The sequence below is a fragment of the Xyrauchen texanus genome, chromosome 35 (genome assembly GCF_025860055.1).
Source record: "Xyrauchen texanus isolate HMW12.3.18 chromosome 35, RBS_HiC_50CHRs, whole genome shotgun sequence".
Taxonomy (NCBI): Eukaryota; Metazoa; Chordata; class Actinopteri; order Cypriniformes; family Catostomidae; genus Xyrauchen; species Xyrauchen texanus.
The window spans coordinates 18,274,858-18,408,208 of record NC_068310.1 but is presented as its reverse complement, the minus strand read 5'-3'; the positions used below and the strand labels follow the sequence as shown (position 1 = coordinate 18,408,208).

The 133,351-nt window shown below is 38.4% G+C and overlaps 7 protein-coding genes across 13 annotated transcripts in view; 2 read left to right on the top strand and 5 right to left on the bottom strand.

Moving 5' to 3' along the window:
- The window catches only part of LOC127628779 (deoxyribonuclease gamma-like), a 6,530-nt gene extending 5,913 nt beyond the window's left edge, over positions 1 to 617 (bottom strand). Inside the window, exon 1 of the mRNA XM_052105658.1 lies at positions 495 to 617. The gene's annotated coding sequence lies outside the window, so the exon portion shown is untranslated. The remainder of the gene's footprint in view (positions 1 to 494) is intronic.
- Positions 618 to 31,995: 31,378 nt separating this feature from the next.
- LOC127629265 (mimecan-like) lies at positions 31,996 to 35,542 on the top strand. Its single transcript, XM_052106415.1, has 6 exons — positions 31,996 to 32,253; positions 32,666 to 32,750; positions 32,869 to 33,030; positions 33,347 to 33,549; positions 33,654 to 33,746; positions 33,844 to 35,542. The coding sequence occupies exons 1-6, from the start codon at positions 32,086 to 32,088 to the stop codon at positions 34,009 to 34,011; spliced, it is 879 nt and encodes a 292-aa protein (XP_051962375.1). The 5' UTR covers positions 31,996 to 32,085; the 3' UTR covers positions 34,012 to 35,542.
- Positions 35,543 to 35,734: 192 nt separating this feature from the next.
- On the bottom strand, positions 35,735 to 40,557 carry LOC127629266 (BTB/POZ domain-containing protein KCTD6). 3 transcript variants are annotated; one of them, XM_052106416.1, is made up of 3 exons: positions 40,425 to 40,557; positions 39,867 to 39,953; positions 35,735 to 37,452 (listed from the first exon to the last, which is right to left on the bottom strand). In XM_052106416.1, exons 2-3 carry the CDS (start codon positions 39,891 to 39,893, stop codon positions 36,766 to 36,768), a joined length of 714 nt encoding a protein of 237 aa, XP_051962376.1. In that variant the 5' UTR covers positions 39,894 to 39,953; positions 40,425 to 40,557; the 3' UTR covers positions 35,735 to 36,765. The 3 variants fall into 3 exon arrangements, with proteins under 3 accessions (XP_051962376.1, XP_051962378.1, XP_051962379.1); XM_052106418.1 differs by having other exon boundaries at positions 40,420 to 40,549; XM_052106419.1 differs by lacking the exons at positions 39,867 to 39,953; positions 40,425 to 40,557 and adding an exon at positions 37,919 to 39,288.
- Positions 40,558 to 41,297: 740 nt separating this feature from the next.
- Positions 41,298 to 46,553, bottom strand: LOC127629204 (monoacylglycerol lipase ABHD6-like). Of its 4 annotated transcripts, none has more exons than XM_052106326.1 (9): positions 46,434 to 46,553; positions 43,209 to 43,352; positions 42,830 to 42,986; positions 42,514 to 42,630; positions 42,235 to 42,367; positions 41,986 to 42,143; positions 41,851 to 41,905; positions 41,599 to 41,699; positions 41,298 to 41,487 (listed from the first exon to the last, which is right to left on the bottom strand). In XM_052106326.1, the coding sequence occupies exons 2-9, from the start codon at positions 43,325 to 43,327 to the stop codon at positions 41,305 to 41,307; spliced, it is 1,023 nt and encodes a 340-aa protein (XP_051962286.1). In that variant the 5' UTR covers positions 43,328 to 43,352; positions 46,434 to 46,553; the 3' UTR covers positions 41,298 to 41,304. The 4 variants fall into 4 exon arrangements, with proteins under 4 accessions (XP_051962286.1, XP_051962287.1, XP_051962284.1 ...); XM_052106327.1 differs by having other exon boundaries at positions 42,514 to 42,627; XM_052106324.1 differs by having other exon boundaries at positions 41,298 to 41,699.
- A 9,765-nt stretch (positions 46,554 to 56,318) lies between these two features.
- Positions 56,319 to 67,595, bottom strand: LOC127628781 (sarcolemmal membrane-associated protein-like). 2 transcript variants are annotated; one of them, XM_052105662.1, is made up of 10 exons: positions 67,369 to 67,593; positions 66,937 to 66,999; positions 64,676 to 64,801; positions 64,096 to 64,170; positions 63,297 to 63,602; positions 61,669 to 61,864; positions 59,365 to 59,536; positions 59,028 to 59,162; positions 58,176 to 58,263; positions 56,319 to 57,515 (listed from the first exon to the last, which is right to left on the bottom strand). In XM_052105662.1, the coding sequence occupies exons 2-9, from the start codon at positions 66,986 to 66,988 to the stop codon at positions 58,180 to 58,182; spliced, it is 1,146 nt and encodes a 381-aa protein (XP_051961622.1). In that variant the 5' UTR covers positions 66,989 to 66,999; positions 67,369 to 67,593; the 3' UTR covers positions 56,319 to 57,515; positions 58,176 to 58,179. The 2 variants fall into 2 exon arrangements, with proteins under 2 accessions (XP_051961622.1, XP_051961621.1); XM_052105661.1 differs by lacking the exon at positions 58,176 to 58,263 and having other exon boundaries at positions 67,369 to 67,595.
- Positions 67,596 to 71,829: 4,234 nt separating this feature from the next.
- On the bottom strand, positions 71,830 to 81,570 carry LOC127628782 (V-type proton ATPase subunit S1-like). Its single transcript, XM_052105663.1, has 7 exons — positions 81,428 to 81,570; positions 78,768 to 78,808; positions 77,062 to 77,147; positions 76,520 to 76,761; positions 75,765 to 75,815; positions 75,419 to 75,662; positions 71,830 to 73,901 (listed from the first exon to the last, which is right to left on the bottom strand). The coding sequence occupies exons 1-7, from the start codon at positions 81,526 to 81,528 to the stop codon at positions 73,665 to 73,667; spliced, it is 1,002 nt and encodes a 333-aa protein (XP_051961623.1). The 5' UTR covers positions 81,529 to 81,570; the 3' UTR covers positions 71,830 to 73,664.
- A 2,461-nt stretch (positions 81,571 to 84,031) lies between these two features.
- dnah12 (dynein, axonemal, heavy chain 12) lies at positions 84,032 to 127,805 on the top strand. The gene is made up of 73 exons (XM_052105340.1): positions 84,032 to 84,231; positions 86,467 to 86,554; positions 86,664 to 86,690; positions 86,794 to 86,983; positions 87,384 to 87,444; positions 87,573 to 87,731; positions 87,954 to 88,149; positions 88,403 to 88,591; positions 90,176 to 90,329; positions 90,748 to 90,839; positions 91,290 to 91,468; positions 91,565 to 91,700; positions 91,834 to 91,959; positions 92,051 to 92,185; positions 92,308 to 92,501; positions 93,628 to 93,868; positions 93,989 to 94,174; positions 94,269 to 94,469; positions 94,757 to 94,951; positions 95,109 to 95,230; positions 95,649 to 95,931; positions 97,828 to 97,947; positions 98,038 to 98,194; positions 98,368 to 98,540; positions 98,737 to 98,889; positions 99,203 to 99,442; positions 99,549 to 99,794; positions 99,882 to 100,001; positions 100,095 to 100,204; positions 100,366 to 100,549; positions 100,656 to 100,796; positions 101,117 to 101,200; positions 101,322 to 101,510; positions 102,109 to 102,228; positions 102,305 to 102,493; positions 102,578 to 102,729; positions 103,058 to 103,196; positions 103,294 to 103,460; positions 103,585 to 103,840; positions 103,937 to 104,236; positions 104,402 to 104,580; positions 105,820 to 106,012; positions 106,108 to 106,270; positions 106,365 to 106,573; positions 107,953 to 108,086; positions 108,178 to 108,340; positions 108,802 to 108,882; positions 109,055 to 109,231; positions 109,332 to 109,463; positions 109,552 to 109,641; positions 110,827 to 110,967; positions 111,196 to 111,437; positions 111,734 to 111,881; positions 111,964 to 112,109; positions 112,255 to 112,469; positions 113,751 to 113,943; positions 114,122 to 114,314; positions 114,775 to 114,947; positions 115,060 to 115,200; positions 115,330 to 115,488; positions 115,579 to 115,723; positions 117,817 to 117,967; positions 118,628 to 118,881; positions 119,356 to 119,496; positions 119,580 to 119,717; positions 120,166 to 120,399; positions 120,495 to 120,683; positions 120,823 to 120,926; positions 126,178 to 126,382; positions 126,563 to 126,700; positions 126,798 to 126,889; positions 127,260 to 127,327; positions 127,446 to 127,805. Exons 1-73 carry the CDS (start codon positions 84,032 to 84,034, stop codon positions 127,637 to 127,639), a joined length of 11,919 nt encoding a protein of 3,972 aa, XP_051961300.1. The 3' UTR covers positions 127,640 to 127,805.
- The last annotated feature ends 5,546 nt before the right edge of the window (positions 127,806 to 133,351 follow it).

The window sequence follows — 133,351 nt, the reverse complement described above, 5'->3', positions numbered from 1 at the left end:
TAATCAAGTTTCGACTGTTTTTCAAGTGTTACTATGTGATCAGTAAACAACATTTAACACCAAATGATACAAGGATCACGCATGTTTGCTTTGAGGTTGGTGACCTGTTGTGAAGTAATTAGCTTGTCTTGTTGTTGGAGGGAATCCAGACTCCAAACAACATGTTGAAACATGGTCAGTGGGGTTTAGATGTTTTTAACTGTTTTCAACATGCTTTTTCACAAATCTCTGGAAAAGACCTTGCCTATATGAAACAATTGTTTTCCCACCCTGCTTTAGATGTTAGTACCCAACAGCATTGGGTGCTGGTCCCCCTATCAAACTTAACCAACAAGACTTATTTGGTCTACAATGGATATGCTTGCTCACAAGCTAGACCAGCACTAACCAGCCGAAAACAGAATGGACATCTACATTGTGGGCAACTCAACACTGAGAAAGTAACAGTAGACTCTCACAATGTGACAGAATATACAAACAAATAATCTTCTTACCTTATTTGAAATGTGTTGGATTTTACTTCCACAAAACTGGTCACCCTTTCTTTTCCGCACTCAGGAAGTCTTAGGACACACCCTCTACACTGGTAGACTAACGCCCGTTTCACACATACTCCGTGTGCGGTGCGTATGCGGTGCGTATGCGGTGCGTATGCGGTGCGTATGCGGTACAGGAGCAGCACGCGCTACAGTGCTTTCACATAGGACTATGCTGCGTTTGCAGTAAGCTACTGTTTCTGTGTGCCACAAAATCAAAACTGTGTAAGGAATTTTGATTTTAAATCCAAACGTTAACTTTGACATGGTTTAAGACATTGAAACCGTATGAAAACCGCATTTGCGTTCACTGTCTTTTTTTAGGGTTAAAAAAAATCATATTTGATGGCATTTTGCAACTTTTGGGACTACAATCATACTTTTTTGTTTTTCTTGACCCTGTAATTTAGTAACTATAGAACACATTAACTGTAATTATGCGTATATGTTGAAATTATTACAGTTTATTGACAATCTATGTCTATTTTAATGTGAACAATGCGCTGCCACTTTAATTCAGTGCGGTGCAGCACAGCAAAAATAGACTCGGTGCGTAATCGATCGCTGCACTGCTGTATACACACCGCAACTGGAACGGATCGACGGACTGCAACCGCGTGCAGTGTAAAAGCTCTAACCTGTTAACATGGGTACGGAAAAAAATACACACCGCAAACGCACTGCAAACGGAGTATGTGTGAAACGGGCGTAAGGGAGGAGATTACCTTACAAAAGAATAGAGTGTGGGGCAATCCACTGCAATAAAAGCAAGCACTCTTATGCAAAACTAATGGAATAATGCAGTGTATTTTCACTTTACTCTATAGTGATCTGTCAGGTATTTCAAGTTTAGGCTTTTACAGAACATCTGAGAATAGTTGCATAAGCATCTCAAAGGACAAAAGTGTTTACAATCACTGAGTTGAAAAGTCAGTCAGATTCATGCAAACTGCTGATTGATTAGATTTATTAAAAAGCAAGTGAGGGAAAAAAAAGAAGAAAAAAAAAACCTACTCAAGGCAGAGACCAAACAAAGCGAAGCTTGATGACAACATTTCATAGGGGGAAATGTTTCCCTATAAAGAGCTTCCCTATACTAGTTTCCCTACAAAATATGCAATTACCTATTAAATATAGAGTGCCTCATGTGCTAATAAAATAAAATATGATACAGAATATTCATTGAAATACTCTGTAGAACTGTGAAAGTTTCTATAGCTGGAAGAAACTTTTAAATAAAAGTGTTAAAACCAGCCTAAGCGATCCAATTTAGGGTGAGATCAGACCAAAATGTAACTCCTTTTTTACTTCAGTTGTTAACATTAGCAGTCTCCATGGCGATCATGATTTCAAGCTGGATTGAACTGACGCATGCTCAGAGCACTAGATGGCGCTAGGAAGTTTAATCCATATTAAAATCGTGATTGTCTAGGAGACTGCTGATGTCAAGATTTATAGTGAAAAAGAAGTGTGGTCTGTTCTCACCCTAAATTGATTGAAGCACTTCTGAAGACATGGATTAACCCACTTTAGTTTTATGGATTATTTTTATGTTGCCTTTATGTGCTTTTATGGAGCTTGAATATCTGGTCACCGTTCACTTGCATTGTATGGACAACCAGACATCATTAACAAAAAAAACCTCTTATTTTATTATATATTAATTTGTGTTCCACAGAAGAAAGTCATATGAGTTTGAGACGACATAAGGGGAGTAAATGATAAAACAGTTATAATCCCCCCACCCGGTCCAATTATCTTTTAAAGTTGAGATCTATGCAATCTATTTTAATTGATTTAAATCTCTTTTAATACCTGTTCTGTTATGCACAGTCAGGTTAATTTCAACACACACCACTGATGTGGTATAGAAACCACAAACATGTTCGCTGAACAGCCACTGTTCTTAAAGAGACTGTACCTTTTTAATGTTTGTTATACATAATGTAATCTCAATGTAAATACTACAAAGTATGCATACAAAATGCATATATTTATACGGGCCATAATACATTATGAAATATTTTAACTTCATCAAACAATTTAAAGGGATAGTTCACCCAAAAATGAAAATTCTCTTAGTATTTACACACCATCATGCCATCTCGCCAAGGTGTGACTGTCTTTATTTCTTCTACTGAAAACAAATTAAGATTTTTAGAGGAATATCTCAGCTCTGTAGGTCCAAACAATGCAAGTGAATGGTGACCAGAACTTTAAAAGTAATCCATAAGACTCCAGTGGTTAAATCCATATCTTCAGAAGCATATAATAGGTGTGGGTGAGAAACAGCTATCTTTTCAACTCATCTGAATGATGGGATGTGTTCCATTCAGAAGTGATCATCCCTACACACTGTTTCCTTCAAAGACTTTACCCTCCATTGTGAGAGCTTTGCATGGCTGAAAGGTCTGGGGCTCAATTATAGTGGTAATTTAATCATTTTTTAGGGGATATTCTGTTTGGAATGACCCTACAGCTTGGCTACCATTATTATTCTTTCATCGAAAAGCCCTGCTAAGGGGCATTTAATCCTTTTAAAAGTGTCCAAAAACTTTAGAGGCCTTAGAGAATGAGGGAGGAATGTAGCAGGGCGGAGGGCCGAGCAGGGTCGTGATTCCGCACACCCGGCCCCTAATCAGGCTAATTAGGGATAAAGGCCTACCGAAGACGGCAGTGCGACAGAGAGAGAGAGATTTACGGACAGCTGTCCAACACCTGTGTGTGTGTGTGTGTGTGTGTGTGTGTGTGTGTCTTTTTGGTGTTGTAGAAATTTTGATCCATGACTATTACTCATTGAACAGTAATAGTCATGGCAAGGGAATGCCTCTGTGTCTGAGGGATGCAGAGGGGGAGGATCTGTTTTTGTTGAGAAACCTTGGGATAAAAGAGTATAAAATACAAGTCAGCCCTCCCCTCTGGGTCCCACTCATGGCACAGATCAACTCCTGTGTAATGACGGGTCCTTCTTGCAAGAATAAATCATTTTAAAAGACTGTTTGAGTCAGAGTGTCTTTTACGCAGTGATAATGGTTGGTTGATAATTTTTTGCCACAACAATTTGGTGTCAGATTGGTGGGATTCCTTGGAAGTGCCTTCTGGACCTGAGTGCGGACGGTGTTTGGCCACCTGGAATGAGAAGTTCCAGCTCTACCTCGTAAGTTTTAAGAGAGAGGGGCCGATCACACCAGGGCCAGGAGAAACTCCACTGGAATCAAATGAAAACGAACCCGTGGCAACCCAAATATCTCTGGTAAGGGACAACTAATTTATTTTCTTTTGGTATGAAAGTGAGTGAACCATATTGGCTGAGACTGTTTTTTGTGTGGTCAGAGTGCAAGAGGTTCTCGAACAAAGACTGAGACCTACGAACAAGTCAAGAGGTTTTCTAACGGAGACTGAGTTCTCGAAATTGTCAGAGTGCAAGAGGTTCTCGAACAAAGACTGAGACCTACGAACAGGTCAAGAGGTTTTCTAACGGAGACTGAGTCCTCGCAGAAATTGTCTAATTAGATTAGCTGAAATCGAAGATTTTGATCTAATTTTTATTAACAAAGCACTAGGGAGTGCACCCTTAGCTGATCTTGGGTTAAAAATCAGATCTGTTGGAGACGTCCGACAGATGATAAGGCGCGTGCGTCGAACAGTAACCCACAGAGAAACGGAAACAGCCAGTATGGGGAAATCTCAGAGCAAGCTTGCTAAATTTGATACTCCGGTTTTCTGTCAAATGATAAAACCTATGGGAGGAAATGTATGCAGGACATAGAGAAACTGATTAAATACCATGATTTCCCCAGGGGAGGGAACACTGAGCACGACTAGGCTGGGAGTGGTGCGAGAATCAGTGGGACAGGGCAGCGCATGAAACAGAGTTGTGGCTGCGTTCAACATGTGTGTAACAATGTGAACAGACAGTGGGCTGTTGCTTTAAGGAAGCAGATAGAAGACAACAAAAGCAAATGCAGAAAGAATTAGCATGTAGGGGTGAAAATGTGGAATGTAAAATAAAATGTGTAAAAGATCTGTTTGTGTGTCAGCACCACCAGAACATTTTATTTATTTATTCTTTTGAAAATTATGTTTGTGTTTTCCCACATGCAACGACGATTGTGCTGGCGACGCCGGCATACAAGCATCACAATCCCGTGGCAGAGCTGAAAGCCCTGAATCTGAACCCTGACCTCGACTGCTCTCCGCCCAGAAGACAAGCACCAAAAGCAGCTTCTCCCCTTTCTGACAGAGAAGGAGACCTGAATGAACTTTTTTTCCTGAGACCTGAGATCGCACAAGCAGTGAAAGCAAGTTACATTGAATGGAGCGGGCGATTGACCTCCACCCTGGCACACGCTATACACGCAGAGCAACAGCTGCTGACAAAGAAAGACAAAGTCAAGGCGAAGGGAGAGAGACATCTTCAGCTGCAGTCTAATGTCAGCACATCGAAACCACAGCAGAAGTGGCCTGACAGGAAGAACAAAGGCTACGGAAACCAGCGAAGATGGAGTTGCGGCTTGTGTAAGACTGACGACCATGTATTCAGAGAATGCAAGAGATGCAGGCTGTGTAAGCAGGAGGGACATTGGGCTACAGACTGTCCGGGGCAGAAAAAAAGCAGACTGAAGCAGAGCAGAGAGCGGAGAGTAGCGAAGGTGGGGGCTGGAAACAGGGTGATCAGCTGCTACAAGACAGGGAAGTGAACATTTCTTTACCCACACACACATACACTGATTACACACTGCTCTCTGCAATGAAGACAATGCTTGCAAATCTTTCAGTGTGACTGATGAAGTTTTATGTGATAATGTTTCGGATGAATGTTTGAGAATGTACAAAAGTTCAGGGTTTTTACAAATGCAGAGATATCAAATGTTAGTTGATGGGACATTAGTAAACTTTTTGGTAGATTCTGGGGCTGGCCATACTACGATACGATCATGTGACTTGCCATGTGTCCCAAAATGGACAGGTTCAGTGCATAAAGAGCACTTTGGCCTAGGGCCATTTGATTTCTGAAAAATTCACAGTGCCCTTAGAGTATGAAAGGAGAAGGGGAGAACATTTAAACATGTGTATTTGTGTTCACCAGCTTGTCCGGTACCTCTAATGGTCAGAGATTTAATGTGTGAATTAAATTTGACCCTTACTTCCTTTGGAATTAGCATTGAGGAAGAACCACAAATATGTTGTTCTAAATTTGAACCGCAGTGGGCTTATGAATGGTGTGTGAAAAATGATGATTGGGCAAAAATGATCTTGAAATGGGCAAAAGATCGAACAATGTCATTTAACACAGAAAACATGACGCCTGACCAATTGCATTGCACGTCACATGTTGTAATTGAACGTGAACTGTAATCTGAGGAGGGGTGGTTTAACGGGGCAGAAAATGAGAGTCTGAAATTTTACAAGATTTTCTGGGCAGAAAATGTGTGTGTGTGCTCTCAGCTTGCCTGACAGGAAAACAAATGCAGTTCTATTTTGATAGCAGGGAACACTGAGGCACCCAAATCAGTGATCAAGGCCAAAGAGCAGCTGTGAGCAGATTTGGGCCCTGTGTGAGAGAATGCATTAAAGCAACAGATTGGGCTAAATAATTGCAGAAGTGAAACACAGCAAAAGTATAGGAACATTTATGTCAAAATGTGATTTTGAGATCGAGGTACAGAGAACTGTAACTGCTATTGTGGAGAGTGCGGTGGAGAAACATGGAAGGGGGCTCTGACAGAAGTACCTCCTATGTTATGGGTTAAACACAAATATGATGTGGGTTTAATCAAAGGATGTGAACCGGTTGTAATCACCCCAAAATCTGATTACAGACCGTGTCAAGTGCAATGCCCCCTAAAAGAGGAGGCATTGCAGGGTATTATGCCAGTTTTTGACTCCTTGTTGAAGGAGGGCATAATTATAACATGTCATGATTCTCCAGTGCACACTCCAATCTTCCCTGTGAAGACAAATCTGTGCATGTGATGAAGCTACGTGTGTGACGGACTCTGTGTCTCTCTTGAAGCACTTAGAACAGGAGGGACACAAAGTCAGTCTTTCGAAATTGCAGTTTGTGAAACAGGAAATAAAGTTTCTGGGAAATGTTATCAGACCAAACAGTAAATCCATCTGTGACAAACGGGTACAGGCCATAAAAGATGTGCCAAAACCAATTACGGAAAAACAATTATTGTCATTTTTAGGAATGTGTGCTTATTGTCGTACATTTATTCCTAATTATGCCATTCTTGAACAGCCTTTGCGAGCCCTGATGACAGGGAAAGGGCTGAGGTCATGTGACAAGCTTGATTGGGCAAGCAAAGCCGAAGAGGCATTTGCTAACATGAAAGAGCAAATGGCTCTGGCTACCACTTTGGGTCTGCCGGATGTAAACAAACCGTTTGTTCAGATGGTTGATGAGAAAAATGGGTTTATGACTTCTGTTCTTTTGCAGACTCATGGAGACAGACTGCGACCTGTGGCATATTTCTCAACCAAACTTGACACAGTAGCAGCAGGGTTGCCACACTGTTTGAGGGCTGTGGCGGCTGCTGAACTGGCAGTACTGGCATCCAGGGAATTTGTGGGGTATTCTGATTTAATTTTGATGGTTCCACACGCAGTCTCCATGATTTTGCAAGAGCAAAGAACGTCACATTTATCTACAGCCCGATGGCTGAGGTACCACACAATTTTATTGGGCATGCCAAACATAACTGTTAAAAGATGCACAACTGTGAATCCCTGCCACACTTTTCCTGACAGAGGAGGATGGCGAGGGACCTCACTGTTGTCTGTCGGCGCTTGAACAAGTGTGCACACCACTTCCAGATCTATTAGACACGCCATTAGACAATTGTGACAATATCCTCTTTGTGGATGGGTCGGCTTCCAAAGATCCACAAACAGGAAAGAATAAAGGTTGGTTACGCGATAACCACTGAATTTGAGGCTCAGGCAGCTGAACTGGTTGCTTTAACAGAAGCATGTAAACTTAGGGAAGACAAATGTGTGACAATTTACACAGATTCGCGTTATGCCTTTGGGGTAACACACGATTTTGGTGCTTTATGGAAGCACAGAAAATTTTTGAAGTCAGATGGTCGTCCAATATTAAATGCATCTCTTGTGTCTGAGCTTTTGGAGGCCGTTCTTTTACCAAACAAGGTCGCGATTTGCAAGTGCGCAGCGCATACTAACGATAACAGTTCAGTCTCAACAGGAAACGCATGAGCAGACGTGGCAGCGAAGGCCGCGGCAGCGATGGAGACAAAAGAGACTACGTGTGCTTTGATATCTGACAATAACCTCAACATTTGTTCTTGTTTACAGAGCATGCAGACTTTTTCCACAGGCAAGGAGAAAACCCGATGGAAGGCAGCTGGCTGTAGCTCTAAGGAGAATGTGTGGATGAGCTGTGATGGCATGCTTTGTTTACCCAAACACTTCTTTCCTCATTATGGAAAGTTGATACATGGGTTAGATCATGTATCAAAAGAGGGGATGGTTGCACAAATGAAAGAATTGTGGTTTGCTGAAAATTTTTGCAAAAGATGTGTCATTTGTAACACACATAATGTGGCAAGAGGGATAAAAACACCTATAGTATCTCAACCACCATCAGGGGGGCCTTTAAATTATCTGATGATGGATTTCATCGAGTTAACCCCTTGTGGGAAACAGAAATACTGCCTGGTGATGGTTGACATGTGGTCCAAATGGGTTGAGGCCTTCCCAACCTCGAAACAAGACTCGGCAGCAGTAGCGAAGGCTCTTTTAACCAGTGGTGGACGAAGTACACATACCATGTACTTGAGTTAAAGTAAAGATACTCAAGGTAAAATATTACTCAAGTAAAAGTAGAAGTGCTGCCTTTAAACAGTCACTTGAGTAAAAGTACAAAAGTATTTGCCTTCAAATGTACTTAAGTATCCAAGTACTATGATTTTTTATGGCCATAATGTCCTATTATAATAATGTCACTCTTGGCACACCAATCTATTAATAAAATGACATTAATTAGTCAGATATATATATATATATATATATATATATATATATATATATATATATATATGTAAGGGATAATCCACGGCTAGCCATGCATTAAAGGATTTTAATGCAGGACGTAGAGGCGAAGAACCACCCGACGCGAAGCGGAGTGAAACATAAATCCTCGTAAATTTTCTCTATCCGATGCGGTGGGATCCTTGTGGTTTTTTGTCTCTGGGTTATGCGCCAGGGTCAGGTACTCTTTCCCATTCTCGTCTTGCCGGAGAACGAAAGACTCTTTTGATAGGTTACGGTTTCCTTCTCTTCCCCTCCGTGCAAAACACAGCTGTATATCAAACCAAACTTTTTTTACAAGTCCTGTGGGTGTGAAAGGGGAGAGTGCAGGCGCATTTCTAATTTTCTCCAAGTCAGACTCAGTAATACGCGGATGATGAACGCTGGTGTCTTTTCCATTTTTCCTGTAGCGCTTTAAAACTGATTTAAAGATGGCATTGCTTGACTTGAAGTCTTTATCACTTACGATGTTGTATTTTGTAATGTGACGGTTTATACCTGCTCTGAGACACATCAAACTTGCAACACTGTATTCGCGTCCAGCGGTAGACTGAACAGAGGCATAAAACTCCCGCAATGTCTCATTTAAAAGAGAAGCAGAGCAGGTCTCGAAATCAAAATTTTTCTGTCTTTGGCGCAAAAAGTCACTGAAAGTGTTAACTGCCCATTTAGTTGTCTTTTTCGTATTGACCTCATCTTTGTCGTCTTCGATCTTATCTAGCTCTGTCGGTGTTAATTCTTTGTGCCGCTTTTTGTCATTCAACGTCTTCTCCAAGTCTTCTATTTCGTCTTCTGCCTGGGCCCATTTCTCAAAATTGCCATATTCACAATACAAATTAAACGATATGCAAAAATCATCCATTTAGCCTACCTAAATAAACGTTTTCATATGTTTCTCTCACTCTGTTTGCAAGTGTAACTGTGTTACTATGGTTACCAATGATTATAGTAGCGGATTAATTTCGAACTGTAATCAAACTGACTGGTACTACCTGTGCATTAAACGGTTTTACTGCGCACCTTCCAGCCAATCAGAATCGAGTATATAAACAGCCCGTGGTATAAATATATATATACACACGCACACATACATATATATATATATATATATATATGTATATATATATATATATATATATATATATATATATATATATATATATATATATATATATATATATATATACACACGCATGCATAGAATATATATATATATATTCTATGTTATGGGAGCAGCCAATTTCCTCCAAAATTAAACACAAAAACGTATTAATGCAGTGTTTCTGCTACTCCCCAAAAAAATGCTATTATATGCAAGTCATTTTAGTGTCAACATAATAAGCAATGTACATTATGCGTCAATATTTACCGATAATTGCTGCAATAATAGCTGCTGCTCTCTGCCCCGCTTAAAATCATTGGCAACGCAATTTGTTTGGAACTATTGAGAGCTACACGAATCACGTGACGCGGCGGCGAGATCACTGTCGCAACCGTCTATGTTCGCAACTCTCATATTTAACGGCTCTGGGGTGCGTTTCCCGTACAACGACGTAACTTGCTGCTCCACTACCGTAGTACGATGCACTGTTGAAGAAATCAACTTGCTAGTCACGGCTGTTTCCCAAAACCGTATTGTCGCAAATTGGTTGTTCAACCACGTTGGTTAATGATGTCACACATGTGGTGGAGTAAAAACTACTTTTAATGAATCTGTTTGCGATCGAATTAATGCTAGATGTTTTGCTATAAATTACGGACATGTCATCTGAGGACTATCTCATATTTTTCTCAGTTATTTGCTTTATTTCCAGATTCAATCTTAGGCTCGTTCTTACGCACTAGAGCACGTTCACACATGCACACTCTTCAAAAACGGTGCTTTAAATCTATTGACAAACTAAAAGACATAAAGGACATTTGTATGTCTTCTAAATAAAAGATACTGATTGTACTGGATGTCATCTTGCTTATTTGGCTCAAGATAATAATTTATTAAGCCCACATGTTATAATAACAAGAAACTCTGCTTCTAACCACAGGTCGAGAGCTGTCGTTCCAACCACACAACTCTGCGATGCTGTTTGCGAATGTTCGTTGGAATGATGGTTTCGGGAAACACCGACTCATTGAACTATGATGATAACGACGGAACTTGCGACCATAGTTGGCTAACGATGCTTTAGGAAACGCACCCCTGGTTCGGCTTAGTAGATGCCGCCAAGGCAAGTTCAAAACAAAGTGCTGCGGCTGTACTGTGATTGGTGGCTCGTTTGACCAGTTACATTTTTATCCACTCATAAGTAAAAAGGAACGACTGATTTTGGAAATGTAGTAGAGTAAAAAGTAAGATATTTGACTTTGAAATGTAGTGAAGTTAAAGTAAAAGTCTCCCCAAATTTAAATACTTCAGTAAAGTACAGATACGCAAAAAAGCTACTTAAGTACAGTAACGAATTACATTTACTTCGTTACTGTCCACCACTGCTTTTAACCGAGATTGTACCGAGATGGGGAATTCCAAGGAAAATCAGCTCGGACAAAGGGACACACTTTGTCGATGAAGCAATAAAGCAGGTGGGTCAGTTTTTGGGAATTGACATGAGAACACACTGCAGTTATTGAGAGGGAGATTCAAACAATCAAGAACAAATTGGCTAAGTGCTGTGAGGAGACTGCGCTCACATGGGTTAAAGCACTCCCAATGGTATTGATGTACACCAGAATGAGAAAAAGAGTCAAAACAAATTTAAGTCCATTTGAAATAATCTTTGGTAGACCACCATTCATGGGAATAGAAAGGGGTAGACAAAGGCTGCCATCAACAGATCTGTGTGAGAATGACATGTTGAATTATTGCAAAGAAATGTCTTCTTTGTTGTCCAATGTTTGTGTTCAGGTGAAAAGCTGCATAATGTTAGGGGTATAACAGTTATGATCCGGATCAGATATGGAGAAAGAAAACCAGGAGTCAGAAGTTCAATCAAAGAATCCAAAATTTACTGAAGAATAGTTTGCAGTGAAATTGGTAGAGCCTTTGGCAAAGTCTCACGAGGAGATCGAAAGCTAACTCATACCTTACACAAAATCTTACATCAATTATACCATTTGCAAGGATGTACATTCCATTATTTTACTCCTGATTGGCTAAAAGAACATAAAGTCACAACATATAGAGAGCTATGCGGCCTATCAACATTAATCAGCGCACTTGTCGTCAGAGCCCGAGATTTACATCAGAAGCGACCTCGCAGATGATCACGGGCGTCTTCGAGTCGGCCTGGTGTGCCTCCCTAGGTTCAAAACCTGGGTAGAAGGTCAATACGCACACACAAAACACTGACGAACGACAGCTCTTTTCTGCACACAAGGGAACCAGAGCCCACATTATCAGGCCATTTTACCCAAAACAATGAGATAAAAATATTCACTCCTCAGGCAAAGGAGAGGGAAGAAATAACATCATTTCTTCCCTTAAAGAAATAATAAGAGAGAAATCACACTTCTACTATTTAAGTGGTATTACATAGGATTTTAAATCATATAATTAGTTATGGACAGGTAACGGTCAAACACAAAACATATCTATCACATATGTTTAACATTCTACCTGCCCCCCTCTCATCACAGCTAAGCTTATTCCCAAGAGACCTTCAACCTTCGTGCAGGACAGAAAATAAGGCTCTGGAATGTGCCTGGAAAAAAGTTAACTCTTAACACACATATGATTCAAAATATATTTCAGTTATGCATAAGAAAATAGAATTGATTATGTGATCATGCATATAGTTAATTCATCATTTTATTAAAGGAGTTAAGCAACAGAATATAGATAGATATTGATATAAAAGGATATATATATGTATTGATATATCTGAAGAGACAAGGGATTTCGACCCTCACCCTTCAATAAGATCAGGCCTGGCGATTTCGTTGTGATTCATGACCTGATGAGAAAGAGCTGGGAGGCGAAAAGGTGGCTGGCACCATTCCAAGTGCTACTAACGACTCACACGGCAGTGAAGGTCGCAGAGAGAGCTACGTGGGTTCATGCCAACCGTTGCAGGAAAGTTCCGCGCACATCGCAGGGGAATCAGCAACAGGAAGAGATTGTTCCGAGTGAATGTCAATAAACGCTGAGATCAAGTTTGAACACCAAGTACCACTATCAGTGGAAGAGCAAGGCCAACCACAGAGAATAACATGGCCTGTGTGCAGAGTGGATCCCATCGTGTGGTCACAAGCAGTAATCATTGTGAAGAGGTACGAACTGAAAATAATTCAAGAATATTAACAACAGACCCCTGCATTCTAGCTGTGTGTTTTTAAGAGGAGCAAGATACAAGAAGAAGAGGCAGGCAGCCCTAGTTGTGGAAACAGCATCCGGCTGGGCACCGTTAATCATCAAAACAGATAAGACTCTGAGTGCGTCAAAGACTGAACTCCTCCACTTGCATTCTGGTCACACAGCTGCAGTACTGATCTAGCAAACGGAAGAAATGGAGCGTCGAGACCGTGGCACCCATTCAGAGTGCAGGTAATGTGTAGTCTGGGTAACAGTATGGGCATAATGACTTTGCCGGCAGTGACAATTTGTATGATGATAATGCACCTTACCGAGGGCTTGAGAGTGTTATCAACAGGAAACCACACCAACTGGACTGAGACAACTGCGCCAAACGATACCATCCAATGGTTCAAGAGAAGCGCATTTATGTTCGTGGAGCCAACGCATGGCCTGGAAGGAGGAATCATCACGATTCAGGAAGGAACGAATGTGACTTTCAACTGCAACCCATTCCAAAAAAACTGTCCAAACTGTGAGGGACGCAGCGAAGAGTATGCACCTTTCTATGTCTGCAGAGATCCATGCAAGTGGGGCGACGTGAAAGCGTACTACTATGACTACAGGAAGGGGAACGACGAAAGATTCAGAGTGCAAACGAACCACAGACTCAGCAGCAACAGGGATGGAATGCGAGTAGAGCTGAGACAAGTAAGAAATTCTGATCAAGGCAGGTACTACTGCGGACTGGATAAAGAAGGAACCGACTGGTATGAGACGATTGACATAATTACAGTTGAAGCAGCTCCAACAACGACGACAAGACCTTTTGAGGCACCTGAGCTTGAACGAGAGACAGAGGAAGAGATGGCTTAGATGGGAAATGGAGACATAAGAAAAGGTCAAGCGAATCCTGAAGTGCAGAAGGCCATGATGAGTTGTCAAGAGAACAAGGCCTGTGCTCTGGCGATGTTGCAAAAGGAAGAACTGGAGATATCGACGAGCTGCTGGCTTTGTCTGCAAATGTCTCATGCTTGGACAGCGGTCCTGACTGTAGCGACAGCAGAAGAAACAAAGTGTCTGATTCCACAGCAAATGACTGATGTGCTCAAAGCTGTCAGTGATCTGGAGAAAGGAAAGACACCAACGAGGCGACCTGCGGACAACTGCGACCATGTACAGCAGTATAACCACACTGATATGGCGATTCCACCTCTGAGAGTGACGGCGACACAGGGTGATGTATGCATTTGTCTGGCCAATGGGAGACTGTTTAAAGCAGGATGGTCCGACTGCAGGGTCAGAATCAACGTGAAGTACAGAACAGCGGACAACTGTACAGCCGTCATCAACGACAAAGAAGTCAACTTCACATGCCCATTCAGCAAGCCACATGAAACTTCACCTGCAGCAGTGTGGGTGTGTGGCAACAGGACATTTCATCGGATGCCAAAGAAATAGTCTGGGTGTTATTATCCAGCTTTAATGAATGTGGGTACATCTGTGTATTTGCCAAACAGGGCACCCGGGGTGGGAAGGGGAAAAAAGAAATGTTGAAATTTTGCCTGGGGTTTTACCAAAGCACTATGCAGCAAATGTGGGGTGGTCATTGTTGGTAGGGGTGGGTACAACGGTAACAATTAATAAGATAAATGGGCTAGCATGGACAGTATTAGCAATAGCTAATAGCACAGAAAAAGCTTTGACAATGATAAATGATGAAATGAAACAGTTAAGAGATGTGGTCATTCAAAACAGGTTGGTTCTTGATATGTTAACTGCAGAGAAAGGGGGAGTTTGCAAAATGTTGGGAATGTCTTGTTTCAATATTCCAGATTACAGTGACAACATCACGACTGTAATTGAACACATGAGAAAAGACTTACAGGAGCCAGATCATATTGAAAGTACATGGGTTACTTGGTTTATGAATCTCTGGGGAGGATGGGGGTATTGGCTGGTTCAAACTGTGTTACCAATTGCGGTGATAGGACTGTTGATATTGTTATGTTTACCATGCATTATAACGTGTGTTTCCAGCTCAGTACAGAGACTGGTCATTATAGGGGTGTCTGTTCAAATGGTAAAAATGACAGTATATCCAGAGGATGATGAAAACAAATATGATGATACAAGTAGCGAGAGCTACTGTGAAATGTGTTAAAATGAAGTATGTCTTTTCTTTCTGAGAATGTTTTGATATGTAAAGAGGGTTATAAGCAGCTGTCATCCGTGTTACGAGATGACGTACAAGGAGAGGGTTTGAAATGAGGGATTTTATTATACTTTATTCTTTGTATATTTATAGCCTGCTGACATAACCAAAATGTTAAATTGACGTGTTTTTCTTACTTAATCTGTACACTATTTCTTGTTTATACTGAGGTGACTGAGGGTCTGATTTTATGTCAGATATGTAACGGCGTTTACTCATTTAGCCCGGCTTCAGATAAAGTCTTTACTTGCTTGCTAATACTTAAGGGGACTATCCCCATAAAAAAAAAGCCTAAGCTGTTTATTTTTTATTTATTTTTTTTCCTTTCCAAATGTTATTTCTCAAATGTTTAAGAGAGTGATCATTTATGCGAAAATCAGAGATGAAGAGTGTAAGTGTGATGATATGACTTAAAATTTGTCTTATTGTTTATTATTGTGATTGAGTAATCTGAATGATAAAAAGCGGGGAATTGTTGTAGAAATTTTGATCCATGACTATTACTCATTGAACAGTAATAGTCATGGCAAGGGAATGCCTCTGTGTCTGAGGGATGCAGAGGGGGAGGATCTGTTTTTGTTGAGAAACCTTGGGATAAAAGAGTATAATATACAAGTCAGCCCTCCCCTCTGGGTCCCACTCACGGCACAGATCAACTCCTGTGTAATGACCGGGTCCTTCTTGCAAGAATAAATAATTTTAAAAGACTGTTTGAGTCAGAGTGTCTCTTACGCAATGATAATGGTTGGTTGATAATTTTTTGCCACAACATTGGTTAAGTTCATAATTAAAATATTATTTATATTGTCAAGCAGGTTCTCGCCTCCTCCTTTCCATTAATCCCTTTACAATGGCTTTATAAGGTTAAAGAGCCTTTAATTATGTAGTAAAATCTCACTTTTAAATCTTAAAGCATATATTTTTATATTTAACTGTGCATGTTAAGGTAGCTACTGGTTTACCAATGAAGGTTTTTTTTTTTTTACCGTAGCATATATACATTATTATTCTGTTAAAAGTATGGATATTTTTTTTTACAGTTATAGGAATCCCCCACTGATGTTGTCCCAACATAAATATATTAAACACATCTTACAAGACAAAGTTTATTTCACTGAGTGAAATTGCGTTGCTTTCATTTTAATTAAGTAAATTAAACAAGCAGAATTTTTTTTTTTTTTTACTTTGGAGTTAACTAAACTTCAGATTAATTTTGACACTTAAAATTATTTGTTGTGTTTCTTCATTATTACGAGTACAGCATAAACTCAATAACTTGTGACGTAAATGTAGTGTCAAATTAAGTAAAGTTCCGAAAAATCTGTTTATTTCAATGAACAATAAATCTTCCCGTCCTAGTCACAGACCTGACATTCCGTGAAGCTAAACACTGCAAAGCTGTTGAACTTAAATATTGAATATATGTTGTCTCTTATGACTAAAGCTCAAGTAGATACCTTGTTGTGAAGCTGAGGAGCCAAAGACGTTTGTTAGACTGGGAAAAAACTTTACAGCTTGATTTACCTGGACTGCCTTACCGCTTCCTTATTGTTCAATCTTCTACATGTACGTCACTCTCAAGCTCCCTGCAGATGCTCTGGCTACAGATGTTAACAGATGAATCACAAAATGGGCCACTCAGCAGTGACTGTAACAAACTCTGATCCTCAAGTTCACCCCGCCCCCTCTAGCTCTCACACTCGCTCCCATCACTAGATTATTAGTTTCACCTGCCCTTTCTCTCCACAGCTCTAGTGTTCCCCTAGCTTCCCCTGTCTTTTCTACTCGCTTGTTACGTCTAACTCTATTCTGATTCCCCGGCTTCGACCTTACGCTCCCCTTGACTACTCTTCTGTGAATTTGCCCCTTTTGCCATACTCTGATTCCCCGGCTTCGACCTTATGCTCCCCTTGACTACTCTTCTCTGGATTTGCCCTTTTGTACTTTTGCCTTCTCTGCAATAAAAGCAGTTTTACTCGACATTGTGACTGTTTCTTCTTGTGCGGGTTACAGTGACATGCACAGACATTAGAAGGGACAGGGGCTGAAGGATAAAACGGGAACTGATTTGCATTTTTCTTTTATTATTTTATGAGTAGTAATTATAAATACTTATAAATACTTATTTCTTTGCTTTTTGAGTATTTAACCATTTTCTTGTGAGTGTGTGTATATATGCTGCATACACACTTGCGCCCCTGCTGCCCCCGTTCTGTGCACGTCAGTGCCACTCAGGCAAAGCAGGCTCTGCCATTGGACTTACACTGGAGCAGCTTTTCGCTTGCAACAGAGCTGACACTCTGGGCAGACCCTTACAAGGTGTCCTACCAAATTGGTGCGGATGGATTCACCTGTGTTCTCTATGAGTCCTCACCAGCAAGACCTAAATGTGCCCCCTCAGCAAATACATCATGCGGCCAACAAGGAGGAACTGAAACTCAGACGATCAAATCGAACAAAAGGGTTTAAAATAATAGATGTGTTGAGCTTGAGAGGTTTTACACCAAAACCCTCACTTTGATGTATAATACTTGTTTAGAACCTTAAATGAGTAATTGAATACAGAAAAACAAGGTTGCATGCTAAGTATTTAGTTAATTCAAATTATTCTACAGGATATAGGTCATGCTGGGAATCCCATTTTTCCCCTTTGCAGTCAAACCCAATAACTTTAAATAATTTGACTTTTCCCACTCTCTGACATAGTTAATAGTTGTATTGATGGTCACGCATGAGGATGACAATTAGAGTTGCAATACAAAAATCAAACACATAGTCATTTATCTAATATTTAATAGACTATCAGCTCAATATGAGGCTCTCATTTGAAATTCATGTCCACATAAAATATTGTCAGCTCCTCATGAAACCTTGTCAACTCCTCAAGGAACGTTTTCTTGGATGATATAGCCATAAAGCTAAATTATATCAAGAGTAACCGTGGGGTGGTAGTATTCTATAAACATCATGATTATTTTATTTTTTTAATGGATTATGAATGATTTTTCATCTGAAACTGAATTACTGTTCTGTGATGAAGAACAGCATCATTATATATGTTTTATAAAAGATATGTACTGACAGTTGCTGCCTTCACTAATAATAACATGAATTTCATATATATGCATGTCAATTAACTTTGTCAAATTAAATTTAATAAAGAAATAGTGTAACACTGTTAATTTCAGCATTTACTAATTAATGTTATATATTAAAATATGTATATGTTAACATTAGTTAATGCCTTAAGAACTAACATTAACAATTTCCCCCCTTGTTGTAGATCCTACTCCCCATCAAGTTAAAGGGATATTTCACTCATAAATAAAAATGCTCTCATTATTTACTCACCCTCATGCCATTCCAGATATGTATGACTTTCTTTCTTCTGCTGAACACAAACAGATTTTTGGAAGAATATTTCAGCTCTGTAGGTCCATACAATGCAAGTGAATGGTGGCCAGAATGTTGAAGCTCCAAAAAGCACATAAAGGCAGCATAAAAGTAATCCAAATGACTCCAGTAGTTAAATACATATCTTCTGAAGTTATATGATAGTTGTGAGTGAAAAACTGATCAATATTATAGTATTTTTTATATATATATAAATCTCCACTTTCACATTTTTAATTTGTTTTTTGCCAACTATTGTTCGTGCATATCACCACCTTCATGGGCAGGGAGGAGAATTTATAGTAAAAAAGGACTTAAATGTTGATCTGTTTCTCACTCACACCTATCATATCGCTTCAGAAGACATGGATTAAACCTCTGGAATGTTATAGATTACTTTATGCTGCCTTTATGTGCTTTTTGGAGCTTTAAAGTTTTGGTCACCATTCACTTTAAGTGTTTGGAGCTGAAATATTCTTCTAAAAATCTTTGTTTGTATTCATTAACTAATCTAGGATGGCATGAGGGTGAGTAAATGGTGAGAAATTTTCATTTTTGGTCAAACTACTTAAGTTACAGCACCCAGATGGGACTTTATTTCAAGTCCTTTATTCAAGGACTTGGAATGTATTTGTTTGAACAAATGCCATCAATTGAATTATATTTCCAGGTTATCTTGTGCCTCTAACAAGTAGTGAAAATGAGATCTCAAGATATCATAACAAGTAGTACTCCAAAAGTAGAACTCAATGTGAAGATGAAGTTTTCTGTTAAATCCATCAAATCTTTGTCTAATCCATAGAGATCAGTAAAGAGGGTGATGTAATAACAGGTAGAAGAATGTTTGGCAGTTAGGTGTTTGAAATGAAGGTGTTTTTTTTTTTTATCTATTTCACATCAGTGCTTTGTAATGCATCGCATGTGTAAAGATTATGTTATTTCCCTTGTCCAAACCAGGAATTCTTAAGGTTTTTTTTAATTCGTAGGCTTAATCTGAAACAGAAGGACAGAATTTGTCACATCCTCTCAATCTATCCCCTGATACCAACCAAACAAACCCAGTTGCATTTCTAACCAAAAAGCTTTTGGACATCATAAAGAGATAGACAAGACACTGTTTTCATAACCTGACTTTAGTAGAGGCAACTCAAAGAACTTTACTTTCATAGATTTCTGTTTTTGAGTTTGCAGGTTTTAAAAGTTCACCATATTCAAACATGCTCTCTCCAAGATTCCTGAGCTAATAATAATTTCCTGTTGAACTCCATCCATAATTTCCATGGCCAGCATTCTCCACTAAATTTCTTTCCCTTTTCCTCCAAATCAAAAGTTCCACAAATGTCCCGTTATGTATATCACATAAACTTAACATCATAAGGAGACACGAGTCTAAGCCTATTGTCAGCTAAAACTTAATCAAAAGCATTCAAAATCTGTTCCTTAAGTTGTTTTTCTAGTCTCTTCATAATCACTTGTGCTTGCATTCTGAATTCATTAAATCATACGAAATGGGAATATGAAAGGCACTCTTCAGTGCTCGAATTAAGGAGGGGCTTTTCATTTACGCAGTTAGGATACGATAAATGCGAGTGAAAATGACTGCTTGTGTAATACCCCTGAAAAGAAGTATAAAAAGATTAAAGAAGAAATAAAACGAGCGCTGCAGTGATGGCTTACTTGTCGTCGTATTTACTCAGAATGAAGCACATAAAAGGTATACATGTATAACAAATGCTCAGTACATTACATTATCAGTGCATGTATCACTTTATCACTTTACAGCAATGACTGTCTGTAAACATAAGTGACTTCAAACATTTCTTATCACACTAGAAACGTGACACTCAAATCTCATGTTCTTTACCAAAGAAAACATTTTCAGACTGAATGATTACTCTAAATGACAGTATGAAATTAATAACACAACAATGCAGCCGAAATATTCAGTTCACTCCATCGTCTCTGATATAAAGTCACACAAAGTCACGTATCAGATTGATTAAGACAAATGAAATGCATAACTCAGTTAACGGGCATGAAAGCATTAAATTATCCAAATGCAAGTTTAAGATAACTCATAAACTGAAATAACATCATGCACTCTTATACACTCAAACAATATCGACATAATGAGCATTTATAATAAATAGCGGGATATCACGCTAATTGCAAAACAGCCCTGCTAACCATGTGCTGAGACATACTACTCTCATTACACACGGTTAATATAGTAATACAACTTCTTTGAACACACACACACAACTCATCAGTATTGCATTAATAATGTTTATACTCAAAACCCAAGTGTGTTTTAGTTACCTGAAAAGAAGTATAAAAAGATTAAAGAAGAAATAAAACGAGCGCTGCAGTGATGGCTTTCTTGTTGTCGTATTTACTCAGAATGAAGCACATCACGGCCGCGCCACCTGCTAAAGCATGCGATGACGTCATCACGCAGGTATGCCAAAAGAAAATAATTAATTTAATAAATGCACATAACACTCTGTTTTAACAAAGCACAAATAACCATTTAAACAATATTAGCAACATTAGAAAAATAACATTTACCAATTCTATAATGCCCTTGAATAAAAATGAATAAACATAAAATCCACTGCATCACACTCCCCCTCAAAATAAGATGTCGTCCCGACATCATATTGCTTTAAGAATCAGTTAGAGCAATGCTCAATTTAAAATATTTAACTCCAGCCATCAGTTGTTGTATGCAACATCAGAGTTTACAACACAGTTTTTTTTTCTCTAGTATTTCTGCTACAACAATAATTTTACCATACAAGAGTCCGATTACTTAACAGGCAAGAGGCACTAGTTCGTAATAGTCCCCTGGTTCGTGTCAAACACGAAAGTACTTTAACCACAGAGTCTCTTTTAGGAAAAAAAAACAGTCCATTAATTTGCACCGACAAAAATGGCAAAAAGTCCTTCAAGCAAGAAAAACATCCAAAAAGTGTCAACAAGAAGGTCTCCAAGTGTCCACAGTTTCAGGACCGCACAACAGTCCATTTTCGTAATAGGTGTTAACAGTCCATTGTCTGCTTTCTAATTTTTTTTCACTAGTTACTCACTATGGGCAATAAACAGTTTCTGGGTAACGTGGTGTATATTGGCATTTCATACCTTCAACGCAGACCATACAGTGACTAGATATGGGGGAGGGGGGTTATGTGGTAGTGCATTTCAGAGTTAATAGCACACGTATGAGAGCTGGGGGTAACAAGGTGGCGTTGACAACCAGGGACAACCAGCGGTCATTCCCCTAGATGCAAGGTGTGGGTAGTGGTTATTTCCCACCATCTGCACATTGTAGCATGATGGGGTCCCAAAATTGTCATAGGTAAACTTTTTTGGTGGCCGTCGCTTCCTCCTGGCGAGTTGGTGCTCGTTTTCCTCCTCTGAGGTCCTGTGACTGGACCCAAGCGCTTCAGTTGTTTCGTCCACAGGTAAGTCTTGTTCCATAGGGTCAACAGTTGGTTCGGGTTCATGACACTTTTGTCTCATTACAGGTGCAGGGGCTGGATCTAGAAACTTTACCTCTGACTCAGCGGGAGGTGACTGTGGCCATGATTCCGACACTGGAGAGCTAGATAGCGGCTCACAAGGTACTGACTGTGGTGGTAACAGATCCCTGTTTCCTAGGAGATTACTGCTTTCTTGTGGTCTTATCTTATATGGCTCCACTCTGAAGGAGTACTCATCCTCTTCACTTTCATTATCGCACTCTGGCTCACATTCTCTCTCCCTGGTGGGCTGAGTTCCGCTGTTTCTTGGTTGATGTCCTTGCTTTGGTTTGATACGTTGAGTTGGTGTGATATTCAGAGGTAGATTGTCAAATGGAAGAAGAAGATTGCGATGTAGAACTCTTGATCTACCTTTGCTTTGCTCAGGTTTTACTTCATAGATTGGTGCATCATCTGCCACTTGGCGTGTGACAATGTGAACTTCATCCTCCCAGTAATTCCGCAGTTTCCCGGTCCCACCTCTTGGAGTCAGGTTTTTCACGAGGACCCTGCTTCCTGGGAACAGGTCGGTGCACCTCACTTTTTGGTCATAATTCCTTTTGTTCCTTTCAGCACACTTGTTTGCCTGTTCTCTCACTATCTCACAAGCTTCCTGCATCCCTTTTGTCCATTGTTCCATGTACTCACTGTAACTCTGAGAGTTGTTGTCGGAGTTGAGTCCGAAAAGAGCGTCGATGGGCAGCCTTGGTGAACGACCGAACAGCAGATGAAAAGGTGAAAAGCCAGTCACGTCACATCTAGTACAGTTGTAGGAAAAGATTAATTTGTTGAGTGCATCCTTCCAATTAGATTTTTGTCTTTCAGTCAGAGTTTTCAGCATCTGCAGTAATGTCCGGTTAAATCTTTCCACCTGTCCATTTCCTTGGGGGTGGTAGGGGGTGGTCCTCGAGCCGGCCACTCCACTATACTTTTTTAGTTGGGTGAGCAGCTGATTTTCAAATTCTCCTCCTTGGTCATGGTGAATTCTGGATGGGAACACAAACTTGAGGGCGAAATCATTGAATAAACGGTCAGCCACTGTTTTTGCTGATTTTGAGGTTGTGGCATAGGCCTGTGCAAACCGGGTGAAGTGATCAATGATAACCAAAATGTACTCATAGCCCCCCTTGCATTTATCCAAATGAAGAAAGTCAATAGACACCAATTCGAATGGATGGGTCGTTTTGATACTTTTAAGTGGCGCTCTTGTCTCACGGCATGGTTTTTTTTTTGTTTGATGCAGGAGCAGGTTCTTAGGACATGGTTTTCAATGTCTTTCTGCATGTAGGGCCAGAAGAACCGATCCCTGATGAGGCTCATTGTGCGGTCGAGGCCCTGATGACCCATCTCATTGTGTAGTTCCCTTAGAACAGTTGTTTTGAACTGAGTTGGTAATACCAGCTGTGTCCTGTGAGATGTTTGGCAGAACAGAATGCCATGTTCATCCAGCTTCAGCTTATCCCATTCTCTCCAAAGAACTTTTGATAGTGAGTTGACCGACCGCCAATGCTGCGGAGGCCTAGATCCTGCTTGTAAGTGTTCAATGATCACTCCAATGTCCTTGTCACACTTTTGTGCTTGTCTAATTTCTTCTTTTGACAGGGGTTGAAGTAATCCTTCATTTTCTTCCACACATACTGGTACACTCTGACAGGCCACAGCAAGGAACACATCTGGGTTACGCTGGATCTCCACTGCTTGTACTACCGCCCCCACACAGTCAGATGAGAACTCCTCAGTACATTCTCTCATTGTCGTTTCCAGGTCGACTGGCATCCTGGAGAGTGAGTCTGCATCTATGTTTTCCCTACCGGGACGGTAAAGTGAAAGTCTGCGAGCTCTGATACCCATCTAAACCCGGTGGCGTTTAACTTTGCAGAGGTCAGGACATAGGTCAATGGGTTATTGTCGCTGAACACTGTAAAGGTTGGTGCGTAATACAGATAGTCTCTGAATTTTTCTGTTACAGCCCATTTCAGAGCTAAAAATTCCAATTTCCCACTGTGCAGGTGGTAATTTTTTTCTGCTGCTGTCAAAGTTCGGGAACCATAGGCAATTACTCTCAGCTTGCTCTTCTGATTCTGGTATAAGATTGCTCCCAACCCTTGGTTGGATGCATCTGTATGGAGTATGAATGGTTGGGAGAAATCTGGAAACCCTAGAACCGGAGGCTGAACCAGGCAATCAATCAGCTTCTCAAGTATCTCCTGATGGTGTTCTGTCCACTCAATCGGTTTACTTGATGGCACCACATGATTCCGTTTGTTGTTTCTTATGTTGTGGTTTCCTTTTCTCTGTGGTTCACCGTCAGTGTTAGCTTTTAACAAGTCATAGAGGGGACTGGCGATCCGGGAGAAATCTTTGAGGTATTGGCGATAATAGCTGAGCAGGCCAAGAATCTTGCGCAACTCTCCCACTGTGCGCGGTTTCTGTTCTTTACGCGACGTTACAATGACAGTGTCCACGGGATCCATACTACTCCCTTCGGCTGAGACAATTCTTCCTAGGTAATGCACCTCCTTCTTGAAGAGCTCACATTTTCTTGGTTTTAACTTAACTCCATAGGATTGCAACCTTTTCAACACTCTCCGTACCGCTTCCACCTGTTCGTTGAAGGACTCAGTGAAGACCAGGATGTCATCTAAATAGGGTATGCAAATTTTATCTCTCAAGCCTTCCAGGCATTCCTCCATAAACCGTTGGAACGCTGTGGGTGCGTTCATAAGGCCGAAGGGGATACGAATCCACTCGTAGAGGCCCCATGGTGTTGTGAATCCAGTCAGATACCTGCTTGCCGGGGACATGAATCCTTGGTGGTACGCTTTTCCCTGGTCCAGCAGAGAGAACCACGCATTGCCACCCAAGCCATCTAGGATATCTTGCAATCTGGGTATTGGTTGGCGGTCAGGGATTGTTTTGCTGTTCAGGCCCCTATAGTCAATACACAGCCTGAGACTGCCATCTTTTTTCCGGACGCAGACAATTGGGGACGAGTAAGGGGAATGAGACTTCGTCACCCATCCTTGAGCAATCAGGTCGTGTAAGTAATCTTTCATCTCTTGGTATAATGGTTTAGGGACTGATGTGTATGTGCGGGCAACAGGGGTGCTATCGTTTAAAGAAATGCTCAGTTGTAAACCTGGAACACAGCCAATATCATCATCTGACATTGAGAAGGCATGACATTCCTCATGCAACATCTGCTTCACTTGTTGTTGTTGGAGCAGAGTTAAATGTCTCACATCAACTGGGGGGTCCCATGAGGCCTGGTTACCATCTCCACCGGTTGTTTCTGGTGGAACCTGAATGACAGAGGCTGTGGCTGAACACGGTTGGTTTGCAGTTGGGAAGACAGACTTAACCGGCTGCAATGTTCCTAGCTCGGTTCTGCCGCTGAGTGTGATGTCATGGTCTGTTCCATTCTGCACACTGATAGTAACCACGGGGCGACTCCCCCTTTTCAGAGTGAGGAGGGTATCAAAAAGTTCAAGGCCATCAGGATATGGTGGGTTGACATGTGGTTCAAACAGCAGCACACTATCTTGCTTCACATGAAGTGCTTTTACCTGGCACTGAATCTGCATAACAGTGTGCTTCCGTATGTTCACAGGCTCCTTCGTTGTTCTTGCTGTGTACTCGTTGCAGCCTTCTGCAGTCACCAAATTGATGAAGGTATGTACTCTTCTTTTCTTTATGCTAGGGAAAGCATTCCTGACAGTTTTGTACAAGTACGCATTAGTCGCATCATGAGATCCATTTGTTTCACTCAGTCTCATTATTTGTTCTATCACGTTATACCCAATGATAGGTCTAGACAATTCTTGGTCCTTCAAGACAAGCACAGGAATGATTAACTGTTTCACATTCATTACAGGGGATGGTAGCTTAAAGGTCATCTCCACCCATCCACTGTATGGCATGTTTGTTCCGTTGGCTGCCACCAGACGCAGACTGTCCGGTGCTTCTGTTGCCTCCGAAATGTTTCTCATTGTCACTTCCGGTGCGTATTTGGCTTTCCACTGAGCCTGTGTCCCATAATGCTTCTGTCTTTTGCCCCAGTAAATAACAGGTCACAAGACATTGTCTGCCCACTAAAGACGTGACTGCAGAATGCTGGTTAACTTGACAAGTGGCTGTTAAAATACTATCAAGGGACTGGAAATCAAGCTGTCTCTGATGGTTAATGCTACGTCTCTCATATTTTTGGGACTTCGCTACTGCTCGGATCACACCCTGTCCCTTGGGGGCAACCTGCTCCTGTTTAACGGAGCTCCTGACTGAGGCCTGGTGCCTTTACTCCTACAGCCAGCTGAGAAGTGCTCGCTGCTGCCACAGTGGTAACAATGGGTACAAGGTTCCTCTGTTCTACGCTGCTGGCAATGGAAACATTGTCTGGCTCGTGAGGGACGGGGCTGGCGGAACTGATAAGGGTGCTGTTGTGGTGGCGCCATAAACTGCTGGGGATAATACTGTGATGCTGCAAGATTTGAAGGATGAGTTGCATAATTGATGGACATGGGATGCTGCTGAGGAGAAGGATACACATATGGTTGTCCATGGTGAGCCTCTGGTACTGTATAATGCTGACTCGGCTGAAGATTATGTTCGCGTGGGACAGGGGAACACTGAGCTGGATTTGCAGGTGTAAGCGGTATGTTCTGTTCCCTCACTTGTTTTTGACTTTGTGAGAACTGGTGGGGAGGCATGTATGGACCTGCCTGCTGTGAGCATGTAGCTGTATCTGGTTTCCAGGTCTGATGCTCTTGGACTGGGTTCCATCCTGATGTCTTTCGGGAACCCTGAGATGAGACCTGATGCTGTGGAGACACTGCTGCTTCTGGTACTTTGTTATAGACTGCAAAACACTGCTGAGGAACAGAGAAGGGTTGTTGCATTGTCTCTTTAATCTGCATGATATCATCACTCAGACTTTTCAGTTGTGACATTAAATCGAGCTTAGACGGTTTGGGCTGGAATTTTTGTTCAGGGACAGGCTCGCTTAGCTGCACAGCGTGAACAGTACCACTCTTGTCTGATTTTCGCTTGTTTTGTCTTTCAGATTCATTGGAACAAGCGACATTGAGTTTTTCCAGCAACACTTCATCTAGAACAGTGGGATCTGACAGACATGGTTGAAGGTCACTTTGGATGCGATCATTTTGCAACCCGGTCAAGACTGTGTGCAAAAACATATTCTGGACTAAGGCAGGATCATATTTTAAGCCTGAGTCATCCTCCTGAGAAGCAAACAGAATTTTCTGTCTAAGATCAAGGGCTCGTATTAGGAAGCTTTGTGGCGTTTCTCTAGTGCGCTGAGCTTCGGTGGTGAGCTGCTTATATAGTTCAGTAGCATTTTTCTCCTGATAGTGAGACCGAAGTATCCGTCTCAGCATTGGGAGTGTCAGCCCTGCCTTTCCCTCCAGATAGCTCCGCAGCTGCAGCCCTGGTGTGATAGCTCTGATGACAGAATCTATTATTTCCTGTTCTGGATAGCCTTATTGAGTCCACTTTCTATCTGCCGTGCCAGACTGGAAAATGAGAGACGATCCTTCTGTCCTGGGTCTCCTATTAGACCAGAAATTTTGAAGTCTTTCTGCCATGCGGAGTTAACTTGTCTATCTAATGTGTGTGGTGAATAAACTGGGGCATGGTCTGCATATGTCTGTCGGTTTCCTGCATTATGTAGTGCGGCGGGACTAATGTGCATGTCTCCAGGTTTATTTTCCACTCTCTGGGTCCCTGGCTCCGAAGCATTAACTGTGATTCCCATGAGCTGACTCAGTTTGTCATTGATTATCAAAAGTTCAGCCATGCCGCCATCTTCTAACTCATCTAGCTCAGTTCTCAGAAGATAGTTACTAAGGCAGCTCAACAGGGATAAACGAGTCACATTTGTCTCATCCTCTCGTGTTAGGTGAAGAGAGACACTGAGTTTTTTCAGCTTTTCACATGAAAGTGTGCATAATTTCTCACCAATTTCATCCTGAAGACATTTAAGCTCATCCATTTTCGGCTGCCGTGTAGACAGTTCTGTTGAGGGTGGTGTTTACCTTACTGACTTGACCTTGCGACTACTGGTTGCAACTCCAAGTGCACACGCTGCTCAATCAGTCTTTTACACCCCTCATCCTAGATGTCTCACACTACTGCTCATCTGGGTCACTAAGAAGGGGACGATGTTGCTAAATGGGCTCTACCAGTCAGGGAGTCACTCCACCGAACATCAATCCCAGCAGTGCCTCCAAAAACTGTAATACCCCTGAAAAGAAGTATAAAAAGATTAAAGAAGAAATAAAACGAGCGCTGCAGTGATGGCTTACTTGTCATCGTATTTACTCAGAATGAAGCACATAAAAGGTATACATGTATAACAAATGCTCAGTACATTACATTATCAGTGCATGTATCACTATCACTTTACAGCAATGACTGTCTGTAAACATAAGTGACTTCAAACATTTCTTATCACACTAGAAACGTGACACTCAAATCTCATGTTCTTTACCAAAGAAAACATTTTCAGACTGAATGTTTACTCTAAATGACAGTATGAAATTAATAACACAACAATGCAGCCGAAATATTCAGTTCACTCCATCGTCTCTGATATAAAGTCGCACAAAGTCACGTATCAGATTGATTAAGACAAATGAAATGCATAACTCAGTTAACGGGCATGAAAGCATTAAATTATCCAAATGCAAGTTTAAGATAACTCATAAACTGAAACAACATCATGCACTCTTATACACTCAAATAATATCGACATAATGAGCATTTATAATAAATAGCGGGATATCACGCTAATTGCAAAACAGCCCTGCTAACCATGTGCTGAGACATACTACTCTCATTACACACGGTTAATATAGTAACACAACTTCTTTGAACACACACACAACTCATCAGTATTGCATTAATAATGTTTATACTCAAAACCCAAGTGTGTTTTAGTTACCTGAAAAGAAGTATAAAAAGATTACAGAAGAAATAAAACGAGCGCTGCCGTAACCGCTTTCTTGTCGTCGTATTTACTCAGAATGAAGCACATCACGGCCGCGCCACCTGCTAAAGCATGCGATGACGTCATCACGCAGGTATGCCAAAAGAAAATAATTAATTTAATAAATGCAAATAACACTCTGTTTTAACAAAGCACAAATAACCATTTAAACAATATTAGCAACATTAGAAAAATAACATTTACCAATTCTATAATGCCCTTGAATAAAAATGAATAAACATAAAATCCACTGCATCACACTTGCGAATGCGTAAAATGATTTGTGCGTACCAGCGCGACTAACAGATAACGCCCAAAGTTATGAACTTATTATTGCAGCCTACATCAGAATAAAAACTCCCCAATGCATCTCCCCTCATATACCAAATACATTTAAAATAGGCGTGTTAGTTATTTTTTGCATTAAAAACAACTAATGTATTTTTAATGCATTTCATGTTTTAATGTGTAAAGTATCAAGTATCATGTCAATCGCGATCTTGCAAAATCCATGGCAATACACATTCCAAAAAATCTATGTATTATAATCATAATTTTGCCATCGATGATAGTGCAACCCTGTTGCTGATGCCGAAAAACGAATTCATGCGTTCATGACCTCAAGACTAGATTATTGTAGGCTAATGCATTATTGGGAAGATGTCCAGCAAGATCAATAAATAAACTTCAATTGGTTCAAAATGTAGAACCCAGAGTGCTGTTGAGAACCAAGGAATATGATCATATGAACCCCATTTTATCATTGTTACATTGGCTTCCTGTTAAATTTCTTATTAATTTTAATATTCTGTTTAAATTCAGGCATACACCTAATTTATCCTTCAACTCACAATTAGTTAGGTCTGCCGGAACCAGAAACAGTGATCATGATCTATAACTCTGCAATAAATGTAATGGCATCTATGCTAATATTAATTTATTTGTTTCCCTGTCTCAACCTCGGGACTCCTATAGGTCACCAGAACCGGCTGGATCCAGCTCTGCTTCGTGTTGGACACCACTGCTACATGTTGCTGTGTGATGATGACTATGGCATCATCAGTCTATTATGATGGACTTCAGTGGATGAACCGATGCCAACTTCAACCATAAGACATGGAATACTTCATATGTCATTGATTGAACCTTGGACTTAGGATAGACCTCACTGAAATTACAGGCCAGGTTGAACTGTGATGCACCTCACTGATCTCTGCCTGCATCACCTCTGACTTTTGATGGACTACACTCTTGAAATGGAATATATAGACTATCAATTGCCAACAAAATTATTCATCAGCAACTTAACAAGGACAATTGCATCTATGTGAACTTCTGCAGTAAATACAGGATGGACTACAAAGACATTAGTCATTAATCTTACAGTTCAAATAAAATCTTTGTTTAAACACTGACCCTTAACACTTACTTAGTTTAATCATTTTAAACCATGACTTGCACTATACATAAGTAATATTGGCATTATATTCCTGATGTTAGCCAGAGGGGAACTGGCCCCCACAGCGAGTCTGGTTTCTCCCAAGGTTATTTTTCTCCATTAATCAACATCTTATGGAGTTTTGTGTTCCTTGCCACAGTCGCCTTCAGCTTGCTCACTGGGGTTATTAATACAATTATTATTTAATGACTTATTTTGAAACACAATTCACAATTATATTTTATCAAACTACTGTACACAATGATGACTCATAGACATTATAGATATTACAGTTTTATCTTCTGTTAATGCCTGATCTTTTGTAAATCTGCTTTGAAGCGATGTGTGTTGTAAAAGGCGCTAAACAAATAAAAATGACTTGACTAATAGCTCTTTTAGTACTGTAATACTGACTGAAAACAATAGCAAAATTTCAGCAACATGACAAAGCAACTTGGCTAAATAGATCCAATACATTTCTAAAAATGCAATTTAACAGCTATCTACAACCTTATTGGCTGTGTGTGTCATGTATGTGTACAGTATGCTTGTTTACCTGTGTTTGTTTTTGTGTAAAAGACAGAAAAAGAATACTAATGAACTGAAAACATTTCTGAAAACACATTAGCAATCAGCTTTGATTGTAAAACCATTGTGTATTTGAATGCTTGTTTCTTTTCGTGTGCATATACAGGTTTGCTTGTGTGTTGCTTCATGCATGATATGTGTGCATGTACAGTATGTCTGTTTGTGTGTGTTTACAGTGAGTGGATTATTTCTACTTCCCTGCTTGTGCTCGGACAAATTGAGTATCCTTTATCACTTGCGAATCTGTAACCCTATTGCATTGTGTCTGTGTTTAATTGTGTACAGTACATAAAGAACATACAAGAGCACATATTTCCACCTCACCGCTCACTCATCTGCCGTCGCCTCAATACATGTCCTCAATGCCATGGTGGTTTGTTAGAGCGCATGCTCATTGGCTGATACAGCAACACATAAAAGTACTAACATAGGAACGTAATACATTTTTAAATGCATTCTGCTTAATATTATTTTCTTAGCAATAAATGTGTAATCCAAGTAACATAATTTTATTCATGTATGTAACTGTAATCAGACTACTTAATTTTAAAAGTAACACATTACATTACTGCAATACAGCGCAATGTATTTAGATTACAGTGACACGTTACTTTGTACACCCAGCACTGCTAATCTGTTAAGAATTAGGCCTACCTATAGTATATGATTGTTAATGGCAAATGGAAGTATAATGTGTCATCAATATAATAGAATATGGAAGTATAAAGTGTCATCGATGTATTTGTTTATTAGTGGCTTAAGGAGTTCCGTCAGGACTGATGAAGTTTTGTGCTGCCTGTAAGGTTCATTTAAAAAATTATTTGAAAAAGGTTTATCAGATAAGATGTCCTTTGTCATGTATCAAGAAACTTTTGAGTCATTTTGAATGCATGCATGCTCTGTTGTGTAAGATAGCACACAGTGGGTTAGGCCAGTTTCATGAGTTGTTTTTTTAATGTTTCACAGGGAGTCACTCAAGAAGCACTTTAAAGGTCTGGGTTTGCACACACGCACCAGTAGTCAGAGCAAGAACTGTTTTTCTCACAAGATGCCATATTTGTGGATTTTACTCTTTTTCATGACTGTACCTTGGATGTTTTGTGGAACAGAAAGAAATTATAATCTCGTGCATAGAAACAGAGGAATTTTGAAAATAATAGATCATGAACAACTAGCCTCAGAGAATAAAGTTTTCATGGAAGTCAAGAGAGGAAAGGTACAGTATGCTATTAATGAATTATGCTATTAATGAATGGCTTTTAATGCAATTAAAATGTGATATTTTGGATTTAGTTGCAATATTTAGCTAGACATTACAATAGAGTTTCCTTTTCATATGAATATTTTTTGGTTTTGATGGCTCAAATGTAACGTACATTTGTGAAATCAGAGTGCCAGATGTCATAAATCTTGCTGCAAGAAAAGTTTGCAATGAGAAACCAGTTAAATCCATAATGGGATTATGGCCAATGGAAAGAAGCACCATCAACTCTTCATTTCAGATTCATGACCAAAGATTTGGAAAGGCAAAACAGCATGTCAACATGTTCATTGCATACTGTTTGTGAGATAAAAACAAAATTATAATTATCCGGTCCTGTGCAAATCTCTTTTTTGTGATACTATAGAAAAAGATCATTCCTACCCCAGACTACGATAGTCTAGGCGATGCAGATGACAAAAATCTTGGAGCAGACAATAAAGATGATAAGGGTATTTACTCATTAATTTGTTTTGCATTCAAAATAATTAAAAAAGAAACCCACAGTGCTTTTATTATTATTATCTTATATGCAGTGATTTGAGTCGATTTTATGTATTCGTTTTTCAGAACTTACTTGCTTGATGTGTGTGTGTCTTACTGGATCCGTGTACTGTGAGGAGATTTCCCCTGAAATGACAACAGTTCCACCTTTGCCAAAGGAAACTTCTTTCCTCTATGCACGCTTCAACAAAATCAAGAAAATAGCCAGCAAAGACTTTGGTGATATTGGTGAGGAATGCTAGAAAAGCTCTTTTAGGTGTGGCCACCATAAAAACAATGTATAATGTTTGGAACTTTCTCAATGTAATCAAAGCAAACATGACTGAAACCTTCCTTAAGGCTCCAACACAGACAAGCAAAACACCCAAGTGTGCTTTGGTCCCTTAGAGTCACTGGTACAAAATGGAATTTTCAAACAATGAGGTACATGAGAAAAGGGGGACTATCGGCACATAACCAAGTTTAAAAGAGCTTCAAATTCAGTAGCAGTCCAGTGGTTAAGTCCATATATGTAAATGTGTCTCCATATTGTGTTTTTCAATAGCCACGCTGAGAAGAATTGACCTGACTGGCAACCTGATCTCTGAAATAGAGGATGGAGCCTTTTCAAAACTAAGTCAGCTTGAGGAACTTACACTTGCTGAGAACAAGCTGGTCAAACTGCCAATTTTGCCAGCAAAACTTGTGTCTCTCAATGTCAATCACAACCTTCTTAAAACAAAGGGAGTAAAAGCAAACATTTTCAAGGTAAATTTAATAAAAGCAATCAGATCAGAAATGTTTTGCACAAAGTTAGTGTTCTGACAATTCTAGTCTTATTTGTTACAATTGACTTCCATCATTGGGATTAGAAACTCAGCAAGCTGGCATACCTCTACCTTGGAGATAATGAACTGGAGGCGGTCCCACCCCTGCCTGAAAGTCTGCGTGTAGTTCATCTACATGTATGTTTATCACTGATTACCTTGTAGACTTTTTACCTTTATTCATATGGTATTCAGTGTCAAAAATAGTCTTTCAACTTATGCCTATCTTTTGCAGAATAACAATATAACAACATTCACAGATGAAACTTTCTGCAAGGGAAACAAAACACACATTAGGTACAACATGCAGGAGGTTCGGCTTGATGGAAACCCAATTGTGCTGGCTCAGCATCCCAACAGCTTCATCTGTCTGAGATCTCTACCGATTGGACACTACAAATGATCTTCTGAGATGTTCCTTCAGTCATTGTCCAACTGGCAACCACTGTTATGATGTTAAAGAGTCATATCAATGCTTTGCAGCACATTTTCAGAGCTTTCTTGCAGCTAAATACAAAATGTTGATTTATTTTGAATGAATAAAGCATTTAGACAGTGTTTAAGATCACTTAGATAATATGTAAGAGACATAGGCAACTGGTTACTTTACAGTTGAATGATTTTTTTTTTGTTTCATTAAATGTATTACTTCAATTAAAGATGCAGAAAAATACTGCAGTAAAACTAATGCAGAAAATGTCTATAAATATGGAAAAAGACATTCAATGCTAGTTTTATTTAAATCGTTTGTTGGGAAATAAATCAATCTTGGCCCAACAGACTTTACCTACATACTTTCTGATTTAAGATTAATAGATTTAAATTCCAAACATGAATTTATTTGAGTACATTATCTTCACAAATTCATGCACAAATGGCATAAGTTATGCATTATTACTGACCTTTACCAACATTTTAGAAGAATGTATTATTAGTTACAGAACAAACAAACAATTTTATTGTCAATCTCATTTAGAAAATACAAAAGCTGGCATCTTCTTTATGGAAAAATTTACTGTCAATATTTTGTTACAGGAATAGATCTACTTAGTCTGGTCCTATTATGATGCAGTCCATTTCAGAAATGCCTTGCAATTGAGGTTTCATTTTTCAGTATCACTGTTTTGCAGAAATACAAGTGTGTTTGTATAACAACATTAATATTTGAATAAATATCAATGTTAATTATAATTTGACCACAACAGCAGTTCCAAAATGGGTATTTGTCTCCGTATCGATCATGTGCTATATTCAGTGTTTTCTGATGAAGTCCCATGATTTTCGTTTGTCTTCAGACTCAGTGAGGACAATCAAGCCCTTGTCAATTTTCTGTTAATATTCCCTCTCTGATTGCTTTCTTCTGTAGACATCATCTGTGGAGGCACGCAACAATAACTATTTATTCATAACAAAACCAATACTGAGTTCTACACAGGTTCGCTTTAGAAAAGTGATGTAATATATTTATATTTTTGTTTCAGATTTTAATGAGTAAATCAACATTCATTGTTTGGATAAACACAAATGTACCACCTGTACAGCTAATATGTGACCAAATAAGTGTCATCAATTAAAGCCAGTGTTAGAGTCCAAAACAGGATCATAAAGTTTATCTTATGCAATCTTTCTATGGAATGCATCAAATATTAACATAGAAACCTGGAATTGGGCCTGGGTAGATCAACGAGTATTGACGCTGACTGTGTATTTGAATGCTTGTTTCTTTTCGTGTGCATATACAGGTTTGCTTGTGTGTTGCGTCATGCATGATATGTGTGCATGTACAGTATGTCTGTTTGTGTGTGTTTACAGTGAGTGGATTATTTCTACCTCCCTGCTTGTGCTCGGACAAATTGAGTATCCTTTATCCCTTGCAAATCTGTAACCCTATTGCATTGTGTCTGTGTTTAATTGTGTACAGTACATAAAGAACATACAAGAGCCGTTTGGTTTGGGGTGCCACTGTCCTTTTCTGCATATCGCTGCCCCAATTGGAGATGCCTTTGGAAGATGGAGAGAGCTTAAAGCTCAGAACATATATTATTATTTTTTGTGTTAGAGCAATGCAACAAATCAGGGACATTCAATACAGCATGTTGACATTTAATACTTAAAAGTCTTAGAAATACATGCATGTTATCATACTGATGTTGCACGTGGTGCACAATGTTAGACAGAATTATAACCTGATGGGATGAATACCTGTAACATAATTTCAGGTGATACTAATTTGTCTACACAATTGTGGTAACGGTTTTCATATATTACTGCAAGTATTTTGGGTATCCTTTGTATATGTACTGCAAACGTGTTCATATTTTATCATAATAATCATGCGTGTTAGACTTTTTGTTTTAGACATTTACTTACTCTCATGCCATCCAAGATGTGATTTTTTTTCCTCTGCTGAACACAAACAATGATTTTTAGAAGAATATTTCAGCTCTTTAGGTCCATACAACGCAAGTGAACGGCAACCAAAATTTTGAAGCTCCAAAAGCACATAAAGGAAACATAAAAGTAATCCATATGACTCCAGTGGTTAAATCCATGTAATCAGAAGTGATATGTTAAGTGTGGGTAAGAAACAGATCAATATTTGAATCCTTTTTTTACTATAATTCTCCACTTTCACATTCATCTTTTGTTTTTGGAGATTTGCATTTTTTGTGCATATCACCATCTACTGGGCAGGGAGGAGAATTTAAAGAGGTCTTAAATATTGATCTGTTACTCTTCTACACATATATATATAGATTTAACCACTGGAGTTATATGTGTCACTTTTATGCTGCCTTTGTGCTTTTTGGAGCTTAATTTTTTTTGGTACCCATTCACTTGCATTGTATGGACCTACAGAGCTGAAATATTCTTCTAAAAACCTGTGTTCTGCAGAAGAAAGAAAGTCAAACACATCTGGGTTGGCATGAGGGTGAGTAAATGATGGGAGAATTTTCATTTTTGGGTGAACTATCCCTTTAATAATATTCTGCATTGCATTATGTAATAATTTATGTTTCATTCACTTTTTCTTTTCCCAACATAAATGAGCTTGTTCCCAACTGACAATGGAATTTATACAGATTAAAACTTAGCACTGGAAACAGCAGCGACCACATTTAAAATGGCAGTTCCACAGTTCACATTCATGAATTGGTCAATCCTCTACTTTATAAGCTAGCCTGCAGAAAGTCCAATGATGCTCCACTGTATTTTCATTGGCACGCTCGCTCATGTGGTGCACTCGTGTGTTCCGAATTGTGAATCCCTGTTTAGTGATGTAGTCCATGAGGTGGACCCTAAGAGACACCTCTTGATGGTGGTCACATGGTCCAAAGGTGAAAGACACCTGACAGTCTCTTGTGTCCATCATGTGTTTGTTCCATTTGGTGAAGTTGTTAGATATTCCCTCGAGCAGTGAGTGAACCTTGGTGGTTATGGTTAGTTGTGTGATAATAACTGCTACGGGGTTTGAGTACTTAGAGAGCTTACGGGTGCTGGACAACTCCACCACCTGTTCAAAGGTGTCCAGAGGGTAGAGAGGCTTTGGGTCATTGAGGCATTGAATTAATGGCTCAATCTGATAGAAGTCAGCTTCTTTACGCAGAAGGTCCACCTCCATGAAGTCAACAGGAAGAGTGAGCTCGGATGTGCGTAGGAAGTTTAATATGTAGCGGAAAAGCGTCCCGTCCCGATCTATGAAGTAGTTGCCGTGACCATCCCGTGTGGTGGGGAAGTCGCCACGGAACATGGCCCCCAGCATGGAATCTGGATAACGTTGTAGAGTGGAGACAGAGGTGGTGTAGAGATGACCTCCAACATTTAAGGTGACTGGGTGAGTCAACTAAAGAATATGGAAAAACACAAAGATGATGTCATCTAAACTTCCCAACATATGCATAATATTTAAAATACTAAAAGAAATAGTTCACCCAAAAATAATTTACCTACCCTAATGCTGACTTACTTTCTTCGGAACACAAACAAAAATGTTTTTGATAGACATGCGTGGTTATCCTTACAATGCCAGTCAATAGGGTCCAACACTTCCAAGCTCCATAAAGTATAGAAAGGCAGCATAACGGTAATCTAACTAACCATTTTAATCCATGTTTTACACTTCATGTATGCACCAAGTGCAATGTAATCGAGGTTCAAATCATGATCACACAGAGGAGAAATTTATTATATTTTTATATATTTATATTTTTTACAAAATTTATTGAAAAAAAAGGGGATATATTTTGGTATGTTTCACACTCAAAACTGATCAATTTCCTTCAGAAATCATGGATTAATGTATGGATTACCTTTATGCTGCCTTTGTGTCCCTTTTGGAGCTTGAAAGTGTTGGACCGCACTGACTTGCTTTGTATCTACAAAAATACCTCATATACATATTCAAATATCTTTGCTTCTATTCTGCAGAAGAAAGAAAGTTATACATGTTTAAGATGGCATAAAGGTGAGTAAATGATTGGAGATTTACAATTGTAGGTTAACTACTCTTTTAAAGGAGAAATGTGTTATTTAAAGCTGCACTATGTCAGATTTATTTGGTTACAATTAACAAGAGTTAATTATAAAATAATCCGTGTTCAAAACCATGTCTTGTCTTACCCAAATTCACTACAGTAAGCCTACAATAATGATTTTTATTTAAAGTTGTCAGGTAGGATTTAGTGCAATTTTTTTTTGAGGTTCTCCATGTATTTGTGTTCCTCCCTAAGTGTGTGTGTGATGCTGTTTTCTTACTTTTATTTTACCCCAGTCGCAGAAATGCATACGTTGTCATATTCGATTGTCCTTTTATAATCTAAACAGGGTAGAACATTTTAAATTTCATCTAAAAGCCACAGGTACAAGGTAGTTCCCCACGAATGTATACTCATCTAAAGTTGATTATGATGTATTGATTTCATAGCACTGGAATGTATAGGCAACTCATTTGTTTAGTGGGTTAACCATCTCTCTCAACTTCACTGCCAAAGAAACGATTTAAAGTTTGTATTATTTTTTGTTAATTATAGTTATTATATTGCAGATTTCTGCTTATTAATTTCATGGTCAATAAAGTAATTTCATCCCCTATCATTATTTATTAGTGCATAGACCTACTATTGTAATATTACGGTTCACTTGCATTGTCCACTTTGGCTGTAGATTGTAATATAAAAATAAGTGTCTTCAACCAAACTCATATCAGCCATTTCATGAGTTTCACAACTTAAATTGATTGTGTAGTACAATACAATCACTAATGTGTAGTGGAAAATACACTTGAATCATCATATTAAAAATGTAATTAAGAGTGCTGTTCATCTTCCGCAAAGTAAGCAATGTCTTGGTTATAAATATTTCAACTAATAACATAATATCAACATGAACATAGCATGTCATGACTTATGTTCAGCAGGTAAATATCTCTGAGCCATCAAACCATGATATCCATCTGCACAGAAGAGCAGTGCCCAATCACAACTGACGTAAAATGTTCCTCCACAAGTTGCTTACAATTTTAGGTTTTAAACACAGATGAATCTAGAAAGCACAAAGTTCTATAGTGCAGCTTTAAAAACTGATACAAAGTTATATTTATGTTTTGTTTAAAGTCTCTGCATAAAAAGTTGGATACTAATACAAGAATATAAACAACAAAAAATTACACACTTCACCTTTAAGCAAATATACAAATGAGTTACATAAAGGTAAAAGAAAACACTTAAAGTAATGTTCCCGGGTTCAATACAATTTAAGCTCAATCAACAGCAAGTTAAAATCTGAGTTAGTGTTACTCATTGTTTCAAAAATATAGCCACAAGATGTGAACAATATGCATGTTAACATGATTTTAGTGTGATAAAATCACATCCTAACCTTTTCTTTGTAAAGTTAAAGCAAATTTGACAACTTTTTGCCATGACGCTATAATGTCAATAAACCCTAAAATGACTGTAAAAATGACAATTTAAACTTTACAGCTTAAATAATAATCGAGTTTTAACAGAAGAATGTAAGTGCTTTTATAAAATTATAAGCTTCACATTTCTGTTTAAACACTCCAAAAATTGGCCCCATTCACTTCCATTGTAAGTGCCTCACTACAATCTAGACTTTTGCTTCTTTTGTTTTTTTAAAGAAAAGGAAGGAGTCTAAATAAACGTTTGTAGTAATCAACATTATACACAAATACAGTCGATTGAGCTGAACTTATATTGAACCCAGAATAATCCTTTGTTTAAAGATGACTCCACATACCCTCTGCCCCCAGTCCCCATTATCCATTTGATAAGTTTAGATAGACCGGTTTGACCTACAGAAAATGTTCAATATATTTGATGAGACCTGCAAAGGAAGACAAAATTGCTTATTAATTTAGGGAACTTTAGTGTAATTATCTGTAACCAGACTTAAACATTTGAAATCATAATGAAGCTCAATCATAAGGAATCAGGCAACATATCATGAAATCAATGTAACAGTATTTAATGTTTAATCCAACAAGCCAAATTATTTAGATACAGTACCTAATATCATGCTAGCAGTTTTGGTAAATCAGGTGATATATTAGGCTTTCTGAAACGTTATTACAAGCTGTTTTCCAGAAATACTTTCAAAACGTCCCACGTGTGTAACATTAACCTGATAAAAATTTTAATTTTAAAGCACTAACACGTTTTATTTGGTTGAAGGTTTTCTCTAGTTACACTTGCTAGCCAGCTAGCTCCCTGTTAACCACTAATGAAATGAATAAACATATGAATATATAAAACTGGCGCATTTTCTGTTAAAAGAAATGAGTTAACCACACCTTACCGATCTTTAGTGCTGTTTGTCTATTAATTAAACACCGTTCGTCGGGTTTGATGATGCTGTACAGCAAAAAAAAACTATTAGCTGAGCCGAGAACACAGGAGCTGCACTGTCACGTGACATACCAACATACACGTAAAACGCGAGTGAAAATACATATGTTCAAAACAACATCTATGCTTTGTGTTGAAGCTTGTTTAAATATCAGAGAGAGTCAAAAGAACTGCTAAATAAATAATGATTTATTTCAAATCAGGTGTCAGGATTTGTCTTACAATTGGGTGCTGAAAATAGCTATTGCCTTGTGCAAATATCACATCACTACATATAAAAGGTGTATTTAATGGCATAATTGTACCAAAAAAAGTAACAAAAAGTTATGTTTTGTTTTTTGTATAGGCCTATGGTAAATTTTTAATACCATGGTTTTGTGGACACTTAATATGGTAGTACCTTGTTATTCTTTGAAGTACAATGGAGTAACACGTAAATACCATTGAAATTTACCATGATATACTTATTCAGTACTAAGGTATATCAAATACCTTGATGGTACCACCACAATAATGTTTTGTTAGGTGGATTAGTTTCTGTAATTGATCTTAAAGATGTTTGCATGTATATGCTGCAAAATGATTGCTAATGAATATTCATTTTCTAATATGAATATTATAATTTTTATATATGCATCACTAAGTTAATGTATTGTTATGTATTTTATAGTGCAACCTTGTTTAATAGCTTTAATTACATTTCAGCTTAATAGTGCATCATAAAAACTAGACTACAAAAAACAAAAACAATTGTTCTATAGTGTGTACTATAACTTTGAGTCTATTGCTTTAAACACAAGTATCACACAATATATATCTCGATAGACATTTCAGGATTTTTTCTTGGTGCTTGCACTCGCGGTGCTCTGCTGAGAGATAATAAAATCTAAAATAAGCTTGGCTGTCTGGCGTGGTCGCTCCATCACAACAGAATGGCCACAGTTTTCCAGCAGATCAACACGACAGCCTTGAAGAGCCTCCACAAGCATGGCTGCCCCAGACACATCCACTACCTGACAATAAAGACAGAAATATGTTTGCATTGATGTATTTGTGAACTGCATGCATGTGTGTGTAATCTCTTTATAGGTAATAGATATGCATGCTTTCAACACAGAGCCTACCTGGTCCTGTTTGCCCCAGATGATTTGCAAAGGGGTAGTTATTTGCTGTATATGCTCATGTAAGGCATATTTAGAGTGTTCACTCATAATTTCCATAAAAACTATGGTGGTGTTTGGAGAGAAGTTACTTTAGGCAAAGTAAGAACAGTTATGCAAAACAACAGAAAGTCTGATAATTTTTAAGTCACATTTTGTATATTATTGTTGAGCAAAGTGTAATAATGCAATATCAGCAAGTATATTTATACTGACCCTCTTGATAAAAGTCATTGTGTGGTATCCGTACATCCACCAGTCCTTGAAGAATCTGGAATGGAAGGTAGCTGTGTCTAGAATACAGTGTCCTGGGTTACTGAACACTGAGTCTGAAAAAACAATGTGTCTCACCTGTTGAGGCACTCTGAAGCGCACATGAGAGCAGAGTTTCAACATCTCCTCCATCTCCTCTGGGGTGGATGGAATGAGTGGAATGTTCATCCTGTAGTGGCTGTGCTCCACATCATCCATCTGACAGTCAAACTTGCTTTTATGTTGGTTCTTCAGACCTTCACAAAATATGCAGGAAAGAATATAGGGAGTAACTCTTGTTACACTGTATTTATTATATTTTGTAGGATTCAAAATATATTGACTGACCGGCTGGGCAGATGAGGGTCACACTGCAGAGATCTAAAGGATAGCAGGCTGCATACACGCCTGCCACTGTCCCACCCATTGAAGTGCCCACCAGATGGAAGGGTTTTCTGTTAAGTTGAATAGCCTCTACAAACTGAAAGTGGTGTAAAAATCATTAGCATTTCACATCCAAGACAAACATGCAAGACTCATTAAAAAAATTCTGTATTAGGGTGCCATTTCAAATCAAAGAAGTAGGTTTAATGGAAATATTTAATCATATATCCATTCCGTCATTACCTGTCGTATTCTCTTGGCCTGGCCCTGGATAGAATAGTCATCTGTGTTGGTTCGTGTTGTACCCTCATGCCCTGGCATGTCAACACACAGCAGATGGAGATGTTTGGGAAGGTACTGCTTAGAATGAAGACACAAACCCTGTTTTGAAATGCTGTAATAAGGAACAAAATCCATGGTATTTTCCCTCTTTACACACAGGGATTAAATTGGGTAAGATGCCAGGGAATGGCATTTCCCCACCTTTGATACAAATAAAAAATATAGAATTTCCCTATTTAATCCATGCTTATACCAAAGCCCTGTAAACATATTATACCTTCACCATCGGGAGCCATGTGTCCTTGTGAGCAGAGAAGTCATGCAGCATGAGTATAGAGGGTCTGTGACCTGATTTTCCCCTGTAAGAGTAACAGAAGCGATAGCCACCACAGTCTGCATAGCGCACCTGTAGACCCAGCGTTCGCCTCCAGTACCTCCAAAACACAGGTGTGTTAATGGGTCAGAAATATGAACAAAAATATGTGCATTCAGATGCTTTGTTATGCAACTGTGTACCTGTTGGTACCATAGAATAAAGAAACAAGTAACAATGCATAACAGAAAAAAATCTACATGAATAAGTGCATTTGTACTGTTATAGTTGATTGTAAACTATAGTAGCTAGTATTAATACAGTATTTTAAAGTTGTATTTACCAGTAATAGACTTTGATGAGTGATGATGGCCACAGCATGAAGGATGCCATGAATAGAAGGATAGGGATCGCAAGAGTCCCTGCAGCAATGGCAAACATATTGACCATATCCAGATCCATGGTGACTCTCTGTTTTTACCTAGAGCTGAAACGATTGTTATGTATTAAAATGTTAGAAAATGATGTAGAACTGCACAATAGCTTTGCTGTTCTGCTATAGTCACCATATGCATTGGTCAGATTAATAGAGATTGAATGATGGGGGAAGGTTTGGCAGCATCTGTTTGTGTCTAATCAATAGATGTAACCCAGATATCTGACCATGCGCTTAAAATATTTACATTTCCATGATTTCATCCCTTTATTTGTCACTGCATGGAATGTATATAAATGCAGTTTTTTTTTTCACATTCAAAGAAACATTTTACAAATTAGAGTATAAGTATCACTACAATATATTGCCACAATTTAGGTTACAATTTAGTTTAAATGTGTAAATCATCAAAATAATTGGCTTATGACTAATTTTATTACTTGACAAACAGATCAATTTAGATAATTCTGGAAAAGTTTAAGAGCAATTAAGTTACTTTAAATAAGGTTATTCCAACATTAACGTCATTGTTATAATCAACAACTGTATCAAATAGCATAGATACAAAGAAACAAAAAAGTGCTTTCCATTCAGATATCATGGCTATAGTCTGTGTATTATCTGTCCTTATAAGTTCACAAATCTGACAGCTGCTTGCTTTGCCCAATAAGCACTCAGATGGTATCCAGAGAAAACAACATGTGATGTATGGTTATCCAATGATTTCAACCTATCAATCAGTTCAAGGGGACAATTTAAGAGAGAATAATTCATTCAAAAGACATAAGTGAGATGCTACATGTACGGCTTATACAGATTTTGCATTGAATTTATACTTTTCTTTTTACATGTCACCAATTACAGAATATCTGTATTAAAATCATATGGTCTAAAATAATCAAGTGTTCTTGCATTTACAGTTCCATGGGATATGGGATTTTATAGAACAGTGATATAAAAAGGAGATCCTGGAATATGCTCATCCCCCCACTTCTTTCCTTGACTACATAGTTGATCCTGTGCTGATGTCTGCCCATGTGAATGATTGACACCCTGTGACACCCTTATCAGGCTAACCAAGCCTCTGAGACAGATAAAGGCTCACTGCGGACAGTGGTGCAGGAGAGAGAGAGCATTTACGGGCAGCCGCCCCATGTGTTTATCTTTTAATTTAATTCAATGTTGTTTTTATTGTCAAGCCATTTCTCACCTCCTCCTTCCCATTCATCCCTTTACACTGGTGCAGAAGACCCGGGAAGGAGGAGGGATACGCCGTAGTGGAGTTCTCGCCGCTACCATCCACCTCAACAGAGCAGCTGCGGCCACCTGCCGGGGGACGGAGGAGTCCGGCCACCTGAAAGCAGAGGAACGGCCGCTGACCACGAGGAGTTGCCAGGGGCAGGAAAGAACCCTTTTGTTCCCTGAGAATGCAGTGGGGTGTTCCGTCTGGCAGGGGCCGGAGGACTGCCTCCGATCCGCCCGGGGAGGCACGGCAGTCATCCATTAGAGGGTGGAGGAGTGGCCAAGGACCAGACTACAGCGTATCGGAGAACCGGCGAGTAAGAGTTTTTTTTCTTTCTCACTTCTCTCGCTCTCTCCCACTGGTGCTCCACGTTGGCCTTTTCCCTCTCGTTTAAATTTTACTGCGTTTTCTTTTGTTTGTTTGTTGGGGGTTCTACACTGTTACAGGAAGTACCCCCTATTTTAATCATTATTGCTTCAGGAAGGCGGGGATGACCTGCCGGCAGATGGGGTGTAAGGCACGCCCTCCCCCAGGGAAAGGGCCAGGGGCTCCCCGGCCAGAGAGAACGAGGAAGGAATTTGACAGGGCGGAGCAGTGTCGTCATTTTACACACCCGGCCCCTTATCAGGCTAATCAAGCTAATCTTTTGGATTAAGTTCTCATTAAAATATCGTTTATATTGTCAGGCCAGTTCTCTCCTCCATTCCATTAATCCCTTTACACACCCACTCGCAGGGTACGTTGGGGCTGTGCATGCCCACAAAGAGAAGATTTCGTCCTATAACATAAAATGCAATTACACTAAGTTCTGTTCAAACTCAAGACTCTGACTTTGCATTAGGTGTCTAGTCGACACTGAAAATTAATTGCAGTGTTACAGAATTTCCCACTCTATATTTTGTATAAAGTTGAAGTCAGAAGTTTACATCCACCTTAGTCAAATACATTTAATCTCAGTTTTTCAAAATTCCTGACATTTAATCGCAGAAAACATTCCCTGTCTTAGGTCAGTTAGGATCACTACTTTATTTTAAGAATGTGAAATGTCAGAATAATAGTAAAGAGAATGAATTATTTCTTTCATCACATTTCCAGTGGGTCAGAAGTTTACATACACTTTGTTAGTATTTGGTAGAATTGCCTTTAAATTGTTTAACTTGGTCAAACCTTTTGGGTAGCCTTCCAAAGCTAGCTGGAATTTTGGCCCATTCCTCCAGACAGAACTGGCGTTACTGTGACAGGCTTCCTTGCTCACACACTTTTTCAGTTCTGCCCTCAAATTTTCTATCATATTGAGGTCAGGGTTTTGTGATAGCCACTTGTAATGGTGGCAGCCCATCAACTTTCAGAAATAAAACAATTTCCTCTGTTTATTTTATTTATTCCTTCAGGTGCCAGACAGGCCTTTAATCCTGTCAATAAATAAACTCCAGATAGCTTATTAAAAACCACCAGTTACATATGAAGGACTTGAAAGGAGGGAGAATCAAATTAAAACACAGGCAAACTCCCAATTCATTTACAAAAACAAAATTATTGTTTATTTTAGTGTCAATTTCACTTAAATCACACCTCTGTGGGGATCAAGACAAAAAGAAAAACATAAAACACAACTAGAATATGAAGACTGCAATGGTGTTTCCTCCAAGTTTTGGCTTACTTTCATACATTTTGTCTCAGTCCATATGTCCAATGTTCATAAACCCCCCCCAAAAAAAATTAGAGATGAGAAAAGATTAACTTCGTCAGAACAAACCAATCAACTCATTTTTCACTTTTATTCATTTTACACGCTAAAGATAAACAATTGCGTGTTTAGTAGGGGTGGCGTGTCTGTTTGTATGAGATGCAAGGCGTGTGCATGTAATGTGGGGGCGTCAAGCTCGTACCCGGTACCGCTGGTCTTCAGTTGGACTCTCAGGTAAGTAACAGGAGCTTTGTTTGCAGCACAGACCAGGGGAACAGTCAGGGAGGCTTAATCCAAGGCTCACACCTCTACCGGCAAACGAGTTTGCGTCTTTGCTTCACAGCTGCACTCTCGATCACATCGACACGGCGTCCAAACCCAGGAAAGCATAAGCCATACAATCTGATCACTGCGCGCTTCCATTCACACTTCTCTTCCAAGCGGAATCATTTTTCGCACCGCAGCACGCAACTTCTCCCACCTTTCTCTAACAGACAGCGCACATCTCCGTAGCAACGTCTTTTCTCACGTCACGAGTTCACTTCCGATTCCCTCGACGATATCCCTCCTTAAATAGTTAGTCAAAAATGATCTCTAATTGGTCAACAGCATAACAAAATAGAGTGGCTACCCGATTCCGTTCTGCCACACACCCAAATACCTTAACTTCGTTGTCCTTAAGCCCTTTTGCCACATCTTTGGAGGTTTGCCTGGGGTCATTGTCCAGTTGAAAGGCCTATTTTCGACTGAACTTCAAAGGCATTTGGAAATTGCTCCCAAGTATGAACCAGAGTTGTGGATGTCCATAATTTTTCTTGGCTGATTTCTTTTGATTTTCCCATGATATCAAGCAAATAGACACTGAGTTTGAAGGTAGGCCTTAAAATACATCCACAGGTACACCTCCAATTGACTCCAACTAGCCTATCAGAAAAAAGGCTTGAATTTTCCAAGCTGCTTAAAGGCAGAGTTAACTTGGTGTATGTAAATATGTAAACTTCTGACCCACTGGAATTGAGATATAGTCAATTAAAAGTGAAACAATCTGTCTGTAAACAATTGTTGGAAAAATGACTTATGTCATGCACACAACTAGTTTGCTAATATGAAATCTGTGGAGTGGTTAAAAAAATATTTTAATGACTTCAACCTAAGTGTATGTAAACCTCTGACTACAACTACAGTTGTACATTGTATATGCAGTACATTTGTAAAATTAAAATATCATGCATAATACTTAATAGTACAATGTTAGTAGGGTACAACAGGGCTAAAGGCCCTAAGTGTACAAGGCACATTTGGTTTATTTTCTTCCAAAACACTAAACAGCATTAAATACTACCACAGCACTTTCCTAAACACCTGTTTGTCACTGTGCACTGCAATATTTTCCTGATCCATAAGATCATTGCATGTAATGTCTAAAGGTTGATTTTGAGGCAATTTCATCTAATGTTTAATATTTTTTCAAATGTTGCAAATTTATGTAACCAATGAAACTCCCTGAAATTATCACATTTATTTTCAGACAAAATATAAATTTTTTCAGTTTTATTTAAAGTGTTTAAATCAAAAGTTTTTCAGTAACTGTCCAGTAAGTGAAAGGATGGTATTGGGGTAAAAGCCCCCGTTGCAGGGGCTAAAAACCTCCAATTAAACATTGTTTTAAGTGGTGAAGATAGATTTGTAATGAAAATCTTTCAAAGTGGACTCATTGACTGAAACAATCCCAACATGATGAATTTGTTTATAGAATACTTGATTTTACGAAATGCCAAATGTGATTTAAATGATGTGATTTTTCTTTTACTAAAAAAAAATACATGAAAGAAAGAAAGAAAATCTCAATGATTTGCATTAGTTGACAAACTTTGCACTTTAACTACTACCCCTATATCTACCTGATATCACTATAAATCCCCTGAGGGCCTTTTGCCCCAAGTGTGGGTTTTTCTTTTCTCATAATTGATGTTGCTCTATCAATGTTCAATAAAAAGATATAACCATTTTCAAACTTGATGCATTTTTTGTGACCAAAGAGCAAATTTTCCTCAAGGTGTGTGTTTAGCCCCATTGCACCTTATAAGTTACAGATATTGTTTTTTAAAGGCTGTATTGATATTGGTCCTTATTTCCACCTGCACTTACCAGCTTTACTGCATTCCAAGTAAAATGTGTTTTTCTGTCCTTGAAAGCCCTTAATCAGGCCTGGGCCATGGCTGATGATTTTACTAGCATCAGACAGGAAGACTGGCTCAGCACTGCTGTCAGTTGTTAAGTTTATTTACATCTCTGGCTGCGAGGGCTCCTCCTAACCATTACTCATCACATTATATCAGATTTATACGATTTAAAGACATATGGGTAGAAAACACCACAAAATACACAAATATCAGAATTTACACTATCCAACATCTTCCATGCATGATGTAAAAGTCTTAAAGATACATTGTTAATTTATACCAGTGTCACTCTGTTCCATTTGCCTTTCAGATGACACTGACTGACACATAGAAAGGGCTTTCTGAAACATGCTCCTCATTAACATGATTAACACTTTATAGTCACCTGCAAGCGAATGAAATATGTAAATAATGATATAAATATGCCATTCTCTATTCAAGAGAATAAGAAATCAGTCTACAGTGTGGATGGAGCATCCTCACCAGGTTCTTGAGCCATGCAGGACATAATGCAAGAACCATCCAGCTGATCATCGAAGTGGAGTTTAGTCTTTCCAGGGCCTTCCACTGAGACAGACAGAGCACCTGCTCCAGCCTCACAGGTCCAAATATTAAAGACCCCTGAAAAATTCAATCAATACAGACTTTTGAAATGTTGTAAAATATACTTTTTCAACATTTATTAATCTTATTTTATGTCAATTTCAATATTCAACTTTTTATTTAAAAAATTTGTTATTTCTTAACATTAGTTAATGCACATTGAACTTCAATGAAATAACAATGAACAATTGTATTTTTATTAACTAACTTTAAAAAAAGATTGTTCATTTTTGGTTCATGATTCCTAATGCATAAACTACGAATGGAACCTTATTGTAAAGTGATACCTGGAAAAATAGATAAATTGGGCATCTTTACAATCATGCATGGCTCCATAAAGAACATCCATGGCAACATTCCCATTGCACAAAAGGTTATTTGTAATGGAAAAAGGTTCTTAAGACTAACATTTTTTATTTTAAGTCATTATGATTCTTCTATGGCATTGTTTAAAAAAAAAACCTTTTCTGAGCCTTTAATTTCTAAGAGTGAGAGTACCTAGTACATCTGTTTCAGCTCTCTGAAGGCCTTCTCCCTAAACCTGGACCTTTTCGAATTCTGTCTCCAAGTGGGTCAACGGTGTACTGCAATGGGTAGCCAGGGATTGTCTGACCTTTGTTCTTAACAGCCACATTATGAACTCCTATTTCTTCAGCTATTAAGCTCACTGCATATGTGTCACTGCCAGCAGCAACAATCCTAACATCCCCTAGAGTTCCTGATGGAGCAATCACCTGAGCAGACAAGTTCTCAGCATCAGTCACTGTAATGATAATTTGTTCACTGCACTGTCAAATTAAATAAGTCTTAGAGAAATAAGTTGTAAATACCATGATCTGTGTGTGACGTTGCTATGCAACTCTCTACCCTGGATTTTGATGGTTAAGCTGCAGTCACTCCCAATACTGGCAATGGTGACAGGTTTCTGGTTGTATGTGACATTTTCTCTTATCAACCCACTGTCTGTCACCACAGCTGTGAATGTACTCTCTGCGGTAGACAGATTCAATATTTATATACCAAATTTACATTTCACCACTGTTTAAACCTAATATTAAGATGCATCTCAGGTGATCTGATCACATATCAGTGTTACTAAATTATTATCGCTTTAAACCTTTGCAAGATAAAATGACAAAACATTATCCAATATTTTTATAAATGTCGACAATGTTACCCAGTAAAGGTAAAATAGTGGACAATAGGTAACACAGTAGTTGGCATTTTAAGTACATTCTATAGATATTATAGTTGTTGAATGTTACATTTTATAATATACAATTTGTAAAACAAAATTATTAATTATAATATAGGATAATTCATTTAATATAATAATTAATAAAGAAGTTAACGAACATTTGCTTAGCAGTCATTTGGAACATTTTAAAATCATGTTCAGGTCAATAACTTTAAAAACAATGTTTTGATGAAATAATAAATAGAAATTAGCATTATCATAATTCAAGTCAAGTCAAGTGGTTTTTATTGTCGTTTCAACCATATACAGTTAGTACAGTACACAGCAAAACGAGACAACGTTCCTCCAGGACCATGGTGCTACATAAAAACAACAAAGGACCAACATAGGACCACATGAGACTACACAACGAAATAAAATACCTATATAAACTACCTACATATACCTATATAAAGTGCACGTGCAAACATGTGCAAAAAGTACAGGACAGTACAACAAATTACTGACAATGAACAGGACAATAGACAGTGCAGCGCCGACCAGTACTCAGTAGTGCAAAAAGATGACAGTTTCTAAAAATGTAAACATAACATACTATGAGATAATGTTCTATGCACATAGCAGTTATTGAGGTAGCAGACAGTTATAAAGTGACAGTTATTAAAGTGCAACTCAGGACACGTGTGTGTCAAACCAGTCTCTGAGTATTGAGAAGTCTGATGGCTTGGGGGAAGAAGCTGTTACACAGTCTGGCCGTGAGGGCCCGAATGCTTCGGTACCTCTTGCCAGACGGGAGGAGGGTAAAGAGTTTGTGTGAGGGATGTGTGGGGTCGTCCACAATGCTGGTTGCTTTGCGAATACAGTGTTTTTTGTAAATGTCTTTGATGGAGGGAAGAGAGACCCCGATGATCTTCTCAGCTGTCCTCACTATCCTCTGCAGGGCTTTGCGGTCCGAAACGGTGCAAGTCCCAAACCAGGCAGTGATGCAGCTGCTCACGATGCTCTCAATAGTCCCTCTATAGAATGTAGTGAGGATGGGGGTTGGGAGATGTGCTTTCCTCAGCCTTCGAAGAAAGTAGAGACGAAGAAAGTAATTGTGTTACACTCCAGGTTCCTTCAGCTTCAGATATGGGAAAGGAGGAGACAGGTAGTGACGTGCTTCAGATACTTACATTTACATCAGAGCCATATAAAGAGAGAGAGTTGCGACAACTCCATTGACTCCAATGGAACGTTTTTTTTACAGCAATGGCGGCTCGTGGAGCCTCTCAATAGTTCCCGGAAGTAGCAGCAAACACCGTAGAGATGCATCAGAACAAACCGTTTGCGACGCACTTTTAAAAGGTGAGACGTTTAAAGAATAATATTATCTTATTCTGTATATTATCAGTACATCTAAATACAAATAAATATAGTTGAGTATTACTCATTAAATTAGGAGATAAGGGATGTTATCGGATAACTAACAGATTAGGCAAGGATTGGAGCTGGATAAAGTTTGTAACGAACACCCTATTAATTGTAAAATCTTTGCAAATACCTCACACATTTTTTTGTTGTTGTAATTTTTATTTATATTTAGATTGCTCCTGCTGACTTGAGCCAACAATTTTTTTCTCCTCTCCATGTCAGTGGGGAAGCCATACATTCGCACACCTTTCTCTGAGTGATTGGAGCATCCCCATGCAGCACAGCAAACCATGGTGAAGACTATGCAACGACAACATGAAAGAAAGGACACATACAAAATGCTTGGCATGCTATTTAATTTATTAGAAATGTATTCATGAATTGCTGTAAATAGTTATTGCATTTATTTGAATAAAAATACAAAAAAGTAATATCGTAATCTATTATTACAATTTAAAATAACTGTTTTCTATTTTAATGTATTTTAAAATGTAATTTACTCCTGTGATGCCAAGCTGAATTTTCAGCCTCATTACTTTTGATCGGCAGTTTATATATGAGTATGCTTAAGTTGTTTTAAAGCTGAATATATTGTGTATATGAATAAGTATTGTAAGAATTATACATTAGATGTATAATATTTATAATACATAAATAATTATATTACTATATAACGAATTGTAAGAATTGTAAACAATAAGCTTCATTTTACTAAATTTTACATTTGCGTAACTGCTGCTAATAGTTAATAGTTCATTGACCCATTGTGCGGTGCGAGCTGGAAATCACCTGTCACCAGCCTTTCTCTGTACTATCTGAAAAGTCATTAATATGACATTAGTTACCATGAGATTAGTGAAAACAATGAACATGAGGTAACATAAAAAGGCAACAGAAACCCTAGCCTGAAATAAGTTGAGGCAAATAACGGTAAGCGAACACTAATCCTATTATTATATATATTAGCTGATTTGATCTTTAAAAAACAACATCGCTGTAACAACATACTCATGCTACATACATATGTCGGTGTGTTACATAAATATATAAAATAAATGCATTTATTGACTACTAATTACCAGACATCTTAGTTCTGTCGCTCTACTCTAACAGTTTGGAATGACCGCAAAAGCACTTCCTGGAACTATCTGAAGTCTACGTGAATCACGTGACGATCAAGCATTTAGAACTTCCGTTGTCGCAACTCTCCTTTATATGGCTCTGATTTACATTTACATTTATGCATTTGGCAGACGCTTTTATCCAAAGCGACTTACAGTGCACTTATTACAGGGACAATCCCCCTGGAGCAATCTGGAGTTAAGTGCCTTGCTCAAGGACACAATGATGGTGGCTGTGGGGCTTGAACCAATGTCCTTCTGATTACCAGTTTACCAGTTATGTGCTTAGACCACTAAACCACCACCACTCCTATTCCACACTCTCTGTGTGTGTGTGTTCTTCACAGTGTGTTTCTTATTTCAAACAGTTCAGTGTAACAAAACTCTCAGCCAGCATAAACCTCTTGAAATCTTCAGCTTGACAAAACTCAAGCATAATCTACATGAAATCTAAAACTTCACAATACTAAAACCATTAGAACACTCAAAATAAGACACGCTAGTCACTGCACACTTGTGTCTCTCTCTCAGCTTTCTGGTGTGTTTTGGCTGCTTTTGAGGCTGTAAGAGATCGTGTCAACTTGCTTGATGAGCCACACCACTACACTCTCTCTTTACACTCTCTCCAGCAAACAGACACAAGACCCCCCCCATCACCACAATGGCATTACAACTGAGAAATATTTGGTTTAAAGCTGAGAAATAGATTAAAACGGGACCGTAATGGCAATTCTACCTCCATATATCCCCGCTGGACTTTCTGACAGATAAAAAAATGACAGCCGTAATTGGAGGGGCTGAGTCTTACTTCATCAGTCCCATTCTCATTTTTTAAGACTCCCAGATCTTTAGTTCCTACGAAATGAATACTATACTTAAAATGGCATGTTTATAATTAGTCATTATTTGATGACTTATGAAGAGATAGTTTTTATATAATCATGGCCTCACTTGTTGTGCTGCAGCCAAATATGAGGGATTTGAGCAAAAATGTCTTCCTCTAACGGCCTACTAGAAATTGCTGCTGTATTTATGACATGCTGATCATCCCTAACAGAGTGAGTTTTGGCAGGACATGAAACTTCAGAGGACTGGAAAACAATTTAATGTAACAAGTGTTTAATACTTTAAAATTAATTAATAAAATACATTATTTTTTGCCACATGAATTATCATTAGCATATTTTACTATTAAAGAATGAGGACCTTCAAAAGAGGGAAAATAACTCACTGAGTAAGTCCCATCCGCATTGTCTTTGACCTCAGCCCTTTCAATCATTCCTGCAATTATAATGCATTGACAATTACATGACAAACAGCTATAGAAATATGATACTAACATGTCCGATAAACTTTCAAAAGAAGCTTGTCCTCACCTTTGGAGGTTATCATTGCCACAGTCTCAGGGGGCTTCACAGATATGCTACAGCTGATTTTAAATGACTGAAGAGGTTGAGCACATTTCTTTGATTCAAGCTTGTCTGGAACTCAAAAGGGCTACAATGCAAACAGATTAAAGTAATAGTTTACCACAAAATGAAAATTCTGCCATTTATTCACCCTCTTGTTCTTTCAAACCTGTATGACTTTCCTTCAGTGGAACACAAAAAAAAATTTATTGGCAGATTGATACCCTCAGTCACCATTCACTTTCATTGAATGGAAAAAAAGATGCAATATAAGTGTGCCTGGGGCTAACATTATGCATAACATCTCCTTTCGTGTTCCATGAAAGAATATGGGTTTAGAACAACATGAGTGTGAGTAAAGGCAACAGAATTGTATTTATTTTTTCCCTTTAAAGGGATAGTTCACCCAGAAATGTAATTCTTTCATCATTTACTCACCCTCATGCCATTCCAAATGTGTATGACTTTTTTTCTTCTGCATAACACAAATTATGTTTTTTTAGAAGAAAATCTCAGCTCTGTAGGTGAATACTATACAAGTGAATGGGTGGCAAAATGTTTAAGCTCCAAAAAGCAAAGAAAGCCATCATAAAAGTAATTCATACTCCAGTGGTTAAATACATAGGCCCTACTGTATCTTAAGAAGCTATATGAGAGTTGTGGGTGAGAAACAGTTAAATATTTAATATTTAGTAAGCCCTTTTACTATCAAGCTCTACTTTCACCTTGACATTCTTCTTCTTTTGATTTTGGTGATTCACATTCTTCATACATATCGCCACCTACTGGGCTGGAAGGAGAATTTATGTATGGTAAAATCTTATTGTATCTGTTTCTCACCCACACCTATCATATCGCTTCAGAAGATATTTAACTACTGGAGTCTTATGATTTACTTTTTATGCTAACTGTATGTGCCTTTTGGAGCTAAACATTCTTTGGCACCCATTTGCTTGCATTGTATGGACCCGCAGAGCTGAAATATTCTTCTAAATACCACCATCTTGCAGCCCCACATTGTGCTAAGAAATAATAAAAACAGAGTGTCTATTTAAATCAGTGTGTGGAGAATGTATTAACTAGAAATATATAGGGGGTCAGACACAGGATCCTCAAGCATGGGGAGTTCTGCTAATTCCCACCTGCAGCCCGGTGAAGGCCTGACATCACTGTTCTGATAACATTATTCTTCATTTATACCAGAATAAATGAAGCATATTATTGCAAGAGCTCTTTTGATCTGTGCACAGCCTCGTCTTTCTCGTGTGGTACAGAAGAGGAGAGATGACTCATTGGGGTGAACTGCATTATACCATGGAAATGTGCCTTTGGCCGCAGGTTTCTGACAGACTGGGAATGGGGATATTGATAACTAGGGGTGTACTACTTACATGATTTTTCATTGCTCTGTTCTGTTCCAGTTTATGAAACAATCCACTAAAATAATAAAAAAAAAAAAGTTGTGTCAAAAGTTTGAGTGCATATTGAAAATCTGGGATTCAAATTCTAATTTGAACCCAAGAATAACCAAAGTTTTCGGATAAAACTTTCAAATAAAGAAATGCCATGATGTAAAATGAAGAAGAAATATTGAAGATTCTGTGTTATTTATAGGTATCTTATCAAATAACAGACATTTAAAGCCTTTGTACAAAAAGGTCAGGGTCCATATTCACAAAAATTCTTAGATCCTAACGTGGAAATTTAGGAGCAACTCTTAAAAATTAGGGTCGTGTCACTCCTAATTTTAGGACTCGCAAAATTGTAATCTAAGGGTAATTCATGAAGCATTTTAACACTAAATGTAGATCCTAAACACACGACAGCTTAGAAGTCCTCCTGATGCCTGCTGGCATCAATCCACATCAAAAATAATATTTATAATATTACTGACATCAACCTTTTGAAAATGTATCACCTGAATCACAACGGAGTCGAAGTATTTTAATAATATACCATTATAATATTCTAAAAATTATACTATTGACATTGACCTTTAAAAAGGTATCATATGGCTCTTGATGTTTTCATTATTGCATCCACTATCCATCCATCCATCCATCTATATTTATTATATAGTCCACTATGAGCAATTTGCTGAAAAATAGTGGGCTTGAAAACAACTGTAAGGTATAATAAGAAAGACGTAACAGGTTTGAACTTCAGAATTGTTTATTTATTGCAATAAGCACATCATTAGGTATTCTTTCCTTAAATCTCTGTACAAGTAATAAACATAATAAATCATAATTACTTCATTATAGGTCTCTTTAGGACACATTAGTGCTCTAATGTCCTAAGTGAGCAGTAGCATTATTAATCAATCAAATCTTTACTACAATAAAGTACAGTGCATAGACATAATCACTAATGGCTTTATATAAGGTGAACTTCTACAACAACACATACACAATAAATGGTGATGAATTCAGGCTTTTAAGCCACAGAATGTTTGAACAAGTTAAAACTTAAATGGATGCATACGTGTCTTGAATGCATTATTGCAGTTAGCTCCAGGTGGCAGCTTGTAAAAGTGTTTGTTAAGGGAGGTATAAAGTCTTAAAAGGCATAGTTCATATAAAAATGTAAAACTCTGTCATCATCATCATTTACTCACCCTAATTAGGTTTCAAACCCATATGCCTTCCTTTCTTAAAGGGAACACTGAAGGAGATGTTAGGCAGAATGCTAGGGACTGACTGCCTAAGTCACTATTCCTTTTCATTGCATCTTTTTTCCATTCAATGAAAGTGAATGGTGACTCAGACTTAAGTTCAACCAATTATCTCCTTTTGTGAGAAGAAAGTCATATAGATTTGGAATAACATGAAGCAAATACGGCAAAGTTAGCAAATAATGACAGAAGTTTCATTTTTTGGTGAACTATCCCTTTAAGGATGTTTATCACAAACTATCCCTTTGAGGTTTGACATCAAGCATACTTATTTTAGTAAGGTTGTATAATAGAAGACAATTGTGTTTTCTGGTAAAGCAACAGTGTTCAGTAAAATACCTGTAATTAACCAGATACTTCAAAATGTTATGCTTGCATAAGCTTTAGTTAAAATTCATCTAAATGATATATGATGCAAATGAGGGAATACAAATGACAAGACACATTATTATGCCAAGGCCTTCAATATTTAAGTAACAAGTTGCATTGAAACACTTGCTACATGAACTAACACCATAAAAAGAAACAATGTCAACACATTTGAGAAACAATTACCAAGTATGGATCTACATCAAGGTGTGTAATTGTCACCGATTTGCTCATTTTGAGGTCTTTAAAAGCAAATACGCAGTCACGGCAACGGTCACGGTTCCAGTGGCAACGGGCATCCACCTGATCCACTTTCCCTGCAAGAACAAACATGACACAAAGATGATATTATCTGTCATCACTGCCTCACCTATCACAATATTTTAAAGGGCTAGCTCACCCACAAATAATAATTCTGTCATCATTTACTCACCCTCTTGTTGTTCCAAACCTGTGTGGCTTTCTTTTTTTCCATGGAACCCATGGAGCCAGTCACCATTCACTTTCACTGCATCTTTTATCCTTACAATGAAAGTGAATGGTGACTAAGAAAGTTGTTCCATAAAGGTTTGTAACAATATGAGGGTGAGTACATAATGACAGAATTATCATTATATTATTATAATAAGGATGCACATGAGCCGAGACAGAGTCACAAGCCACAAGGACAGGACACAGAGGACGAGGACGTGGACAGTGAAAGACAATGAGAGCCGGGATGCCTCAGAGCAACACTGGAAGACTACAACCTACAAACTGGCAACTGACTGGTTGGAGACATTTGTTAGTGTGTGTGCTACAAGACTGCCATTTTAGAATATAAAGCAGACCTGTAGTAGGAAAACAGAAGCATTTGGCACATGAATGGACAGCATATCTTAGCTTATGGGGAGAGAATTGTTTAGCGGTCATGCATAGCCCTGAGGGATGATGGATGCTTAAGCATAGGAATGAAACAGGACAGGAGCACTGTGTACCTTTCTACCACAATGGACCCAAGCACCAATACAGCAAAGCCAGGACAAGGCCGATGACTACGGCTAGGATGGGCTGCAATAAAGACAGCTAAAAGGAGGGAAGGGAGGGATATTACTGAGACCAATATCTGGGACTTTGAATGAATGTGGGCTGTTATTGGACAGGTAAATTGTACCATCATTAAGACATTGAAATTAAAGGTGATGTGAATAATTTTTTCAATGCTGATTTACTTACTGTTACGCATTTTTGAATACTGTCATGTTGGAACAGAACAGTTACGCCCCATTCTTCTGAAAATGCTTGTCTTATGAGACTGTATAGTTCTGTGCTATTTTACGCAAATGCTAATATGAACAGTAGCTGCAATAGGAGTGTTCACATATTTGCGGCCAAGTGTCCAAGTAAGCCATTCATACAGTAAGTTTATGTCCTACAGATTGTAAACAACGTGGCTGCTTTTTGTTTAAACTCGACTTGTCACTTCTGGCTAAACCAATGGAGTGAATTTGGGGCAGGGTTGCCAGCTTGCCTGAACAACTGCAGAAAGAGTATGGATGAAAGAGGTGGCAGCAGTGTTTGAGGAAACCTGTTCAGAAATAGTCTTTATTTTTGCAATTTTTATTTGGTGCAGTTTTTGAAGCAGAAATTACACACTTCACCTTTAACCTATACAAAAAGTCTATACAAACTCTGTAAATGTAAACAAAGTGCATCGTCAAACCAATTATGTAACGTCTCTGATCTCAAGGGCTAAAACAATAAAAAAAAATTTCTCTCTCCTCTTGAACTGTCCCTATTGTCAGTGCCCCTGTTGTTTAACATCAGCATTAAGTGGATTTAACACTCACATGGTTTTCTTTTTCCTGCAGAGCCCTCAGGCTTTCTTGGCTCTGCTGCAGCTCCAGATTGATGGAACATTTCTCCTCCTCTGCATTCACATACTTCTCCCTGAGGCCCGACAGCTCTGCCTGGATCTCCTCATACTGAGAATGAAGGAGAAAGAGAGAGTCTGAACCTTTGAAAAAGAGCACTGAACGTAGTCAATAACGAACACGCACACACGCACACACACGCACACACACACACCAAGGGCCGGATCTTTTTGTTAGGTGCAAAAGCTTTCTTATTGCATGCCTGCTAATGAGTCTCGGCTCTACTTTCTTTCTCAACTACTGTGGGAGTAACCTCTTTCTGCAGCTCTTTGACCCTGCTGTTGCTTTGCTCCAGCAGACTGTTGAACTGGCTAGTGTCTCTCCGATTCTCCTCCTGCAAAGCACTCAGTCGTTTCTCCAGCTCTGCCTGGGTCTTCTCCAGGGTCTTGACCGTGTTGCTAAGGCTTGTGCTTTGTTTCTTGGAGCTGTGGGCAGTCAGGATGCAGGTTCAGATTCCAGAGAAATTGCATCATCACTACATCATGAGTTTGCAAAATTACCCCCCATTATCTCGATTCAGACACCATTACTTTAACATCTAAGCATATTTTAGGGCATTTGAGCATTTAAATCCTTAAAGACAACATTAAATAAAATAGGACACTATTTATTATTTATATAATCTGGAGATCAAGATTTGGTAGTTTAGCCCCTGCTGGTAGATGCAATAACTACACCATTCGGCTGGAAAAAAGATCTCCATTGACGGCCATTCAAAAGTTGCCATTTATTCTGTTGAAACACACATTTTTAAAGTAACAAATAAAATCACAAATAGTTAATTGTATTATAGTAGAGGTTTTACCAGTGGTCGATTTTTATGGAGGATTCTTAAAATATTGAAAAAGACTTCTCCTGAAGGGCTTGGGACCGTGCATATTTTTGTGGTGCCATCAGTTCTTGCATCTCTAGTGTCATTATTTATATTACATTTATGGCTCAGGGGCCTGATGTATAAACGTTGTGTACGCATGAAATGGACATTGAAATATGCGAGCCCAATTTTCCACCCACACACACGGGATATATTAAAAAATAAACTTGCCGTAAATATGTTTGCACACGCTTGACTTGAATTGGCGACTCCAACTGGACAAGTAATGAACTGAACAGACTGATTCTAAATTCTGCTTTAAAAAAACATTCAGAATAAAAAAAGTCTCCAAACTGCTCGGAAACATTCAGGACATGCTGTCAATGATGCATACCACATATATTATAAATCTGATAATGCATTCAAAAGATCAAAAAAAGTTTGATACACATCAATGTGCAAGAAATGCAGTATGGCTGATATGGGAAAAATGATATATGGCTGATATTTGTATCCTTGAAATTCACATGACCCAAGGAATCCATAGACACAAAACTCATAATTTTAGGACATACAGTTCAAAAGTTAAGGGCATAAATAATAGCTATTTTTCAAATTTCTTGACCCATAAGTGGTGCTGTCACCAAACTTTGTATGTACCCTCAGATCAAGGTCCTGATGAAGCATACCAGTTTTGTTTTAATAGGACAAACCATTGGAAAAATATAGCCACACTTTCTGTTTTATGTCGATTTCATTACATTTGTGTTAAAGTAAACAAAATCAGTATCATCATTTGTGTTAAGGTAAACAAAATCAAAAATCTAACTTTCGTATGATTGCTTCTGTGCAGATCAGTCTGGAGAATATTTTGAGCCACTGTTTAGGGAAATCGGGCAAAGTTTGCAGGAATAGCAGCGAATAAACGATAAACGTCATAATCCAGATGGCAGCCACTGTACATTTTATTAAAGCAGTCCATTTATATTATACAGAGGGGCATAATTACATGCAAAAAGAATTTCTAGGGCAAATGATTCAAAAGATATGAGCAAAAGAAGTGCATTTTTAAACTGGTGGTGGCACTAGCGAGTTTGTCCTAGAGATCGCAAAATTGTTATGGGGCTATTCATGCTCAGAAGTACTCTTCACTTAAAAACGGCTTTAATGCAACAATCAGACCAATCCCTCATGCGACATTTAATACCATGACTTTATGAATTCAAGACTTCAGGCTCAGATTTAAAACCTTTTCAATGCCTAATTTGCGAAAGGGCAATTTAAGACTTTTAAAAAAGTTTTTTTCAGACCTGCAGAAACCCTTTTTATACATGAGGCTCCAGGTGACTGGCTCAAAATAATTATTTAAATAAATAACAAATTGGGACACAAGTGCCAATGAACAAACAAGGCAGCAATCTGGTTGGATGTAATCAAGGTTGTGCAGGTAAGGTAAAGTAATATCAACCGATAATATATCACGGCATACTTTTTAATGATCCAATCAAATCCTGATGGATAACATCAAGTCCCTCCCTAGATTATTTCCTGCTTAATATTCTTTCTCCCATAAACACACAAGTTAAATGCATTATGAAAGCTTTTCCATGTTGCAAAGAGTTTCAGACTGGAACTACACCACACAAACAAAATCAACTCTTTTTTTACTTTTGTTACTGAAACATATTGAAATTGTTTTCCGTGATCTTTGAGATACAGTAGTGGATACAGTATAGGACAGACCTGTCCAGCTCTTTCTCCAGCTGCTGTTGTTTCTTTAGTAGCTCTTCTTTCTCCGAGCGCAGGGTGCTGCTCTCACTCTGCAGACTGAGCTTCTCTTTCTGCTGTTTATCAGCCAGCTGCTCTCTCTCTGACCTCAGAGACGCACACTCCCTCTGCAGGCTCTCAAAGTCCTTCTGGAGCCTCTCTACCTCACTTGCTGCATTACACACACACACACACACAAATAAAAATAAAAATACCAACAGACACATGCACACGCATACACACACGGACTCATGATGCTACTCAGTTACATAACAGTGGAAGGGATGTGAGAAATGAGTCATCCTTTGAACATCTGTCAAATTACTGCAAACATTACACTGTGCGCTGTTTGATGAACGCAGGGCTTGACAAGTAACCTTCAGTTGTGCAGAACACATTAGACAGACTTAATTTTGTGTATGTGATCCACAAAATCAATGCTGCCCTTTTAGTTTGCCATATTTATTAAACAAGTCACATGAGGACTGCTAGATCTCTGTGTTTGTTTCAAACATTCACGTTTACGATTACTGTATAGTGTGAATGTAGATGGATTTGGCAAGATTAGATATTCTAATTGTCCAACAAACAGATTAGAAATAACAAACTCTGTGGTGTAATTTGGTTTAGAAGAATATATGGATGAGAAATGTTGGGCTTCTCATGATTTCATACCATCCTTTTACTAACTAAGAAAAGCTGTTTTAAGATTTTGCATACGCAGCAAAAAAGAAGTAACTAGGGTAGTTCAAAGGGTAACTAAACACCTGCTCAGAGTCTGACTCCACCCACTAGAAATATTTGAAAATGCTGGAAAAGTGGGCAGACCCCGGCGGGGATAGAGGGAACGAACCGAGTGCGGGGCTGAGCGGGGAGCGGGGAGCGGGAGGGGGGGCACCTGAGACTCGTAGTGACGGATTAATTGACAGCTGCTGTCAGACTCTATGTTATTATTATTCCTCACACGGTCGCAAGACGACATGTACATGAATCTGGCGTGGTGAGCTGGAACCTGCTTACGTCAGCTGTCACCGCTTACGTCATGAAGTACCGCAACAGCCAATAGGAAAATTCAACTGCAGTAGCCACAGTTCAACCTGAAGAGGGCAGCACTCAGACGTTTTTACACCATATATTGTAGAATTAAAACACTTTATACACAAATGTCAAAAAAATTACTTGAATCAATGACCAGTAGTAATAAAGCCCCATGCTTACAGATCATTAACTAAAAAAAGTTGGTTTAGGGTTTAGTTACCCTTTAATATATATATATATATATATAAAGAACTGAATGTCCTTGTCATAGCCCATTGGCAAATAATTTTGTTCTAGTTTTAGATTAAACACATTTTCAACATAAGTATAAAAAGATTTTCTGAAAAAAAAAAAACAATTTGCCATTGGGGTAAGAAAAATACACTGCATTCAAGATATAGTTTCTGAATCTTAACAAAAAAAAATGCTTATCAAGTACTTTTATCTTGTTTTAAGGATGATTGCAAATTTGTGCTGGATTACATGACAAAGTAATGATAAAGAATGAATTAAGAATATTTTTTCGCAGTGTAAATACTAAAACTCTTGTATGTGATTGTGGGTACCTTGTTGTTTGGCAGCTCTGTCTCTCTGCTGGTTCTGCTGCTGATGACTGGCCTGTAGACTATCGAGCTCCCATTCATACTTGTTTGCAGACAGCTGCCATTTCTCCAGCTCAGAAGTTAGCGTTGCCAGGTTCCTCTTCAGAGCGCTGACCTCATGCTCTCGCTCGGCCGCTGTTTTCTCCATAGTGCGCCGCAACACCTGCACTTCCTCCTGAGCCGCATGCACTTCCTGCCGTGTGCTGAAGACCACACTGTCCTTCTGATCCCTGAGATTCTCCATGTCTTTCTGAAGCTTCTGGAGCTCAACTGGAGACACACACACACACACACGATTTACAGTAGCCCCAAAAAGTATTTGAACACTTAATTCACACTTGTAATTTTACTTTTCTGAGCAATATTCAATATCATTTTTAACTATGATACATTTTAGTAGCTGTGTGAAGTCAGTCTCACATAGGTGTCCACAGGAGTTCATCAGATTAAATATTAACATGTTCCACTAACACTTGACAACCAGAAAGTGTCCAAATAATTTATTTAAAAAAATATATAAAACCAAATAAAAAGAAAATTACATTTTCAAATTTGATACCTAAAACTTTTAATTTTTTGTTAAATATTTTGCTTGAAGTGTTTTTGATATGTTGTTTTAATGAAAATACATTAATTCATGCATTTTTAAGTGGCTTAAATAACCAAATACTTTTTGAGTCCACTGTGTGTATATATATATATATATCATACGGTCTTTACCAAACACAAGTTTACAAAGACAGACACATCCACCTTTACTTACACTGCAAGACCTTTATCTGTTTTGCCGACTCCTCTGTCTGCTGCTTCTTGGCTTTTTTCTCCTCCTCTAAAAGACCTGTAATTCATATCACAGGCCATCAGAGGGAAATGTTGAGCATGATTGCAATGCCAAATCAATTCAACCATGCAGGTTTATTTGAAGCATTTAACATCTGCATTAAAGTCAGGGTGCGAATTAGGGGGGGGTTTGAACCCCCTAAAGGCTTGTTCAGGGGGACAGAAGCAGAATGTTAGGGACTCACAGCCTCAGTCACCATTCACTCTCATTGCATCTTTTTTTCTCTCCACACAATGATGCTAATGGTGAATTTGCCTGTCAGTTGCTAATATTTTCATGTTTGCGTAAACTAAACCTTTAAATATAGGAAGTATATGTGAGACTATATCTAGGCTGATCTAGGATCAGTTCATATCATAATAGGAGAAGATGAAAAGGGAAAACCTGATCCTGATTCAGCACTACAGTGTACAGTAACTCTGAGACACTACATGCATCTAAGCACAAATGTACCAGACATACTCCTGCATAAAAAAAAGCTTAAAGTAGCCTTTTCCATTACCTTGTAGCTCAACACATTTGTGCTTGCCCGAGTTGGCCTGTTCATTGGCCTCCTGCAGTTCCTGATTGAGCCGCTGGATAACTTTCTCAGATTCACAGGCCTCTACAGTGCTCCTGCTCAGCTCATCTGGAGAAATTATTACATAGTCAGCATTGATGTTATCTTATCATGGGAACTACTGTATTACACGTACAATTTGACACTATTATGGTGCTGCTGTGCTATTAGAGAACCAGCCTTTCATCAACAGTTAATGTGAAATTTGCATCCTAATCTCTACATCAGCATCATCAGTTAGTTGCATTTCAACTTCATCAGATTGTTCTGCAATACTCCAAAGTTCAAACCCAGTCTCCAAAGGTTAATTAAATCAAAAATACATGATAATTTCCCATGAGGTAAAAAAAGGGCCTATTCTGTGAATTAATAACTTAGAAAAGATCTATTCTAAATACATAATTATCAGATTAATCTACAATCATCAACTCCAAAAAGGATGGCCAGGCTTTTGATAAAGTAGACTTCTGAATTAAAATCTTAAAAGGTGCTAATGTTATTCAGTACAATCAATGTCATCTCAAACTGAATTCAGGGAAGTAGTTAAAGCTGATGTGTCTTCTTTGATCAATGTTACAATACTCTATATCCTCCTAATATGCAGACAATTATAAGTAAGCCATTCATGAGTTGATTTCCCAAAAAGTGTAAACACAGTTGCTCTGCAGAGTGATCAAAACATTGCTCTGTTGGTTCGAGCATCCTGAACAGCTCAACCAATGTTGTGAGTTTGGGGCAGAAATATCGGTTTCTTTTTCAACCAATGGCAGACGAGATAGTGTTCAGTAAATGGCGATTATTTTTGAAATTCTGTTTGGTGGCGCAAGTGGTGCAGGAATTACACACCACACCTTTAAACGGATTTGAAAAAGATTGCACTTAATCCGAGATTCACATCGGTGATGGACAGTTCTCAATAAAACATATTCTAAAGATTTACAACAATGAAGTCAGGATCCATTGATATGTAAAAATGTACAGGGTGCCTAAACTTAGTAACTAATGTGCTCTAAATATGGGTTGCTGTAAACCAGGCCATCTTATCAAGTGCTCCAAAAAAGATATGACCTCATCTCACAAACTCAAGTGTGAGCACCATAAATGGTTATATCAGGGACACGTCAATGCAATCAGAGACATATAATTCCAGAAAACTGAAAACATTACATGCCTTGAATGACTAGGCAAAAATACAGGAGCTCACAAACTGCAGGCTAAATATGCACTACTGCCCAGAGGATGAACGCATTAAGGTTCCATGAGGTCTTGCGGTGGGTAATGCTTATTTGTGCCACTCTGCATGGAGAACTCAATCTCTCAGCAGAGTATGAGGACACGGGAACACTCTGGCCTAATTTATCTATTGAGTGAGTATGTGTGTGAATGGGAGAAATTAGAAACTTAAAGGAACAGGAGAGTAAGAGAGACAAGAAAAGATGAAATACAGTCAGATGGACAAACAGCAAATATCTTCTGGTAGGACTAGAGGTGGTGAAAGTAATTGAGGCTCAATTGACGGGTTTACATGCGAGACGTAGCTGAGCCACAATCGCATTACTTGGGTCTGTTAGTTTGATTTTGTGAAAACCGGACTGGTACGATTACAGTCGGACTAATTCGCTTATATATATATATATATATATATATATATATAAAAAATGATAATTGTTGCTTTAGTTTGAATGGAATATGACTTTTATAGAAAACATTCCTATTACATCAAATGACGACAAAACTCCGTCATGCATGATTAAATTTTGCATAATAAAAAGTTATATTGTAACTGTGTTACTTGTTCATAACGAAGGGTTTTATTCATTGCACTAAAACTGCTGACGAGTACCCCAGGGCAATTTGTTACAGCAATATCAAATGCATTTTTACAAGAAATATCACATTAAACAAGCACACATTACATTTCTCACTCTGTTCATCTTTGACTTTATGAAAATCCATTGATGATAATTGATGTAGCTTCTCTTCTCTAAAACATCAATAATCTGAGTCTGTTTCAGAATTTAAAGTTAAGATCTCAATCATTACTTTAGAACTTGACAAAAGTAAATCTACTTAAAAGACTAGGTTTAATGAAGTATACAGGTTTACATGTCCTCTTAATTAATGCCTAATTGCACAGTAAACCACAAAACTCTAAACTTTAGCAAACTATTACAGAAACTACAGAAGCACGAGCTAATGTTTACCTTTGATCAAAGACACTTTGTCAAGAGGATCTTTAAGCTTCTGCTCCTCCATTATGTTCCCCACTGTGACAGACAGAGGACAAAACAAATTATGTTCATGTTACTTCAAACTATTAGTTTATCTAACGTTATTTTTTTTTTAAGACACTTCCGATGACAGGGTAATTTGGCTGAATAGCAAATCTAATCAAGATGCATTTTTCCCAGGTAGTGTTAATTATGACTAAGCGTGTTAGTCAGTGGATGTCTAAAAACATAATCACAAGAATTATCTATGACGGCGATACAGTTTTATAAGGTAAGAAACATATATTGTAGCGCACATCAAAATCATAATGGCATTTACATATTACAGCTTAACGTCATTGCATCTATTAAGGAGACGGAAACCGCATCACCTACATTTGAAGGAATTAAATCAGATTACGTTACCTGAAGACTAGTGATGTAACTTCAGTCAGTGCTGAAACAGAGAAACTGCAATATTCAGTCTTTTTTTAACTATCGATTCGCTCCGGTGATGAGAACTGGAAGAATCCATTCACGCGCGAGGGGGAACAGCGTCTGAGCTACATGTCTTGTCTGAGCATTTGCTTGAGAGAACAAGGCAGGAAACGTCAGTGTGGAGAAAACAGCTAGATGCGCTGATGTACAATGTACAATGTACAGAGTCGAGTCGTTTTTATTTAGGAAATTACTTTGCATGCGTCGTCATGTAACGCCCCCCCCCCCCGGAGGTGATGGTGTGAAGGTCTCGGTTTGCTCATATGGGCATTGCCAGCGTCCATCTAAAAGAGGCTACAGCTGCATGGTAGAATACACTCAGGCCCATTGTTTCGCTCGTCAGGGCGTCTCTTATGTAAAACCCGTTAACAATAGTGGTCATTTGTGCTTGTACCGATGCCAACCAAAGCACTGTAATTTCTGTAAATTATATTATTAATTGAATGTCAAGATACCTGTGACTACTTGACTGTCAAAGTGCTCAGATAATTTAGAAAATGATTATGTACAGCAAACATGACACACAATACAATACATGCTTCATACTTAACAAATCTGATACACATGCATATCTAGTTAAGTTTGATGTGCTTACTACTGTTGCTAGAGTGTCACATATTAACCATTGTCAGAACTGAAGTCGGTTTTTGTTTTTTAGTGCTAAATAATGCAAGTTGCAAACAAGGTTTTCTCTAAGTGTCCATGAACATGCAACGAATGTCAAGATTTTCACTGAAAAAGGACCTTCATTTTGGTTTGTTTCTTGCCAAAACCTATAGTATGACTTCAGAAGACTTGGAATATAACGCATGAGCCGCATGGCCTATTTTTATTTTGGGTATTTTTTAAGCTTTAAAGGGAGTCACTATCAACTGCCATGATATTGAGAAGATTGATGGGATATTCATTAAAAACTCTCCTTTTGTGTTCTGCAAAAGCTAGGAAGTCAAACAGGTTTGGAATGACATGAGGGTGAATAAATCGTGACATAATTTGAATTTTTGAGTGTACTGTTCCTTTAAAGCTCCACTCAGTCATGTAGGCCTATCTCGTCTTGAACTTACACTGACATCTAGGGGTGTGGATGCAGCATCAAATGCAATAGTTTTCAGTTACAGATTCAATTGTAGAAATTTACTATGCACAGTCAGACATGATTTTTATTATTTAATCCATGAGTGAAAGTATAAAATAACAGGGTGATTACTGAGATTAAGCAAGTAGTATTCATCTAAATCTTTTCTAAGAATCTAATCACATTTTACCATTTATTTCCCCTTAAATCACCCAACAATGAAAATTATTTCATCATTTACTCACCCTCATGCCGTGCCAGATACCTTCTTTCTTCTGCAGAACATAAACTAAGATTTTTTAGAAGAATATTTCATCTCGGTTGGTCCTCACAGTGCAAGTGAATGGTGACCAGATCTCAGAAGGTCCAAAAAGGACATAAAGGCAGCATAAAATTAATCCATAAGAATCCACTGCTCAAAACCATGTCTTCTGTAGCAATATGAAAATGTGGGTGAAAAACAGATCAATGTTACTTTAAATCGACACTTTCACTTCAACATTCCGGTGTTGAAGTGACTTTCACTTTCACATTCAGCCACCTACTGGTCGGGGCTGTTCAAATGTGGAGATTTATAGTAAAAAAGGACTAATCTGTTTCTCACCCACACTTATCATATCACTTCTGAAGACATTGATTCAACAACTGGGGCCGGTTGCATAAAACTGTTTTAGACTAGTCTTACTAGTTAGTTGTCTAAAATGTTGTTCTTAATTTTTTCAGTCAGTTGCATAAAACTTCGATCAGTCTAATTAAAGACCAAAATGTAAGACAGCACACCTCAGGCTAACTTTTGTTTACATTCCATTTTGCCATTGAAAATAACTGTTAGCTGAGCCAGTGGGGGCTGAAAGGGGCTTGAGTTGAGACTTGGTTGAAGACTTTGACTTCAAAAATGGTAACAAAATGTTGTGTTTTTAATTATTTGGGTTAAATGACTAAATGTGTTAATTAAAATACATTTTGAAGCATTGTAGTCCTCTAATAAGCAAATATTCTCAGCAAATAAAAAATGTATTGAGCGTCCACTGTCGGCCATTTTTTTAAGCTGTTCAGTGTCTTATATTTCCCACAATGCAATGCAAATTAGACTGTCTTACTAAAGACAACTGTGAGCTTGTTTTATGCAATAGGCTTTCTATGGCGTCTTTAGCTAGTCAAACTAATTGTTAGATGCAGTCTTAAGTTAATGGCTATGTTTATGCAACCGGCCCCTGGAGTCTTGTGTAGTACTTTAAATCAAAATTCTGTTCACTGTTCACTTGCATTGTGAGGACATACAGAGCTAAGATATTCTTCTAAAAGACTTCATTTGTGTTCAGCAGAAGAAAGTCATACACATCTGATATGGCATGAGGGTGAGTAAACGATGAGAGAATTTTAATTTTTGGGTGAACTATCCCCTTAATGTAGAGTGAGAAATACAGGGGGAGTGACTTTCTTGCATCATAGTAGAGATCTCTTTGCTCGCAGGTGATTGGTTTAGTATGTGTTTTTGATCTGATCCCCAGAAGAAAACCTGCTCAGAAGCAGGTTAGCCATGTAGAGCACTGTAAGTAATCAATGTAAAAGCCAATCCACCATTTTGAGACCATAAAACCACAGTTTTCTGAAACTAAACCGAACCTTACCTGGGTAGTCACTTAGACCAGCTTCGTGAGAATCTGCAACATTGGTTCAACCAATTTTGTTATTGGTAATGGTAATATCTGTTAGCCGACCAACGGATGACAGAGAGTGTTTGGGAAAACCTGTTTGAAAAGTCATTAGTTTTGAAAATTCTGTTAGGTGGCAATAGTGACACTGAAATTTCACACTGTAATCTAAGCACTGTATCATAAATATTTCCAGCTGTTTACATTCCTTATTACATAAGAATTTGAACAGCCTTGTAATGCTGTTTGCATAATTTATCTGAGCAGAGCCCTTGATGTGGGTGTCTAACTACAGCCACTAGAAACGTAATCTTAGAAATGTGTTGAATTATCATATCAGGGGTTAAACTAACATTTCAATTACCATTCCTTCATTATCTGAGTGTGGTTCTTGTGCAGTATACTTATAAATCTTTGACCAACCAAAACAATTGAGGTGGATTTAATAAGAGTAGGCTGGTTTGTATGGATCTTTTCTTTGCTGTCATGGTGACAGAGCAAACAAGTCTCATTCATAGTTTCTGCCCACATAAGGGCTGACCACACAATATAGAGAGTGACTCACAAGGAGAAAAATCAGACCCAATAACCAGAGAAGAGGATCCCTCAGATTGAGTTGACCTTGTCCTCTGCCATCAATATATCCTTGAATCCTTGAAAGGGATGAGTCATGGTCATAAATCCCAGGAAAGCATCTGGATCTTTATTCTGTAGCAACAAAATTAAGCTGTGTTTGTCTGGGTTAAGTTAAGTGTCTGGAATAATTCAATATTTTAGAAGATTAGATTTTCTCTCTCTCTTTTATTCTCTGACTGTAATATAATATGCTCAAGATTTTCTTTGCTGTCTATGAAAAGCACACACACACACACACTCACACACACACAAACACACACACACACAAAAGTATCACAATAGTTTCGTAGAAACCATCCATACAACTTAAGTACTGTGTATCAAGTGTACCAAAGCTATAAAATGGCTTTATATGAGGAAAATACTAAAATTACTTCATTATTAACTGATAATCTTCCCCTCCATAGATGCCCTGAAACGGACTAAAAAAAGTCACAAGAAGTACAAAAAAATATTTGTTATTTTTTGCATTTGAAATACTTTATTGGGCAATAAACGGTTTACTATTTAAAAGTCATATTTCAAGATCAATGCATATGAATTGGCAAGATTTCGAATAGATAGCATTGACAAAACAAGTGAATCGTTACACCCCAACAGAGATCATTGATGTCAAACGGCATCACATATCTTCTCACATTAGTTCTCATATATCTTGTGACCAAAGATTATAATGTCATCAGTGCAACTAATGACATCATATTTGATTGAGAGCTAAAGCAGAAGGGAAGATTTCCAGTGAATAATGACACAAAGCTATCGTATGTCTTTAGAATTGTGCACAAGTCTTATGGACTACTTTTAGTGTGTGTTTTCCCCCCAATCACCATTCACTTTAATTATAAGGAAAACACTGGGCAGGATATTCTTTAAAATACATTTATAGAATAGTTCACCTAAAAACTGTCAAAATTGTAATTTATTCACATAATTTCCATCATTCCAAATCCGTACGACTTTCTTAATATGCGGAACACAAAAGGAGATATTTTCCTGAATATGATGAAAGAAAGTCATACAGGTTTGGAACAACTTGAGGGTGACTAATTTATGACAGAACTTTCATTTTTGGATGAACTTTTCCTTTAAATAATACCACAAACAAAAATTGAGGAGAAAAGAGTTAGTAAGCACTCCTCCGCCAAGACTGACCAGCATGACTGACCTCCACCAAGACTGACCAGCATGGCTTTGTACCTGCATCACAAAGCCAGACTAAAGCCAGCAGTGAGGCTGTTAGAGCCTGAAGCAGAACACACTCAGTGCTGTTGTGAGTCAGATACACAGAATGAAGGTGTAAGTGTGAGTAAAGTCCTTTTTGATAGCAGACAGGTAAAACGTCCCGGTAAGAGGGCAGCACCGCAGCCTCCTGCTGAGAAGTGGGAGGAGAGCAGATGGCAGAAATCAGAGAAAAAACACAGATAGGAGGAGAATGCCGCTTATGCACCAGTAAAAAAAGCAGACAGCCTGCATGAGGTGGGTTTAGAAAGACAGTGGTGTTCCCTACAGTAGCAGCTATTGTTAAGTCTCATAATTTTTGAATGGGCATGACAAATGTATGCACACAAAGTTTAGATCTGATCACCATTTATTGTTCAGACAACTGACTGAATTGACTGATGTTCAGGAACCCTTCTGGTGCACTTCAGTGTGTATGCTATCATTCGATCCAAATAAACACATTACACATTGCTACTTCCAGTATCAGACATGCCATGGTAGAGGTTTATCTCTAGTCACTGTCATGCTGCAGGTTACTGTGATAATGAGTTACGGATGTTTCATTGTAGATACAGAGGAATACTGATTATGATACTGAGGGGATTTAACACTTATATGAATAATTGTACAGCAGCATTACTTCACTATAGTTATACTGTCAGTACAGTACATTTTCAAGTGGTGCTAATTTCATCTAGCAGTCCTAATATATTCAGCCTAAAAACAGGATTGTATATAGGCCTAGCAATTATGAGCTCATATAAAAAATTATTGTGCAGTTTATCAGATACTTCTGAAGCTTAAAAAAAATCAGCTACATGTTTTATGCACTTTTTACAATTTAGAGATTTTGAAGGTACTTATACTGGAAGTTTGTTCATTACTAAAGTAGCAGTTATGGAGCTAGATCTATATGAATATCAAGCTGATAATTTAAAGTCCATGATTATATTTATGGGGTTCCTGAAACTACTTTGTATAGTGCTGGAATACTTAAATTCAATACAGCAGAATATTAAGCACTGTACCTTTACAATTTGTTTTGTTCTTTTCATATTCACATTAATTCTGTCAGTTATACATCAAGGCTGACAAATAGTTTTGCACCACTTTGGCAGTCATAAAACAGTTCTAGTAATTGGCAGATCAATAACCCCCATAGTCTACAGACTCCAGATGAATGAAATTGTGATTTTCGAAGTAGTGTAAAAAAGAAGACTTCCATATCAGACCAAATCATAGTCATTTCACAGGTTGCCTTTTCTCTTCTTCCATCGCCTAGTCAATTCATATATTTCTAAACTTCGTACTTGTATCCAGTAAGTGAAGTGCTTTGTAAAGCCCGCCAGAATGGTGGTCTTTTAAAAGGCAATCTCTCAAATGTTTGTACCCATTTCATAGGCTTCCCAGTCCTGGTCCTGGAGAGCCGTTATATGTCAAGGTTTTGATTCGGCCTGGATTCAATTCGGATTCATCATCTCATCTTCTGCAATGAAAAAAGTTGTTCAAGATTTAGTACCAGGCAGGAGGAAGACCAAGAGGACAATACAGCCATCCAGAATCAGAAATAGCAATCCTTTCATCCTAACTCGACACTGATCTTTTGCATGACTGGCCCACAGCTTTGCCGCCACTCCTTATACACTGTTTTTGTCTGGGAGCTCGGCTTCAGGGGTGCGGGGAAAGTAGACTGTGGTCTTGTGCTCTTCATAACGGTCAATGTGCTTGAGGTGGACAACCATGTGCAGGGCATAGGCCAAGACCAGCAGCAAGATCAGAGAGGTGATGAGGCCCATCAAGATGGCTGGAGTGAAGAAGGTTGCACAGTCGCTAGCTGAGGCAAATTTGTTGGACTGGACATTGAAGGCCTGGATCTGAAAACAAAGAATAATGAGATGATGATAAACTCCTCTAATTCTTTTTATGCCTGTTCATGAATGTTACAAATAACTCATGACTTAAATTTGCAGGCCAAGGCTAATTCGCCATGGGATATTTGGCAATTTGGGAAATCATTTACAATGGGAAAGTTTCCTAAGATATTTGCTTTTGAGTTTTTTTTTACCTTGTCTCGTAGAACCACATTACTATACTCACATATTTGCAAAAATATTTTTTAAATGGCTTGTATGTATTGTGGTGATTTTCTGGTGAAATCCACACTAGAGACACATTCATCTGACTACATCGCATTTGAGGTGCAAATGCTAATCAGTCCTGCATGCATCCCGGCAGCAGTGAAGCACCACCCCATGCCTGTCAATCAAGCGCTGCGCTAAAACAAGAGTTTAGACTTTGCCAGTTATGAGCAGCTTTAAAAGGAAATAACCATACAATCATAAAATTAAAAAAGTGGATACATCCACAGTCACCGCAGACAGCACACGTGATGCCTGTTTAAGAGTATTTCATCTGGGAAGCATCACATTCCACTTAACATCTGCTAAACATCTTAAAAAGATCAGATTTAACAACATTCTAAATCATAAACATCTCAAAGACATCTGCTAATGCCTTATTGGCATCAGAGAGGAAACGTCTTATAGACATTTTGCAGATGTGCAAACAACCTAAAAAATACATCTTCCAGAGTTGAACACACACATATCAAATAGATATCTAGGTGATGTACGTTTGCTATCAGGGTTAGTGTGTCTGATATCAACACCGATGAGAAGCACAAACATCTGAAGCTCCTTTAATAAGGGTAATTCACTAAAATAACAGATAATTCTGCTCAAAATGTTGCAATTGTGCTTAGATAAAATTACAGCTGCATATGGGAGAAACAGCGCAATGTTTCTTTCACATTTTCTTTGTCTTTTCTGACTTTGTTGTGCTTTATTATCATATATCAGCATTGTGCTTTATTTATATAAGATAAGGTCTGTGGTAAACACTACTTGAAAAGACTTTCATGTTTTGTTCTAGAACATAAATTGCACACAGTCATACCTCAAAAGTGAATTTTAAATGTTGCTAGTGCTAGATATAGACTATGACAGTTTTTAACAGATTTGTCAAGTAAGTAAACTCACATCCTTCTGGTAGTTGTAGTCCTGATTTACCAACTTGTTAGCAACTTGTGTTTTTCTTGTTATTATTTATGCTGTAGAAAAAAAACATGAAAGTCTCTTTCAATTATGTTAACCACAGATCTTATTTTACTCAAAAAAGTGCACCACAATACAAAAAACACTATAATTTCCAAGTGAACTCATGACTCAAAAATGCTTATTATCTTCCTGGATTTATGACTACAAAATTGAACATGAGCATTTCTATAAATAAACTCAAATAATTTCCAAACGTCCATAAACCCTGAGAGTCTCAGAAACACTGAACTTCAGTAAACTGTTGATAATACTAAAGCGCATTTCATGGTAGCTACCTGAAAATCTGTGAAAGTGATGTGCCAGTTTGCCGAGCTGTCAGTGTGGGAGCTGGGCACCAGTAGGGTGTCATATTTCTGTAAGCTGCTGACATGCTGGCAGTGGTAAGAATAGGTGGCGGGGGCATAGACCTCTGTGGCATTAAACGTGGCCTCGTGAGTCCAGTTGTAGTGGATGTGAACACTGTCCATGGTAAACCAGTTTTGGCCTACTGATTCGTAGAATGTGTTGGACATCTGAAGCCTTCAGTAAACAAAACAACAGAAACTCATTGTTGACTGTGTGATTTTTCACAAGATTCTGTTATATTTGTCAAGAAGATTGTAAGAGCAATAGAGTGTTTACCTGATGACAAGACCCCTGATGTCTTCCACATCACCCAAACGCAAAGAGAGCCTATAAGAATGTCATCAGTATACATTACAAAACAGTATTTATGAATATATACCATGGGGTTCATAAGTCTGAAACCACATTGAAGATCTGGGATTCAAAATGTAATTGAAACCTGGAAATAAATAGAAAACTTTAGGATGTTGAATCCAATTTCTTTTACATTTAAAAAGAAATGCAAAATTACGTAAAATTAAGAACAAATAAAAAATGTTTCTGGACTATTTCTAGGCCACTGATCACATTTGTGACATCTAATCTCTGTTGTACAAAAGGCCAGATTTCCTTTCTTCCTTTGAAGAACATGAGATGCTCTTTGGCACATTCTCAAATCATGCTGGAATAACATGGATCATCAGGTTTTGCACAAACTTTTTGAGCCCGTGCCATCTTAAATGCATGAGGGGTACATACCAAATATAAAGAAAGTGAACATGAAGAATTTCTGAAATTCATGTAAATTTCTAAAGTTGTTATTTGTTATGCTGAAAAAAAAGCTAAATAGAAGCATTTTCATTTGTGGTCTCAGATTTTTGTGGGTTTCAGACTTTATTACTTTTTATGTACATGTATGTGTGCATACTACAATCAACAAAAATGATCAGGCCAGAAGCCACTAACATAAAAAAAAAAAAACGTAAAAATAGTCATCAAAACACAGTCTTTTAAAGTTACAGTATGGATTAGAGTTTTGTAAGTACACATACGTGGCCTTCTCCTTGGTACAAACAGAGCCTTTGGTGTCCAATAGTGCATTGGGTCCAAAAACCCTCTCTGTGAGGTCCAGGAAAGTGTTGTTCCTGTATCGAATAGCCAGTCTCTTAGCTTTGAAAAGGATGCATATCTTGCCATTGTAAGCCACAGTCAGTGGGGAGTACGGTCCTGAGCTAGTAGACTGTAATAACTTCCGCTTGGTTCTTGGTTGGGCATGCAGATGCCACCCGTAAGGCTGTTTGAAAATGATAACAGGACAAACGGAATGATGATTTATGGGACACATGCATTATTTATGGGCTTCTCTAATCTCAAATGTGTTCTTGAAAAAGGAAAAGTTCAGAGGGCATCAGACAGCATAAATAGATATGACAAACTCTGCCTGGCCCACGCCGACTTTTATTTTTCTACATTTAAGATGTTTCTAAATCTGTAATGTCTGTGTTAAGAGTCTTGTTGGATGCTGGATAAATTGAGGCTGAGATGTTGCTTATAGAAGCCAAGGTCACATTGACTATCAGAGAAAGTGCGATACCTGCAGTATTCTTCTGAGTGGATTTTCAGCTGCAGGCGAGTAACTCTCCTCTTGTGAGGCACTTGGACTCTCAACATGTTCTCCATCTGCATTAAACATTTTCAAATGGGACAATATGGGAGATGGCATGGAGAGTTCAGCACAGTGAGCCACTGCCTTATTTTACAGCACAAAATGTGAATGGGCAAGTACAAAATTGCAAATAAGAACAAGGGAGATGAAACTTCTAGAATGTAACAATCAACAACACCACAAAACACTTGTCTTATGAACAAAATGTCATGCAAGCCTTATGCTTAAAACATCAAAAAGCAATTCGCCAATGGATGGGAAAAATAAATAGAGATACAGATATAGTCTGTGAAAACAAATCTTTTTATCGTACACTAAAAAGTAAATTTAATAACTGAATATAATTTTAAGGCTGTTCAAATGTCTTTGCTGGAAAACAAGACACAAATACTGAGGATTTTTTGTTTTGCAGCAAATATAGTATGCAGTACTGTGGGTACACATTTATTTATTTATTAATATTTTATGTGCATCTAATATAATAACACCTCTAATAAACTAAAGAGCTATTGCTAAATCTTTCCGTTTATAATAAATTGCATTAAAGCCAATTTCATTTGTAAAAATGAACTTTTTTGCAGACTTACTGTTGTATTTAAAGGAATGTTCTGTGTTCAATACAAGTTAACTCAATCGACAGCATTTGTGGCATAATGTTGATAACCACAAAAAATATTTTCAACTCATTCCTTCTTTTCTTTTAAAAAAGCAAAAATCTGGGTTGCAATGAGGCACTTAAATGGAAGTAAATGTGGCCAATTTTTTAACACTAAAATACTCACTTTTTCAAAAGTATAGCCACAAAACTTGATTTAAGTTTGATAAAATCACTTGCTAACCTTTTTGTGTAAAGTTATAAAGTTACAGCCAATATTACAATTATGTCATGTAAAATGTAAAATATTACAAAATAAACAACTTAACAGCTCAAATAATATGCAAGTTTTAACAGAAGAATTATGGCAAGTGCTTTTATAAAATTATAAGCTTCACATATCTGCCTTTAAACCCTCCAAAAATTGTCCCCATTCACTTCCATTGTAAGTGCCTCACTGTCACCTCAACTTCTGCTTTTTTTAAAGAAAAGGAGGGATGAGTCGAAATTAATTTTTGTGGTAATCAGCATTTTGCCATAAATGCTGTCGATTGAGCTTAACTTGTATTGAATCCAGAATTTTCCTTTAACTAACTGCATGATCCTACATAACAATGCATATAAATAAATGAACCAAACAAGTATTGTTATCCTGTTATGCACAAAAGTAACAAAGTGATACAAAGACCAGAAGAACTGTATCATAAAAGAAAACAACTACATTTAAAAGAAGCCAGAGAACAATATAAGACAGAAACGACAGAAGTAATGCAACTAGTGTGCTTTTAGGGTGAATACATGTATACTAGGGACACTTAAACATTTATCATTATGTGTATATTCTTCCATTACTAAAATATATCAGCATCAAATTCATCCCAACTAGTATGGGATGACATTGATGTAGCAATTTGGCTCATATAAAAAAACAACAACACATAATGTTGTATTCACATACAGATCAAATTAATGTGCATATAAATAATCATAATAATAATAACATCTAAATATAGCTGCCATTAAAGTAAGATCTACTGACCTGTTCTAATTCTCACAGCTTGGTATGCTGGGACCTCCGAGCTGAAATGGAAAAAACACAACAAAAGAAGGGGTTGATCTCTGTATGCCACACTGTGGCCTACTTATCAACGTTTAAGACAGATTTCCCATAGAGCCACTCAGCTTGATGCAGCAATGATGCATGACCACAAGTCTGACACCTTCAGTCCAGATTAGTGTCTCAGGAGAAGACAAGACTTTAGTCAAATGTCATGATTCTTGAAACGTGCAAAGCATCTTGAGTCCATCAACAAAGTGAGGGGGAAAGTGGCTTTATGGCACCTTGCGTGTATGCATGCACGTATATATTTGTCTCATACCAACCTGTCCCTTGATGTCCACTGTAAAAAGCACCAGAATTTGCTGGATTATCCCTGGATGAACCATTTATATGTCTAATCTCAGAGATAATGAGTTTAGCAGACGATCTCCTAAAACCCTATTAAGAATCTGTCACCCTATTTGGTATAATGTTTCCTTCAATATGAATGTGTTGATGGGGTAGATTAAGGCATGTTCACTTGCAGCAAAGTCAGTAGGGTATGTGTGCGTGAATGGGAGCATTTGATGACCCTGGATCACTGACTTGTTTTCATCTGTAAACAACCACCCCCCCCAAACACACACACACACACACACACACACACACACACACACACACACACACACACACACACACACACACACACACACACACACACACACACATACACACTCCTCTACTAGAATTTGTCTAGTCCTTAGAGCTTTGCGATCATGTAAGAGATTAAAGAATTCAGCACAACATCAGACTTGTATGGAAAATAAACAGATTACAGCTGCGAGCATTTCAGTTCATTCAGGTCCTACGAGAGATATGAGCATTGCATCAACACCGATGTGACATATTGACTCTTAAAAACACTGTAATCCAATCTAGGTGGCAATGCGGCGTGTGGATCTGCTCATGCAGGAATGAAAATAGAAAAAAAATGACGAAGAGCTCTAAAACTACTTCCAGTTGCACTGTTTTGTTTTTCTACTTTCCTGGTAGCTCTGCTCAAAAAAAGAAAATAAACAGCATAACACTGTAGCAAAGCAAATATGGTCTTCAGAGCTCACTCGGGAGTGTGTGTGCACGAGGAGTATCTCTCTTCTTTGTTCTAATGCCACTTTACTGAGGTCAGCAGCTGAGGACTGTGCTGTTGTCAATGGTTATGGCTTGACACAGTAGCCTAAGTGCTGAATTGGGCATTTATGTAATGAAAAGCAGAGATGTCTTCACCTCACTGTCGCTGTTAGTGCTTGATATCATCTTTTTACATGTAGATAATAGATTTTGCATACAGATTGAATGTTGCTTACTGCATACTGATACACTAGCACAGTACTCTACAAATGCAATGATGCTTAAAAACAGATAAGTCCAGTAAACGCTAATACAATTACAGAGTTTGGTTTAGTTCCACTTGCTGCCATTCCACATGCACCGACCCTGAGAAACTTGAGGAGGGTTGTAAACCATGAACACTTTTTACTCATTTCCCAGATTTCTGGACTAACAAGATTCCCAATTCAACAGCCTACAATGCTGCTCTTATCCCTTACAGTACAAATCCAAAGCTTTAGATCTATCAAGGGAGGGATGGGTAAATTGGTTGTTTACCATAGCTGCAGTGTACAGGAATTAATAGATTTCAGATATATAAAAACATGGATGAACTCAAAAGTCATATATTCCAGAAAACCTCACAAATACCAAACAAAATACATCAGGAGACAAAGCAGACACTGTCCAGAGAGAAAAAAGCAAGACTAATGAATAAAGGAAGTTCAAAAATAAGAAGGTTTGCCAACGTTTATCTAAAAAATGTCAGCATCTCAACAGAAATAGCACAATGAAAATAATCACTTGTAAAATACATATAGTCACGTATATGCCACATCTTATATATGTTAGTGTGTGTGTGTGTGTGTGTGTGTATATATATATATATATATATATATATATATATATATGAAGTAAGAAATAGCCATGACAAGCTTGTGGAATTCAAACTTCTTTGAAACTAACTGTATTTTGTATTATGAGCAATGGATTATTCATACCTTAAGCTCATACAGAAATATCTGATTTAACCACAGAGCAGATCAAATGAGCTGATCATATATTTGTAAATAAATAAATAAATACAACTACATTAACATCTTTACTCTGTTCCAGGTCTGCATTCTGTGTAAAGGAATTCAAGTACGGTAAAAGTGAGCAGACTATAGTATACAGTATATTCAAAGATGCTTTTTTTGACCAAGCCCTTGGAATCTCACTCCTTTCTCTTCATTCTAACAGTGTGGTAGCATCTGTAAATTGACTCGTACAGACATAACACTGGATGGAGTCTGCCTGCTGTCCCATTGTCATTGCCATGTTTGAATGTCTTACAGAGACAAGAAAAACTGCATCAAAACCACAAGCTCCTCTAAATCCAAAGCCCACGCACAGAAAATTAAATGATGTGCTCCACAAATGCAGCTTTCTTATTATAGCCTTAATTTCTTGGTGCCTTCTGCTCACTGTAAAGACCAAGATAGTGCATCAGCTGCACAGCATCACTGCCCCATTCCTCCTCCCCACACTGGAGCTGAAAGTGCAGCTCTTACCTTCTGTCCAGGATCGCAGGCACTTGATCGAAGGGCAAAGACAGAGAGATAAACACACACAACAACAGAATGAAAATCAGGAAAAGCTTGTGTTTAGCCATTGAGACAATCTGATGAGACTGCCAGAGATGAGGTGTGCTTAATAATCTGCTCTGAAAGCACATCCCTAAACCTGAGCTCTCTGACAGGCAGCTCGGGCAGCCAATGAGCAGGCAGGGGGGAGCTAATCATGCGTCATTCGCCTCACAGCCTTCGTTCTTGCAGCCTTTCTCTCCCCCACACCCACACCCTCTCTCTCTTTTTCGTTTGCTTTCTCATACTCCTCTTCCCCTCCCCTTTCCTGTTTCTCTTTCTTCTGCACCCTCTATCTCACATAAAAACATAGCTGCCAGCCAGCCCAAAGTAAAGGGGCTTACATGTTTCAACTCCTGTCCCAAGAGCCTAGTTTTATAAGCACTTGAAATCTGCAATGCAAGAAATTAGTATGCACTTAGATTTTTAAAGCAGAACTGGAAGTTATTAGAACATGACCTAGATTTAAAAACAGTACTGACATTACATCACATACAAGGAACACCCCAACCCCTCCATCCACCAGCTAAGTAACCTTAAATAGGACAGATTACCTTTGAGAATGTCTTTAAATCATATTTCTAATAATAATGAGATGAGAGACACTGTATATTTTATGCAATGATAATGTTTTGTTTTGCACAAATACTTATATTGTCTTGTATTTATATGTGTAATATTTGGAACATTCTATCTATCTATCTATCTATCTATCTTTCTCATCCATCCGTCTGTTCATCCATCCATCCATCCATCCATCCTGTCCATCTGTTGCTTTAAAGAAGCAATAATTTTTGCATTTATAAAGATGGACTGAGCTAAAGAGAAAGTGTTTTGTTTATTGCCAAAACCTTGCTATCTATGTTGAGTTTCTTTAAATGAATGGCAGCAGAGTGAATTTAGTGAGCCGAGTGGGTCATTTGCCCCCTTGTCTCAAATGTGCTTCCAGCTTGATTGATGAGCAGAGTGACAACTATCAGTCATCTTCATTGGGTAAGACAGACCTACTTAATGTTGTCTACACACTCGTCTTATTGCGGTGAAATGCAGCGTAGACAAAATGTTGACGCCATGGGCTGTCCACAATGTTTTTCACTGCTTTCACTCATTATGGTTGACTCATAATGGAGTAAAAAGCATGAAATGTGTTAACAGCTTCATTTATCGCTCTAGCAACAATAAACATCTAAAAATTCAGATCACAGCGTAACTGAGAAGTAAACTATAAATGTTTTTGCTAACTGATACCTGGAATGCCAACACTCAGGCAGCCTTGTCATCACCAGTACCTCTATTATGGGATTTCTTACAATGATGAGTAATTTTCAGGACGAGGAACTGAACTGGACCACAATGGCAGCAAATGATTCTATGTTCCACATCCAGACAGACCGCTTTTTAAACTATATGCCATACAGCAGCATCATTAATCACCCCATGTGTGTCAGATTGTGAACGCACTTAATTATGTTGGCGAAATGTTGCCCCCTGGTGGTGTAAAGTGTTCATAAATTCAACCATCCCCTGTTATTTCACGAATTTTTTTCACACAGCATGTTTCATTAACAGTTCTGACAGTTCTTTTTATTAAAGCGTTTCTCAAGGAACAATACAAACAGTAGCAATAACCCATATCCTCATTGTTACAAATTAAACACAATGACAGGGTGTAAATCTGAATAAAGCTACAAAATAATCAATTTGCTATTTTTTGCTTTTGTATAATATTCGCCATGCAGAATAAAAAGGTTTATCAACGTAACCTACCATCTGGCTCTTGTGTGTATAGGTAGCCTACACATACCCTAGTATACCCCAAGAACGTAGTGTTCTTTGTTTCAGATAAGTGGAAACTAAAACTGAACTAATATTCCAAAGACAGATTGCATTTAGAAAACAGTTGAAATTAATCGTGATAAATCGTGTGTCTGTAAAACTTTAGACCTAATGCCTGAAGTCCACATTATGTCTTGACATGACATGCCGTGTTTAGACCGAGCTTGCGTTAACAGAACGCCGTTGTCTCGAGACGCGTTTGAAAATCCACGTTTTTAAAACAAAAAAACTTTCGCAAAACAGCTGGACGTGGCGCTATGGTCTAAGACCGTCTAGACTGGGCAAGTTTACATTGAAAAACTAAATGAAAGAGCGCAGACAGACGCAAAAACGCGTTCGGTGTGAACGTCCTCTATATTCCACTCCATGCGCTCCATGCGTCCATAGCGTTTCCGTTTGTGCTTCTATGGCAACAACACTGTTTACGGAAACTGCATCAGTACAACAAACTTCTAGGAGGACGGATGACGTATAGAGCAAACCGCTTTGAGAAACGGTAAAACTGCATACTAGTTTCTAATTTGTTCATCAGAATACATTTTTTCATGGTATGAACAAAACCTTTGTATTGGTGTTTGATGTACCATTTAATGATAATTAATCGTAATACAAAGCAAATAATAATAATAAAAAGTAAAACAATAATATATATTTCAACGGAACAAATGTTGAAATTTCTTTCAGTCGCTGTATGAAATGCCTACCTCAGCGGAGGCATTTAAATCGCAGGCGCAGGATGGTTGGAGGAGGTACACTGCCCTGCCTCCGATCCCAATCCCACCGGCTCAAGAAGGGGCGTCCGGCTCCAACCTTCCAGAGAGCAGAATGGCCGTGAGGAGGAAACTTCTGCGACACAGGAGAAGCAAACAACAGCAGCAGCAGCTCCAGAAAATTATGTAAGAGCTTTGCTGTTCTATTTAGTTGCTTTGTTTATTGGCTCTGTTAATAGGTTGTTGACTTGACATCATATATATATATATATATATATATATAGGCCTATATACACTACTTGTCATAGGATAAATTACTTGCTGGTAACCATTTGATAACTTTTAATTTGACATGGAAGAAAAGAAGAAGAAAAAATATTTCAATAGACAATATGTTCTTGTGGAGGAAATTAAAGCAAGGTATAAGTTTTCTTTGGGAAGCTTGATAATTATATCATGTTGGAAAGTACGAGGCGGGTGAATGGGAAAGGGTGGCAGTAGATAAGAAGAATTATTTTCTTAATAACGTTTCAAGATCTGGCCCCTAGTTTCTCACCCACACCTTTCATATGACTTCTGAAGAAATGGATTTAACACTGAAGTCGTATGTATTACTTTTATGCTGACTATATGTAATTTTTGGCACCCATTTACTTGTATTGTATGGACCTACATAATATTTTAGCTAATACAGAATATTAGCTGAAATATTCTTCATGTGTTCTGCTGAAGAAAGAAAGCTGTACACTTCTGCGATGCCATGAGTTTGAGTAAAAGATGAGCGAATTTTCATTTTTGGGTGAATTATCCCTTTAAAATAGTCCTCAAGTGTGAGTATGTATATGTATATATACACTCACCTAAAGGATTATTAGGAACACCTGTTCAATTTCTCATTAATGCAATTATCTAATCAACCAATCACATGGCAGTTGCTTCAATGCATTTAGGGGTGTGGTCCTGGTTAAGACAATCTCCTGAACTCCAAACTGAATGTCAGAATGGGAAAGAAAGGTGATTTAAGCAATTTTGAGCGTGGCATGGTTGTTGGTGCCAGACGGGCCGGTCTGAGTATTTCACAATCTGCTCAGTTACTGGGATTTTCACGCACAACCATTTCTAGGGTTTACAAAGTATGGTGTGAAAAGGGAAAAACATCCAGTATGCGGCAGTCATGTGGGCGAAAATGCCTTGTTGATGCTAGAGGTCAGAGGAGAATGGGCCGACTGATTCAAGCTGATAGAAGAGCAACTTTGACTGAAATAACCACTCGTTACAACCGAGGTATGCAGCAAAGCATTTGTGAAGCCACAACACGCACAACCTTGAGGTGGATGGGCTACAACAGCAGAAGACCCCACCGGGTACCACTCATCTCCACTACAAATAAGAAAAAGAGGCTACAATTTGCAAGAGCTCACCAAAATTGGACAGTTGAAGACTGGAAAAATGTTGCCTGGTCTGATGAGTCTCGATTTCTGTTGAGACATTCAGATGGTAGAGTCAGAATTTGGCGTCAACAGAATGAGAACATGGATCCATCATGCCTTGTTACCACTGTGCAGGCTGGTGGTGGTGGTGTAATGGTGTGGGGGATGTTTTCTTGGCACACTTTAGGCCCCTTAGTGCCAATTGGGCATCGTTTAAATGCCACGGCCTACCTGAGCATTGTTTCTGACCATGTCCATCCCTTTATAGCCACCATGTACCCATCCTCTGATGGCTACTTCCAGCAGGATAATGCATCATGTCACAAAGCTCGAATCATTTCAAATTGGTTTCTTGAACATGACAATGAGTTCACTGTACTAAAATGGCCCCACAGTCACCAGATCTCAACCCAATAGAGCATCTTTGGGATGTGGTGGAACAGGAGCTTTGTGCCCTGGATGTGCATCCCACAAATCTCCATCAACTGCAAGATGCTATCCTATCAATATGGGCCAACATTTCTAAAGAATGCTTTCAGCACCTTGTTGAATCAATGCCACGTAGAATTAAGGCAGTTCTGAAGGCGAAAGGGGGTCAAACACAGTATTAGTATGGTGTTCCTAATAATCCTTTAGGTGAGTGTATATATATATATATATATACTGGATAATTTCGATTATATATATATATATATATATAAAATCTCCATGTAGGATAAAAAATGCTGTTTTAGAAGTATAACATTTCATAGTTTACTGTTGGATGCACAACTACGCAAATATATGCTAAAGCTAATTGGAGATTTTTCACATTACTCCAACAAATGTCAACAAACATCAGGTGTAAAATGGCAGCCAATCAAACAGACAACATTAAAACATTTGAAATGTTGTAGTTTGTTGTCTATTGTCATGAAACTGTGAACCAGACTTTAATGGGTGCTTTTGTATTAGGAAGATATTGTAATGGAGATATTTGTAATTTTGTTAGAGTTGACAGGGCATTGAAGGCTTATGTGCAGACCAAGAAAGCTGGACCAGTGACTCCTCCATCTCCTGAACCAGAGTTTCCTTCAACAGTATGAATCTTTTACTTGATACACCATAGTATTTGATTTTAAATACTGTCTCACAGAGAACAGTTTAATCCTATTTTTTATTGTATTTGCTTTTTTCTTCTTCTTCTAGATGATCAGTGATGAGAGGAAACACTATGTATGTTTTTTTTCCCCTCATTACTTTTGACCTCTTCCAGCTTAAAACTGCTTTTAATTTATTTTCATTGTGCTTTAAACTTTTCTCCACGTTCTCTTTTTAGATGAATTACCTGTTCCTTAAAGAGTGCGTAGAACAAAGTCCTGTTGCCCCTTTTCAGCAACAGTGGCTGGATGCCATGTTGGCCCGGGTGTCCCCCTGGCTCCGCCAAGAGCCCGGTAGGGAAGAGCTGCTTGAAGAGATTTGCAAGGAGGTCAGTGAGAACTACATGAGAGTCATGGTTAAGCACAGAGGTGAGTCCAAATCTTGTTCTAGAATTTCTTAAAAAAGAATAAATTGTTATTGTCTTATGATTAACTTGAACAATTTTAGAAATGACCATTAGGCATGTGCACAAGTAATCGAATAGTCGTTCAGCTTTAAATATTCGACTGATAAAAACACAACTCGAATATTGCATTTACATTTCCTTCATGCCTTTTCCTGCTAAGGGCAACAATGAAATCACTTCTCTCACTTAAATATTGCCATTACAACTCAATGTGGTTGGCGCTGTAGTTGCATGGCATTGTTTTTATAAAATCTCAGCTTTCATGTGTGTGTGTGTGTGTGTTTAATGTGACTTAATCAAAGTTATATTGCAGGACACTTAATCAAACCTTTTAATTTGATTTCTATCAATGCTTTTCCTAGTAAATAATATATTGAGGGATCCACTGACAGCAGACACAGCTGATAGAGGCACATCTGCTGAGTAAGTATGCCAGTTCATACAATTAAGAACTCAAACATAATAATTCTAAAACAGTCAGATTATTGAGTATATTTGGCTTTGTAACAGGCAATAGGGCAATGCTTATGATGTTGGTTTTGCTTTGTCAGAATTCTAGATTTCTCCTGTCCATGGCATGACAGCTTTGTGAAGTGTCGAAAGGAGATAGAGAACAATCTACACATATTGCATCCAGTCATGAAAAGCATACTTGATATTTGCTACAGCACATTCTCCCAACTGCTCTTCATTGATCTCTCTGACTGCAGGTACCGTACATAATTAATAGATAACGGTACAAGCTATACATTTCTTACTTACTGTAAGTCATCTCTTTGATAGCCCATGCTGATATACTGTAGATTTATAAGGATAGAACAGGAACTGTTATAAGCAGTAACAAATAAGCACCAGTGTTCAATGTTCACTTGTTAACACTAATTCATTGTTTCTTTAAATTTGATTTTGTACATCTGGAACCTGCTGTAAAGGTCCACAGGGCCTGTTGACTGTGAGAGTCTGAAGAACAAAGTAGCTGTGGAGTGTGAGAGAGTTGAGGAGAGACTCACAAAAGCCTGGTTCCCTAAAGTCATTCATCTGCTCACCAGCAAAGACACTCTGCAGAAAGTCAAACCTAGAAAGCTAGACTCCTTTTATAACTGTGCCTCAACACTCATATCCAATCAGGTGAGTTGAGCCATGTCTTTGAAGCAGTTCCATATCTGTTGGAAGTAATTGTGACATACTCTGATCTTAGTTTCAATGAAAAAGAAGGAAAGTAATTAAAAAGTATCTCACAAAATATATGGCAACCCTGCTAAATAAGAAAGAAAAGGGATTGATCGTCACAAGTATATGTTGTGTTTGGTATTCTTGTTGACTAAGAATAATTTATAACACCTTAAAAAAACAATTTGATTTGATTTTGTTTTTCTTCTAGCTAAAGGCACTAGTCGAGAGGAGTGTGGTGGCGTTTGTTGACCTGTTTGATCCCTCTAGCAACAGCAAGCTCCCCCTATTCAAGATGCACTTGATATTTGATGACGAGAAGATGGACTTTTACCCCAGCTTTCATGATCTAGAGGAGGCTGTGCTTGAAATTCTAAGTCTGATCACTAATACCATGCAGGTTGGGAAATATATCATCATGGAGAAATGGCTGATTTTTTTTGTTGATGTGAAAACGTCTCAGTTACTGTCGTAAACTCCATTCCCCGATGGCGGGATTGAGACATTGTGTCAATGTAGTGACACTAGGGGTTGCCCTTGGGAGCCCGAATCACCTCTGGTCTTTGAGAAATCAGCAATGGGAATTGGCAAGTGGAATTTGCATGCCACTCCCCCAGAGATACAGGTATAAAAGGAGCTGGCTTGCAACCACTCATTCAGGTTTTGTGCTGAGGAGCCGAGACAAGGTACTGGCCATTTCAGTGGATAGTTCAGTGTTGTGGCAGGAGGGACACAATGTCTCATTCCCTCTCTCAGGGAACGGAGGTTACGACAGTAACCGAGACATTCCCCTTCTGTCACTTACTCCACGTTGTGTTGATGTAGTGACACTAGGGGTCCTTATACAAACGCCACGACTAACTGAACTGTGTTACGTGGAATGGCGGTGCGAGACAGGCAGACCTCTGCCTATTTGAGTGGAGATACATCACAAGGACTTACCGAACCTTGTAGGCAGTGTCACATGTGGAGAAGTCCCGTGGTAGGTCCTGTCCTGTGGTAGGTCTACAAACACGGTTACCGGGGACAGAGAAACCTCTGTCCAAGGAAGACGCAGTACACCACCATGGAAACCTTTTTGCAGATGTGGAGCACCTACCTCAGTACAGGGCCTAGTTAGCACATGTACTGGGCCCACAGGGCTAAAGAGAAAGGACATCCAGGGTCCACGACTTCGTGAACACGACTAGGGGTAAAAAACGCACGTCTTCATTTCAGGGGAGGGGAAAGGTGCTATGTGCAAGTGGTACACCCGGACAACTGTCCTAGAACTAACCTGTTCGTACATGACAACACACGGGACGAGACCGGCTCAACCAAGTGATTATAGAATCTTGCAAAGGTTTTGGGTGTTGCCCAGCCTGCTGCTCTGCAGATGTCTGCTAAAGAGGCGCCATTGATCAGAGCCCAGGAGGCCACCACACTCCTAGTAGAGTGGGCTCTTTGCCCCAATGTGGGTGGCACATCCTGAGCGTGATATGTCAAAGTGATGGCGTCAATGACCCAGTGGGCGATCCTCTGTTTGGAAACAGCACTCCCTGGAGGCCACCACACTCCTAGTAGAGTGGGCTCTTTGCCCCAATGTGGGTGGCACATCCTGAGCGTGATATGTCAAAGTGATGGCGTCAATGACCCAGTGGGCGATCCTCTGTTTGGAAACAGCACTCCCTTTTCCGCTGTCCATCAAAGCAGACAAAGAGCTGTTCAGAGTGTCTAAAGCTCTGCATGCAATCCAAATAGGTGCTCAAATCATGAGTCATCATCAATGAGTGGTTGCAAGCCAGCTCCTTTTATACCCGGTGGCATGCAAATTCCACTAGCCAATTCCCATTGGCCTTTTCTCAAAGATCAGAGGTGTTTGGGGCTCCCAAGGGCGACCCCTAGTGTCACTACATTGACACAACGTCGAGTGAGTGACAGAAGGGGAACTGTGAATCACATCTGCTAGCTCATTTTTGATAAACAAGTCCTATCTGTTTCACAGAGAGTACAGACAGTCCAGTCATGGCTAGCAGAAGGCAACATTTCTGTAGTGGATGCTAAGCTTCCAGATCATGTTCAGACTTGGGCACAGACCACTCTTGGGAACGCTGTACAGAAAAACTTGGATGGGCCCGCCAAACACTTCCAGTGCTATGGTGATTATCTCAGCTTTCTGAATATTGAGAATAAACTTAGAGCAAGCATCACTTACTTTTGCTCATAAGAACAAAATGATACCTACACTCCTGCAGCTTGTTGAGGTGTGTTAATACTTATGTTTCTTAGTGACCTGGAAGATGATAAAACTGCTGAAAAATTCCCATAGACTTACACTAAAGAAGAGCCCTGAGACATATTTAGGAATCAAAATATAAAACAAAAAAAAAAAACCTTGGAGGTCTTATTTTTTACTTGGGCCAGTAAGAAACCACATAGTAACCACTCAAAACACCCTAGCAATTGCATAGCAACACACACAAAAAAAAAACACTCAAAAGTCAGTGTTAGCAATTTGTTTTGTGGCATTCTCTATTTTTCTGCTCATTTTGATGTTTTCCCATGGATATTCTTTAGTAAACAGCTATGACTGGTTAGTCAACGGGACGGCGCAGGCTCAAGTGGAAAAATTAATGGAAGAAGAGCATTCTTTTGAAGAATACACTGAGGTCAGCCTGCTCATATTTAAAGGACTAGTTCTCCCAAACATGAAAATTCTGCCATCATTTACTTATCCTCATGCATTTCACACTTGTATGGTTTTTAATATTCTGTGGAATGCAAAAGAAGATATTAGGCTGAATGTTGGGGAATGACTCCTTCCTCAGTCACCATTCACTTTTACTGAATGAACAAAAGATGCAATGAAAGTGAATGGTGACTGAGGCTGTCAGTCCCTAACTTATTGCCTAATGTCTCTTTTTGTGTTCCACTGAATAAATAAAGTAATATGGTGTTGGAACAACATGACAGAACTATTATTTTTTGGATGAACTATCCCATTAATTGAATTTTGTATATATTTATTAAATATATACTAATGTGTCTATATATTATGTAAGGTTTAATCTGTTTTACACCACATGTTTGTGTTTTCATATCCAATTGCAACATATCAGCAAGTTGAACGTTTTCGGGCATTGTCACAAGAGATATCTGATCTTCCCTCTTTGAAACATTTTGACATGGTACGACTGGACTGTGAGGAGCTCAAGCAAGGTCTTGCAAAGAAATCAAATGCCTTTTCCCAAATCCTTGTGGGGAAGCTTGTCAGCTCGCACCGTCAATGCAGTCTTCAGTAAGATGTGCCAATATGTTAACTTCTTTGTGTTTAGATCTGTGGTGTATCTATTTGATATTTAATGAAGCAGAAGCACGATTCTGTATTTTTCAGGATCTGTCAAGAGTTTGAGACCATTCGAGACAGGGCTTTGAAAGTCCCTGTGACAACAGAGGACATGATGGAAATGACAGCATACATTGAACATGTGAAAACCAAGGGAACAGAGGAGCTTGACCACAAGATAATGGCAAGAACCACAGGATCACACATTCATGGACATATTATATTATTTTTATATTTCTATTTATTTCTTCTTGCATATGAATTAATGAATCAATTGTGAGATACAACTTTCAAATATTTTTTTTAACTGTTTCTAGGAAACACAACACAGGCTGAATTATTTGTTGGATGTGCATATTTTTGATGCAGAGCACCTTGAATTGAATGCCACGGTGCTGCTCTGGCCACAAAACATTTACCCGATCTTTGATCAAAATGATGAGGTGATATTTTTTATATATAAAGATATCCAGATATTTTACAAATATACAAGCTTTGCCCTATTAGAAGCACTTTACGCACACATTGTTGCAGGTGATGGAGGAAGCCAAGATGAAGGGACAACAGGAACTTATGAGTCGGAGAGAGAAGCTGTTGTTAGAATTGGAGAAAGTAGGCCGCAGAACAGAGGAATTTGCAGAGTGCTCTGAACTCGATATGATGCAGCAGGTATATTACAAACTGAAATATATGCATTATTTATCTGTCCAGTCGAGCTGAAACAATGGTTATTACATTTTATAAAGGCCCTGATGACTTTTATAGCTTTTTTGTGTTACTTTTCTTTCCAGTATGCTTCTGATGTAAGAACTGTGCAGAAAAGGATTCAGGACATTGAGGAAACAATTGTCTTTATCAACAATGAGGAAGAACTTTACAAATGGGACCAAACATTTTACGCTGAGGTGGAGGTGATGAAGGAAACTATAGAGCCCTATCAGAAGCTATTCAACTTGATTTTGAAATGGCAGCGCACAAAGAAAAGGTTTTGTGGAATAATTTATTCTAAAATATGCTCCAGTTTTTGCTTATTAAAGAAATGGTTCAGCCTAAAAATGTATACTTATCCTCATGTTTAAAACCTATATGGCTTTCTTTCTTCAGTGGTGCACATAAGGAGAATTTGTATGTACTTTTTTACATTTTCTTATGTGATTACATTGAATGGGGTGCAGAGCTTTCAAGCTTAAATAGGAGAAAACAGTGAGCAGAAACTTTTTCCAAAATGTCTCCACAGAAGAAAGAATGTCACAAAGGTTTCGAAAGACATGAAGGTGAGTTAAAGGAATGTTCTGGGTTCAATACAAGTTAAGCTCAATCGACAGCATTTGTGGCATAATGTTGATTACTACAAAAATTCATTTCGACTCATCCCTCCTTTTCTTTATCTTTTTTCTTAAAAAAAAATAAAAATCTTGGTTCCAGTGAGGCACTTACAATGGAAGTCAATGGAGCCAATTTTTATTATTTTAAAATACTCACAAGATCTCCACAAGATGTAAATAATATGCATGTAAACATGATTTTAAAATGACAAAATCACTCACTAACCTTTTCTGTGTAAAGTTATATACAATTTTTCAACTTTGTTGCCATGACGATGTGATGTCAACAAAACCTAAAATCCTGAAATGACTGTAAAAATTATGATTTAAACAACTTTACAGCTAAAATGATACAAGAGTTTTAACATAATAATTAATGTAAGTGCTTTTATAAAATTATAAGCTTCACATTTCTGCCTTTAAAACCTCAAAAAATTGGACCCATTCACTTCCATTGTAAGTGCCTCACTTTAGCTTTTTTTTAATAAAAGCAGGAAAGACTTTAAATAATTTTTGGTAATCAGTATTTTGCCACAAATGCTGTCGATTGAGCTTAACTTGTATTGAACCCAGAATATTCCTTTTATGATGACATGAAAATGATGAATGTTCTTTTCCTTAAGATTTATTTATAATGCTTCATCATGCTTTCACTATTATCAGACAGAGGGGTAAATCAGAGTGTAAGACAATAGCTTTTTTTCTCACAGAGCATTTGTTTTTGTCTCATAGACACTGCATGTCTTATCATACCATATCTTATCCTGTTATTTCTACTGAGTTTAGATGGATGGATGGGTCTTTCTTGGATTTGAATGGTGAGAGTATCGAGTTGGAGGTTGAGGAGTACCTCAGAGAAATATACAAGATGCTGAAGTACTTCCAGCAGAAACAAAAGAAAGCTGAGCAAGAACGAGAGAAAATAGCAGGAATAAAAAAGAAGCCGAAAGAGGAAGAGGAGGGCAAACAGGAGAATGCCTCTATTCTTATCTGCTCCAGTGTTTTTGAGCAAGTCAAAGAGTTCAAGGTAGGGTTTCCACCTCATGCTGTACATCATGATTATGGCTTTTATTCTGGATTCTAAACAAGAGAAAATTGGACCTGCCCTTTGATATTCTCCTTTATCCTCAAACACTGTTTTAAACAGGAGTACATTCCAATGGTGTCCACCCTGTGTAACCCTGGCATCAGATCTCGACACTGGGCACAAATGTCAGAAATTGTGGGCTATGACTTAACACCTGACTCTGGTAGCACTCTGCGCAAAGTCCTCAAACAGAACCTCACCCCATTCTTGGAGCTGTTTGAGAGCATCAGTGCAGGAGCCAGCAAAGTTAAAACCAAAATATCTCACATCTTAATTATGAAACCTGAATGTTTCTGAACTGAAGTGGGTTTTCTGACAGCTTTATTCTGTACACATTCAGGAATTCACTCTGGAGAGGGCCATGCAGAATATGGTGGAGGTTTGGGATAATGTGTCATTCCATTATCACCCATACAGAGACACCGGGGTGTCCATCCTCTCCTCTGTTGATGAGATTCAAACCATGCTGGATGACCAGATTGTAAAAACCCAAACCATGAGAGGCTCTCCTTTCATTAAGCCTTTTGAGACAGAAATCAAGGTTAGCCCATCTGTTGTTGCATATTATAACAAGAGAACACATTTAAAAACCAGGCTTGTGCATAAGGGGTTTAAATCAGGTATAGAACATATCCGCTCTGTTCCAAAACCTAGTGACCTGTTTTTGTAGTCAGCATTCTATATAGAGAGTAGGCAGCAAGGCCGCTCATTAGGACTTGGAATAGAGCCATCATTATCCCTTTTCTGCTCATAATATAACTGTACTTATTCTTTATCTTGGGCAAGATTGGATAATTTTGAAAGTGTAACTATGCTGATTCACATCAGGTTTGGGAGGAGCGATTGATCCGTATCCAAGACACTATAGACGAGTGGCTGAAGGTGCAGCATCAGTGGTTATACCTGGAACCCATCTTCAGCTCAGAAGATATTATGAAGCAGATGCCAGAGGAGGGTCGTCTCTTTCAGATTGTAAACAAGCACTGGAAGGATGTCATGGGACACTGTGTGAAAGACCCAAAGGTGCTGACTCACTACAAATCCCACATACAAGCAAATCAAGGATCAAGGATTTAGGAATAAACTTTTGTTTTGCTCACATGTGGCATAAATCTCTAATAGCATAATTTCAGCTTGAAATAACTAATGTCAATACAAATAAACCTCTCATTTTGTACAGATTTTACCTGCAACTTCTCTACCTGGCTTGTTTGAAAAACTGCAAGAGTCCTACCTTCTCCTTGAAACCATTATGAAAGGCCTGAATGCATACCTTGAGAAGAAAAGATTGTTTTTTCCACGGTAATATACAGTATATATGATCCAAACTATGCATATTTAAAGGTGATGTGTATAATTAATTAAATGTTACAAAACTCTATTATACCCACTTTAATATGCAGAGACAACTATAAGTTAACCATTCGTAGGTTGATTTGCCCTTTGTTTGAGCATCTTACCCAGCCTGACATAGCAACAACATTGGCTTAACCAATGAAGTGAGTTTGGGGCGCCATTGGACTCTCTGTTTGTCCAACCAAAACACATGGGAGTATTTTTTTTTATATTTTGCAATTCTGTTTGGTTACCCTAGTGATGCAAAAATGATACACTTCACCATTAAGTTACTGAGTCACATCATACTTGCAAACTGCCATGGAAATAATCCTCCTAACAATGTTTTTTTTTTAATTTATTTGATAATTTCTACACTCTGTAGGTTCTTCTTCCTTTCAAATGATGAGATGCTGGAGATCCTCTCAGAAACCAAGGACCCGATGCGAGTGCAGCCCCACCTGAAGAAATGTTTTGAGGGCATTGCTAAACTGGACTTCCTGCCCAACCTGGACATCCAGGCCATGTACAGCAGTGAGGGGGAACGTGTGGAGCTCATCCAGCTCATCTCTACCTCTGAAGCTCGAGGAGCTGTGGAGAAGTGGTTGGTGCAGGTGGAAGACATCATGCTGAGAAGTGTCCTTGATGTGATCAATCGCTCCAGGCTGGTGTGTGCACATGTTTTTGTGATTAATTTAATTTGTTATTATAGTGCTTATAAGGCAGAACTGTATAGATATTCTTCAAATATTCGGGTAAGGGTTGTTTCTAAATCTCTAATCCTAAATCTGAAGAGAAATTCAGTCTGAACCGCTTAACATACAGACTCCATTCAAACTTTATTTTGCAGATAATTTCAGACTAAGGTATAATATGTTTAAAATGATTACACCCGCATGAGATGAAGACTCTGTTATAGTCATATTAGTCTGAATTATTCTACATATGGTTCTCGGCACACATTCATTATCGCTGCCATTTTATGATCACTTGACCAGCGAATATTACTTTCTTTATCTCAATAATACACAACACCAGCATTCTTACCAGCTTATCTAATGTGTGCATGTCTGTTTACGTTTTCTAGTCAAAAGCAGAGAATAAACCGATTATTTCAATTCACTAGTAATGCGATTTTCAGATTCATTGTCAGAATAAGCTGATTTTAGTAGTTATCAACATAATGTTCTGCATGTCAGTGGCGCCTGCATCTGTATTGCCATACGCACTGTGCATACCATAAGCGCTACTACTGACCTGAGAAACATTTTCTCTTAGAATATTTCATCAAAGTTTGTCCCGTATTTCTGTTGGCTGTTTAAAAGAAATAACGATGTCCAATTTGCGAATAAATAATTAATTTGAGTCGTTTCTTTCAGTGAATTCAGTAAAATTATTTTCGGAGCGCTCTCTCACTGAATCATTTGGAGCAGTTTCACACAAAACAGTATCAGGATATATACTAGGATAGAAACAAACAGCTCTGGACAATTTACTTACAATCAGCTGAAACAAAAGTCTGTCTTTTTGAAACATAACTTTGAGAGACTTCAGCTTGTGCTGTGTCATGTGAGCAAGGGGCTGTTCAAACCGAATGTGTTTTTGTGTCCGCTCCAGTGGGGGAGCTAGGGGGTGGCCAGGGGTGGCCGTGGCCACCATGGACCGGAGCCTGGCCACCCCATTGGCCACCCCACTCGCAATTGCAGTTTTAGTAATTTATTTGATAATTTTTTGGCACAATTTAGTTCTTTAGAGGTGAAATCATTATCATAAATATTTGCCAGATGGATGTCTTTTGACTACTGCGTTACATTTCACTGTGATTTTAACATCTCTCATGGGAGCACTGCATTTTTAGACCCTGTGTCAAGTTAAAAAGAACTTCAACTGATAAAAATACGTCTTGAGATGCCTACGTTCTGATTTATTTGTTGTTGTGCATTTTGCTTTTTTAGTGTGAGAATGCATTTGTTCTGAATGGTTACTGGAAGAAATGCTTTAGCCAATAATAACATTCTATATACGCTTCTCATACTATACAAAATACAAATTTTTTTTCTCTCAGAGTCACCAGAATTGAATGCTTTGGTGTTGTTTTTACAAAACAATTCTCCCAGGGGAGCATGCTTCCGGTCCCCCTACATGGTTGTATTAGGCAGATTTTTGTGTGTACCTTCTGATGAAATCCTGCAGCCACCCATGGTGCATGTAAATGTACTCATAGCTTTCAAAATGTAATCAACAACTATGACGTTATTGCAATATTTGCATAACAAATTGCAATTGGTCTTCTTTATTACATCTGTTTGCATACTGAATTGTGATTGGTCTTTTTTTTTGCATTTATTTCCTCATCTATATTGCACATTACTATCCATCTCTCTCTATGTCTCTCTATGTCTCTCCCATTTACCCGCGATCTGTTTTAGGTGTGATAACTTGTTTAACATAAAATTTCAACACTGTTCTTTTGCAAGCACTTGCGCATTGGTGCTGTATTTCCTTCTGGAGATGCACATCTTGAAACATTTTTAGAACTATTTTACCAAGTTTAATGTGTTCAGGCTTATCCAGAGACCAAGAGGAATAATTGGGTACGTGATTGGCCTGGACAGGTTGTCCTCTGTACCTCTCAGATGTTCTGGACACAGGAGGTTCATGAGGCCATCAGGAGTGGAGCTAATGTAAGGAACTGCTCTTTGTATCAGTGGACCATTGGATTCTGTGATTATTGTGATATTTGTGTAAGGTGTTGATCTGATGTGATGTTACAGGGTCTGAAGAACTATTATAAGCAGCTGCAGAATCAGCTCAATGATATTGTAGAGCTGGTGAGAGGGAAGCAGCCCAAGCAGACACGCATCACTCTAGGGGCCCTAGTGACCATAGATGTGCATGCCAGGGATGTTATCATGGAGATGATTGAGAAAGGTTCTCTTGCTCAGCTTAATTTTTGTGATACAGTAGTTGTGGCATTTTACATTTTGTAAAATATTTTCTGTTTAACATACAACATCAAAAACATTATTGAATTGTGTGGTTACTGTTTACTGTCTTTATTGTGATACATTGTTTTTCTTAAACACCTTGTAATTCCATATCAGGAGTTTCTAGTGAGACAGATTTCCAGTGGCTTGCCCAGCTACGTTACTATTGGGCCAACGACAATGTTCGTGTTCGCATTATAAACTGTGATGTAAAGTATGCATATGAATACCTTGGGAACTCTCCTCGTCTGGTCATCACACCATTAACAGACAGATGCTACAGAACTTTGGTATGTTTAATAGCTATTTTTTTTGTGCAATTTGTAATGCTAGGATAATACAGAATATACTGTGCTGCAACAATTCATTAATTTAATCATTATCAATCAGATTTAATAATCATGTCAGCTAACTATCCATTTTATCATAAAAAAATATTCTATTTTGGAATGATATTTTTGGAATTATAGTTGCTTTCATTTACAGATTGGAGCATTTTACTTGAATCTGGGTGGAGCTCCTGAGGGCCCTGCAGGCACAGGCAAAACTGAGACTACCAAAGATCTGGCCAAAGCCCTCGCTGTGCAGTGTGTGGTTTTCAACTGCTCCGATGGGCTAGACTACCTTGCCATGGGGAAGGTGAAAGGGCTTGTGTCAATTATAAAGCTGAACTAATTCCAATCTTACTCAAGGGCTGCATCCAAAAGCTCAGTTAGCTGCATTGCTGCCTAATTAGTTAATGGTTTAACTGACAGTGTTTGAATGAATAAAACTCTTAAGGAAACTGGTCTTGAACCAGTTCAAAAGAACCAGCCGCTACCTCTATACAGTCTTCAAAGGCAGCATTTTTCAGCTTTCGGACACAACCAAGGACTGTTCAATTGTATCTTCAGGTACATTACATATATACAAGAATTCTTACAACATCGTTTACCTCAATGGTCTTTTTCAGTTCTTCAAGGGACTGGCATCTTCTGGTGCCTGGGCATGCTTTGACGAATTTAACCGGATTGAGTTAGAAGTGCTGTCAGTGGTGGCTCAGCAGATCCTGTGTATCCAAAGAGCCATCGAAATGAATCTTGAGTATTTTGACTTTGAGGGCACTGAGTTACGCCTCAACCCCAATTGCTTTGTAGCCATCACTATGAACCCTGGATACGCTGGCCGATCTGAACTTCCAGACAACCTCAAGGTGTTGACTATTCTTCCTTTGTTTTATGTATTAATGGTAACTTATTTCATCAACATCAGACTGTCTAACATGACTAACTATACTGTTCTGCTTTCATGTTCTTCAGGTCTTGTTTAGAACAGTGGCAATGATGGTGCCCAACTATGCTTTGATAGCTGAGATCTCCTTGTATTCTTATGGTTTCCTCAATGCTAAGCCTCTCTCAGTGAAGATTGTGATGACCTACAGGTTGTGTTCTGAGCAGCTATCTTCTCAGTTCCATTATGATTATGGCATGAGAGCTGTTAAAGCAGTGCTAGTGGCTGCCGGGAACCTCAAACTCAAATTTCCAGATGAAAATGAAGATATACTTGTAAGTAATTGGAATAGCAAACCAAGCAAAGTAGCTTATACCACAAGTTGATTGAAATCTGACACATTATCCTCATCCTGTTGTTAGCTTCTCCGGTCCATCAAGGATGTTAATGAGCCCAAGTTTCTCTCCCATGATATCCCTCTATTCAATGGAATAACAAGTGACTTATTCCCAGGAATTTCTCTTCCTGTGGCTGATTATAAGGTACCCATAACTTAATGGTGTTTGTTTAGTTTTTCATTTAGATTTCTTGAGATAAGTAAGAAATTTGAAAATATATTTTTTCATATGCACTAGTTGTTCCTGGAATGTGCTCAAGAGTGCTGCAAACAACACAACGTGCAACCTGTCAAAGTTTTCCTGGGCAAAATTATTCAAACTTATGAGATGATGATTGTTCGTCACGGGTAAGCTATTATTATACTTTATCAATAGTAAATCTTGCTCTGCTCTAGGGTAAAAAGAAAAGAAAAAAGAAACGAGCAGACAATCATTTCAGAGTGGGAAATGTAGAAGCCAGAAAAATCACATAAAACACATGAAACAATGTACATTTTGTATTCCATAGGTTTATGCTTGTTGGAGAACCATTTGCCGGAAAAACCAAAGTACTTCATGTTCTTGCTGACACTTTGACACTGATGAATGAGAGAGGCTATAATGAAGAAGAAAAAGTTGTGTATCAAACTGTCAACCCTAAATCAATTACAATGGGCCAACTGTTTGGTCAGTTTGATCCTGTGTCCCATGAAGTAAGATTTTGACAGACCATTGAAAAGCAATAGCAGTTTGATTATTTTAACAGTTTTATGTACTTTGAATGTGCATTTTTTTTCACCTTATGCATTTTTGGTTCAGTGGGCCGATGGCATTGTGGCAAACACCTTTCGAGAATTTGCCTCAAGTGAGAGCCCAGATAGGAAGTGGGTGGTGTTTGATGGCCCCATAGACACTCTGTGGATTGAGAGCATGAACACTGTGCTGGATGACAACAAAAAAGCAAGTCTCTAGTCTGTATTTACAATGAATGTAATGTTGTTTGTCAGTGCAATCTGTTGTTCGCTAGCTAAGGGGAACTTAACTGGTGAGAACTTCGCAAATAGCTTAGAAACATCAAAGTAATTTTAAGTTATGTTTAAACAATGTTGCACTAACAATTTCTATACATTGTGAGAACTTTTATCAAACACTAATAACACTAATAATAACATTGCATTTGCAACCTTTATAGAATGTTAGTCATTGGAACATTAAACGTTGTTGGAATGGTCTCTTTTAGGTAAAAGTATGTTGTCAGTGATTTTTCTTTTTTTTTATAGCTGTGCCTAATGAGTGGGGAGATTATCCAAATGTCTAATCAGATGAGTCTGATTTTTGAGGCCATGGATCTGTCGCAAGCTTCTGTAAGTCAGTTGGTCACAATATTTAAACTTGAATCTCCACATATGCAGTTTATTCAAAACCACCTCAGCATTCATTATACAAAACTATAGCATACTTACAATGTCTGAATTTCCTATGTAGCCAGCCACAGTGAGTCGCTGTGGAATGATCTATATGGAGCCCTCTCAGTTAGGATGGACACCTCTGGTGGTCTCATGGATGAAAACACTTCCTGACCCACTTCAGTCACAGGACAGTTCCACACTTCTGCAACAGCTCTTTGAGTGGCTACTTCCTCCAGCACACAATTTTTTACGAAAACACTGTCGGGTAAATACTTTACATTCCATTTACCAATGATTTGCTATTGTACCTACATGAGTAGTTCTTAACTAGTTTTGGTTCAGGACCCAGATTTTACATTGGATATCAAGTGGTGACCCAAAATTGTTTATTGTAAAAACGTAACAGGAATGTCCCTAAAGATTTTATATATTTATATTATCATGAACTTCACAGGTCCATTACTATGCAAAATATTTGGAAATTGGCAACTTTATAAATGCTTAAAAAAAAAAACAGAAACATAATTTACCAGCCAAACGTATGGAACAAATAATGGGCAAAATACTGTATAAAATGAGCTAAAATACCAAGTGACAGTATGCACAAAAGTACGGTTAGTTACATTTTATAACTTGCAGTTATGCATTTATCATTGTTTTTCCCCCACTGCTGTCCACAACAGAACTGACCAGCAAACCCATTTTTAGGTCACCCACATTTCGAGAACCTCTTATACTGTATATCCATGTTTCTGTAGTTAATTTTTGATCTTGCCAGGATGATTTTATTGTGAGATGCCTATTATCACACAGTCTCCAAAAATAAATAAATCTTGACTCATTGTCAACTGTCTCATATCCAGGAGGTTATTCCAACCAGCAACAGTAATACAGTTGTTTCTCTGACACGACTCTTTGAGATGTTACTGGCTGAGCCTCTACAAGAAGATCCTGGGAACAAAAACATACGCACATGGATAATGGTAATTATTCATTTAAATGTTACAGTGTATAAAAACTCAGCTTAATTGGAAACCTAACTTATTTTTCTCTACACAGGCAGCTTTTTCCTTTGCCATGGTGTGGTCTGTTGGTGGTTGCTGTGATACAGACAGCTGTATTAAATTTGATCAGTTTCTGAGGGAAATTATCTCAGGAAGGGCAGAAAAGCACCCCATACCTGATGCTGTGTTGAGATGGGAATGTCCCTTTGATGAGAAAGGTCTTGTCTATGACTACAGTTATGAGGTTGGTATTTATGAGGTTAGTATTATGATAATTTGTTGAGAATTGAGAGCTTCTGAAAATGACACTTTTCCCTTTCAAATTAAGTTCAAAGGAAAAGGACGTTGGGTTCACTGGAATGAGTTGATAAGAAATGTACCATTAGGGGACAAGAATACCAAAGTACAGGATATCATTGTACCCACAATTGACACAGTGCGTTACACTTACCTTATGGATCTCTGCATTCAATATGGGATGTAAGTACACTTTTTTAGTCTTGATGGACATTAGAACATTTCACCATAAATGCTTTTAACCAGGATCGTTTAAGTTACTGATTTCCCTGGTGGAAAAAATGTATTTGACTGAGCAGGTTTACTGGTCTTATCTGGTCTCCAGGCCTTGTCAGGCTGGTCTGTTTATTGATTTTAGAGAGGTTTTGTGCACTTTTCACCTGGTCAGGCCAGGAGGCTAGCTGGTCAACCAGCATAACCAGCTTGGCCAGGCTCAGAGACCAGATTGAACCAGGTAAGACCAGCAAACCAGCTAGTCAAACCAATGTTCTTATTCTTCGATTGGACTTAGGCCTCTTTTACTCGTTGGCCCAACTGGCACTGGCAAGTCTGTTTATGTGAAAGAAAAATTAATGAACAATCTGGACAAAGACCTATACCTCCCCTTCTTCATCAACTTCTCAGCTCGCACCAGTGCCAATCAGTCCCAGGTACCCACCAGGTCACTTCCCAATATGTCACTGAAAGGGATACCATAGAACCAATTGTCAGTATTTCTCTAATGCAAGCTTTTTTTCTGTACTGTAGAACATTATCATGTCCAGACTAGATAAGAGACGAAAGGGGGTATATGGACCTCCTATGGGAAAGAAATGCATAATTTTTGTGGATGACATGAATATGCCAGCAAAGGAGGTGTTTGGTGCACAACCTCCAATTGAGCTGCTTCGTCAGTATTTTGATCATGGAAACTGGTAAACTAAATTTATTCCCAACAAAACAGTATTATCTATCCCAGTTTTTTTTTTTTTTTTTTTGCACGTCTATGTTTGCTACTCTCCTATGCTGTTTACCAGTTTTTATGTTTTTATGTTCTAGGTATGACGTCAAAGACACCACAAAAATCACTCTGATGGACATACAGCTGATCTCTGCAATGGGTCCCCCTGGTGGTGGAAGGAATGCAGTGACTCCCCGTTTCCTTCGCCATTTCAACATATGCAGCTTAAATTCTTTCAGTGATGAAACCATGGTACGCATTTTCTCTAATGTTGTGACCTTTTACCTCCGGACAAATGATTTCCCACCTGATTGCTTCACACTTGGGAATCAAATAGTCACTGCAACACTTGAGGTGAGTCTTGTATATGTACTTTTTTATTTGTTTGCTTGTTTCTCTAATCATATTTCTTTAATAATGTGTTCTGTGTTTGTTTTTAATGTTATATAGGTTTATAAAAAGGCAATAGAGAGTCTCCTTCCTACCCCAGCTAAATCTCATTATACTTTTAACCTGAGAGATTTCTCACGAGTGGTGCAGGGTTGCCTTTTACTGAGGAAGGAATCACTGGCAAACAAGAGAACAATGATTCGACTTTTTGTACATGAACTGTACCGTGTCTTCTACGATCGCCTTGTGGATGACAAGGACCGCGCCTGGCTTTTCACACTCATAAGCAATATTGTGAAGGAGCAGTTCAAGGAGAATTTTGACATAGTCTTTGAACATCTTCAGAATGGGAACAAGCCTGTACGTATAAAAAAATCTACGTTTTTTTCAGAACTTTTTATTCTGTAAATTATGCACTTGAAAATGATTGCACACTATATTTGTGTGTAATACACCATGAATATAAAGCACTTGTTAAATCGGTCAAATAGATGATGTTCAGCTTTATGTACTATTTCTTTTTAGGTTTGTGAGGAGGACATGCGGAACCTGTTATTTGGCGATTATATGACTCCTGATGTGGACGAAAGTGAGCGGCTCTATGCTGAGGTTCCCTCCATGGAACGCTTTGGGGAGGTTGTGGAAGCCTGCTTGGAGGAATACAACCAAACCCACAAGAACCGCATGAATCTGGTCATATTCCGGTAACTTTTCAAATGTTGTTCACACTTTAGTGTATGAAATTACACACTGAATTTCTCTAAACAAGAACAGTCCACAGGTACCCTCTAATGGAGGATTCTTTTAAGGAGCATTCCAGGTTCAATACAAGTTAAGCTCAATCAACAGCTTTTGTGGCAGAATATTGATTACCACAAAAAATTATTTTGACTTGGCTCTCCTTTTATTTTAAAAAAGCAAAATCGAGGTTACTTACAGTGTTTGTGAATTGTTTTGAAACTTTTTTTGCCATGATGATGTAATGTCAACAAACCCTAAAATAATTAAAAATGACTGTTTAAACAACTTAACAGCTCAAATAATACAAGAGTTTTAACAGAGGATTAATGTACTGCTGTAACAGAAGTTTTAACAGAAGATTAATGTACTGTAAGTGTTTTTATAAAATTATAAGCTTCAAATTTTAGCCGTTAAACAAAAATGTGAAAAATCGTCCCCATTTGCTTCCAAGAAAAAGAGGGATGAGTCAAATACATTTTTGTGGTAATCAACAGTATGCCACAAATATTTGTATTTACTTATTTTTATTTTCTCACAATTTCAAATGCCCAATTCCCAATGTGCTCTAAATCCTCGTGGTGGGGTTGTGACTTGCCTCAATCCGGGTGGCAGAGGACGATTCTCAGCTTCCTCCACGTCTGAGACATCTTATCACGTGGCTTGTTGAGTACATTACCACGGAGATATAGCATGTGTGGAGGCTTCACGCCATCCACCGCTGCATCCATTCACAACTCGCCATGCACCCCACTGAGAGCGAACCACATTATAGTGATCACGAGGAGGTTACCCCATATGACTATACCCTCCCTATCAACCTGGCCAATTTGGTTGCTTAGGAGACCTGGCTGGAGTCACTCAGCACACACTGGGATTCGACCTAGTGAAATCCAGGGGTGGTAGACATCATTTTTACCACTGAGCTACCCAGGCCCCCTTGCCACTGATTTGTTGATTTAGCTTAACTTGTATTGATCCCAGAATATTCCTTTAAATAAATGACTTTCTTTCTTCCATGGAACACAAAAGGAGACATTTTGGAGAAAGTTGACACTGCTCTCAGTGAAAGTGAACTGAGGCTAGCATTCTCATGATTCACATCTCCTGTTTTGCTTAATGAAAAAAGTAAAGTCATTCAGGTTTGGAATATGCCTTTAAGCAAAAGTCCCTTATTGCCACATTGTCTCTCATGTTCCATGTAGGTATGTACTGGAACACCTGTCTAGGATCAGCCGTGTGTTGAAACAGCCTGGGGGAAATGCTCTGTTGGTTGGGGTTGGAGGCAGTGGCCGTCAATCCATCACCAGGCTTGCTACTTTTATGGCTAATATGACACTGTTCCAACCTGAGATCTCTAAAAGCTATGGCATGAATGAATGGAGAGATGATCTGAAGGTATTGTACGGAGTCATTCTCTCTTATTATACCATATGTATGGTGCTAAGAGCACTCTATAAAATGTGGCCACTAATGGATTTCATATTGTTCAGCGCCTGATGAAGAATGCTGGAGTTAAGGGCCAGAAAATGGTGTTCCTTCTCACTGATGCTCAAATAAAGGATGAGGCCTTTTTAGAGGACGTGGACAGCATTTTAAACACAGGAGAAGTGCCGAACATCTTTGCTCTGGATGAGAAGCAAGAAATAATGGAGGTAAGATACTGAAAAAATAAATAGCAAGAACTGTGTTGAGGGTTGCATTATAAGAATATTGTATTGTAATTGAACTTTCCCTTCACTGTCTCTCTGTGTCCGCTTTAGGCTGTACGGACCCATTGCTCAGGCTGGGAATAAAAATTTTGACTTCAGCCCTCTGGCTCTGTTTGCTTATTTTGTGAACCGCTGCAGAGAGAACCTACATATTGTGGTGGCCTTCAGTCCAATAGGAGATGCCTTCCGCAACCGCCTCAGACAGTTCCCTTCTCTCATTAACTGCTGCACTATAGACTGGTTTCAGGTGAGGCTTGCAAGGCCAGTGGTTAAGAACTTAAAGGTGCAATATGTAACAATTTTCATGATGTGTGAAAAGATTGTAATGCAACTTAAAAAACAAGCCCTTCCCAGACTTCCTAGGTTGCCTATTAAAGCCTGTTGACAGATTTTCATGCAAAGGGAGCTGGTCATTTTGCCGGGAAAATCCAAAGGACGTGACGTTTATGCATGCTACCGAGAGCCTTGCCTCAGACAGTAATAGCTTCTCTTCAGCTTTTCAACAGCGACAACAAACTGCAACACTATGTAACGTTATCATAGAGATGGAATCCAGCAAACGGCCAGCTCCTAGCACAACACAGACTCCTACACAAACTCCAGAGTAAGCCAAAAAAAAAAAAAATCTCAATCCCATCGGGCTACTTGGGAACGTGATCGTGGTTGAGTTAAAACTAGAGTGAACATCGCCAGGGTATTTGATTACTGAAGGGACATTCGTTCGGTTTTGGGGATCAAAAGCGACCCGGAATTGTCGTTCTTCTTATTGGACAGGTACTGTAAGCTTACATAACTGCAAAGCATGTGAAATATAGTGCCATAAGGATTGATCTGTGTAATTTTAGCTAAACTACTATAACACATTAAACGAATGCTAGACAATTTTCAAGATAATGCAAAAAGACCCATCCATTAGTGTAATGTAACTTGGTTATACAGAAAATATTTACATTCTATTATTATAAAACAATAGCACATCGATATATCAATGACAGTTGTGATGGAATCACATCAATATTGAATTGTGTCAACATATTTACTGTCTATTTTATAAACAGCTACTGTCATCATCCACCAAATTTAGCTAACAGCTATTGATAAAGCTGGCTAGCTAGCTAACACCGACATAGGCTATCAAATAAATGCAGTTAATGTATCATGCAAAGAAAAGTGATACTTCAAACTACAATCTTGCATATTCAGTCCACACTTTGTTTTAGCCCTGTCCCAGCACTGGAGAGTCAAATATAATATACAGTCTCAAAGTTTGAAGTAAAACAATCATAATGCTGTAATTTTAATTATGCTGACTCCTCTGTCAGCATGATGCCAGTGCATCATGTTGTCTCTTTGTACGTTACGTCATTGTTTTGGATGTTCACTCAATCACGTCCTTATGGAATGTGTGCGTGAGCATGAGCAACATGTAGCTGGCTGCTGTTCACTTAACGGCCACAGGTGTCATTATTAACAAGGGTTTCTGAATCTTACATACTGCACCTTTAAGCAATTATGGTTTAAGAACACACTCATTCAGAATGGAATAACTTTTCGAATATTAATTAAATGAATCCTATGTATTTGAATATGAATGAATTAAAAAATGTACGTTTCTGATATCCTCAGCCATGGCCTGAGGAGGCTTTGGAGCGGGTGGCTAACAAGTTCTTAGAGACTCTAGAGCTGAGTAATCTTGAGCGACAGGAAGTTGTGCCAATCTGCAAGACCTTCCACACTTCAGCTATTGAACTGTCTCATAAGTATGCTGTTTAAATTGATTTTAACACAAGTGGAACAGTAAATTTATCATAATTTGACACTCAAATGAGTAATATTATGTAATATTTTCAGGTTTTTGTCAGAGTTGGGTCGCCATAACTATGTGACTCCTACCTCATACTTGGAGCTCATAGCTGCCTTCAGACTTCTTCTCACTCAAAAACGAGACACTGTCATGAATGCTAAAAACAGATATACAAATGGACTGGACAAACTGGCCTTTGCAGAGTCTCAGGTAATGTAATCTGAGCAATCTATATAAGAATAAAGTAGCAGATAAACAATAATTAGATTCTTAATTCATAAAACAGTAATTAATTGAATCTTTAAATAACCTTGTAGCCTTTCAGGTGAAATCATGTTCAATGAGGCATAAAGATGATTTTAAAGTTTACCAAAAAAAACTAATAATAATTCATATAGTATGTCATTATTTACTCAACCTAATGTTGTTCAAAACCTGTATGACTTTCTTTTTGGGGCACAAAACGAGATGCAGAGTGACAGCCTCAGTCACCATTTACATGCAATGAAAGTGAATGGTGACTGAGACTATCATAATGCCTAACATTTAATTTTGTGTTCCACAAAGGAAAGAAAGTAATATAGGTTTGGAACAACACAGGGGTGAGAAAATTATTACATCATTTTCAGTTTTGTGGGAAGTGTCTCTTTAATGCATTTGTGCTGGCTTAGGTGGGTGAAATGAAAAAAGAGCTGGTGGACCTGCAGCCTAAACTAGAGCAAGCCAAGATTGACAACACCAAAATAATGAAAGTAAGAAACACTAACAGCCTTCTCGTAACAACTTTATTAAAAGCAGATGATTATTTGTTCATTTAGTACTTTAATGTGTCTCATTTGGTTCCATTGTAATCTTGCAAGTGCTTTAGGTTAATTTGAACAAAAGGCTGCCTGTATATATTTGCTATATTTATTTCTTCTGTAGGTGATAGAAGTTGAGTCAGTGGAGGTTGAGGCCAAGAGCAAACTTGTGCGTGTGGATGAGGAAACTGCTACTCTGAAAGCGAATGAAGCCCAGGCTTTGAAGAATGAATGTGAAAGTGACTTGGCTGAAGCAATCCCTGCACTGGAAGCTGCACTCAATGCCCTGGACACACTCAAGGTCAGCTAGCTTCCTAAATGAGAAATTAAAGATTAAAGTTTATCTATAACGTCTATAAAATTTGAAAAAAAAAAAAATTATAATACATGTGTGATTTCAGCCGGCTGATGTGACGATTGTGAAGTCCATGAAGAATCCTCCATCAGGAGTGAAGCTGGTGATGTCAGCTGTATGTGTAATGAAAGACATTAAACCAGAGAAGATCAATGATCCTGCTGGAACGGGACAGAAGGTTAAAATCAAGTCTAGACCTTTCATATGACAAGAGTTTTCTCAGTCTTATAATGTTTTCTGAGAGAGCATGTTGTCTGTTCTTGTAGATTCTTGATTACTGGGGTCCAAGCAAGAAGTTGCTAGGCGACATGAATTTCCTTAAAGACCTAAAGGAATATGACAAAGACAACATCCCTGTAAGTCTGTTTCATAGAAGAGAATGTTGAGGATTGTCACAGTGACTGTAGCTGTCATTTAAAGGGATAGTTCACCCAAAAATTAGAAATCTCTCATCATTTACTCACCCTCAGGCAATCCCAGATGTCTATGACTTTCTTTCTTCAGTTGAACACAAACAAAGATTTTTAGAAGAATATCTCAGCTCTGTAGGTCCATACAATGCAAGGGAATTGTTTCAAAAAATTTTAATCTCCAAAAGTACATAAAGGCAGCATAAGAAGCAATCTGTAAAACTCCAGTGGTTAAAGGTGGTTTAAGTGATTTTAGTAGTTTTAGAATTTCCTCAAACTGAGCTGTTGGATTAGCCAGGCCACCTCTTTCCAAAACACCACACTTCAAAGATACCAAATGACATGTAATGAATGGAGACTGACACCGAGCAGAAGCGGTTGTCAAAAACAACAGCAGCAGAATAGCGCCCTCAACTGACAACTTTTATGAGCAACCTGGCATAAAAACGGCATTACATTTACATTGCATTGCATTTATGCATTTGGGAGAGGCTTTTATCCAAAGTGACTTACAGAGCCCTTCTTGCAGGGACAATCCCCCTGGAGCAACCTGGAGTTAAGTGCCTTGCTCAAGGACACAATGGTGGTGGCTGTGGGGATCAAACCAGCGTCCTTCTGATTACCAGTTTACCAGTTATGTGGTTTAGACCACTACACCACCACCACTCCATACCACGCATTAAGCCTCCGCAATAATTCACTGCAACTACAAGACTATGAGAATGCGCAAAATGATTGGCTGGCAGAAACCGTCAGAGACAGCAGCCTACAGACACATTTTTGCTTGCTATTTACAGAGTCTAGTGTTGACACAGAGACGGGATATATCTCACAATATTTATTTAATTAATATCTTTTAGGGAGTATGACATTTTTTGCATACCTTTCCATGAAAATGTAGCTTACAGCACCTTTAAAATCCATGTCTTCAGAAGCGATATGATAGGTGTGGGTAAAAAACAGGTCAATATTTAAGTCCTTTTTTACTATCAGTCTCCACTTTCACGTTCTTCATTTGTTTTTGCCAATTCACATTCTTTGTGCCGTCTACTGGGCAGGAAGGAGAATTTATAGTAGACTTGTTAAGTAAAGTTGTACACATCTTTTCCTTATGGTGTTATTTTGTGATAGGCTCAAGTGATGCATAAAATCCGTAGTGAGTACATGACCAACCCTGACTTTGACCCCACCAAAGTGGCCAAGGCCTCATCTGCAGCTGAGGGGCTTTGCAGATGGATCACTGCTATGGAGGTTTATGACAGAATTGCAAAGGTTTGCAAACTCAAATCAGCATCTCATACCAAGACTCTTTTAATAAAAATTATTGACAGTAGTTAGCAACATTACATATTTTCTAAAATAAATTCTGAAATCAGTCATCATGTCTTCGATGACCCTTTTATTTGTTTATATTTATATCTTCACTCTTAGTTTACTTAGATTTTAAGATAGATACTGTTTCATATCACTTGTTGACATCATAATTCTTTTCTTTATCAGGTGGTAGCCCCTAAGAAGGCAAACCTTATTGTGGCTCAGCAATCCCTGGCCACCACTATGGCCCTGCTGAACCAGAAGAGGGCAGAGCTAAAAGAGGTTGAAGATCGCCTGGCTTCCCTGCAGAAGACTTTTGAGGAGAAGACTGAAGAGAAAGCTCAGCTGGAGTACCAGGTGGACCTCTGTGCTCGTAAGCTGGAGAGAGCCGAGAAGCTTATTGGAGGTTTAGGAGGAGAAAAGACAAGGTTTTGATCAATGACTATGACCAATTCTTAAGAGTGCTGTGGTTGTTACCCTACTTCAAAGTCCAGCATGCAATTCCCTTGCTGGTTTAGGCTGGTCTAGCTGGTGGACCAGCATAGCCATGCTTTTCACCAGCAAAACCTAGCTTGTGAAGCTGGTTGCTCAATGTGGTCTCCCTTATGAAACTGGAGAAGCTAGTTTAAAAGCCTGATTTGGCCACCAGCATTACTTTCTTTGGCCTTATTAGAGATAAAACATTTATGTAAACTGATTTAGATGTTCCTCTATTCCTACACAGGTGGTCGAAAGCAGCCGATGAACTTCAGTGTACATATGATAACTTAACAGGTGATGTACTAATATCTGCTGGAGTTATCGCTTATCTGGGAGCTTTTACTGCCAGCTTCCGCCATGACTGCAACAAAGTGTGGGCCAAACTCTGCAAGGTACTGCTCCTCTATGTGAAGTCAGTTCTTGTTTGCAAATGAATATCTAATGTTATTTATTAAACGTTCTTATTCTGCACAGTCCAAGAAGATCCCATCCTCTGATGACTTCTCTCTGAGTAAAACCCTTGGAGATCCAATAAAGATCAGAGCATGGAATATCGCTGGCCTGCCCACCGACAGCTTCTCCATTGACAATGGTGTTATAGTGAGCAACTCCAGAAGATGGTATGACTCAACCAACTTATTTAAGCCAAATCCTTAAAAATCTTGTGTTTACAAACAATGTCCTATCTGTTTTACATCTTATCTTTTCATGTGATATTAGTGCTAAAATAAAATGCTTTGAAACCTCTGTCTGTCTCTTTGCTAGGCCATTGATGATAGATCCACAGGGCCAGGCCAACAAATGGGTAAAAAATTCAGAACGAGAGAATAACCTGAATGTGATCAAACTAACTGATGCAGACTACATGAGAACACTTGAGAACTGCATCCAGTTTGGTACACCACTGTTGCTGGAGAATGTAGGGGAAGAGCTTGACCCTTCCTTAGAACCACTACTGCTCAAACAAGTTTTCAAACAAGGTATTTAAGTTTTATCTGATGGGTACGAGACTTGGGGACTTTTTGCCCATTTGATATGCGAACACACTCAAAGATATTGTATTGATTCGATCAGTCTAGGTGGCAGGAAAAAAAAGTTACACTTCTAATGTTCCTGGTCAAATGTGACCGCCATAGAAAATGAATGGGAAACTTTAAAAATCGGTTTTTGTTTTCAATATTTTTTTATATAAAATCTACAAAAAACAGCCACTGTGCAGAAAAAAATGCACACAGACAAGAAGGGGCGAGACTGCCAAACATAAAGAGTGCAAACACACACACTCGCACACACTCTCAAAACTGAACTGGTCAGAATATAAAACAGAAAAAAACAAAAAACGGTAAATTAGCCACAACGCAGAACACACACCCCAAAATGAATGGGTGAGACCATTACCTATCTACAATGCTGATCACACACACACACAATTTTGCCAAATAAATGCTAAGTTTGCATTACAATTTTTTTGTCTTCTGTTTGAATTATCACTGCACATTCATGTTCATTTTATGACATTTATATTTAATTACTTGAGTTATTGAATTTTGATGTTTGAAATAAATGATAAGTGATGCTTTATATATAGGTCCTCTCTTTGTAACACCATGTCCAGGGTTGACTGTAATAATGTGGCATTATTGCAAAAACTGACAAAATAACCTAAAAAAATTTGATCATGTTTAAATATAGATCTAAATCCAGAACTTGACAAAATCTAGAAATTATCTTCTCTTCAACCAGGGATGAATTAGTAGCTCTCTGCATCCATCTAGTGTTTATACTTGGAATGTTTTTTTTAAGTTTGATTCTTGAAAATTTAAGCTTTCAAATGGTATATAATTTATGAGAATTGGTTCAGTATTTTAGTTAATATTCATAACAAAAGTACAATTTCAAGGTCATGTTCAGTCTAAATACCCAAAAGCCCACCGAAAATGCACAACTTAAGTGCTTTTACATGATTGAAGTTAGAGATGTTACATTTAATTCATAACAATTTTAAAAGCTATATGTTTATTGTTTCCAGTCAGTTTTGACCGGGAAAAATTGGAAAGTGATTTAATGACGAACAGTGCATAAGGGTTCAATAAAATGCTGTTTAATGGTTTATTTAAAAATTGTGTAAATATAAAAATGTAATGCAAGATAATTTTTTTCAGATTTTTATTTTGATGCATGCTAAAAAGGCATTATTTGTTTGACACACAAAGAGAGATTGAAAATCTAAATGTTAAACTATCCTTTCTTTACCTTTAAAGGTGGTGTGGACTGTATTAGATTGGGTGAGAGTGTAATTGAGTACTCGGCTGACTTCCGATTTTATATCACAACAAAACTGAGGAACCCTCATTACTTGCCTGAGCTGGCCACCAAAGTGTGCCTGCTGAACTTCATGATTACTCCAGAGGGTCTTGAAGACCAGCTGCTTGGCATTGTGGTAGCAAAAGAAAGGTGAAAAACACATATTTACGTACACACAAATATACACACTTGTTTGATTATGAAAAAGGCAATAAGGAGCACAAACAAATTAGTATGTTGCAATTCTGAGGCAAATATCCAGAAACCCTGTTCAGCATAGTTCCTTCGTGTTCTTTGAAAGAAGTTACTTCATGTTGTTGCTTCTCAGGCCTGAATTAGAGGAGGAAAGGAATGCCCTTATCCTTCAGTCTGCAACCAATAAGAAGCAACTTAAGGAGATTGAGGATCAAATCCTTGAGACCCTGCAGTCCTCAGAGGGGAACATCTTGGAGGACGAGAGTGCCATTAAGATCTTGGATGCTGCCAAGATCATGTCTAATGAGATTTCTAAGAAACAACAGGTCTAGTAAATTAAAGAGCTGGTTTAAAAGATTGATGACTTTATTATAGGGATAGTTCACCCAAAAATTGACATTCTTTCATAATATATGCACCCTAATGTCATTCCAAACCCGATGACATTCTTTTATGCATAACACAGAAGAAAATATTTTAAAGAATGTTACGATCACTGATTTCCATACAATGGCAGTTGATAAATATTTGCACCAAAAAGTTGCATGGACTAATTGGGAATCATATCATTGAGTTAAAAGATTAAAATAGTGCACTACTTGTACAGTGTTTGTTTTGTTTTTTCACTATGGCGCTTGACAGCCCAGAGTCACTTTTCACTTTCATTAAATTGCATGTTAGAATATGAATAAAAATTCGTCCTTTTAAAAAAATTCAAAATAATTTTACAATTATTCATTTAACAATATTCTAATTTGACCTCTGTTCCTTCCTGTGAACTTTCAGATTGCAGAGAAGACTGAGATTGAAATTGCACAGTCGAGGGAGGGCTACAGAGAAATTGCTAAGCACTCCTCCATCCTCTTCTTCAGTATCGCAGACCTGGCCAATATCGACCCCATGTATCAGTATTCTCTCAACTGGTTTGTCAACCTCTATGTCAACTCCATACAAGACAGGTAAGGACTAAGTAATGTGCAGAAATGTAAACTCCAGCATTTGTTATTCCATTAAAATCTGCATCAACTGTTTTCCTTTGGATTCACACTGATTTACATATGTATTCCCCAGCAACAAATCAAAGATTCTAGAGAAGAGACTCAAATACCTGACTGGTCATTTCACATATAACCTGTACTGCAATGTGTGCCGTTCTCTCTTCGAGAAGGACAAACTCCTCTTCTCCTTCCTGCTCTGTTGTAACCTACTGCTGTAAGATCAAACTAATAGTTTAACAAAGTTTTGAACTGTATAGTAAAAGATGCCATCAATGTCCAAATAAAAATATATGCTGTTGATTGAATATGTATTAAAACATATCGTGGTCTTCCTGTTTCTAAGGGCTAAGAAGCAGATAGAGTACTCTGAATTTATGTTCCTGCTCACGGGTGGTGTGGGGCTGCAGAACAGTGTCCCCAACCCTGACCCAAACTGGCTCCCGGACAAGAGCTGGGACGAGATCTGCCGGGCCAGTGATCTTCCTTCTCTACAGGGCCTCAAGTAAGCCATGAATCTACTCAAATTTGTCACATCCAGTCCTATGTAACTGTAATATATCATCTTTTTCTGTGTTCACTGGGATGAATATAGAGAGAGCTTCATTAAGAGTCCTGAAAGTTTCCTGCCGATTTATGACAGCAAGGAGCCATACAACACTCCTTTGCCAAATCCCTGGTGTGATAAACTCAATCACCTTCAAAAAATGATAATTTACAGATGCCTCAGACCTGATAAAGTGAGTAATCGTTTAGTTTAATGGGTTAGTTCAGCTAAAAATGAAAATTCTGTTATCGTTTACTCACCCTCATGTAGTCTCAAACCTGTATGGCTTTCTTTCTTCTGTGGATCACAAAAACAGATGTTTGGCAGGATGTTAAGGGAGTGAAAGGCCAAGTCACCTTTCACATTTATTGTATGGAAAAAAGCGGTACTGAAAGTGAATGGTGACCAATGTCAGAAATAAAATTTTACAGTAACGGTGCACTCAGCAATTCCTGAGAAACACTGTTGATATTCAAGCTCAGCTGCCAAAACAAACACACCCCTCCATTCAGTGCTCCTTTGGAAGCTCCGCCCCCAAAATCATGCATGCGCATTGCCAAGCGAATGACAGTAATGGTTCGGTTTGATGACTGAAAGACAAATATGGTGGAATCAGGTGCGTCTGCTGCCTGACGATAAATTAGCTTCAATAAGTGGAAGCAATTTTTATCCCTATGAAAGTTCAAGTGGCTAATGTTTTTGTAGTACTGTAAAAAAGATTGACAATAACCCTGTTACTCGGTTTGGAAGCAAAATGTTTTTAATGTTCAAAAGTCTAAGCTGAGGACAACCTTAGCAAATGTATCGCTACATTATTGCTTGTAAAAGTAGCTAATACTCGATGGTCAGTTATACATGTAGAAACGTAGTTTGTTGTCATTTCTAAAATAAAAAGGAATAAAGTAACATGGCAGGGAAATGTCTCTGATGTCAAATATATTTTATTGTTACAACGGTGTCATTTCACATAATGTTGTGAGTGACGTTACCCATACAAAGACGTGTAATTCGTAGGGAATTACACTCTTTTTTTTATTATTAATTTGACTACCAGACATGTGTTTTTAAATATTCATGGCTATAAAACCCTTTTCAAACGTTGTGCGGACAAATAACATTAGACGATTATAACAAACAACAACATAGCAAGTAAAGTAAATAATGTTAGCTATGTACTGGGTTAGCAAACTGTTGCTACAGTAAGTTGCTGTTGTTAAGATAACTTGCAGAGAAGATGAAACGGTTATGCATGCCAGCTCTAGGCACTCACAACTCTCCTGCCACTAAATCTAACATCACAACAACAGTATAAATGGGTTCTGTGAAACAGCTAAATTTATGTTACCCACCTATTGAGAAGAAAAAGAGCAACTTCTGCATCCGTCTTCAAGCCTCGCCAATGTTGACGCGGCTCCTAGCCCTCGACTTATCATAACCCTTTTTTTTGTCTATATATTCATCTGACCTTTTTCTTTTGGTCTGTTTCTCAGCCATTTGTCCCTCTATGAGTTTACAAAGTTTGCTTCAGCCAGAATTGCCATTGCTCTTCTAATTAATTTCCCTCTTGCTCTGACCCCCCCCCCCCCATCCTGTGCACGCGCAAGAACCTCCCCCTGTTGCTGATTGGCGGGAGTAGTGCTGTGTGAATCGGTGTGGTCCACTTTGTTTTTGTCCCATTTACAGAGCCAGGGCTGTGTACAAATACTAGATTTTTTTCCAGCCCACCACAGAACGGAGCACAATTTTAAGGAGCAATATTTTCCTCCTAGATTTGATTTTTTTTTAACCATTTAAAACATAAACTGTCCCATTTTTGTATGTCAAAAACTTTTAATCAATTAATTTATCCAAATTTGAGAATTTGAGAATTTATTATCTCACCCCCTAAAAGTTCAATTAACATCAATTAATATTTTATGCTGTAATATGTATTTAGAGCTATAATGGAATATTAAAAACTATGTCAGATGTTACAAATAAATACATAATTAATTAAGAGGGCATTTCATGCCCCCACATTTTTGTAAGACCCCTACATTTCTGACCCTGATGGTGACTGAAGCTAACATTCTGCCTAACATCTCCTTTTGTGTTCATGGATGAATGTAAATAATTAGTAAATGAAGACAGACTTTTCATTTTTGGGTGAACCATCTATCCTTTTAAAACACTTATTTATCATAGTTCATTATATTGGAATATAATAGAATAAATGTAACACATCACTCAAAGGAACAATTCTTTACTTCTAAGTTGTTTTAATTTGAATTGTTTCTTTGTTCAAAGATTGAGCCAACAATCAGTAAATTTCTCAGTGAGAAACTGGGAAAGAAATTTGTTGAGCCACCTCCGTTTGACCTCAGTAAGAGCTACATTGACTCCAACTCCACCATTCCACTGGTCTTTGTACTCTCTCCTGGAGCAGACCCTATGGCTAGTAAGTCACTCCAGTTTTCACTCTAGTTTAAATAGTATACATTTCTAAAGTTTAACCTAAAATTCATTAAAGGTGCACTATAACCATGGTCCTAGACTTTATACTGACACCTAGTGGCTTGGATACAGCATCACGCAAACGTTTTCAGTTACCCTTGTACAAGTACACTATTTGCAGGCATATTTGTCACCCGTACCATAATTACTTTGCTCAACAAAAATGAACAGTATATTGGAGATTTAGGCATTGTTGACACTGCTAAGGAAATAAAATTAATTCTGAGATTTTCTTTTACACAGACTGTCCAAACTAACAAACACTAAACCGTTTTAGTGTATATGTTTTTTAAAAATTCAAATAATAATATTTGATTTAAATCAGATTTCAAATCACCTACCAAGGTGGTTTTGAACAGGCTTGTGAAATTTTTATTTCATTATTTTTTTTTCTGTTCAGACTACAAAAAAATAAACGGATTTAAATGAAATCTACAAAAAAAGAGTCTTAATCAAGAGTCATATTTTTCCCTATTTGTCAAAATTGGAAAAAATTACTTAGTGCTGCTTCAATCCCAATTCACATATTTGTAATACAGTGACACAGTTTTGTATATTATACATTAATTTAAATACTGACATAAAATAACTTTTTTTCCTTTAGGTCTGCTGAAATTTGCCATTGATAAGAACATGGGTGGCTCGCAATTTAAATCCATCTCTCTAGGACAAGGCCAGGGTCCCATAGCAGTGAAGATGATCCACTCGGCCATGAAGGAGGGCACCTGGGTGTGCCTGCAGAACTGCCACCTGGCCGTGTCCTGGATGTCCACTCTAGAGAAGATTTGTGAAGACCTTACCCCTGACACATGCCATCCAGACTTCCGTCTTTGGCTTACAAGCTACCCCTCACCCATGGTACTACGTGGGGCTCTCATGAGGGCACTCGTGTGCTTTTTTAAACCCCTAAATAGACAGTTGCCTTCTGTTCCTGAATTATATGTATTTTCTGCAAATTATCAGATCTTAAATGCTAAAGTGTGTGATTTCTTTGCCGTGCGCATCACAAAAAAAGTTTATGTTAAAAATATTGACAATATGAATTGACTTCCATTGGTCAAACAAACAGATAGCCCCAACCCAAGCTCACACCGTTGGTTGAACCTACAGTGTGTTGCTGTATCAAGTTGGTCAGACAATCAAACAGTGCATTGTCTTAAAAGTGCCTTAGAGTCACAGTGTTTACACTGTTCAGGAAGACAACCTTCCTTATAGTTGACTCAGCACACTGAAGTATTTTAACATCCAAAAAATTACACAGTTCACCTTTAAGCTTCTAGCTGTGAACTTAGTGATAGAATTAAATAAACAATGTGCCATTTGCTCTGTCAGTTTCCAGTGACCATCCTGCAGAATGGAGTGAAGATGACAAATGAGCCTCCCACTGGCTTGCGGTTAAACCTGTTGCAATCCTATCTGTCTGACCCCGTCTCTGACTCTGGGTTCTTCACAGCATGCCCTAACAAAGAGCAAGTGAGTAGAGCCAACCTGGTCTTATTCTGACTTTTTTTTGTTTCAAATGTTATAGTCATTTATTATTGACTGCTGTTGTGTAGGTCTGGGAGAAGCTCTTGTATGGGGTTTGCTTCTTCCATGCTCTAGTCCAGGAAAGGAAAAAGTTTGGGCCATTGGGATGGAACATTCCTTATGGATTTAACGAGTCAGATCTGCGCATTAGTATCAGACAACTGCAGGTAATATACTGTGTCAGAGTTCCTTTAAAAGGAAAGTTCATGCAAAAATAAAAATTCAGTCATTATTTACCCGTCTGACTTTGTTTCCTCCATTGAACATAAAAGGGGAATTTTTAAAGTCCTTCTTATGGTTTATTTGCAATAATGCATGTGAATTGTGACTGGTCTGTCAAACTCCGTAAAAACCCACACCATAAATGACAGTAGAAGTAATCAGAACTTGTTCAATTTATCCCTTGTCTTCTGAAGCCATACGATCATATGGTGCAGTGAAATTAATGAAATATAAGTTGATATTTACTCTCAAATCAAATCAAATCATTAATTAAGCGCTTAAATCAAATATGCTGGCTACGTCAATTGTCTTCAGAAAAAAAAAAATCTATTGATTTTGAAAAACATTTCTCTTACTCTCATTGATTTAATCCTCTTCTCCTTTTTGCCTCAGCTGTTTGTAAATGAGTACGAGGAAGTTCCCTTTGAGGCCATCACTTATCTGACAGGAGAATGTAACTATGGAGGGCGTGTAACTGATGACTGGGACCGTCGCCTCCTCATGACAATCCTTGCTGATTTTTACAATACAGATGTTATCGAGAACCCACGCCACTCCTTCTCTCCAAGTGGCAATTATTACACACCTCCAAAGTCCAGCTATGAAGACTATGTGGCGTTTATTAAGGTAAGGCTCTATGTTATAAAGCCTGCTGATTTTGGTTTAAATTTACACTCTGATGATGAAACAATTAAATGTAATCCACTTTATATGCTCCACAGAAACTGCCTTTTACCCAGCATCCTGAGGTGTTTGGAATGCATGAGAATGTGGACATCTCCAAAGACCTTCAACAGACAAAACTACTATTTGATTCCCTGATCCTGACTCAGGGTGGTGGCTCAAAGGGAGGGGGTGGCTCTGGCGGGGATAGTACTCTACTTGACATTGCTAATGACATCTTGTCTAAAGTAACCAAATCCTTATTCATTCCATTATGAGCAGTTTTAGGAATTCAGAATTTTAGGAAATGGTTTTCTTGTAAGGATATTACAAGATATTTTGCATATGTTGTTATGATTTACTGAAATTCTTTTTTTGGTCTTATAGCTGCCAGATAACTTTGATATAGAGTCTGCCCTAGTCAGATTCCCTGTGCTTTATGAGGAGAGCATGAATACGGTGCTGGTACAGGAGATGCAGCGCTACAACAAGTGAGTCGCTAGACCTCATATCAGCAGGCCCAGATTAAGAACACTTGGGGCCCTGGGGGATAATTACAATAACCCCATAAATTAAATCAATGCAAACAGGGTTCTTCAAACAACTCTTGCACATATACTGTGTTAAGAAGTGCAGAGGGGATCTGACCGTTAGATAGTCCTTTTCCTGTCTTTAGAAGAGGAGAAATTGATTATATCATTAAAACCTATGGTTCTACAATGTCAAATTCCAGGGACATTCGTGTCACATGGTTCAGTCTCTCCTGTATCATTGTTGACCACAATCGATTTTTAATTACAGATCATTTTGAAAAGGAGCGCACTTCGAAAGGGGCATGCTTCATTAGTTATTTTTTGCAAAAACAACACAAACTGTTAAATTCTGGTGACTTTGAGAGAAGCATTTTTTTCTCGGTCATGTGTAGTATTAATGGAACTATTGTGTAACACATTTCTTAAAGACAGTAACTGGTCAGAGTTCTCGCGCTAAAAAAGCAAGACGAGACACATATTTTAACAGTTGAAGTTCTTATTTAATCTGACATGAATTCAGAAATTATGTAACCTAAAAATGCAGAAGAGATGGTAAAACACAGTGCAACGTGATGCAGTTGTCAAAAGACATCCATCTATCGAATGTTTACATGGTAAACGATTTAAAAACAGCTCAAAAACAAGTTCTGTGTTAACAGCTCCTTGTTCACACAGCACTTGCTGAAGTTTCTCAAAGCTACCTCTCAAAAATGCAGCCTTTTGTTTCAGTTGATTGCAGGTAGTGTTTGATCCCTGTGTTCGTAAATATCCCGATATTATTATAATGAGTGAGAAACCGCTCCAAAAGATTTGTTGAGAGTGGTCCGAACGAACTGGACTGAATCACAAAGCAATTCAGGCCGTTTTATAAGCTTGTTTGGCCAATTCACTGAAATGAACTGACTCAAATGATTAATTTGTGAATCGGGCATCGCTAGTTCTTTTAAATAGCAAACAAAATGACGGGACACATGTCATTATTGTTGAAATATTCTGTGATTAAATGTTTCTCAAGTCAGTCAGAGCGCTCATAGTATGCACGGATGTTCGGACCACTCTCTCACTTCTTTGAAAATATTTGAACTCGTTCAATTTCTCGCTATTTGTACATGTCAAAATCTCACTATTTGTACACATTCAAGCCACATTTCTGACTCACAACGAGTAAAAGATAAAGGCACTCCCTGACGTAATTATGCAAATTGAAAAGTGATTTTCATTGGAAAATGAATGAAAACAGCATGGCAAGTGTGCCAAACGTTAAACACAGACGACCCGCTTATGACTTTTCAACCAAGAATGCAACCAATTGTAATGAAGGACTCCTGCCCTCCGCAGCCAATTACAGAGCCCCTTCACGATTGGGCCGTGGGGCTTCAGCCCAGCCTAGCCCTTATGTAATGCTGCCTTCACGTGCTAACAGAATTATCATAAATACGAGTTTCCCACACGAAAGTCTCACATGGACGACCCCTTATGTCGTAATTACGACTGGGAAACTCTGAGATCATTTTCATACACAAGTTTCTGAGATGGGAGGAGTTGTATAATTTCAACATGGCGGAGGAGACAACGTTTCATTTATTTTATTTGGGATTAAAAAATGTTTTATACTCTGTCACGTAGCCTACATCACAGAGGGATAAAGAAATATATAGCCTTTATTTGATTTATTCTTTAATGATTATAACAAGCCGATGAATGCTTCTACACGTATATGAAACAGGATCTCTATAAGACAAGAGAATAATTATACAGTTACAGATGGATATTTTCAGTCTCTAAACCTTACAAAACAAAAAGAACAAATAAAAATGTGTAGGCTAGTAGATTTTTATTTCCAAAACTAAATTATGTGGATTATGGACAACACATATATTGTTATAAAATAGGACTTACTTCAGACGATAAGGATAAAAACATGAAAATGTTTATCTTTATGTATCCTGCAATGGCCGGTTACGATATGGCACAAGTATAGCAGTTTCGTGGAGATAAAATAAAAAACATTGCATATATCCAGTATTTAAAATAAACACCACATTTTTAAACTGCCAGAAACAAACAAATCTTTATTATATGGATGAATTTATTAAACATGAATGCTTATATAGACACAGAACTACCAGCAGTAGTTAAACTACTCACTTTTAGTTACCCACTAGGCTAATATCACCTGTCAAACAAAATTGCGTATAGACTATATGCCGAACTGACAACACTAAATAACATAATATTGTAAAGAGAATCTAATTGTGGGCGTGCACATTAAAAATATCCAGTACATCATGGAAATGGCTCAGCGACGTGGCCGGGAGGACACAACGTCTCGTTCCTTCCATCAGGGAATGGAGGTTACATCCGTAACCTAGACGTTCCCCATCTGTCGCTCACCGAATTGGGAGACGGGTGTCGAGGAAGCGTGTCTTGTCCATCTCGCTCATCTTGACCAAGTTCATCCACAGATGACGTTCCTGAACCACAAGTATGGTCATCGCCTGCCTGAGTGACTGCGCTGTGGCCTTTGTGGCCCTGAGGGCGAGGTTGGTTGCTGAGCGCAGTTCCTGCAGCACGTCGGGATCAGAATTACCCTCCAGCAGATCTTTGAGTGCCTTGGCGTGCTGGACTTGCAGGAGGGCCATGGCATGCAGGGCAGAAGCGGCCTGTCCGGTGGCGCTGTAGGCTTTGGCGGCCAATGACAAAGTCATCCTACAGGCCTTGGAGGGGAGCACAGGGCGTCCCCGCCAGGTGGCGGCGTTCTCAGGGCATAGGTGGATCGCAACCGCCCTATCCACCTAGGGAATCGCTGTGTACCCGTGGGCCGCTCCGCTGTCAAGGGTAGTTAGAGCGGATGAGCGAGGGGCTTTGTGACGAGTGCAGAGGGGTGCTCTCCATGCAGTCGTCAGCTCATCATGCACCTCCGGGAAGAAAGGGACCGGGGGGGGGGGGCGTGGCTGTGAGCGCGACCCAAGGAACCAATCATCCAGCCGCGATGGCTGTAGGGAGGACGGAGGGTTCCAGTACAGCCCCACGCTGGCGGCGGCACGGGCAAGCATGTCGGACATCTGGGCGTCGGCCTCAGCCTGGGCGTGCTGGCCCGAAGGCGGCAGCCCAGACGAGTCACCCACGTTAGATGCCGGACCGCTCTACGATGCAGCGGCGAGCTCATCCAGCTCGGGGGGCTCCAGAGGATAGGCAGGCTGGCTGTGAGGCGAGCCGCTGTTGCCTCGAGCCTGGACGGAAGTCAATGAGCGTGCCGGTGGGCGGGTGGTTCTTGGGGGCGTACCCGGCGAAACCGAGCCCGCTGCCATCCCCAGATCGCCTCCATCGCCAGCCTCGTCGTCCTCAATCCCGTGGGAAGAACGAGCGACGCGGGGGGCGGCTAGAGTGGCGTTCCTTCGGTTGAAGGAAAGATACGACCGCAACGTTGTCATGGTCATGTTCTCGCAGTGAGAGCATGAACCATCCACAAACGCTGCCTCGGTGTGATCGCAGCCCAGGCACACGAGACCGCGCCTGTGGCCGTCTGAAGTGGAGAGCACTGTACCGCATCCAGGAACTACACAGGGGCGGAAAGGCATCTTTATAAAGACACGTCCTGAAAAGGACGTTCAACGCTGCTGTGTATTGCTCTTTTAGAGAAAATCACTCTTTTAACAAACATTCTTTTAAGTTTGCACTGTCGAAGCGCCTAGGGGCAAAGTGCACTGCTGTGCAGAGAAGGAGAAAGCCGCTGAAGTGCGCTGTAGATCCAACAGCAGATTGCTCAGAGGTAGAGGAACAGGTGTGTGACTCACAGCTCCCTGCATATACGACCATCGGCTCCGAAGAAAATTTATGAATGAAACAGACGTATTTCCCCGCCTTTATACCCGTATGTCCGGGGGCGGAACATGCAAATTCTGTCTGCCAACTTCTCATTGGCCTTTTTTCATAGATCAGAGGTATATTCGGCGCTCAAGAGAGACCCCTAGTGTCGCTTCTGCGACACAACGTTGAAGTGAGCGACAGACGGGAAACAACTACGTAGTGATTAAATCCACTACCTCATCGCGCTATGGGGGCGGAATCGTCAAAAGAGGGCAGGGTTACTCTTAAAGGGGGTGTGGTAACTCATAAAGGGGGTTGCACCAACTCCAAAAGGGGGTGTCACTTCCACTTACTGTAAGGTTAGGTAAAAGGTTAGGTAAGGGACTCCCTTTTTCTTTTTGGAGCAATGCCTGCAGCTGTAAACACGGCACCTTGCGAGATGAGAACGATCAAAATGATTGACAGGTGAAATGCGTCAATGTCCGCGGTCCGCTGACACATTTTTGTTTGCTGTTTACAAAGTCTACAGCTGTCAAAGATATCGGTGAGAAATCTCAGGACACTTATTTCATTAATATCTTTACGGGTGTAGGAACTTTTTTTGCATCATTTTCCATGAAAAAAATCTCTTACAGAACCTTTATGGGGCCATTTAACTTGTCACAGTATCTAAAAAACTTGTCGCTTCTGCACAATATTTTGAATAAACACCATACATGATGCAACTGTCAAAGATGTCCGTCCAGTGTGTGTTTACATAGGAAAACAATCATTTACGGCATGGATGGGTGCAAAAAACAGCTTTGGTGTGAACGGCCCCAAAGTCACTCTTAATTCTGTTGCATAAGATAACAAAATATCAAACCAAGTCGCATCTGCAAACAAAATATGCTAGACTTTTTCCTCAGTACTACCTTAACTTTTCTGAGCCATTTTTGTTATACTTTTAAACAACTGGTCCCAGGAGATTTTTAGGATATGTAAGAAGTTGGTTCACCTCAAGTTCACACAGGTGTCCTAACTGAGTAACCACAGGTGAAGTTCATCACATTAAATATAGACATGTTCCAAGTTTGACAATCAGAATGTGTCCATATACTTTTTGCCTTAATTTTTTATATATTCATTGTTTTACATTTTTTTAATGTAACAAACTTCTTTTTCTGAAATATTTTGCTTGTAAAGTGTGCTTGTGCTTTCTTTATTCAAAATAAATGACACATGGTTTCTTATATTGCTATACAGTATAATGCAAAAACTTTCAATTGAATCCCAATCCTTCTATGTGGCCACAGTATATAAACTCAATCCACATACGCAAATAAGAATAAAGAATGAACTATGGTAAAAATGGTTACAATAGCATATTTGCATTCTGTCATTTCTGTGTCCTCCTCAGTTTGTGCAGTACTATTCGAGTGAGTCAGCAAAACCTGATAAAAGCCATTAAGGGGCTAGTAGTGATGGATGCAGAGCTAGAGGCTGTAGCCGGCAGTCTGCTTGTGGGGAAAGTGCCAGAAAAGTGGGCCAAATGCTCCTATCCTAGTCTCAAGCCATTGGGCAGCTATGTCAATGACTTCTTAGCCAGACTTAAATTTTTGCAGGTCAGTGACAACATTTAACCCAAAGAATACCAACAATTAATCTCTTCTCACTAAAATGTGTTATTTTCAAGTTTATATTTTATTTACACCTATAAAAATGATTACAAATAATTTACGTTTTTGTGCATTACTTTGTCTTTGTTAATTTGATTTTGTCTGCTTTTTCACATGCTCTTTCAGGAGTGGTATGACAAACAGAAGCCACATGTATTCTGGCTGTCTGGGTTTTTCTTCACTCAGGCTTTCATAACAGGGGCCTTGCAGAACTACGCCAGGAAATACTCCACCCCCATCGACTTACTTGGATTTAATTATGAGGTAGCCTCTGCTGCAATTGTACCTGGACTGATTGTATTTATACTAGATGAAATAGAGAGCTGATTGACAAGGTATATTTAACTCTTTATTGCTTTAGGTTCTGCCTTTTGACACAGCAGACTCATCTCCTGACGATGGAGTCTATATTCACGGACTTTTTCTGGATGGAGCTCGGTGGGATAGGAAAAGGCAAGAGTATTTTCCATGAGAGGAAGACACTAGAAAACATTACACAAATTGTTTGACCTAATGGAATTAAGACATTTTTGAATTATCACTTAAAAAATGAAAATTATGTCATCATTTAATCATGCTCAAGTTGTTCCAAAACTGTATAACTTACAGCCTCGTTCGCCAATCACTCTCATTGTATGGAAGAAAAAAAAAGATGCAATGCAAGTGAATTGTGACTGAGGCTAGCATTTGGTCTAACATTTCCATTTGTGTTCCAAGGAAGATTTAAAGTAATATGGGTTTGGACCAACATGAGTGTGGGTATATGATGACATAATATAACTTTTTAAGTGAACAATCACTTTAAATGTATTCTTCCTTGCAGCGGAGTATTAGCTGAACAGTATCCCAAAGTTCTCTTTGATGTAGTCCCTATCATCTGGATCAAACCCAGTAAGAGAATGAATCAATGTTATAAGATGATTAACTACAGCAATTCTATCACTTCATGGACTTGAAGTTCCTATTACTACTGAGTTTTACTCAGTAAGCTTTTTAAACTTGTCTTTAGCTGACAGGAGGATCATGGAGCAGCCCCACAACTTCTATGTGTGTCCCGTCTACAAGACCAGTGAGCGTAAAGGTACACTGTCCACCACTGGCCATTCAACCAACTTTGTCATCAGTATGATGCTCCCTACCAGCAAGCGCCCTCAGCACTGGATCAAGAGAGGTGTGGCTTTGCTCTGTCAACTGGATGATTGACACTGAACCCTTTGACTTCTGAACAAGCACTTCACTTACTATTCTGTTCTTGCATATGGCTTTATGGTGTTCCATCGATGAACTACTTAAATTAAAAACAAATCTCTGCAGTTGACTCATGTTTAAATACCTTCAGAAAGACAATCACTGACATTAAAGGATTAGTTCACTCAAAAAAGACAAGTATGTCATTATTTTCTCACCCTCATGTTGTTCCAAACATATAGCTTTCTCTCTTCAGTGAAACATAAAAGGAGACGTAAGTCAGAACGTTAGGGTCCGGCAGCCTCAGTTACCAATCATTTTAATGTACGGGACAGAGCAGTGTCAAGTTCAACATTTTTCATGTGTCATATGAGTTTGGAATAGCATGCTGGTAAGTAGATGCTCACAGAATTGTTGGGTGAACTAGCCATTTAATGTGTGAATCTTATTGGGGGGATAGTTATAGTTATAGGAATGTTCCAGGTTCAAGGCAAGTTAAGCATTTGTGGCATAATATTGATTACCACAAAAATGTATTTCGACTCATTCCTCCTTTTCTTTTGTTATTAATTGTTTTTAATGATTCTTATATATAATACAGAATAAACAAAATATACTGTATTTTATATAACCCCAACCCCACCCTGTCCCTTTACAAATATCCCTGTGGTCAAAGCCTGAGTTACACACATATAAACAAACAAACAAAAACATGAATATCTGAGAAGAAAAAAAATTCTACAAAGGATACAATTCACAATTTAAACCGCAATCATGATTCGCTCCATGTGATCCTCACCTAGAGCTCTCCAGAAGGCCAAGTAGTTGTCACATTTCTTTCCATCAATGCCAAGCTTGTTTATATAAGCTCTAAGAATTATTTGTCTGCCAATCATTACGCTAGATTGGGCACAGCTTTTTGTATGTTGTTGTACAGTATGTCACCTACTTTAATAACTGCCCCATCACCCAATATACATAGTCTGGGGAATAATTACATTTGAGTATCTAAAACCTCACAGATAAAATTCTGGACTCTCAACCAGAATTCTTGAATCTTAGCACAGATCCACAGAGCATGGGCTATGTCTCCATCCTCCAACTGACATCACCAGCAGGTAGGTGTGTCTTTTAAACCAAGCCTAAACAATCTAGAGCAGGGGCCTTCAACCATTTTCAGATCAAGGACCACTTGGTATGTAGAGAGACAGAGCAGGGGTCCCCATTGCATAATGTCTGAAAATGGTGTATTGTACCATATTATTGTATATATATATATATATATATATATATATATATATATATATATATATATATATATATATATATATATATATATATATATATATATACTGTATATACAATAATGATTAAATAATTTTTAATGATGTTTACATTGCAAAGTAATTCAAATAATAATTAAATTAAGTATATCAGAGGTCTGTACGGAAGAGGATTAGGGCCAAGCAATAATAAAAAAAAAATAAAGCCATCTCGAGATTAAAGTCATTATAATGCGAGATTAAACTCGTTTAAATTTCGAGAAAAAAGTTGAAATACAATCTTGAGAATAAACTAATTAAATATTGAGAATGAAGTCATTGTGTTTCGAGAAAAAACTCGTTAAGTTTAATCTCGCATTATAATGACTTTATTCTCGATATTTAATGAGTTTATTCTCAAAATTGTATTTCGACTTTTTTCTCGAAATTTAACAAGTTTAATCTCGCATTATAATGACTTTAATCTCGAGATGGTTTTATTTTTTTATTATTGCTTGGCCCTAATCCTCTTCTGTAGGTCTGCAACCTTTTTGACATGAAGTGAATTTTTTATTTTAATTTTTATTCACTGTGCTACAACTGTAAATACCTCAGCCATGTGCTTTAGGAAACATTTAGGTAAATATCAAATTTGAACATACAGGAAATCTTTGCCCATACTGAATGTAAGTGTGAAATAATGGCATGCATTTGTTCTTCTCTAGGCGATTTTTTTAGATAGACTGAGCAGATAATGGAATTTGGGGATACAATACCGGTAAATGTTTATAACATTGACCTTCCCTGCCATAGACAAATGTAGTGAAGCCCACCTATCCACTTCACATGAGAACCTTTACATTAATGGGTCAAAATGAACTAACGAAATTTCTCAAATTTGATTGATATAAAATGCCTAAATACCTAATGCCTTGCTTGGGCCATTGAAAGGTGCCAGGTTGGAAAGCCATGGCAGGACAATATGCTGACAGAGCAAGAGCTTCAGATTTAGACCAATTCACCCTGTATCCTGAAGATGTGGAGAAAAAAAATTATAATTTTATGGAGGCTATACATAGATCTTTTAGGGTCTGAGACAAATAATAATATATAATTTGCATAGAGAAGTTTATGCACCACAGCTCCTGCTCTAATACCAGGAAAATCATCCTCTTTTCTTATTGCAGCTGCTAATAGTTCCAGGGCAAGACAGAAGAATAAAGGGGAGAGAGGACAGCCTTGCCAGATTCCCCTACCAAAAGAAGAAAAATCTTAAATTAATCCATTAGTTTGCACTGCCACTAACAGATGTTTATAAATGAACTTAATCCACTCAATAATAGTGTTCCCAAACCCATACATTTCCAAAATCTTAAAAAGAAATTCTCATTCCACCCTATCAAATGCCTTCTTGGCTTCAAGTTGGATGGCAGCGATCAGGGTCTGATCATTCACTGCTGACCACATAATATTTAGAAAACATGTAATATTATCAGAAGGACTACGACCACGAATAAACCTCACTTGATCTGTATGTAAAATATATGTAATTGTTCTGCTTAATAGATTAGCTAGAATTTTAGACAATATTTTACATCAAACTGGATCAGGGAAATTGGACGATAACATTTACATACATTTGGGTCTTTATCTTTTTTAAGAATGAGACTGATAAGGGCTTGCGTCATGGTTGGCGGTAGTTCACCTTTCTTTAATGACTGTAAACTGCTAACATAAGTGGAGCCTGTTCAGTGACATGAGATCAAAAAAATTATACAGCAAAACCATCTAGCCCTTGTGCCTTGCATTGGCAAGGTTTTAATTTCCTCAACAAGCTCCTCCAAAGTAATATCTTAGTCAAGAAAGTATTTTTGATCACTCATCAATTTAGGAAGTTCTAATTGCTCTATGAAGTTGCTAATATCCTTATCAGTAGACATGGATGTGGAGCTATAAAGATCGAAATAGAATTCTTTAAAGGCTTTATTAATATCTGTGGCAGAAGTAAATATATTGCCTCCAGAAGACTGAAGGCATGGTGGAAAAAACTCTGTTTTATGGATCTGGCAAAGAAGTTACCCTGCTTTGTCCCCCGACTCAAACTATGTCTGTCTTGCCCTGAATAACTAAAACTCTACCTTCTGTGACACAAAAGTATTGTGCCTATACTTTAGCTGAGTCAACCCTCTAAGACCATTGGATGATATTCAGCACTTCCGCTTTGTTTCAGCACTTATAATTCTCTTTTCCAATTCTATGAATTCCTGTGTTTTCATCTGTTAAATGAATGAGGCAAATTGTAAGATTGTAGAATTCAAAGATCTGCCTTAGCCTCCTTCCATGCCATGACCACAGAGGACACTGAGGCCCAATTGGATTCTAAGTAAATATTGAATTCTGTCTTAAACATTTGTTGAAATGCTTGGTCCTTTAGAATGGATTTATTAAAGTGCCATCTATGTGATTTTCTTTTCTCTATATGCGGCAACATTTCTAAACACATCAATGCATGATCTGAACTAAAATGTTCCCAGTTGAGCAGCCAATGGAGATGGAATAAGTGACTTAGTAGTATCTACTCTAGAGTAAATCTCATGAACTAATAAAAAAATGGGTAGTCCCTCCCAGATGGATTCAGAAGTCTCCAAATGTCTGTAAGACCAAGATTTTTACACATCCTCTGTAGTGCCAACGTTGCTCTAAAGGGTCAACACACATTTACATCCCTATGATCAAGGACTGGATCGATTTAAAGATTGAAGTCTCTTCCCAAAACCATATCATGAAGGATCCCAGCTGCTTGTTGCTACCCCTCAAGATCTACAAAAATGTTCTGATCATCAGCGTTGAGTGCATACATATTAGCCAAAATAAGAATTTGCCCCTGTATTTCAGCCAAAACAATAACGACTCTTCCTAAATTATCTTTGATCTGTTTCAGAAATTTAAATTGTAAATGCTTACTTATCAATGTGATGACTCCCCTGCTATTACTCAAACCAGAACTACAAAGCACATGCCCACCTCATGCCCTGCCAAGTTTTTCAGCTTCCTGTGGAGAAAGGTGAGTTTCTTGAAGGAACACTATATAATTTTTTTACACTTAAGAAAAAATACCATATTCCTTCTTTATATAGGATGCCTCAGCAATTAACATTCCATGTGGAGAGAAACATGTTCCCTATATTAAAGTGTAACATGTTGACATGCAAATTAAAATTGTGTACCCAAGGCTAATTTATATAAACCACTATTCAACATTGATGTAGCCAAAAAATCCTTAATATCCCATAGAACAGAAAATAAATGCGCATAACAGTCCCACCTTGTGTCCATCGCTCTGAAATCCGATGGTCCGTGTGCGCTCACAAGATTTTCCATGACAATATTGCTACCAGATTGCTGAAGTCCAGTGATTTTTATGCACACACACACACACACACATATATATACAATATATATTTTTTTTCTTAACATTCACCATGCCATTAAACTGTGCATAAATGTGTTCAATAAAATAAAAAATAAAGTGAACAAACGAGCTCAACAGCAAGTCAACAGAGGGAGAGAAAAAGAAAAGAAAAAAGAGAGTCAGGCAGGAACCAGTGGGCAGACAACAGAACAACAAACCCTCTCAGGCTGCATCAGTAAAATGCACAATGTCTAGTCTGTATTGTTGATTGAGTGCAGGCAAAATTACCCAGTCACGCCATTGATTTAATGAAAGACAGCTTGTCGATTGCATGTAAATATCTTGCATCCCTCCTTGGCATTAATTCTCAACTTAGCCGGAAAAGCAGTGCAAAGCTCACCTTCTGTTGGTGCAGTAATTTTTTACACTCTTTGAATCCGTCCCACTTCACTTGTGTAGCTCTAGATAAGTCAGAAAAAAACATGATGTTGTGGTCCTCCTAGCACAGCTTGCCTTAATTCCTTGATGCTCGTAGAACAAAGTCAACCGATCACAAGAATCTTGCCAGGATAGATCGGGGTCTGTCACCCGCTCCGGGAAGCTGACTGAAAACTCTTTGGGTGTGCTCAATTTCGAGCTGTCCGCCGTGTCGATCAAATTCAGAATGAGCCCCTTCAAAAACTTCACCATATCTTGACCTTCCTTTCCTTCTGGAATTCCAATGAAATGAACATCAAAATTGAGGTTCCTGTAAGGCACTTACAATGGAAGTAAATGTAGCCGATTTTGAACGATAAAATACTCACTATTTCAAAAGTAAAGCCACAAGACACAAAGAATATGCCTGTAAACATGATTTTAGTGTGATAAAAATCCCTTAAAAACCTTTTCTGTGTAGAGTTATAGCCAATTTTACAACTTTGTTACTGTGATGGTGCAATGTGAACAAACCATAAAACCCAAAAATGACTGTAAAAATAACAATTTAACCAACTTTACAGCTCAAATAATACAGTTTTAACAGAAGAATTAATGCAAGTGCTTTTATAAAAT

Excerpts from the sequence above, each read along its gene's own strand:
- LOC127629265 (XM_052106415.1), top strand. The coding sequence starts at position 32,086 with ATGCCATATTTGTGGATTTTACTCTTTTTCATGACTGTACCTTGGATG. Across the intron at positions 33,550-33,653 it reads TAAAAGCAAACATTTTCAAG|AAACTCAGCAAGCTGGCATA; the intron begins GTAAATTTAATA and ends CATTGGGATTAG. Across the intron at positions 33,747-33,843 it reads TGCGTGTAGTTCATCTACAT|AATAACAATATAACAACATT; the intron begins GTATGTTTATCA and ends TATCTTTTGCAG.
- LOC127629266 (XM_052106416.1), bottom strand. The coding sequence starts at position 39,893 with ATGGATAATGGGGACTGGGGGCAGAGG. Across the intron at positions 37,453-39,866 it reads ATGGGGACTGGGGGCAGAGG|TTGACTCACCCAGTCACCTT; the intron begins GTATGTGGAGTC and ends CATATTCTTTAG.
- LOC127629204 (XM_052106324.1), bottom strand. The coding sequence starts at position 43,327 with ATGGATCTGGATATGGTCAATATGTTTGCCATTGCTGCAGGGACTCTT. Across the intron at positions 41,906-41,985 it reads GCTTCAGAGTGCCTCAACAG|ATTCTTCAAGGACTGGTGGA; the intron begins GTGAGACACATT and ends CTTCCATTCCAG. Across the intron at positions 41,700-41,850 it reads CAATGACTTTTATCAAGAGG|TTTTTATGGAAATTATGAGT; the intron begins GTCAGTATAAAT and ends ACACCACCATAG.
- LOC127628781 (XM_052105661.1), bottom strand. The coding sequence starts at position 66,988 with ATGGAGGAGCAGAAGCTTAAAGATCCTCTTGACAAAGTGTCTTTGATC. Across the intron at positions 64,802-66,936 it reads CAAAGTGTCTTTGATCAAAG|ATGAGCTGAGCAGGAGCACT; the intron begins GTAAACATTAGC and ends TAATTTCTCCAG. Across the intron at positions 64,171-64,675 it reads CAAATGTGTTGAGCTACAAG|GTCTTTTAGAGGAGGAGAAA; the intron begins GTAATGGAAAAG and ends TATGAATTACAG.
- LOC127628782 (XM_052105663.1), bottom strand. The coding sequence starts at position 81,528 with ATGGCTAAACACAAGCTTTTCCTGATTTTCATTCTGTTGTTGTGTGTG. Across the intron at positions 76,762-77,061 it reads CACTCAGAAGAATACTGCAG|CCTTACGGGTGGCATCTGCA; the intron begins GTATCGCACTTT and ends ATTTTCAAACAG. Across the intron at positions 73,902-75,418 it reads TCACTTTCACAGATTTTCAG|ATCCAGGCCTTCAATGTCCA; the intron begins GTAGCTACCATG and ends CTTTGTTTTCAG.
- dnah12 (XM_052105340.1), top strand. The coding sequence starts at position 84,032 with ATGCCTACCTCAGCGGAGGCATTTAAATCGCAGGCGCAGGATGGTTGG. Across the intron at positions 88,150-88,402 it reads CAACACTCATATCCAATCAG|CTAAAGGCACTAGTCGAGAG; the intron begins GTGAGTTGAGCC and ends TTTTTCTTCTAG. Across the intron at positions 119,718-120,165 it reads TTAGTATCAGACAACTGCAG|CTGTTTGTAAATGAGTACGA; the intron begins GTAATATACTGT and ends TTTTTGCCTCAG.